General features: G+C 44.7%; 1 protein-coding gene across 1 annotated transcript; it reads right to left on the bottom strand.

The window, feature by feature from the left end:
• Window positions 1–39,881: 39,881 nt before the first annotated feature.
• On the bottom strand, window positions 39,882–141,901 carry ATP6V0B (ATPase H+ transporting V0 subunit b). The gene is made up of 8 exons (XM_078671714.1): window positions 141,519–141,901; window positions 122,779–122,827; window positions 97,700–97,783; window positions 87,898–87,975; window positions 85,403–85,472; window positions 70,713–70,764; window positions 66,007–66,197; window positions 39,882–45,040 (listed from the first exon to the last, which is right to left on the bottom strand). Exons 1-8 carry the CDS (start codon window positions 141,583–141,585, stop codon window positions 45,014–45,016), a joined length of 618 nt encoding a protein of 205 aa, XP_078527840.1. The 5' UTR covers window positions 141,586–141,901; the 3' UTR covers window positions 39,882–45,013.
• Between the last annotated feature and the right edge of the window lie 2,278 nt (window positions 141,902–144,179).

Here is a 144,179-nt window from a genome sequence, read left to right as displayed (position 1 = left end):
CTGGGCCATTGCTGAACAGCGTACTTTTGTACCCGGAAGAGGCGACGGATGTTGTGGGAGGTATGCAGTGTCGGAACAAAGCCATTTTGATCTGGGTGAACCAGATGGGGTATGTGCGGAGCCAGTCTACGGGCTAGTGTGGAGGCCAAAATTTTGTAGTCCGTATTCAGGAGGGCTAGGGGGCGGTACGAGCCCATCTGTGTGCTGTCTTTATTCGGTTTAAGGATGGAGATTAGAGTGGCCTCATTTAACGTTGGGGGTAAGGCCGCGTCCTCCACGGCAGCAGCGTACATTATCAACAGTTCCGGGACAAGGATGTCAGAATTAGCCTTGTAGAATTCGGCCGGAAGTCCGTCCGGACCCGGGGATTTACCGTTGGACAAGTGAAATATTGCTTCACGGAGTTCATCTGAGGCAAGTGTGGCCCCCAAGTCGGTCTGTTGGGCAGGTGTGAGCTGTGGCAAGGGGAGGGGGGAGAGGTAGCCAGTGATGTCAGGGCAAGGGGTTGCTAGCCGGGAGCGGTATAGCGCTGTGTAGTGGGGGTGAACGCATCGTGAATGTGACGCTGAGTATATAGGAGGCCTTGCCCCTCCGCATGTATAGCTGTTACAGGGGTCACGCGATTTTCCTGCGATATCAGCCAAGCTAAGAGCTTGCCTGGTCTGTCGCCCAGGTGATGTGTTCTTGCCGAGTGTGCTGTATAATTAATGTTGCGCAGACGTTCCAGCAGTCGCGTGTGTTCCGTTCGTGCTTCCCGTAGCGAATCAGCATCCCCCTCAACGGCTTCCTCCTCCCTGTCAAGCAAGTCAGTTTCCAGTGTGGTTAGATCGCCCTCCAGTTGGCGCCCTATGCATCCCTGTGTTCTCAAGCAGTGGCCCCTAATCACCACTTTGAATGCGTCCCATTCTACCTGGGGGGAGGACGCCGTGTCTGTGTTTTCCTCGAAGTATTGGGCAGTGCGTGTAAGGAGAGAATCGCGGAAGGCCGCATCAAGCAGTAGTGCAGGTTGTAGCCGCCAGGTGGGTACAGGGGGGCGCGGGCGTTCCCAGGATAGAGACAGGAAGTGTGGGTTGTGGTCCGAGTGTGTGCGGCCCATGTATCGTGCATCTGTCACTAGAGGCAAGAGTGCGGCGGACGCCATGAACCTGTCAAGGCGGACATGTAGGTCGTGGGCGCCAGAGTGGTAGGAGTAGACTCGCGCGCCAGGGTTGCGCGATCTCCATACATCCTGAAGGTCCCATTGTGTAGCCCATCCGAGTAATGCTTTTGTGGCGACTCGTGTGGGCGCATGAAGTGCGGGTGGGGAGGAGCGGTCCAGTGTCGTGTCCAGAGTGCAATTGTAGTCTCCACCCAGTATCCATGGGATCGCATGCCAGGTCGCCAATGCGGTGGAAAGGCGCGTCAGAAAGATACCCTGATCGACATTAGGGGAGTATAGAGAGACTAGAACCACCTACTGCCCATCTAATCTGCCCTGTACAGCAACAAATCTACCTTCCCGGTCTATTATGGTATCGGTGGCTGTCCAAGGGGTGCCAGGGCGAACCCACACAAGCGCGCCACGAGCGTACGAGGAGTAGTCTGTGGCATAGAGCTGGCCGCGCCATCTGCGGTGTAGTGCGTGTACCTCTGTCTTTTTCAGGTGCGATTCTTGGAGCAGTGCAATGTCGATCTTGTGACGTTTCAGATAGGAGTAGATTTGGTAGCGCCTAGCCGGTATATACATCCCCCTGACGTTCCAGTTGCATAATCGTATATCAGCCATATCTATCAAGTATGTGGTGTCCCCTATCCCCTCCGCGCCTCAGCGTCTCGCGTGTAGCCCCCCCGCCAAAGCCAGCGCCCCGCTCGGAATACAAAGAAGTAACTAGTCTTAAATACATTGCGAATCAGTCTCCAGCAGTTTAAAAGGGGGAGGTAGGGAGGGAAAACATATGGCCTCAACATGGCAATAAAGTCTAAAATACCAAAAGGTCGGCTGCACAACATGTCGCCGTCCAAACACTCTAATGAGCTTGTAAACTATACAGTCTTGGGGGGTTTCGTGTGGCTTATTCGTGCAGGAGCAATAGTCACAGCTTGGTTCGCGGGGAGTGCAGCGTCCCTCCCCGGACGTGTGAAAAAGGCCGTCGTTGTCTGGCGGGTGCCCAGGCCTCGCCAGTCGGTGCAATGTCAATGGCATGCTTCAAGTGTCATTGGTGGGGGGGTTAGGGCCCCCGGGGGAGAACCATTTTCTCCGGCAACCAGGGCAGTGATGCCTGGTATGAGCAGCACTGTAAATCTAACTCCAGTGCCCGCCAGTGAGCGGTCGGGCCAGGTGGAAAAAGAGAAAAAAGTACTCACAGTGAGTGGTGCAGCCCTGGTCTTTCAGGCCGGGGAGGCTGGGTCCATGGGTGAACGCACTGGTCATCTGCGTGGGGGTGGGCATCCATACAGGCGTTTGGGTGCGCCAGTGCTGCAGTTCGAAGGCGCATCATTTGTCTGGCCCTCTGGTTTAGCCAAAGAGGTCTGCTGTCTGTGGTGTGATTTCCGGAAGTCCCTCGGAGCCCTGTGTGCCCGGTATTCCGTACACTGCCTCATCGTCTGTCAGGGATGCAGTCGGGCTGGCGTTCGGGTGTGGCGATTGGGATGGTGAGTTGCTGATTTCCACCACCTTGCGTAGAGCGTCTCGCTGGTCCTGTAGGATTTGGTCCATGGGTGGAGAGTGTGTGGGTGATTCACGGTTCCGTGGTGACGAGGGAGTCCTGCGACGGCGCCGTCTTCTAGATCCTCGAGTCCGTTCCGTGGTGGCAGTTCCTTGTGCTTTCCTAGGTGCGTCCGGTTGTCCCGCATCGAGCCAGGCCTCCGCTTCCTCCGGGCTTGTGAAGAAGCGTGTTTTATCTTGTGCGACAACTCTGAGTTTGGCCGGGAAGAGCAACGAATATTTGAGATCCGCTTAGCATAAGCGTCTCTTCACCGCCAGGAATGAGTGTCTCTGTCTTTGCACTTGTACAGTGTAGTCAGGGAAGAACATCACTGTGGTATTGTCTATTTGAACTTCTCCCAGCTTCCTGGACTCGCGTAGTATTGCATCGCGATCCCTGTAATTGAGGACCCGAAGAAGGAATGGCCTGGGGTTCGAGCCAGGTGGCAGTGGTCTCGTGGGCACGCGGTGGGCCCGTTCCACCACGAAGTAGGGCGATAGTGTGTCCTCCGGCAACAGATCACGCAGCCAGTCCTCCACGCGGTGAGCAGGATCTGCCCCTTCCCATTTCTCCGGAATGCCCACCAGACGAATGTTGTTCCTTCGTGCCCGTCCTTCCGCATCCTCGGCGCGGTCTTCCAGGAACTCCACTCTGTTTAGGAGATCCCGTATGTGTTTGTCCGCCTGGGTAATCTTCGGTTCGAAGGTCGTTACCGTGCTCTCCAGCGTCGTGGTCCGGTCTTGGAGTTTTTTTTGGTCGGCTCGAAGGTGCGTCAGGTCGACGGCCACACTATCTATCCTGGTCTCCAGGGAAGTGCGCGTCTATTGGAGGGATTCTTCCATCCTTTCCATGGCCGCCAGCACGCTGTCCAGTTTCGACGCCACCTGTTCCGCGTCCATCTTGGGTGTTGCTTTCGACTGCTTCCCCTTCGTTGGCGCAGTCCCTAATCCAGAGCGCGATCTCACCCCCGCAGACATGGGCAAAGCAGGGCGTGCAAGTGGTCTCCGCTATCAGGAGGAGGATAAGCGGCAACACGGAATATGTAGGCGGTGAGAAAGGATAATTTCCGTAGGCTTCAGGCTGTCTCTGCGGGTAGCCACGCAGTGGCCTCAGTCTCGGGCTTCCGAGCGATGTATAGTGGGCACCTTCTGCCGCAGTAGCAGTCACTTCAGGCCTCAGGGGGCAAGTATCTTACAGGCGGGCACGAGGCCTGCCCGTAGCTCAGTCCGTGCTTCTCAGGCAGCAGGACCTGGGGTGGGCGGGTGCGTAGGGTCAATCCCCCACCAGGCAGTAGGAGCAGGTCGGTGATTTATCCGAAGCAGGCAGGAGGGCTCTCCAATTCATACCTCACATCGTGCGAAGTTGCATGAATTGTAGCGTGGTCCGGTCGTTTCTGCAGGGGGAGAGAACGTATGGGTGTCCCCAGCAATCATCGCGCCTTCCCAGCGTTTTCTTTCGCGCCCAGGCACCGTCTAAGGCAGTCTGTGGTGTCCCAGCATGTGCAGCATGCAGGAGGGGGGGGAACGCCCAGGTTCGGGGGGGGGGGGGGGGAGGCCGCTCGTACGGCCTCAGGCACCTCCCAGTCGCAGCGTCCTCCCGCGTGGGCCCTCGTTCCTGGGCGTGTGCAGTGTGGATAGCGCGTGGTTTAGGCAGCCTAGGGTGGCGTCGATCCCTCGTCGCTGTGCCCCCGGTATGGGGTCCCCGCTTACCTCCGCCGTCAGGATGGGTTGCAGGGCCGCCGCAGGACAAGGCCGCCACTCTCAACTGCCTCCTGCCGCCGTAATGGTGGTCCCAGGTGTCGCTGCTGTGGCTAAGGTGGGGTGCAGGGTTGGGGATGAGCCTCGGCAGAGGCCGCTCAGTCCGTCCCGTAGGATCGCGGCGGTTCCGGCGCAGGCCGCACGCCCAGGCCTAGTCGGCCGTCAGGATCCTCGGTCTCGTCCAGCAGCGCCTACCGGCTAGGACGTGAGCAGGTCGGCGTCAATCCGGTCAGCCTCGTGGGAGCGGAGTCCCCGCACCGATCCCCCCCAAAGTCAGGCCACCGGCGGGGAACAAGTGCGGGCGGGTCCGCCAGCAGTTTCAGGCCGGTAGGAGAAGTGTGGACGGAGAAAGGACCCGGGGTAGGGGAGCTTATGCTGGACTCTACCCGGGTGCGACCATCTTCGTTGCGTGTTAAGCCACGCCCCCCATCATCTTTGACTCTTGATGCTACAGAGTCAGAACAAGAACTCGAATTAGTATTATCAAAGGAATTGTCACTTTGATCAGAATAACTTCGATACTGGAGTCGTGCATCATTTTGTGTAGGACATTTTGCAACCTTGCTCAAATTCCAGACTTTGCCATCTTGGGTGATGATAGATTTACTGAAAACTCTTTTAACTTGAATTGGTCTACCATACTTACTCATACCTTTGCTAACCATGAAAGGTTTCAAAATCCTGACCCAATCACCCACACATAAACTATGTTCCCTTGTCTTCCACTTCTTGTTGTACCACACAGCTGATTTACTTTGTTTACAACTAACTCTATTCGCAACACTTTGGATATCAACCTCATCCTCTCTCAAACTTTTACATCTTTCCTTAAACCACCAAGGACAAATATTTGACGCAGGATCCCTGCCTTTGAGTAATTTGAAAGGACTAACCTCCGTGGTGGTATGAGGAGTTATACGATAGGTCCAAAGCTTCTCCCTAAGCACATTCAACCAATTACCTTTCTCCTTAATGGCATCAGCCACAAAACTCTTCAATACACGGTTAAAGCGCTCAACCTGTCCGTTCTCGTGTGGTTCATAAAGAGAAGTCTTAATATGTTTAATATTGCCAGTTTGCAAGAAAGACTTCATTTCAGATTAAACTAACTGTACGCCATTGTCCGACACCAACACAGAAGGACAACCTTCCCTTGCAAAAACTTCCTTAAAGAAAGCAATAACAACCTCGGAAGTCACCTTAGCTACAAATTTTACCTCTGGCCATTTGGAATGATAATCAATCATAACTAAAGCGAAACGTGAAGCTTCTGGTAAATTGTGGAAAGGGCCTGATATATCAAAAGCTATTTTATTCCAAGGAAACTCAGGCCACTTCACAGTTTTAAGTGGTGGAACATACAACTTTAACATTTTATCCTTGGTACTACATTCACTACATTCTCTAACTGTGCGGTCAATATACCTGTCCATCCCCGGCCACCAAAAATTCAGCCTGATTAAACGTTTCATGGCTGTAATCCCAGGATGAGTACTGTGGGCTAACTCAAGAATCAACTCCTGTACACCAACTGGTGGGATGCACTTTCCAGATTTAAAAATTAAATCACCCTCACAAAACAACTCATCAGCCACATTAAAGAAAGGAAGTAAATCATCCCTGATACTGGTTTTGTTGGGCCAACCTTTAAAAAGATAACTTTTTAACATTACCAATTTCTCATCCTCACTTTGACAATTCATCCAAAACTGTTCAGAGATATCTTGATACTGAGGAGAAACCACATCAGATAAGTTTAATACAAAATCAAATTCACTAATACTGTTGCCTTTGTCTTCTTGACTACTACAAGGAAGACGTGATGAGCAGTCAGCAGTAAAAAAAAAAATTCCAGGGATGTATTCCACGGTAAAATTATATTCCTGTAACTTTGATGCCAAACGTGCAATCCTCGCTGTGGAGTTCCAACCTCCACCAACTGATAAAATATGTACAAGTGGCTTGTGATCGGTTCTTAGAACAAACTTGCTTCCCCATATGTAAATTCTGTAATGTTCAATGGCCCAGACACATGAAAGTAATTCTCGTTCAATAACAGCATACCTGCGCTCTGTCTCACTCAAGGTTCTAGATGAGAAAGCTACATTCCATTCCATGATGCCATCTGTCTGAGATAGCACACAACCCAAACCATATAGACTTGCATCAGTGGTGAGGATACATTTCTTTCCCACTCTAAAAGGTTTAAGGTTGGGGAATTGACAATATCATGTTTAATCTCAGTAAAAGCCTTATCCTGCTCAGCTTCCCAAACAAATTCATTACTTTGTCTTAATAACTTCCTTAATGGTTCCATTTTTGTAGCAAAGTTGACTACAAACTTGCTGTAGTATTCACACATGCCCGAAAAAGACAGCAGCTGTTCTTTATTGTTTGGAGCCGGAGCACTGAGAATCGCTTCCACATTCGATCTCTTGGGAATCAAACCTTCCCCAGATAACGTATGTCCCAGGTACTCAACAGATTTTCTAAAAAGTTTGCATTTGTGTGCCTTCAAGGTGAGACCATACTTTTCCAATCTACTACATACTTCATTCAAGTGTGAGGTATGTTCCACCTCATTTTTGGAGAAAATTAAAATGTCATCTTGAAAACACTTAACAAACGAATCTAGGTCTCTGAAAATTTGAAACATGACTCGTTGAAAAACGGAGGCTGCCGATGCCAACCCAAATGGCATCCTCTTGTATTGGAAAAGACCCATAGGAGTCATGAAAGCTGTATACTTTTTTGAGTCTTCAGTAAGCTCAATTTGATGATACGCAGATCTAAGATCCAAAGTGGAGAAAATCTGCGCGCCATCAAACAGAGAAACCAGCTCATTAATGTTTGGAAGTGGATGACAGTCAATAATAATGTTGGAATTGAGAGCCCTCAAATCAATGCAAACTCTCAACTTTTGATCCGGTTTCCGCACTAAAACTATGGGCGAAATCCATTCTGATGATTCAATGGGTTCTATAATGTTGTCTTTCAGTAAATCATTCAACATTTCCTTTAACTCCTCTCTGACATTTAAAGGAACACCTCTTAGTTTTTGTTTAACTGGAAGAGCACCTTCCTTCAGCACAATCTTATGTGAAAAGTTTTCCAATTTTCCTAAACGCTCACAGAAAACTTTGTTAAACTTGTTGCTCCACAATGAAATATCATTTTTACTTTCGTCACTAGAACAAATAGAATTTATCATTTCCTGTTCACTACAAAGAGAGATAGGGTCCTTGGCTCGTGGATTTAGTTTGATACCAAGTTCCCATTGGTCATGCCAACCCAGAACATTGACCCCTTTCACAGCAATGTATAATTTAATAAGAGCTGATCTACCTCTGAAACTTAGCGGTACTTTTAAAAACCCTTCAATGTCAATCTTAATCCCATTGAAACCTTCTGCAAAAATGTCTGAAGGTTGTAGAGTAGCAATATCACACACGGTTTGTAATTTTTCATTAAAATATTCCTTGGTAATTATGGTCCAAGGAGACCCAGAATCCACCATAAGTTCAATATCAATGGTAAAGATATGAAAAATACATTTTGGAGACTTCTTACTTGTTAAAACTATACACCCACTTTGGACAATAGAAACTACATAACCGCGGTCAAGATCTTGTTTAACTTCATCGACAGTACTAATGGAAGATAATTTTGTAGGGGTAAAATTACTAGAGGGTGTATGTGCTTGTATTGCTCGTGACTGGACATTAAAACGTTTTTCTCTACACACATTACTAAAGTGTCCAATTCTTCCACAAATATTACATGTTTTGTTCAAAGCGGGACTACCTTGAAAAGATGCAATGTGTGATTTGTTACCACACCTATAACATGACATAAAACTACTAGAATAATCTGTTCTTCTATTATTGGGACTAAAATAATTCTTCGCTTTCACCTGAGTGGGAATAACATTTTTGGTCTCTACTTTGGACTTAACTAGACATACTTCTTCATCAGTATTAATTTTGTTAGTGTTGGAACTTTGTTTAACAACAATGTCCATCCATTTCTCAGACATTTCAGTGGATTTGGCAATAGCAATTGTTTCCTCCAAATTAGGGTCACTTATACACCACAATTTATCCTGAACCTTCTTGTTCTTGACATGAACAATGATCTGGTCACGGATCATTTCATCAGACATAGCTCCAAAATTACAATGTAAAGTTAGGGCTCTTAAAGCTGTGAGGAAATCATCAAAAGATTCTTCTTGTTTTTGTGCCCTAGTGTAAAATTTGGAACGGTTCAAAGCAATATTAGCCGTGGGCTTGAATCTTTTTTCCAATCAACCAAGGGCTTCAGTATAAACATTCATAGTATCCCCACTACCAGAGGGCACAGATAATTGGGGTAAAGTTCTGAAAATCTCTTGTCCTTCGGAACCTAAACAATGTAGTAAAATACTTTTTTTTCTCTCAGCTCCCATACGTTCCCCATCTATAGCTCTCATATAGTTGAAAAATTCCTCCTTCCACCTTGACCAAGGCATGGGAGGATCACCCTTAACTTGTAAGAATTTAGCAGGAGGATCGAATTACATTGTAATAGAGATAGAGTTGACTTAAATGAGCACAATATAACACAATAAGTAAAGTTAACAGTAATTGCAAAGAGCATATACGCCTTAAAGGAAAAGACAAAATTTCAATTGGCTTTTGTAAAGCAACAGCTATGAAGAAAGGTCAATGTGTCTTGAAATGAAGTAAATGAAACATTAAACTCTTTCAAAATAATAAAAAGTCAATGTACTTGAAGGAATGAGGTAATGAAATACCAAAGTTTTCCAATAAATCTGGTCGGAACTCTTCAGGTCTTGAACATCGTGTAACCATAAGTTCCATCAAAATAAGTATTAATGTAAGAAATAAATAAAAGCACTGTAGACCAAACAGGAGGAAAGCGCTGCTCTGGAATGGTTGAAGAAAGAAAAAGCGCTGTTTCAAGTTCAAGGTGTTCGCCTTAAAAGCGAAACATATCGGTGAAATGGTTGCTAGGAAACCGATATAAACAAAATGGAGGGAAGTCGCGTGACGCGCGTCACGTGATGGTTGCTGCCTACGCGATGACGTTTCTTTAAGGAACGTATTGCCCGCGTTGTGCAGTGCCTCGCGTCTCCTGTAAGCTCCGGTAATGGCGTCTCCTTAGTACGTGGCCGTCCGTCTCCTGTTGGTTTCGGCAATGACGCTTCGTCAAATATAAAGAATGCTTTCCGCTTTCTTCGCTCCCCGCATCAACAGAACGAGGGCATACGCTGGATGACGACACTGCATCAAAGGTTGCCAAGCATCAGGATGACACGCGGTAGTCAAGGAGGTAAGACGCTGTGACGATTAGAATGGTACTGCGGGTGCAGCGGTCAGCGATATTTGAAAGATGCAAATAAGATAATGCAGGTCCAAGGTAATTTAAAACATATCCAAAGCACAAAATGTTCGTAGGTAGTATTTCCAGATGGAGAAATAAAAATGAAGAGTTCCTTTAACAAAATGAGGAGCCAGAAAATTAATAAAAATATTCAAAATGTAGAAATGGGTCCAAACTCCGCTCCTGTGCTGAAGATGGCTGGAGTAGGGTCGTCCTCGTCGCCAAATTTTTGTAATAATCCAAGGAAAGTTGACTTTTATGAAGGTTTATTAAACAGCACAGCATCAAGTCCTAGTACATCAATGTCCAGGCTATAACTGATAAACAGTACAGAATGCTACGTGAGGAAAGCTCTGTTCAGAATACAGAACATGAGAAGAAACATAATATAGCACATGCAGTTAAAGGGAAAGGATAAATATACATGACATCTTAGCAATGTAGAAAATAACAGTTGTCCAACATGATAGGAGGTCATGGCTTTCGGTAAGAAGGCTATTCTAATTTATTTGGAAAACCGGCGCAGGGCAGTTGCATTGAAAGTTCACTAATGTGACAAGCTGACCTAATCACATTGAGGAAGACAGTCTTCAAGATCAGGAGATGCAGCAAGCAGCTATACATTGACTTGAAGTGCATGCATATAAGAAATGGCAAGACAAAGTCTCACTGTGGCATCGCAAATGACTTGGGAAGAAACGTGTCAAACATTTAAAGAACCTCATCACAACAGATGATTGAACATGGAGGATTTGTCCATAAATAGTAGAAAGGCTGAAATGACAGAAGAATCTTTTACAGTGCCCTGATAAGCTTAAGACAAAACAAACAGAAAGGACATCTGACAGTTTTGCCTGTGAGGAGGTCTCTATATCAGATAGTCCGGCAGGTCACAAATTATTCCATAGCCGGACATAAATGAAAATTGTGGGGGAGAAGAGGTCCTCTGGCAGTGAGAATGACATCCATCTTTTCAGGTAGCAAAGAAAATGCAGTCAATTGCCGCCACTCAATCATCACACATGAAGGTGTAAATTAAGTATTTCAGGTGGAGAACCTTGGCCTGTTGATAGGACATGAAGTCTTCCCAAAACGACAGCCTGATCAGAGAATAGATGCTCATGCTCAGTACTTTTGGTTACCACACTCTCCTAGCTCAATGCGCGCCACTAGAATGACCTAGGCTAGGTCATTCCTGCTCTTTTTTAGAACTCGGGGCAGGAGAAGAAAATACAGCAAAATGCATTCAGGAGTCCCTTTACTATTCCAGCCCAAATGTGTCTTCTAACAAATTAATCTGCAGAAACTCCCAATGTGCAAAATTGGTGACAGTGCGTTATGTATGGCGATGAAAAGATCTAGCCAGGAATCTTCCCACTAATGGAAGATGCTCTGCATCACCCTGGGATGTAGCCGCCAATCATGATCTGATTTGCCAAGCGATGTCTGCCTTCGTATTCAGGGACCCTGATTGATGACCAGAAAGAATCCCTAGCAGTTCAACCCTCTCCAGAGACACTAGGCCTCCTGGTACAGGACAATGGACTCACCCTGTCCTGCTTGTTGCAAATCAAGATGGCAGTAGAGTGGTCTGTCTGTGAGAACCTGTGCCAGCTTCACTTTGATAGACAAAGCCAGACTAATGGCCTACAACCAAACACTGATGTGGAGCCGGCCATCCACTGGAGACATTTGTCCTCTGAACTCCACCTCTTCCAGGTGAGCTCCCAACACAGTAGTGATGCACCAAGTCCCCCCTATCAGCTACGGGTGGGGAAGTAGCAGCTCCAGAAAAAACTGTGGCCAACCAGCACTGTAGATCTTGAGCTGCCTCCTCTGAGATCTGGGAGGTGTCAGGAAGGCGGTCTTGGTGCTGGGCCCATTGGCACTTCATGTTCTGCTGTAGGACCTGCATGTGCCACCTCGCGAGGTTGAAAAGCCTTAGAACCACCATCGCTTGGATCCACGAGCAAGCCTGAAACATAGTGATCATAGCCTGAATATCCTGGACCCATTTTTACAGAGGGAAAGACCTGAACTTCACTGTAATCACGATTGCCCAGATAGGAAAGCCTCTGAGAGGGGATCAGGTAGAACTTCTGCTCATTAATGGTGAGCCCAATCAATAGCAGCAGTTGTGCTATTGTGTGGAGGTGGCACATGACTGAGTGCGGCGAGCCCAGCCATCAGCAGCCAGTCATCAAGATACAGGAATAGTGATTCCAGACTTCCGTTGATCGACAGCGACTGCTGCCTTCACTTTTGTTAAGTAGGGTGCAGGCTTGTGCACCACTTTGTGAATTGTTGTGTAACATTTCTTATATTCCACTACAAGTAAATACTAGACCTCTGTCCGGCTGGACAAGCCCAAATCAATATAGCTACGACTGAGTCTATATTTATTCACTGTGTATATTTTTCCCTAAAGGGACCACTGTTCTTTGAATATGCCATCACTTTTGGGAACACAAGAGGGCCATTGGTGAGGTCGACGGTGAGCATGGCAAACTAAAAAGGCTCCTGGACCACCTTGAACTGCATGTAACACAGGTGGGACTGCAAGAAGCGTATATGAAAATACGCACCTTCCAAGTCCAAAGAAACCATCCAGTCACTGAGGTGAAAAGCAGAGAGCATCCGGGAAAACATGAGCATCCTGAATCTGCCCTTTAGTATCTTTCAAAAACAACAGGTGCACCTCCTGTAGGATGATGGACAATCGTTCCACTGAAATCCTTCATCTTCAACATCATGTAATGCACCCAGCTGCTGGCACATTGATCAAAGTTAGAACAAAAAACATAATGGAGCCAATGTAATAGCTGCAGTGCAAATGAGGCACAGGATTAGAGTCATGCTGCATGACGACCAGTTCCGTATTTCTAATTTCATAGTGCAACATCAGCTAGACTTGGGCTGACACTGGTTCAAAAGTGGACATAACCATCAGCACCAGGTCATCTTCTAGAGCTGACAGCATTCAGTGGCAGCTTTACGGCGGAGGAGCGGTGCCCCACTGCTTTTGAGCAGTGTAAACTAAATATAAAGTGAAATTATTTTATATTTCCTTTGCAGGCGGGGCTGCTCTGCTCTCGGAGCAGGGGAGGAGTGGTTTGCCCACTCCTAAGTGCGCAGTGACTGTTTCGTCGGCCCTTTCGGGCCACCCAAACCAGTCATGCGCACTTTCTCCGTTCTCCATGCAGGCTGCATTTCAGCCTGCGTAGAGAACAGGCCCAGGCCCCCATTCCCCGGTTGAGCGTTGAACCAGGACGCTCAAAACCAATTACAACGCTGCATTGCAGTGTTGTGATAAGTCAGGCGAGCCTGGCTGTTTTCCTAGCTTTCTGTCCCACAAGGAGAGCAGGAGCAAGGAGCAGAGATGTGGGACCTGGCAGCAAGGTAAGTGTATAATTTTTTTTTCTCCACTGTGCAACCCACATCTCCCACCCCTCATCCCCCTGTGCCCGCCTCGCCACCCGCGAGCCATGCTGGCCGCTACCGTGGCACAGGCATCAGAGCAGTGGCAACTGGTGTGGGTCGTGGGGCCAGGATAGAATCCTAGAGTGGAGTCAGTATTGGCCACGTAGTGGGCCCCCATGGGGGCAGACGGAACTCATGCAGGACCCGCCACCCTTAACCTAACTGGAGGCCCCTACGGTTCTTTGGGGGCGGAAGGCGTGTCAGAGGGAGCCAGAAGTGCAGTGAATATCTGCTGTATGGTCGCTTTGAAAGCTTCAATCTGGGTCAACAACACTCCGGCAAACTTAGGGTGTCTCTGAATCAGCTCAATGACTGGTGGTCTCAATGAAGTAGGGAATGCATCTTGACACTCTTGTGCCTTCTCCTTGGAGCAGGAGCGGCAGATTGGGGTCAAGTCCTGCTTCACTTATTTATCCTTTTATTTGGACTTGGGAGTATCTAAAGACTTTGAGTGGGAAGATGAATGGTCACGGAAACTGACCAGAATTATTTTTCTCAATAAGGAGTAGTTTCTGTCCTGTAACTCCAGTTCTGTAGTAGGGGTATCTCTGTTATAGTCATAATCTAGTGAATAGTCCCGCCCATGTGCGTGGACCCCGGAGCAATCAAAAATAATCTCTTACAGTGTCAAAAAATGCAGAAAATGCATAGACACTTAAGAGAGAATTTAAAGACAGATAATGCAGCCAAAAGGCTACACTGTCCAGTACTTCAACTAGAAATTTCCACCATAAAATCCACAAAACAGCAAAGCCTGTACAGATTTCCCTTGCTTAACAGCAAAATCCCTCAGGAATGATAGAGAGAAGAACCTGGACAGACAAGCCCCATAGGCTGCCATTATGTGGCTTAATTAGGATACTGTGCCTTTAAGAGAACCTTCCAGAACCTTCTCTCAGTATCCCAGAATGCATAGCAGGTCCAACTTAGCCTCAGTTCTTTTCGAGGGCGTAGGAAACGCCAGACCTGTAGCATTATGATCATGAACAACACTCCACCGGGGAGGCGGGAGGGCGCTTATGACTATAACAGAGATACCCCTACTACAGAACTGGAGTTACAGGACAGAAACTACTCCTTCTGTAGTAGGGGATCTCTGTGTATAGTCATAATCTAGTGAATAGAATGGCAAGCCCATCCCCACACCAAGCGGCGGTGGAGAATAAAATAACGCCACTACTGTGCGAACAGATTCCGCAGCGAAGCCTGCCCAACCTGAGCGTCTGCCCTGGCATCAGTGTCCAGGCAGTAATGCTTAGCAAAGGTATGGACCGACTTCCAAGTGGCCGCCTTGCAGATCTCTGCAATGGGAACATTACGGAGCATAGCTGTCGTAGCAGCCTTGCCCCTGGTGGAATGAGCCTTAGGCTTACCTCCTAAGGTCTTATTAGCTTTGTAGTAACACAACTGTATGCAGGACACAATCCACCTCGAGATGGACTGTTTAGAGGTAGCAAGACCTGTCCTGACTGAGCCATAATTGACGAACAATTGGTCTGACCTACGAATATCTTTAGTCTTATCAAGATAAAACTTCAGCACCCTCCGCACATCCAGGGAATGTAAAGACCTTTCCGCCGGAGATGAAGGATTCTGAAAGAACGTAGGCAAAGTGATAGTCTGATTGATATGAAAATCAGAAACAACCTTGGGAAGAAACTTAGGGTGAGTACGCATAACAACTTTAGCATTATGAAATACAGTATAAGGTTCTTGGCAACACAATGCCTGAATCTCACTCACCCTGCGGGCCGATGTAATGGCCACGAGGAACGCCGCCTTCCAGGACAGGTGCTGCAACGAAGCCTTATGAATGGGTTCAAAAGGCTCCTTCATCAATCTGGACAGCACCACATTCAAGTCCCATGAAGGCGAAGGAAGCCTGACAGGAGGGAACACTTTCTTCAAGCCTTCCAAAAAATCTTTGATCACAGGGATCTGGAAAAAGGAAGTCTGTGAAGGGCCTTTCCTGTAGGCAGTCAAAGCAGCCAGATGAACCTTAATGGAATGGACATTAAGGCCCGACTGCGCCAGATGAAGCAGATATGGAAGGATGACATCTTCCTTGCATGACGTAGGGTCATAGTTCTTAGACTTGCACCAGATGCAAAACCTCTTCCACTTGTAAGCATAGGAAGTCCTAGTGGAAGGTCGCTTAGCCTCCTTCAGTATGCCCATACAATCCTCTGGGAGATTCAGATGGCCATATTGCACTATTTCAGGAGCCATGCCGCCAAACTCAAAGACGAGAGGTTGGGGTGCACCATCCGCCCCCCGAACTTCGTGAGAAGGTCCGGCCTGCACGGCAGCTTCATGTGAGGAAGGAGAGATCGGTGAAGCAGGTCCGTGAACCACCACTGTCTGGGCCATTCCGGGGCAATCAGAATCATTCTCGCCCTGGATTGAGACAGCTTGATGAGAACCGCCGGAATCAGGGGAATTGGTGGAAAAGCGTACAGAAAGCTGTTCGACCAGTTGATCCATAACGCGTTCCCCAGCGTCCCTGGCTGGAAGTACCTGGAGGCGAAGCCTCGGCATTTGCTGTTTTCGGCGGTGGCAAACAGATCTACGTCTGGAGTTCCCCACCTTGCGAAGACTTCCCCTAGTACTTCGTCGTGTATGACCCATTCGTGGTTTTCCTGCACGATTCTGCTCAGTTCGTCTGCCTGAACATTCTGCACACCTGGCAGATGGGTGGCCGTTATCGACAGTCCTCGAGCCAGAAGCCAGTGCCAGATCGCCTGCGCCTCCTGCGACAGAGTGCGCGATCTCGAGCCCCCCTGCTTGTTGAGGTAATACATCGTAGTCGTGTTGTCCGTCTGAACAAGCAGAGAGTTGGTCTGAAAGGACGGATGAAAGGCCTTCAGTGCCAAGTGAACAGCTCTCAGTTCCAGGAAATTGATGTGGTACGTGGACTCCGTCGGGGACCACGTCCCTTGAATTTGTAGATCTCCGGAATGCGCCCCCCAACCTTGGAGAGACGCATCCGTCACGATGGTCTGTGTGGGAATGTCCTTGTGGAAGGGAACGCCTCTGAGGAGATTCTCCTTCGAGCACCACCACTTCAGAGACTGAAGAGCATGTAGAGACAGTCGTATCCTGTCGTCCCAAGAACCTCTCCTCTGGTCCCACTGATCCTCCAAGCACTCCTGCAGAGGACGCATCTGTAGCCGTGCGTGAGGAGTGAGAAAGATGCAAGAGGCCATCGATCCCAGTAGAGAAGACACGGTCCTCACAGTCGTAGACGGAGTTTTCATGAGAGCCTGAGCCTTCCGAACGAGTGATAAACGTCGCTCTTCCGAAGGAGACACGCTTGCTGACAGCGTATTGATGGAGGCCCCCAAGTACTGGATGCACTGCACCGGAATCGGGACCGACTTGGACATGTTGATGTGCAACCCCAGCTTGTTCAAGAGAACGCACGTCTTCTGGAAGTGTGCTCGGGCTTCCGAGAAGGAGGAGGCTTTGATCAACCAATCGTCCAGGTACGGGTAGACAAACACCTTGTTCTTCCTCAGGTGTGCCGCTACCACTGCCATACATTTTGAGAATGTCCTGGGTGCAGACTTCAGTCCGAAGGGTAGCACCGTGTACTGATAGTGATTGGTGCCGACTTGAAAGCGCAGAAATTTTCTGTGTTTGCATGCAATGGGCACGTGGAAGTATGCGTCCTGTAGATCTATGGCACACATCCAGTCTCCCCGTTGCAGCTGAGGGTAGATCTGATGCAACGACAGCATGCAAAACTTTTCTCTGCGAATCCACTTGTTTGCCTGCCGCAAATCCAGAATGGGCCTGAACTCGTTTTTGTCCTTCTTGCGGACAAGAAAGAACCGAGAGTACAGACCTCTTCCTCTTTGAGACAGAGGTACGTCTTCGATCGCCCTTTTCCTTAGCAGAACGTCCGCCTCCGTCTGAAGCTCGCGCAGTTGATACTGCGAGCTGACGGGAGGAATCGATGGAGGAGGGCTGGTGAAACGTAGACTGTATCCATTGCAAACAATATTCAGCACCCACTTGTCCTGAGTAATTTTTCTCCACTCTGCCAGAAAAAATTGAACGCTTCCCCCCACCGGAGCGGGTAACGGACGAGGGGGAAGTAACAGCTCAGGGACGGGACCCGGCCGGGCCCTTGGTCGCGGTAGAGGACTGTTGACGACCTCTACCACCCTGCCGCTTCTGGAAGGGCTGCCTGTACTGCTGCTGCTGCTGCCGCTGTTGATGTTGACCAGCAGACTGCCCCCTTCCACGACCCTGCGCCCCAAACCGACGCTGGTACTGTCGGAAGGGTTTCTTTTCCTTGGGCTTCTCCAGGCCCACTGCCGTCAGGGTCTCCGCTTCTGCCTTCATCCTGGCCATCTCATCATCCGCGTGCTTCCCGAAGAGGGTATCTCCGGAAAACGGGAGATTCGCCACGCGTTGCTGTGCCTCCGGTTTCAACGATGTCAACCTGAGCCAAGCATGGCGTCTCTGGTGAATCCCGTGGCAATATCCGTGCGCGGACAGCAACGATATGTCTGCTGCGGCGCCGATGGCCTGATTAGAGACCAACATCCCCTCCTTGACGATCTCCACAAAGTCCTCCTTGCGGTCTCGAGGGACGAGATCTGCGAACTGCTCCATCGAGTCCCAAAGGGACCGGTCGTAACGTCCCAGCAAAGCCGAGTCACTGGCTGCCTTCATGGACGAGGCGGATGTCCCACACGCCTTGCGACCGGCAGAATCAATCCACCGGCTCTCCTTGTCCGGAGGCACCGTGGACGCAGGGGAGGTGGCATGAAGCTTCCGAGCAGCAGTCACGATGACTGAATCCGGTACCGGGTCCTTCCTCAAGAAGGCTGGGTCTGAGTCCGGAGCCCTGTACTTTTTCAGTATCCTGGAAGGGACAGATTTCACCGTTGCCGGCGTCAGGAATAGCTGTTCGGCGGGCTCAAGGAGCCCCGGCACCAGAGGTAACAGGGGGCGAGACAAGTGCCTCTTGTGTAAAGTCTCAAAGATTACCGAGGTAGAAGCCGTAGGCGCTTCAACCTCAATGCCCAACTTCGCCGCACCACGCAGGAGAACCTCCTGAAATGTGCTAATATCGTCTATCGGAGACACCCTAGTCTCCGGCGAATCGGACAGCGTGGGCGAGTAGGAACGGGTCCCAGAAGGAGAACGTGACCTGGACCGACGTCTCTTGTGATGATGCCTGGATCGTGATGAAGATCCGCGGCCACTCCTTGATTTGTCCCGTCTCCCCGAGCGAGACCTCGACCTCTTGGGCCTCGGACGCTCCTTCGGCCTCCCAGGGTCAGGAGCTCCAGGCTTCTTAGGAGTCTTCTTCGGAGGCGTCGGGAACTTAGGCATCGACACCTCCCTCGGTGGGATCGGGGGTGGAGGAGCAACCGGACGCGGGTCCCGCGGAGCCGGCTTCGGAGGCGGGGTAGGGGCCTTCGGAGGCGGACCCTTCGGCACAGCCGGCCGCGGAGGAGGCGTAGACGGCCTCATCGGAGTATCCACCCCGGAATGCGCCGGTCCCGGCGAGCCATCACCTCTACCAGAGAGTGGGGAGCCCCCCACAGCCCTGGGCCTGTCCTTAGGACCTCCAGACGCTGAAGACCGGTGTCCAGACGACGACCGATGTCCCCTCGACGTCGAGCGGTCCTTCGGCGTCGACCGAATCACACTCCTCGACGTCGAACCGTGTCTCCGTCTCGACGTCGACCCTGACCAGATCGACGAGCCACGAAACCTCGACGACGGGCGATGGTGCCTCGACGGCGACCTCGACCTCTTCGCCGGTCTCGACGTCGACTTCCTGGATCGCTTCGACGGCGACCCTTTGGACCTTCTTGACGTCGACCTCTCCGACCTTCTCGACGTCGATCTCCTCGACCGTCTCGACGTCGGCCTTTTGGAATGCGTCGACGTCGACCTCTTCGGCGCCGGAGATGCCTTACGTCTCGACGGCGACCTTGACGACGAGGATCCCCTCGACGACGATGTCCTCGACGGCGAACGGCGGCGTCGCCTCGACGGCGAGCGCCGACGCCGGGCCCTCCGATGTCGATCACTCGACGCCGACAGCGACGACGAGGATATCGACACCGGCTTCGACGGCGGCCGGAACACGTTCCTCGACGTCGACGGGCGACGTTTTCTCGACCCAGAGCCCTGGGGAGACCTGGAACTGGCCGTTGACCGTCCCCTCGACGTCGTGGTCAGCGCAACTGACCCAGACGGAGACCTTGGGCGCGGGCTGGTCTTCCTGCCCCTGGGGAGCCCCCCAGAGGCCTCAGCATGGGTAGAAGGAGCCCCTCCTGACCCACCTCGTGCCTTCAGCTTTCTCTCCTCAAGGCCCTGAAGCCTGATCTTCTTCCTCTCCTTCAGGGTCCTTCCAGAGAAGCTTCTGCAGATCCTACACTCCTCAGGGATGTGGGAAGAGGGAAGGCAGAGAATACAGACCTCATGGGAGTCTGTCTTGGCCTTCTTTCTTGAGCACTCAGGGCATTTGTCGAATAATGCAGGCATTATTGGACAAAAAAGAGTGCAGAAACACAGAAAGAAAGTCACCAGAGTACTTTAAAAGTACCAAAAATCGAAATCAGTGTAAAACACTAACAAAAACCCTTGAAAGGGAGAGCTCAATGCTCCAGGGTCCTGCTTGCAGGAGCCGGAAAAAAGAACTGAGGCTAAGTTGGACCTGCTATGCATTCTGGGATACTGAGAGAAGGTTCTGGAAGGTTCTCTTAAAGGCACAGTATCCTAATTAAGCCACATAATGGCAGCCTATGGGGCTTGTCTGTCCAGGTTCTTCTCTCTATCATTCCTGAGGGATTTTGCTGTTAAGCAAGGGAAATCTGTACAGGCTTTGCTGTTTTGTGGATTTTATGGTGGAAATTTCTAGTTGAAGTACTGGACAGTGTAGCCTTTTGGCTGCATTATCTGTCTTTAAATTCTCTCTTAAGTGTCTATGCATTTTCTGCATTTTTTGACACTGTAAGAGATTATTTTTGATTGCTCCGGGGTCCACGCACATGGGCGGGACTATTCACTAGATTATGACTATACACAGAGATCCCCTACTACAGAAACACTCGTACACATATGGTCCAAGTGGTGCTAGGTGAGTTATACATATTACATCATCATCTGTCCTGTCACAATCATGATTACACAAAACATTTTTAGCAAATGCACAATCACCATTCATTGATGCTTGTGATCCTGCTCAGCCACCCAAGGTGTACCTGCCTGAGAGGTTTGCTCTGTCTGAGAGCCGACTGATGTTTGTGCTAGTAGGTATGAACAAGAGGGTTGCCATACATCAAGTGGTCTGGATGTTGGGGGTTGTAGCTGCAAATAAAGTTCGCTATTGGTGTTACAATAGGTCATACTCAATATCCAGTCTTGTAGGGTCGGCGGGCGTTTACTCCCCCAGTTCATTGCCACTTCGCATTTCGCCAGCAATAACGTTAACGCACTAAAACGTCCTCTTCTGAACGAGAAAATATGTGCCCTCCAGGAAACAGGGCTCCGAAGGTGTCCAGGCTGAACTTTGTTAAAGTGCGGTGCAGAAGAATAAAGATATTGTGTCCTAGTTTCCCGGATGAGTTGATTCCAGGCCCAACTGGTTGTCGAGATTGTTTACAGATCCTGTGAATCTCGAGCCATGCCTGTCGGAAATAGAGCAGACAGGGGAGTTGGGTAAGGAAGGTCAACTTCAGGTCTCAAGTAAGGGATCCTAGTGTCAGAGTGGAGCCAGTGTCTCGAGAAGCTACACTGCGCTACCAAGTAATAGATGCGAAAATGTGGGATTCCAAATCCGCCTCGTTGATACAGCAGCGTCAGGGTGTCCCAGCAAATCCTGGATTGAACCCCCCCACCCTGTCGTTCAGCCTCTTCATTGCTGGGCCATAATTAAGTTGGAGAATCTGCGACGGGTCTTTATGGATGTGTATATCTAAATACTTAACTGAGTCCTCGCACCATTTTAACGGAAATTCCATGCTACGCTCACAATGGATCGGGTCAGGTGGAAGACTTCCGATTTAGACCAGTTAATGTGTAGACCTGATAGGACGCTGTACGTTGTGATCTCACGAAGTATGGGCTCTAGGTTCTCGCCTGGCTGCCTCACATAGAGAATGTCGTCAGCATAGTGTTATTAAAAGGGGGCCTGTTTTAAACTGTATGCCCCTATGGGAGTGATTATCTTGGAGATGGCGTACAAGTGGATCTATTGCTATTACATATAGCAGTGGGGAAAGTGGGCAGCCTTAACGGGTCCCTCTTGATAGTTTGAAGGATTTTGTTAGTGAACCGTTCAGTCTCACACGTGCAACCAGTCTTGTATATAGAAGAGACACTATTGATATGAACAGCAGCGGCAGTCCTAGTCTGATCAGTGTGGCACGGAGGAATGTCCATTCCAATGAATCATAGGCCTTTTCGGCATCCAATAGAACTGCCGCCGCTGGAAGTGTAGGCGCTATCCTGTGTAACATAGCGAAAAGTCTGCACAGGTTCAGCACTGTTGATTTATGCGGGATGAAGCCCGCTTGCGCTGGAGATATCTTTTGATCGACTATCAGGGCTAATGTGGTAGCCAACATTTTGGCCAGAATTTTATAACCAAAATTTAGGAACGATAAGGGCCTATACAAACCGCATTGTATTGGATCTTTGCCTGCCTTTGGGAGAAGTGTAATAACTGCTTCTCGCATTATCGGCGGTAGTTTGCCTTTATCTATAGCTTCCTGATAAACGTTGATTACGTTTGGAGCTAGGGTTTTCTGAAATGCCTTGTAAAAGCTGCCTGTGAAGCCATCTAGACCCAGCGCCTTCGAGTCTTCCATGGCTTCAATTGCTTGGACAACATCGTCCACTGTGAAGGGTTCAGCTAAAAATTCACAATGAATATCCTTCAGCCAAACCAGTGCAACCTCATCCAGTTAGCGATTGCTAGCTGATGTGTCTGAAGAGACCTTGGTGGTGTACAGGTCCTTATAATAAGCTAATACCCTGTTTTCAATGCCTGCGCAGTCTGAGATAAGTTTGACACCCTCATCTGCTAGGCCTGTGATGTAAGTTTGCTCTCTACTGGGCTGTATGAGTCGTGCTAGTGTTCACCCTGGGTGTTTACCCTCCCCATATCTCCTTGCTATTGTGTATTTCCCAAGGAAATGGACCTCTCGGTCCGCCGACTCCTGAATTTCTGTTAGTAGTGCCGCAGGGGCTCTCAGTCCCACCGTAGTTCGAGACTTTGCCTGCCTGGCATCAAGTGCCACTAGTTGCGATTCAATCCGTTCTAGAGTTCGTCTCAGATCCTTGAGGATCCCTTCTCCCTTGGAGATACAAACCCCCTATACATATGCTTTTAATGCCTCCCATAGAGTAGCTTTGTTTTGACAGAGTCTGTGTTAAGTTCAAAATACTCTTCGATCGCCAACGTTAACTCCACCTCAAACATCTGGTCTAGAAGGGCCATCTCTGGGAATCTCCATTACCTTGCCCTCACTCCGGCTTCAGGGACCTCGAGGCCAATCACCACTGGTGCGTGATCTGATAAAGTGCGTGGTAAGTGTGAATTATTGTATGTAGCCACTTAACTACTCTGGGGGTTAAAAAAACAATAGTCAAGACGAGTCCATGTATTGTGAGGAGTTGAATAATGTGTATATGCTACTTTCTCTCTGTGCAACTGGTGCCATGCGTCTGTTAACTGATAAGTCGCCCTCAGATATGTCAGCGTGGGCCTAGCCTTGTGTTTCGAGTCTGGAGTTGTGGCTGTGCTGTTGAAGCATGTATCTAGTAAAATGTTAAAATAACCTCGTCAATGTTGAGCATAAACATTGCCCAATAGTATAGTATTCCCTTCCAGCCATACCTTCAGTAACAGGTATCTACCTGCCTTATCGATATAGGTCTCCCACCTCTCTGAATGGCAATCATGTATGTATTAAAATTGGCACTCCTCTCGCATAAGTACTGTAACTTGTGAAATATCGATTCGCCCCCCAACTGGCTGCGAAGCGAGGGAACACCTGGGTTGATAAATGCGTTTCCTGAAGAAATGTGTTTTCTATCTGATGGCGCTGTAGATAATGCATTACCGGTTTACATTTACATTCATCATTAAGCCCTCGAACATTGCAGGACTTTAGAATAATATTCCCTATAAAGTTGTTGTTACCCACCATTGTTGTCTTTAAGTCTAGTTTACACTGTGGACTTATAATACAATAACATTCTAAAATAAGTCTACAATCGTAACGTGAAAATAAAAGCCTCAATGTCCTCACATTACCCCACCTCCCTCCCATCCCCTTATTACCTTCATTGGGGAAATCCCATCCCAAAAACATACTTCCAATAAGGTAAAGGTGCCTAAGCACGAGGGGGAGGCAACACTACGCCTACGCTCCGGTGAACGTAATTATTTCAACAAAGAACAGTTGCGTCGGCCACATCCGTGGCGGCAAACAAGCTAATTTACACTATAACAGTTGCCACAAACAATACTTATCAGCATCCATTAATGCATTGAAAGTTTGACACTGGTGCCAGAGTCTGGCATACGTGGTGATCTGTCAGGAGTGGAGGATGTTCCCAAATGCCTCGCCGCACCGCGTGACTTGAGGAAGTCCTGTACAGCAGCGGGGGTATCAAATATCCAGGGTTTACCATCTGCATCCACTTTCAATCTGGCGGGGTATAGCATCCCAGACTGACCAGAAATTTGGGCCAAGCCTGGGCCCGTGACTTAGCATGGAAGCAAGACTTGCGTGAAGACCGCAACTTCTTGTGCTTGGCGACATACAGCTTCGCCTCCCGGTATCAAATTGCCTTCGGGTGCAAGAGGATACACTTATCACACAACTTAGATTCATGTCCCAAGCCTAGGCACCAAAGACACCTTGTGTGAATCCATGATCAACACCTGCTTCCAGGAGTTGTGTCATGGCTTGAATCCTTTCGTTTTTGGTGGGGACATTGTTCACTAGCCCACTGTATAAAGGTTGGATGTCATTTAAAAAAAATCATCAAATTTGGGAGCAGTGCACCGGATCCACATTGAAAGGCATGGAAAGAAAAGAACTGACCCCAGAAAATAGAGCGGTGATCATGTGGGGTTCTGCTCTGTCACTTCCAGGGTGTATTGGAGCCAAAGAGGAGCCACACGACACCGCCTAGTGGTACATCAGAGCACTGCTATGAAAACGCCCTGGATCCAGTCTGGCACTTGAGGAATATTCTGAGATGAGGATAGTGTGTCGGGGGGGGGGGGTAGAAGAGGTATATTTAGGAGATATCTTGAATTAAGTTGGAGGGTTGATCAGGTTTAAGAAGGGAGACAAGAAGGAGAAGAGGTACGCTTGTGGAATCTCTTGGGGTTAGGGACTTTGTGGATTCTAGGTTATATGTATTTATGTGTGTCACCATTAAAGGAAGCATGAAACGTCATCTTGTTAGCATTACTTGTCTCTTTACACTTCTTCTGAAGGCCACGGAGTTCTTCATATGTTTATAATCAATGTCAGGGTGAAAGCTTCCTCCTCTTTTATATGCACGTTGCATATAAAGGCATTGTTGTGTAGGATAAAACACAGGACCACAATGCAGCAAATGTTCTTAGCAAGACGAATAAATGCACCACCACTTAGATGAAAACAAGAGAAACTTCATCTCAGTAAGTGAAAGGCAAGCACAATGGTGGTTTTTTTGTATTTGCACATTCCTGTGCCTTTCCGCTGTTGTATGGGTGTATTTTAGAAGTGGATCACAGACCTGTAGCAACCTTCTCTCCCCCCCCCCCCGCGCTCCCCTTCCACCTGCCCCACCCCCTCACTGTGCATACTGCTATCTGTTCTAGTTAGTAGTTTTTGAACAGTGTCTGGATTTTGGCTACAAGCTATGGGCAAATCTTCTATTTTGTAACTGTGGTGTCTGCAATGAAAGACCTATTAAACAAGCCTTTTCAAAGCCAACAGGACTCACCTGAGTGACATATTGGCTTTGTCAATGGTTTAACCATATTGTACAGCAGCATGGACAAAGAAAGGAGGGAGGCAACACAGACAACGGAGAGAGGGAAGGCACGTGGGGGTAACCCAGAGAAAGGAGGGAGGGCAGGCGGGGGGCAACAGAGAGAGTGGCGGTAGCGACATTGGTGGTCAACATGGAAATGGAGGGAGGTGGGGAGGACCAAGACGACAGACAGGGGGGGACAGTTGGAAGGCAGGGGAAAAACAGGGGATAAGTACATAATAGCTGAAAAAGATGCACGCTGGTAGAGTGCTTAAACACAAAGAAAAACATAGCTCTTAGAAAATGAGCAGTTGAAAGACAAGTAAGGCATCCATACTCCAGGGGCGGTACAAATACCTGAAGAGGAAGGAAGTCTACGGCAGATGACCAATAAGAAGCCAGCAAATAAGTGTGACAATGAAGCCAACCAATTAAAGCATTAGCTTCCAAGCCCACTGTTAGAAAACAATATGTCACACAAGAGACAGCGTATGTGCTGTTTTAGGCAAGACCTATAAACAGTAGAAAATAGAGCAGTTAGAAAAAGTTCAGTATTTTATTAATGAAATAGGGCCCTTTTAACGTCTTTGGACAATTGTATTTTTTTCTTAAGGAGAAGCAAAAAACTTATGAACACTGAACAACTATCAGTACAAAAGAGAAAAGAAAGTAAACCAAAACATAGAATTAGGGCATCTATTTGTTGCAAATGCTAGATGTGCTGATCAACCACATAAACATGTTTTGCAAAGAGCTCCCTATAAATAACTGTCTCCATCTGCTACCCACATAGAAGGGGTTACAAGGTCATGGCAGATGTTACCAGCACAGCACTTCTGAGAGAGTGCAACTCCTCCTCTTGGCGTCAAAAAGCATCTCATATGTATGTCTTGTGGCTGTGACTCAGTAGGTTCCACTGTAGCAATAGGCGTTTGACAAGTTCAAATCGTAGAAGGTCCATCCATTCAGCCTTTCTTCCTTCTACCGTCAACAAAATGAGCACCATTGAACTAGGTGACAAACATTTGTTATTCACCACCAAGATGCCCTTTGGGGTGGGCTCTACAAATACGGTAATTAAGTTATACTTGGAGTTGAGGTCCTGGTTATTGTAGAAGTGCCAAATCTGTAACAACCATTTGTTCCTCAACTGTGTGTTTGGTCAAAAAGTACAAATGCATCATGTCTATTACATCCTGGCACCTCCCAGAAATGAAAAAAAGCTCAATAATAGAATAAAGAAAGTTTTCGGTGCCATCATTTCCTTCTTCCACTAGCTCTACATGAGGCTCATTGTCCTTGTCAAAAAGCACAGGGATGCTGCAGTTGTCCCCTGGGAAAGCACTGACGTTTTTGCTGGAAATCCAGTGGTGATGTGAAAAAAACAAATTGGACAAATCAATGTATGACCCTACCACAGTGGAACAGCTGAGGAGTAACTAAGCCCACCATGGTTTATAATCAAGCGAATGGTGCTCATTTGTTAGCACAATAAATACTATACATTATTCAATAAAATGCACTGTTGTAAGGGGGGTCTTTTGGTTTTAAATGGGCTCTGACCCTAAGCACACAGATATATGCCAAGAAAAAGGGAAACAAATTCAATATATCAAAACTTCTGTCCAAGTGAGTCAAAGATGTCTTGGTTAAAGTATATGTTTATAATGTTCTAATATAATAAACTCCAGTAAAAAAAAAATAGCGGCAGGGCTAAACTGCACCTGCAGGGCATACCTTTTTCCTACACAGGAAAAACTACCTACTGGCCTCTCCTGCCAGTCTGCCAGTCCCCAACAAGTGCGTCCTTCACTCAATCCATGTGGACAATGGGTGCTGCATTTACGATTACACTATGCAGGTGTAATAGGACAGGCGTGATGTGCAGTGCTTAACTTGCAGTCCAGAAATCAATTTTTGATTTCTTGTGAGTGATGGTACATAACACAGAGGGTAGAGGGATCCTGCAAACAGTGGTGGGAATTGCAGCGCTTCGCCAAAGCGTTCCTCGTGTCCTGGCTTCATAGTGGACCAGACTCTTGGGGTTGAAGTGTGGGCACCGCTGTGTCCATTTCCAGCACAGGGACAGTCCCCTTATTCCTGCTAAATGACTTCACAGAGATGTAACCCTCAACAGGCTGCAAGGTAGCTGCTCGTATTTTGTGCATTTGCATTGGATATTTCTGGCGGGAAGCTCCCTGCACCACCTATCCTTGCTGTTGAAACTAGAGGACAAAGACTGAGAACTGGTCAGTCTGGGATAAATACACAAAAGTCAGGGACTGCCTAAAACCAGACCCTGTGCTGAAGCTAGGCGGTCCCACTGTGCCAGACTGCAATCTACGTGTAGGTATGGGAAGCTGTGCAGGAATAAATGGGCGTTGGGCCATTATGGTCTCAGGATGGTTTACCACAGTCAGGCACTGAGCAAGGTTTTTTTTTTACCCTGGTCCCTCTGCAGGGTGCCCCGGAGAAACTTGATGCTCATGCATGAGGGCACTTCAACGGGATCGTGGAGAGCTGTCAGAGGTGCCCCGAGAGGGTGAGAGATACTAAAAGAGACAAATTCCAAGACAAAGCGGCCTTGATGGCTTGGCGCTAAGGAAAATCTGAAATGCAGTTGCGGTTGTACCCCAAGAAACAAGCACCTATGAGAGGTTGCTGCCGAAGGAAACTGTAACCGCATTTGCAACTCTACTTTAAACAGACAAGGTCACAGTTGCAGTGTGTTGAGACGTTTTGATTTGAACTTTTAGGCCTGATGAAGATACCAAGAGGAAGACTTCCCTTTAAATAGTAGGCATGAGTGAGAGAGACCTCTATCTGAGGATTGGCAACCACACCTATTCCAGACTGGGCACGTGTTTCTGCACAGTTGCATTGTCCAAGGACTTTGCTGGGGTCGGTGCAGATCAGTCAGAATGCCCTTCCTCAGGGATAGTGTGAGAGCACACACATACATGGTAGCTGCTCCTCTGGTAGTGATGCAGGAGATGCCCATCCTACAAAACTTGAAAAAGTGTAGTGTGCACTTACGAGCGCAGAGACCTTCACAGACAGATGACTAACTACCTCCATGGCATAAAGAAACAAATCATGACCTATTACTCTTGTTGTAGCTACTGCCTCTAGGAATAAGAGGAGATTGTAACCTAAACCATGGCAACTACCCTTTATATAAATTACACTGAGTTTTCTACACTACCTATAAAAAAAAGAATCCGAAGCCTAAAGATGGCACTGGATGACTTCCTACATTTCGTCACAAAATGATGAGTAAGAAAGTGATTACTTCAGGAGGATGATAGTTTACCTCAAGTAATAAAGTCACTAGCCTGTCAGGTCCAGGCAAAAGTTTCAATAATTTAAACCTGAGCTCAACACAATAAATTCCACTCCAATTTGTTTTTTTGCAGCACAACATGCTACAAGAGGCATCACCTTGAAATCTTTGACCTCTGAGGTCGAACCTTGGTCAGACTGACTTGGGTGGTTGGTCCCAGTTCTCCAAGTCAAAACTATTTCTAGATCTCAATTTTTCCGAGATTGTCCATGTGGAATGGTCAGGGGTGTACTTACTGAATGAGCACCGCAGCCCCCACAACATGAACAGCTTCCACTCAGCTGGTGTTTAACACCATCTTGGGCCTAGAGAACAAAGACTTCCTTAAATCTGCCCTTACACTAGGCTATGAATAGGCAGGCTTCACCTCCACCCCTTTTAAATCAATGACATTCCTGGAACCTCCGCAGCTGCCATTCATCAATATTTATTCAAAATCTAACTACAGTATGGAAGTGTGTTTTATAGCCAAATAAAATGATGGCTGAGCCCTTTCTCTTGCTTGCCACAAACTAACGAAAGCAAAATTGTATGCAGCAGTGATGGGGTATTTCCCAGAGGGCAGCAATGTGCCCTGCAGAAGATTACATGGTGAGAGACATCTTCTCTGTATAAATCACCTTTACCGTGCTGAGAGACTATGAACACTTGTTTTAGGTGACCGCAATTTATTTACCTAATGTTTTCAGGTGTTATTTTTTTATTTAAAAAAAGTACAATTCAGTACTAATGTCTGTGTAAAATAGCTCTTAGCTTGATGTTAACCGACTTGCTGTCATTTACACTTTTAGGTCTGGTGTTAACCAAGATATTTTGGTTTTAATAAAATCACATGTATAAATAAGGTTTCTGCATAGGGTTTTCAGTATACAGGAAAATTGGCGCACTTAACAGGTAGCGGTGGAATTGGGAATAGGTACAAAATGAGGACGGTGCTACTGGGTCAGGGGGAACCCAAAACCCCTGAAATAGAGTGAGCGAAGGCCCACCCTGTAGAACTCAAACAAAAGGTCCTGTGCACACGTCAAGTGAAATAATTCAAAACCAACACATATCAACAATTATTTCGTGTTTGAAGCAAAAATATGAAGACAGGGTCAACAAACAGGAGTTGATTGTTCTGTTTTATGTATTTTGGGTCCTCCTTCAAGAAAAGACACCAAGAAGAAACCAGCCAACAAGTGTTTCGTCAATCGGGTAGTCACCCGTGACTTCAGGCCTGGGGATAACAAAACAAAACATAGTACAATACTTTGTACAAATAGTGTATTCTTACAAAATGACGAGAAAATGTGGCGAGAAAGAAACACCTTCAAGTGAGTGGAAACCCTATAAGTAATGTGGAAAGAGTAAAAACATGTGACTTCACACAAATGGAAGGATAAGGCCTGTAGTCACGTGGGGAATAATTATTATACATTTTTTAGCCCTCAAAAACGAGTTCCTCTAGAGGAATCTTGGTGCTGTTAGATTTGAATTGTGGGTGTGCCATGGGATTCTCTTTCTCTAGTTTGGGAGGGTAGGTAGTGGGGGTGTGTGGGGTTGATTGTCAATTGCTCTGCCGGAATGTAGGGTTTACTACTGATGCATCACAATATCTGTCCCTTTTGTGACGCAATGTTGCGAGTGTGCGAGAGGATGCTAACCTTTAGCTGCACGTTTCTAAGGTGATTGTTGGTATGGAGCATGGCAGTACTGGATATTAGGTAGCTCTTTGCCAACTATATGGCTTTGGTGACATATGTCAATCATTTTGAGATCGTTCTGATGAGTACTGGAAGAATATGGCCATTTGTTGATGAACATCGAACCACTGTGTGGTTTTATTTTTGGATATAAAGTGTAGGTAAATGCCCCATGAATCCCAAATACAGGATGCCAGAGGTGTGTTGAATGCTGGTTGTGCCTACTGTTTGGCTGCGAGGATGCATGGCAAGTCTTTAGTTAAGAGGTTATGTACATCCCAAAAAAAGGTACTATCCACAAACCGAGAGGACCCATGTGGACGTGTAATCGGAGGCATGAGCTCCTCAATGATGGGGAGTCAGTTCTAAAGAGAAGGAGCAAGGCAAGTATAACAGACACACACTGCACAGTTCCGTTTTTAGAATCATAGCAACCTCGATCAAAGAGGTGGAGCAACTGTTATGAACAAGAGCATGACTGAGATGGATGAGTAAAGTGATAAGGATGCTCCAGGCTCTACCGCTGAGAGCAGGCCAATCCGAAGAGAGGATTCATAAGGAGAAGCAGAGCCAAGCCTACATAAAGCTAGACTACAAGGCAGTTTCATAGTCCTACCCCATGACCACATCAGCTTCCGTCACAGGCCACTCCCAGCAAGTGTAATTTCTTTGGCTTACTTACCCACCAGAGAAGGGGGAATCAGAGAAGGGGGAATCCAGGGGAGAGGAATAGCATAGCAGATCGAGGTGCAATTGGCCCAGAGCCCAATTTACTAAATTGTCCTGCTTATCATTACTTGTGTAGGATTTTTTGGATATTTAATAAAGTGTTTTTCTTTTTAAAAGTTATCACTAAGTTGGACAATCTGTAATTGCACTGCTGTGTCATTGATAAGTTCCGAGCCTGAGCACCCTCACATTATATCCCAAAACCTATGACTACTCGCCATCACTACCACTGAGAGTCAAGTGCTGAAGTGGTTTTACTTGGACCAGTTTGCAGACCCAAAGCAGGAAGGATCCCGGTACATAAGAACACCCCCTGCCCTCTTTCACCCGCCCAGGATTAAAGCTCAGAGGCGGACGGACAGACAGAGAGACAGACAGACACACACTCTTTTAAACAAGGATTCCCGTTGCCGCCGATTCTTGCCCTCTTGAGGTGGTAAAACTAGAGTGGTCGACCTCAAAGCTGGGGAACCGGGTTTGAGTCTTGGGACAGACGCTCAACATCCTGTGATTCTGGGCAAATAACGTAATCTCCCCGTGCCTAACAAAGTGAATGTACCCATCTGTAAGGCAACTGGTGCTCATGGAAAGCGTTCTGATACTTTCGGGTTGAGTTTGCGCTATATAAAACTAAAAAGAAAGTTACTCAACAAGGCGCGCTGATTACTCTGCAGAAAAAAAAAACCTAATAGACCTGATGCCTGTGACAAAGGTGATTTAATGTGTCCGCTAGTGCAATAAACAACATAGGAGTTGAACGTCTTTTTTCCCACTAGATTTCTTCATTTACAGTGACGAAATTCTGAAATACTTAGTCTAGCCTTTATTAAAATTCATTGTTCTTCAAATAAATGCAATGCCAAAAAATATGTACACGGTTTGTAAGCATATCGTACATGTGCAGATTCCCTTTATCCACCAACAAGGGTAGTTCCAAGGTTGCTGTATATTGTCCTAACCATGGATTTACCACAGGAGACAGTCACTTGTATGCGTCCTCCAATGTGGAAAAAGGCAGGGCTCAACTGCTTCCAATACAGCAGTTGCGTGTGCCAGTGCTCTTCTAACATGGGCGTATCCCTTGCAGTTCCTGCTTATTCAATACTTCGACTCACGTGGAGCAAATGAGAAAAGTTTTGCCGTTCACGTTCATTCTAAGTGCACAGGTTGGTGTTTAGTTGCGACACTATCTCTGTTTCTATGGGTCAGATGTACAGCCATTTCATTTTGGGAGTCTCCAATAGCAATTTTTTGAAATTCGAAAAATGAAATGTACCAACGCGTCTCAGACACATTAGCGATTTCCAATGGGGGTCGCAATGGACCTGCCTCATCAGTGGCAACCCAATGGAAATGGGCAATAGCACTGGGATGGTGGCCTGCTGGGGACAGCAGACCACCATGTCTGTTTTCTTTTCAATAAATCAACTATCTTTTTTTTTAATGCTGCCTGTTTTCCATAAAGGAAAATGGGATGCATTTCAGAAAAGAAAAATTAAACATTTCTGTTTCACTTGTTAAGGGCCGGCAGTGGTCCATGGGATCATTGCCTGCTGTTAAAAAACATTTTCGCTACCATTCACTAAAGGGAAGTGGTCCCCTGGGGACCCACTTCATGTTTGCGACTGACTTAACACCTACTTCAAGTAGGTGGTAAAAGGATTGTTTTGCGACTTCATTCCGGTCACAAAACAATCGTACATCCTCCTGCAACTCGCCATTGGGCAGGGACGCCCTTGGTACACCCCTTCCTAATAGTAAATCACAAACCCTATTTTGCGAGTCGATAATGGTTTACTGACTCACAAAATAAGGTTTTTACATAGAAAAGGAATATGCTACTTAGCAGTATGCATCTGTTCTTGGCATGTAGGGCTGCTGACATTCATATCTGTGCATAGATCGCCGCCTAGTGTTGGATCCGGATGATTGCACATTGTTGTCCTGGAAGAGTTTTCGAAGTATCACGAGATAGGTGGCTCCCTCAGACTACAGTGCGCATGGGCATCCTCTCCATCCTCAGATTGTTTTTCGCCATTGTGACAGAGATGGAGTATAGTACAGAAAGAGATGTCCATGCAAAGAGTGAATGCTGCAGCTGCGACAGGCACCGGGGAGGCGGGTGGGCGATATGAATGTCAGCAGCCCTACATGCCAAGAACAGATGCATAGTGGTAAGTAGCATATTCCGTTCGAGGCATGTGGGCTGCTGAATTCATATCTGTGCATAGAATGTATAGCAGTATCTTCCCTAGCGGTGGCTACCTCTGTCAGCTGCAGCAGTGTGGAAAAGAGTTTTGAGAACAGCCTGTCCTACAGCAGCTTGCTGTTTTGAATGTACATCTACACAATAGTGTTTTGTAAATGGATGTGTCATTGACCATGTGGCTGCTCTGCAAATGTCATGTAAAGGAATATTTCCCAGGAAAGCCATGGACGCCCCTAGCTTACGTGTGGAATGCGCTCTAGGGGAGACTGTTAAGGTGCGTTTTGCATTCAAATAACATATTTGTATGCACTTAACTATCCATCTGGCTATTCCTGATTTTGAAATAGGGTTACCCTTGAGTTGTGGCGAGAAGGCAACAAACATTGTTTTGTCTTGCAAAATGTTTTAGTCCTGTCTATGTAATATAGCAGAGCTCTTTTGACATCATGGGTATGCAAGGCCCTTTCAGCAACTGTTTGTGGGTTCTGAAAGAACACCGGCAGGTCTATAGTCTGATTGATATGGAAATGGGATACCACCTTTGGCATGAACTTAGGGTTTGTTCTAAGAACTACTCTATTTGCATGTACTTGAATGAATGGCTCTTGAATAGTTAGGGCTTGCAGCTCACTAACTCTTCGAAGCGAAATAATGGCAATAAGAAAAGCCACTTTCCAAGTAAGAAATTGTAGTTCACATGAGTGCAGTGGCTCAAAAGGTGGTCCCATTAGTCTGGTTAAAACAATGTTTAGATTCCAGACTGGTGAAGGTGGGTGTCTTGGAGGAATTAGGCGTTTGAGTCCTTCCATAAATGCTTTGATTGCTGGCACCCTGAATAGTGAAAGGTGTTGCCTGTTTTGCAGATATGCTGCTAGCGCAGCTAGGTGTATTCTGGTGGAAGAAAAAGCTAAATTGCAGCGTTGGAGGTGCAATAGGTAGCAAATGATGTTTTGAGTGGAAGCATCAAAAGGGTTAATGTCATTGTTATTACAGTAAATGACAAAACGTTTCCATTTTGCTGCATAGCATGCTCTGGTGGTGGGTTTTCTTGCCTCTTTGATAATATTCATGCAGTCTGGAGGCAAGTTGAGGTATCCATATTCTAAGATTTCAGGAGCCAGATCGCCAGGTTCAGCTGTTGGGGATCTGGGTGTTGGATTTCACCATGGTTCTGCGTTAGAAGACTGGGTGTTAGTCGCAGTCTTTGATGAGGCACCACTGACAGTTCTAGGAACGTTGTGTACCAGGGTTGCCTCGCCCACGTAGGAGCAACTAGGATTAGCGTCAGCGAATGTTGGCGCATTTTGCATGCCACCAGCGGTATTAGTGGAGGTGGGGGGAAAGCGTACGCAAAATTTGCCTGACCAGTTTATCCATATCGCATTGCCTTGCGACTGCGGATGTGGGAACCTGGCGGCAAAGTACAGGCATTTTGCGTTTTCGCTTGTGGCAAACAGATCTATTTCCGGGTGTCCCCACTTCCGGAAGAATGGTAGGAGCACTTTGGGGTGAATTTCCCATTCGTGTATCTGTTGGCTGTGCCTGCTTAGGAGGTCGGCCACTTGGTTGTCCTTTCCTAGGAGGTGTTCTGCCATGAGGAAAATGTTTCTTTGAATGGCCCATTTCCACATTGCTTGAGCTAGGTGCGACAGCTGTGGAGAGTGTGTGCCTCCCTGTTTTTGAATGTAATACATAGCTGTCATGTTGTCCGTCCGGATCAACACAGTTTTGTTGCGTAAGTGTGTCGTGAAAGCTTTCAGGGCTAGAAAGATGGCCATCACCTCCAGGAGGTTGATATGCATTTTCTTTTGCTGTACAGTCCAGAGTCCCTGCACTGTGTAGTGTAGGACATGGGCTCCCCATCCTAGTAGGGATGCGTCCGCTGTTAACACTATTTGTGGGACAGGCTCTTGGAACAGTCGACCTTTGGAAAGGTTTTGTGGATTCCACCAATGCAGAGAGTTGTATGCCTGACTGGTCACCAACACTAGGTCTTTTAATTGCCTGTGAGCCTGGTTCCACTGCCTTGCTAGGCACTCTTGTAGCGGGCGCATATGTAGTCTGGCGTGAGGGACTATGAATATGCAGGAGGCCATCATGCCTATTAGCTGCATAAACACTCGAGCTGGTAGTGAGTGTTGGGGTCGGAACTTTTGTATCAGCGACTGCATTCCCTGGACTCGTGCTGTGTTGGGATATGCTTTTGCTGACAGTGTATCTATTGTCGCTCCCAGGTACTGTTGGACGTGGGAGAGTTGTAGGTGTGACTTTGGGTAGTTTAGTGAGAATCCTAAACTGTGCAGTAGGTATATGGTGTTTGACATGTTGTTGGCACATTGCTGGGCTGTTGGCGCGTGTATGAGCCAGTCGTCCAGATAAGGGTACACATGTATGTGTTGCCTTCTGAGATGTGCTGCTACTGTAGGTAGACATTTGGTGAACACTCTTGGAGCTGTTGTCACCCCAAATGGCAGTACTTTGAACTGGTAGTGTTGCCCCTTAATGGTGAACCTCAAGTACTTTCTGTGAGCAGGGTGTATTGGAATGTGAAAGTATGCGTCTTTGAGGTCTAGAGTTGCTAGGAAGTCTCCCTGGCAAAGCAATGACTTGCTGGAGAGTGAACATATGAAAATTCTCTGACAATGTAAAGGTTGAGGGGCCTGAGGTCCAATGTTGGTCTGAGAGACCCGTCCTTCTTTGGAATCAGGAAGTATAGGGAGTATACTCCTGTTCCCTGATGTTGCAGTGGGACTGGTTCTATGGCTCCCTTTAGCAGCATACTGATGACCTCTTGCTGAAGTAGCGTTATATGTTCCTGTGACATAGGACGGTGCACGGGTGGTATGTTGGGTGGAGTTGAGGTGAGCTCTAGGCAATAGCCATGTTGGATAATTTGCCTGACCCACTTGTCTGTGGTGATATTTAACCAGACTTGTTGAAATTGTTGTATTCTTCCCCCGACTGGTGTTATGTGGTCTGGGGGGAGTGTCAAGAAGTCACTGCTTTGTGTTAGTGGAGGATCTATTTGCATTGCCTCCACGACCTCTGCCCTTGGTATTGTTTCCTCTACAACCACCCCTGCTGGTGTTTTTGTTATATGTGGTTTGTGTGTTACTCTTTTAGTTGGAAGATTGCTGTGATGTTCCTCGCGCTCCTCCCCTATAATTGGAGCGACGAAAGGAGCCCCGGTGTTGTTGGGACTGAAGAGCTCCCATTGATTTTGCAGTGTCTGCATCCTTTTTCATTTTGTCCAGAATTGAATCAACTGCTGGACCAAATAAAAAGTCTGGGTTGATTGGCTGATTAAGAATTGTAGATTGGACCTCATTCTTAAAGCCGGACATACAGCCATGCGTGTCGCCTTATTAGCACGCTGGTATTGATGGATCTGGCAGCTGTGTCTGCGGCGTCTAGTGCACACTTAATGGATGCATTGGTGATGAGCTTTCCCTGTTGTATAAGTTCATCTGCTTGTTGTTTGTAGGGATCAGGTACGTGTTGGATAATTTCTTCCAAACTGTCGTAGTGCGCCCTATCATATCTGGCTAGCAAGGCCTGTGTATTGGCTATTCGCCAGGAGTTTGCTGCCTGAGCCGCCACTCTTTTGCCTGATGCCTCAAATATTTTGGATTCCTTGTCTGGAGGTGCAGCCTCACCAGTAGTCCATGAGTTTGCACGCTTACGTGCATTTGAAACTACTAAGGAATCTAGGGGTAGCTGTCCTTTGATGTATGTAGGATTTATAGGTGCAGCTCTGTTTTTATTTTTTTTAATTCTAGGGTTTATGACCCGGGCTCTAGCAGTGTCCTTAAAAATGTCACCTGCGTGTTTTAACACCCCTTTCAGCATTGGGAGTGTTCTAATGTGTCTTTCAGATGTTGTGAGTGCATCAAAGAGGAAGTCTTCCTCAATAGCATCAGAGTGCATCTCTACATTGTGGTAGGTTGCTGCTCTATCTAACGGAGAATTAAATGCAACTGTATCCTCTGTGGGTGATGGCTTAGTAGGGTATACTGCAGTGTCTGTAATAGGCAGAATCCCTTCATTGTCTGGTTCCCCTCCTCCACCCCATGGCTGTGCATCTGGCTCTGTATGTGGGTTTTGTGGATAACCAAACCCTACATCTGCATCCTGATCCTCATCAGGGTTGTAGTCAGAGCGTGTTGGTGAGGTTGGGGTATAAGGAGTGGTAGGCATAGCAGGAGTGATAGGTTCAAAGAGTATAGGAGAGGTAGCACCTGGGAAGGTCTTCAGTTGGTAGAGGCCTTTTCTTTTTAGTGTAGACAGTCACTTTACCAGTGTTTGGTTCAATGTAGATCTTTGACTGGTTGTCAACGCCGTCGCCTCCACTAGTTTCAACTGCCTACGCATCCTTCGGAAGACTTTCAAGTGGATCGCCCCCCCCCACCCCACCCCCGACTGCAGAAGGACTGTCACTCACGCACTCCTCACCAGCTGATTGGACTACAGCAACGCCCTCTACGCCGGTATCAACAAGACCCTCCTACGCAGACTACAAATGATCCAGAACGCCACAGCCAGACTGGTCCTTGGGACTCCGCACCATGAACACATGACCCAACACCCACAAGGCCTTCACTGGCTCCCAGTCGAGAAGAGGGTCATGTTCAAACTCCTCACCCACTCGTACAAATCCCTCCACAACATCAGACCCGAACATCTCAACGAGAGAGTATCATTTCACGTACCCAAGAGAAACCTCTGCTCCACGACCTCGCCTTGGCAGAGGTCCCCCGCATCCGCAGAAACAGAACCGGCGGGAGAGCGTTCTCCTACATCGCAGCCGAAACCTGGAAAGAGCTCCCTATTAACATCAGACGCTCCCCGACCCTACACACATTCAGGAAAGACATCAAGACCTGGCTTTTTGACTGATCCGAAGCAGCCCTCATCTTCCTCCCCCCCCAGCGCTTTGAGACCCTCACAGGTGAGTAGCGCGCTTTACAAACCCCTTACTGATTGATATAAAAAAATATATATATTAGTAAACAGGCAGTGTTCCACAGGACCACTATCCACTAGCAAAAAAAAAAAAAACTTTTCTTTTTAAAAGCATCCCTTTCACAATTCATTAAAAAAGTGTCCTTTACTGAAAGGCAATCCGAGGCATTATTGTCACCTTCCACTTGATGGTTCCAATCTGAGTAGTTGCAATTTGCGACCTACCTTATGAATACTAATGACATAGGTAGGGTTGTGGCCCACTCAGAATCTACATTTTCCAAACTGACCTATTTGTACATAGGCTGGTTTGGAAAATGATGTACTGGTTGTAAGTTTCAACCAGTATTTTGCGAGCAATAAATAGTACATCTAGCCCTGAAATAGTAACAGACAACTATAAGCCAGTTTCAACAATTAAGGACAGACACTAACCCCATAGATCGTACCTCCCATTTAATCCTTTTTATATTTAAATTTCACTCACCTGAAACTTAATATATTCCACATTACTGGAAAGAAATTCCACCAAATTGACCTCTGCCCCAACTGTTCAGCTTTATCTGGGGCTACATACAGGCAATTTATCTTCTTGGGCACCTCATCAAAAGTCTTGCAAGTCTATTCAAATGTCAAACATTTTCTAATTACTAAACACTCAATAAAAATATTTGAATTAAGAGAAAAGGCCAGGTGTTTTTATTGTGAAAGTGTTTGTTCACTCTATTCTCTCTCTCCATGTTCAGGATGTTGCAGACTGTACTAGGACTGGTGTAGGTTATCACCTTCTTCAGACTGATAACCATATGGTCTCGGTCCTCAGAGAGTATAATTACCCATGCAGTTACAGATACTCCAGAGTTACATGAAGCAAACACTGATATATCCATTACCCACCATCATTATGTAAAGACCACATCTGCATGTCAGCATCCACCTTGACCCAAGGTTTGTAGAACACATGCTGGCAGCCAACGCAATGTAACTGCACCGTATGTAAATGTAGATCTCAACAACTATGTGTACTGCATTCACCTACCAATGGCTGTGAGGGGACTACCGAAGAGAATGAAACTGGGAAGAGTGGCAACTGCTAGAAGAGTGTAGGATTCTATACGAGTGGGAATGTAGCCTGTGCGCTTCTCTCCAGTACAAAGTATTAAATACCTCAGCAGGCATATCTCTTCCCTTAAGGTACACATCTTCCACACTTATTCACTCCAACAGCATTGTGGGGTATACAAACCAGCCACTGATTTGCAATTCCCGCTAGAGAATATCTGGTTGCCCAATTCAGAGGCGGTAGGCAGATTAAGAAGATCTCCACATTAACTGACACTCCTCTGCTGAGATATTCCCTCCTAGCAAACCAGTGGACCATCAAAAGGAAATGGGCAGGAGTAGCCCAATGGAATACTCTACCACTGCTAGGAAGCATACGGCAAAGAGGCTTTATACCGGTTACTTCCTATCCACGGATGACTGATGAACTGTTCGGTCTTCCCTGTGCTTCTTAAATTACATAAGGTTAATGATGAAAGAATGACAGGAACACCTCTCAAAAACAAACGCTCCCAGAAACAGTCCTGCAATAACAGCTGCTCTGGCACAGTTACATAGTAAACACGACCGATGACGGGCAGTTCAGTGGCATTTTTATTTCAACAACTAAAGAAAACTCTCTCAGGAAAGTGATGCAAAATTTCACAGACAAAAGAACCACACATTTTCATAACAAATTGTACCAGTAGTGCATACCTCCCCTGTGTGATCCGGTCTCCTCCCTCCCATGTGCCCCACTAACCCCATCCCAATTGCAAACACACAGCAGAAATGTACCAAAGAGTGATGCACAATTTTAAAAGCATGTCCAAGTCTGAAACGACTGGTCATTATTAATCGGAGGCCTTTGGGACTGAAAATCCACCTGGACAAACAATACATTTGGATTTCTAGGCATGGTGGTGCATTCATCATGTTTCTAGCCAACCTTTAAAGGAATGCTAATTGTAATGGAAAACATAAAAATAAGACCACAAGCTGCTTAATATCACATAAAGCAGAAAAAGCACAATTCCCCATGACACGTGTTCAATGTACATTAGGGTTCAACAGTGGGTTTACAGCATCTGAACCCAGCGAAGCACCATGAAAAATCGAGTTTATTAAATGTCAGATAGATCTGCTCTTAACAAAACATTTGCTTGCTTTTCAACCATCTTTGAAGGTGCACTGGTGCTCCACAAAGTACGGCACAGTCTGCAGATGTGCATTTCTTAGGGAGCTCCAACTACTTCCTAAACTGATTATATATATTGCTTAAAAAGACAAACTTTCATTTATTATTGCTTACATATTCTACCAAAAGCAGACCTAAAATACCTTAATACGGTGTAATACTTCATATTTTTATTTAGAAGATCAGAAATATATTAATGTGTTTTGTAGGTTTTTTAAATTGAAGATTTATGTAGTACATGCATTAATCACAGTTTAATCCTCATATATAGTGTTCCAATTCAGAAAAACAGAAATCAAGTTTGCAACAATAGGTTAATGCCATTTTTTAACAAATTTCCTTTCACAATCTTAATTCAAACCATAATGACACGTCAGGATTTCGGCAGAGAACCCCTACATAGTTAGACATTACCAGAATAACTTTTTAAAGAAGGTGAACAAACCTCCCTTTGCATCTCCAATTTGAGTTCAACTTCCATTTCTTTTGCAGCAGAATTTAAGATGGTCAATCCAAAATGGTGAGTGAAATTGAGGACGTCAGAACTGCGTTGAAAACCTTTATGAGGTATGTTCGGTCAATGGCACCATATAACCCCCAAAAGGCATCAGGATTACACGTGGAGAGCTTATGATACGAAACTGCACAGCAGAACCTTTTCCAGTAGAGAACTGGATTAGTGTACATGGGCGAGCTGAACAGACTGAGAAACTGACAAGTTCATCAATCCTACGGGGGTAAAATATAGAATGGGAGCAAAATGTATAAGTGGCCCATATTTTGGATAGATGGTAAATAAACAAAGAGCCAGATGGATGGGTAAATTCAATTGTAATATTGCCAAGGCTTTTTTTTCTGTACTCTTCCAACACCTGATCTTTAAAGCATCATTACAAAAACAGACATGCAACTTAGGAACAGTGATAAACAAGTGTGAAGTTCCTTTTTCGACCCTAGATGGGAATGCAAGTCAGCTTCGTATCATTCGGCCTAGAGGATATGATCCATCAAATGGGTGACTGCATGGAAGTCTGACGATCTCTTTATAGGATCTGCCATAACGCTCTTTGGCCTTACATGACGTTTTGTAGGAACATGCAAAATCTTGCCTTAAGATATCAAATAACTTTAAAAACAGACAATCTTTTTTGTTTGATGCTTTTGCGTGATGGTTTTTCTCTACACAGTTCGTAAGAAACATAGTACAGAAGAGATTAGTGGAAGGCATGATACTAGGACTGCCGACCTGAGACACTGGGATGGGTGGCAGACTTTAGCTTGGTCATCGTCTGGAGGAGGAAGCTTCCCTGCACAGGACAAGGAATGACTCCATATGGAAAGAAACCCACTTGCAGGGCATCTTGCTTGAGTAACACTCATTGCTTCCATTTATCTAAAGCCAAAAGCAAAATTGACATATGGGCAGTCATGCACTTTAAAAATCCCATAGAAACATACATCTGCACGGTGGATGGCTGTCTGGGGCACCATCAAATGCATAAATAACACACTCAAGCAGCAAAAGTGGTTTGCAATATTTGAACATTAATAGCGCTTCCTAGTTTCCACTACAGAGAAGCAGGGAAACTACATATACTTTACTTAAGATAGGAGAGGCAGCCGACCACAAGAAAAAAAAACTAGAATAACCTTAATAGGAAAATGAGTGGAAGTGTATTCTTGGCAAGGACAATTAACTTTCAGATTTAAAAATGTAAGGTCACTCTACAAAATATTTCAAAACTCGCTGATAGATGTTGGTATAATAGCCTGTTTCTAGGACATCTTTTCAAAGAACAATGTCTGGTTAAGCATGCTCTGTATTTCCTAGTGCTGAATGACACAAATGGAATATTTTTGAATGTCAATGAAAAAGAAACATTGCCTCCACGTCATGCTATCAGGATGGGCCAATTGAAGCCGGGTGCAGCTATCTTTCCGCTTTGTCTTGCTCAGTGTGCGTTTGCAAATGTCGAGGAAGACAAGGTTATCGTGTTGGAACAGCCTACAGTAAACACTCCAAAAGTGATAAACCATGAGCCAAAACAAGTTCCCCACTGCCATGGCCAGTGCAGATAAGGTAATGCCAAGGGGCTAACAGCAGGAAAGACCACCATCTACATTTCACAGATGCACAAGCCACAGATCTAAGGATCCAAAAAGCAAATTTAGTTGTGACAAACATAATACCCCTTCATCTCACTCGCAAATTATCCGACGAGAAATTAGGAGGGAGGGGAACGGAATTGTGTTCTGCTTATTCCCCCAAATGATGCAAGAACGAATATGCCTTTGAGAATGGCTAATAGCTTTCCTAGCACAAGATACTATATACAGCCAATGGCAGACAAACTTAAACAATAATAATCTGTGCACCCATCGATCAGAAAGTGCTTTGGAAGCGCTCCCAAAAGACACTGTTAAACTTTCGATCATGACCGCGCCAAAAAAGCTGGCATGCTCTCATGTATTGTAGAGAAATCCAATTTTAAATCAGCGATGTCTAGCTAGTCAAGTGTCATGTTCTCACTGATTCAGGCTCAGCGGCAAATGAAAGGCCACCAAAGTGAAACAATATGTTTTTCCGTAAGTAGCCCCTTATCCAAGCAAATAAAAAAAATTAAAAAAGGGGGCCATTGCTGTTAAAAAATAAGGGTCTCGGAGCCCTTTCATCAGCAGTGTCTCCTGCCAACAGTGGAGGCTTTTAAGTCTTTCTTGCAATAGGGGAAGAGAAAACCCTTTTTTCTCTATGTATGTACAGAGGACCATTTCACAGTACAAAATAAAGGAAACTGCCGAAAGTAGCTCAAAGGCAGCGCGCTGCCTCCATGCAGTGCCAAAGGCCAGGCTTTCATCCTTTCAACACAAAAGGCAAGCCGCGGCTTCCGGTTAGTGTATTCTCCAATGCGGATAAACTCGCGGAACAAAGGTATGGAAATGGCTCCTGAATGTCACACCATGGCTGGGTAGACAGGCAACGTCTGTCTGTCATTCTACTGACGGAAGAATGTCCTGCAGATGCGCACAAACCGAGACCCATCTAAGAAGTATTAGGTGTTCCAACAACTGGACAGGAGGGCTTCAAAAATAGCCAAAAAGTCAAAGGGGTAAAATACGACAATGACTAAAAACCACTGCCAGCACCTGTGAAGGGAGACTGAAGATCATCATGCGAGGTTCCTTCCACCCAGAGAAAGACAACTACACTCCCTAACTTACAGCTCGAGCAGGCAAACAGCCAACCTGCTACAGTACGACAGCAGAGCCCCAAAGAACCATCAAAAGCTGGTCAGAGACGCGTTAATAATATTGAAAAATGGGAGTCACCTTCATAGCGGTATACATGTATTAGGATGAGAAGGGTATGCACAGTTTATACCCTTCACACAGAGATAACATCTACGGAGCTCTACATCGTGAAGTCAAATTTCGGTCTTTAAAAACATTTATATGTGCTTGGGAAGTTTCTTCAAAACATATTTAGTCCACCAACGCTCTGGAAAAAACGAAAAAGCTGTCCCAGGCCTGCATGCATAATCCTAGCGACTTTCAAGATCACCTTTGGCTCCCAACAACTGCATTTTTGAGATGTATGTGTAGGTAGTAGCGTTGCTATCAGGAAGCAGTGGGAGGAAAGACGAAGGGTGAGATGGCATGCGCAGATAGAAAGATAAATCCATTTATTTTATACACATACGAGGTTTTGTGGTATGTCAAACTGCAAAACAAAGGGGTGCAAAGGATCTCAGCGAGAAGAAAGTACACTAGACATTTCACAAGTTAGAAACAAACATATCCCCTGATAGCAGAACAGCAAGTCTATTCATGAGGGAGGAGGCTGAGGAGGGATGCTGCTGTCATATGGAAATTAAACTTGGCCCAACCGTGGCATCTGTCTTTGAAGAAAGTTCAGACACACTGCCCACTTCGTAGTACTGGCAGCTTGCTTAATGCCCTCCAACCCGCCCTTCGAAGAGTGGTGGCCAATGGTCAACATGACTTGAAAGCTTTGCGTGTGTTCTGTGCGGGCGCGTGAAACAGTCCACAACCGACAATGATCCAGGTCCACTGAACACGCAAGCCCAGAATGGCCACCTCATTTTAATTCACTTTACAGGTCCGATCACATTTCAGACAAACATTATTTTAACACGCAAACTGTGTTCGTTTATCACACTATCCATTTAAAACTTATCAAGGAAATGCCATACACTTTTTACAGCTGAAAAGGAAGCTAAAATTCACAAAAAAGATATATATACATATATATTATTTCTTCTCTCACAAAGGCCACCAAAAAGGTGCCTGTGGAATCACACAGGATGAATAAAATTATATACACCATTTTTACATCACTCTTCAGCAATGGAGGGAGTTAAAAAAGAAACAGACTGGGACGAAAGGAATAGAGAACATTCAATAAATACAAGTCATCTTTCTCCTTCTGGTCTCCAGGACGTGAGAGGGAGGAGGGAGAGCCGGAGCCTGAGTGGATCTCGCACATTGCACATGGCTTTTGCAAGGTGCCTTTTTAATCTCCCATTTTTACTTTGGAAGTCTGGAAAAGAAGGAAACATTTAGAATTAGCAGATCCTTTTTCATCAGTTTAGGTTAGTTTATTTTAAAATGCTTACTCTGCAAAGGGCATGGCTAAACTAACCTTGTACAACCACGAGCAGGACAATCAAGAGTCAAGTAACACAGTAATGTTCATTGGTCCTCGTACATTAAATCAGGATGCGATTTTGGACATACTCTCACCCTCAGAGCATGAAATGAATATGCTACTTACCAGTATGCATCTGTTCTTGGCATGTAGGGCTGCTAACATTCATATCTTTAGCATAGATCGCCGCCTAGTGTTGGGTCCGGATGATTGCACATTGTTGTCCTGGAAGAGGCTTCGAAGTATCACGAGATAGGTGGCTCCTCCCCTGGACTACAGTGCGCATGGGCATCGACTCCATCCCCAGATTGTTTTGAGCCATTGTGGCAAAGATGGAGTTTAACAGTGTAAGCAATGGCCATGCTAGAGAGTAAATGCAAGAAAAGTCTGCAGCCGATACGGGCGCCGGGGAGGAGGGCGGGCGATATGAATGTTAGCAGCCCTACATGCCAAGAACAGATGCATACTGGTAAGTAGCATATTCAGTTCGAGGCATGTGGGCTGCTAAATTCATATCTTTAGCATAGAATACATAGCAGTCCCTCCATTAACGGCGGCCGCCCGTGCCAGCTGCAGAAGTCTGAAAAAGTGTTTTAAGAACAGCCTGTCCTACAGCTGCCTGCTGTTTGGAATGCACATCTACACAGTAATGTTTGGTAAACGTATGTGGTGTAGACCATGTGGCTGCCCTACAAATGTCTTCCAAAGGAATGTTACCTAGGAATGCCATGGAGGCCCCCAACTTGCGTGTGGAGTGTGCCCTGGGGGGGACCGTTCAAGTGCGCTTAGCCTTCTGATAGCAAATCTGAATACACTTAACGATCCACCTGGCTATTCCGGCTTTGGAAATGGGGTTGCCTTTATGCTGGGCTGCGAAGGCAACGAAGAGTTGCTGTGTCTTTCTAAAAGGTCGTGTTCTGTCAATATAGTACATAAGCGCTCTTTTGACATCAAGCGTATGGAGCATTCTTTCTGCTACCGTTTTTGGGTGTGGAAAGAATGCGGGCAGTTCGATGGTTTGATTGACATGAAACTGCGACACCACCTTCGGAAGAAACGTGGGGTTAGTGCGCAGCACCACCCTGTTTGAATGAATTTGTATAAAAGGCTCTTGAATTGTGAGCGCCTGTAGCTCACTAACACGTCTTAGAGACGTGATGGCAATGAGAAAGGCCACTTTCCATGTTAGGAACTGAATCTCACATGAATGCAGAGGTTCAAACGGGGGACCCATCAATCTGGTGAGCACCACATTGAGGTTCCACACAGGAGCTGGCGGGGTCCTGGGAGGGATGACCCGCTTCAGCCCTTCCAGGAATGCTTTAATGGCAGGCACCCTGAAGACAGAGAGATGTTGCCTGTTTTGGAGGTAAGCCGCTATGGCGGATAAGTGTATCCGAATGGAAGCGTATGCTAGATTGCATTTGTAAAGATGCAACAAATAGCAGATGATATTAGGAATGGATGCATCGAGCGGGTTGACAGCGTGCTCTGTACAGTAGATGACAAACCGCTTCCATTTCGCTGGATAGCAAGCTCTGGTAGTGGGCTTCCTTGCCTCCCGGATGATGTCCATGCATTCAGGGGGCAATTCAAGGTAGCCAAACTCTAAGACCTCAGGAGCCAGATTGAGCTGCTGCGGATCTGGATGCTGAATGTCGCCACGGTTCTGCGTTAAGAGCCGTTGTGTGAGGTGCAGTCTTTGATGCGGTACCACGGAGAGTTCGAGGAACGTGGTGTACCATGGTTGGCGCGCCCACGTCGGAGCAACCAGGATGAGCGTCAGCGAGTGTTGCCTTAGATTTTTTGCCACCAGCGGAATGAGAGGCGCTGGGGGAAAAGCGTACGCAAATCTGCCTGACCAGTTCATCCATATCGCATTGCCCTGCGATCGTGGGTGAGGGAGCCTGGCGGCAAAGCTTTGGCATTTTGCGTTTTCCTCCGTGGCAAACAGGTCTATCTCTGGATACCCGCACTGCTGGAAGTACGGGCGGAGTACTGATGGATGCAACTCCCACTCGTGCATCTGGTGGCTGTACCTGCTGAGCAGATCCGCCATCTGATTGTCCGTGCCCGGGAGGTGTTCCGCCATGAGGAAGATGTTCCTCTGAATGGCCCACTTCCACATGCTCTGAGCCAGATGAGACAACTGTGGAGAGTGCGTACCTCCCTGCTTTTGAACGTAGTACATGGCTGTCATGTTGTACGTCCGGATCAACACGACTTTGTTGCACAGATGTACTTTGAAGGACTTGAGAGCCATGAAGATTGCCATCAGTTCCAAGTAGTTGATGTGCATCTTCTTTTGTTGCGTCGCCCATAGTCCCTGCACTGTGTAGTGGAGCACATGAGCCCCCCATCCCTGGAGAGATGCGTCCGTCAGTGTAATCTGTGGCACAGGCTCTTGGAACGGTCGGCCCTTGCAAAGGTTGTGTGGATTCCACCAATGCAGAGAGTTGTATGCCCGACCCGTCACCAACACTAGGTCGTTCAACTGTCCCTGAGCCTGAGTCCACTGATGCGCTAAGCATTCTTGGAGCGGACGCATATGCAACCTGGCGTGCGGGACTATGAAGATGCAGGAGGCCATCATGCCTATCAACTGCATGAACACTCTCGCTGGGAGCGAGTGTTGCGGTCTGAACCTGTGGATCAGCGACTGGATGTTGTTGATCCTTGCTGGGTTCGGCTGAGCCGTGGCAGCCAGAGTATCTATCGTCGCGCCCAAATACTGCCGCACATGGGCCGGCTGAAGGTGCGACTTCGGGTAGTTCAGTGAAAATCCTAGACTGTGAAGGAGGTGAATGGTGTGGGACATATCTGCGGCGCACTGCTGGGCTGACTTTGCCTGAACGAGCCAGTCGTCCAGATAAGGGTAGACATGTATACCCTGTCTCCGGAGGTGCGCCGCCACGGTCGCCAGACATTTGGTGAACACTCTGGGAGCAGTGGTCACTCCGAAGGGGAGTACCTTGAACTGGTAATGCCTGTTTTGGATGGCGAACCGGAGGTACTTTTTGTGGGATGGGTGGAGTGGTATGTGAAAGTAAGCATCCTTGAGGTCTAAGGTTGCGAGGAAGTCTCCCCGTTGTAACAAGGGAAGAACCTGCTGCAGTGTCAACATGTGGAAGTGTTCTGAAAGAATGTACTGGTTCAAGGGGCGTAGGTCTAGAATCGTCTGAGTGAGCCGTCCTTTTTCGGGATCAAGAAGTACAGGGAATAAACCCCTGTGCCTTCTTCCTCCACTGGCACGAGCTCTATTGCGCCTTTTTGCAGCATCACGAGAACCTCCTGCTGCAATAAGTGCAAGTGCTCTGCTGACATAGGACGGTGTTTTGGGGGTATGTTTGGTGGAGTGGATGTCAGATCCAAACAATAGCCGAACTGGACAAGTTTCCTGACCCACCTGTCTGTGGTGATGGACTTCCAGACTGGCAGGAACTGTTGGAGTGTCCCCCCGACAGGTGTTGGATGGTCGGGGGGCAGTGACAGGGAGTCACTGTTTGTTGGTGGCAGAGGAACGGGAGATGTTGTTGCCTCTGCCTCTACCCTTGGCACTGTTTCCTCTGTATCCACCTCTGCCCTGCTTGTTGTAGGAGGATTGCGCACCACTTTTATTGAATGGCGTCTGCTGCGACATGTGCCCTCTGTTAACACCTCGATTGCCTGAGCGACGAAAAGTGTTCCCTCTAAATTGTTGTGACTGGAGAGCCCCCATGGACTTGGCAGTCTCGGTATCTTTCTTGATCTTATCCAGGGTGGTGTCCACCTCTGGACCAAATAACCTGTCTGGATTAACGGGCTGGTTGAGGATAGTAGTCTGTACCTCTGGCTTGAATCCCGAGATGCGGTGCCATGCCTGATGCCTCAACATCACACTAGTGTTGATCGCTCTCGCTGCTGTGTCCGCAACATCTAGCGCACACTTTATAGCAGCGTTGGAGATGAGCTTCCCCTCCTGGATAAGCATTTCAGCTCCCTCTTTAAACTGGTCTGGAAGGTGTTGTAACAGCTGCTCTAGGGTGTCATAGTGTGCCCTATCGTATCTGGCCAACAGAGCCTGCGTGTTTGAGATGCGCCAGATGTTGGCCGCCTGAGCTGCTACCTGCTTCCCAGATGCCTCCAGCACTTTTGACTCTTTGTCTGGGGGAGGAGCTTCACCCGTGGTTTGGGAGTTTGCCCTCTTGCGGGCATTAGAGACCACCAAAGAGTCCAAAGGCAACTGGCCCCTTATGTAGGTTGGGTCGCCAGGTGCCGGTCTGTATTTCTTCTCAATTCTTGGGTTGACAACCCTTGACCTCGTGGGTTCCTTGAAAATGTCTTCCGCATGCTTAAGGACCCCTTTCAACATTGGGAGAGTCTTGACAGTCTTTTCAGCAGTAGAGAAAGTGTCAAAAAGGAAGTCCACCTCCACGGGGTCAGCATGCATTTCCACTTTATGGTTTGTAGCTGCCCGTTCAATCAAGGCATTAAATGCCGCAGAATCTTCAGTGGGAGACGGCTTGACGTTATAAACCGGAGGATCCTGGACCGGTTGCTGGTCCCCTTGATCACCTGTGTCCATCCAGGAGTCCTGCTGCTCATCAGGCTCTGTATGTGCAGGAAAATTGTACTCCTCATCCTGCTCCCCTTCATCCCCATCAGATTATGTGGGTGAAGGTGTTGCACTCCTCCTAGGCTGTGGAAGAATCTGCTCAACCAGAACCGGTGTTTCTGGTGCAGGCTTCTTTCGTTTCAGAGGAATTGTAAACGACTCCAAAGGCTGTGAAGTTATTTTCCTCTTGTATAGCGTGAGTTTCCCGGTGTCGGCATCGATGAAATGCTCCGACCGTTCTTCAACTAAAGGATGTCGATGACCCAAAGTCCCAGCCGGGTGAGTTGACTTCGACACAGTGTCTTTGGGCACCGACCGCGGTGCAAAGGCCTTAGGCGGTAACGTGTAGAGGATCGGCGCCTTGGTGGTGTTCGGTGGGTCCGCCGGCTTCGGTGCGGAAGGAGTCTTCGGTTCCGATGCCAAAGCCTTGTCCTTAAGGCGCTTGAGGGAGTCCGAGACCTGCTTCGTAAAGGAAGCGGACGGTTTCGTCGACCCGACCGATGTCCTCGGTCCGCCCCCAGGGGAAGACCCGAGCGTGGATGACTTGTGTTTGTCTGGTCGAGGCGCAGGAGCACCCTGGACCGGTGCGCTTCGATCACTGTCCACGGGCGCAGACGTCGATGCCGACGTCTTCGGATTGACAGGCTTTCCTTTAGGTGTCACGACCCCAGACCTTTGCTCTGCGCCCTTCACCGACTTCGTCTCGACGGGCCCCTTGGTCTTTGGCGAGACAGACTTTCCCGACGTAGGCTCGACAGCCTTCTTGGATGTCGGCTTGTCCACCTGGGTTGACACCGGCTCGACGGCCTTCTTCGAGCTTGGCTCCTTGACCACCTTCGGCACCTTTGCCCGGTCGACAGCTTTCATTGGCTTGGAGGCCCCCGAAGACGACGGAGTCGATGGTGGAGCAGACGTCTTCGGTTTCGATGGCGTTTCGGCCATCTTTGTTTTCATCGATACCGAGGGTTTCAGTTTCGGTTTCGATTTCAATAATGGCGGCTCCGCGGAGGTCTCCGTAGCCGGGCCGGAAGGCGGGGCCGTGGATTGAGGTGTAAGGTCTTGGGTAAGGCCGTGTGGCAATCCCGTGACCTGAGCCTTTGTAAGAGTACGAACGGGGCATAGCTCTTCCTCTGAGCCATCTTCCATGGCCCCATATGCTTCTTCGTCGTCCCCTACCTTCTCGACGAGTTCCTCAATGTCTTGACCGTGGTCGTCCGCTCCGTAGTCGGACTCTACCTCCACCGGTGTAGGTGAAATCTGCAGGTGACGCACTTGCTCGTCTGCTTCGGGGTCGTCAAAGATGTCCACCGGTGCCGGAGCCGATCGCTGGGCCTCTAGGCGCGCCACGCGCCGAAGCTTGATCGTCTTCTTCGATCGAAATCTCGAACAGGCCATACAGTTGGCCTCGTCGTGGTCCGGCAACAGGCACTTGTTGCACACAGGATGGACGTCAATGTGTGGGTACTTGGATCCACACACGGGACATTTCTTGAACGGACTCCGTTCCATGCCGTCGAAGTCTTGCTGCGTCGACCAGGCCCCGATCACCGAAGAGTCACACGACCCCCCGGATATCCGACTCCACGAGCTGGAAGATAGACGGGACCGAACACGAACAATACCGACGGTGCAAAGAAGGCCTTTTGGCCTCTAAAAAGTTCTAACACGATTCCGAACAGGAGACGTCGAAATCACATCCGAACCCAATGGCGGAAAAAAACAATCTGGGGATGGAGTCGATGCCCATGCGCACTGTAGTCCAGGGGAGGAGCCACCTATCTCGTGATACTTCCAAGACTCTTCCAGGACAACAATGTGCAATCATCCGGACCCAACACTAGGCGGCGATCTATGCTAAAGATATGAACTTAGCAGCCCACATGCCTCGAACACACTTATCCGCCCAGCATTTGAGCTTACTTCCTGCAGTGATTCAATCCCTAAGGCGCTTAGACACAGCAGGAGACCTCATTCCCCACCCATTGTCTGCTAACGGGTTACAAACTTCATGGAGACACAAGCAAGAGGGTTAGTCCTTGCATTGGATTGACATGCTGATATTACCACCAGTCTCACACCTTTCCTCTTTATCCCCTCCTCGGTCCTCCAGCTCTCTCCACACCCTCAGTCTCTACCCCCTGATCCCAAATACTCATTGAATCTCAGGCCAGGAATCTCCCTTACCTCGCTCCCCTAACTCCATCCTCTAGTCTTCCTAAGTTTGCTAAATGATCCCAACAAAGGCTATGATCAGAGGGAGGCATGGGTGCTGGGCAGTAATAGTGTTCTTTTCCCAAGCTCTCTCACCAACCCTCAGATGATCACAGTATTTGAAGCAGCAGCATAAGTAGGAATAGGATTACATATCTCTCACACACACCCACACATTCCCCCCCTCCCTACCCCCTATGCCCCCACCCGTCCCCCGCTCGAGACCCCCTAAAGCATATCACAGCGCAAGAGGAAATTACCTACCTTCAGTAACGTTCTTTCTATGAATACCCTAACCACAGATTACTCACCTTGCGTATATCCCCAAGAACTAGACCTGATCCGGAGTGTAAAACATGGTGAGCCCGCATGCCAGTAGGTGCCACTATGTCCATTCATGCAGACTTTGTTCTGCTCTGAAAGTGAGAAACCGAAGCATGTAAGCGTCACCCCTGCGTGCTGTCAGTTTCTGTCATAAGTTTGGTCTCGTCCTCATATGCAGAATCCAGCAGCAGTGTGCGGTTTCCTAAACTGATTAGATGGAAAAGGCCATTCCATAGAATGAGGAGATGGGACGGTGATAAGGAATCTGCAGTTCGAGTACCCACCAGAAAGAGCGTTGCAGAAGATAAGTAACTTGTTCTTTTCACAGATACTTTTAACCGCAGATACCTCACCTTGTGAATATATACCAAAGCAGTAGCACCCAAGGTGTATGGTCTGTGAAGTACTTCAGATCAAAAAGCAGTACTGCTTGATGAACATGTGCACTGATGCCCACCACACAGTCTGACATTGTTCAGGCACTCCACATGCAAACTCAGTGTTAGCAGCTTTAGCTCTGGTGGAATAAACGTTCAGGCCTTCTGAAGGGTGAATTATAGCCAATGCATAACAGATCTTAATAAAGAGAACTATCCATAGAGAGGTGGTCAGTTTCTGCAACACCTTGTCCTTCTTTGCACCAGAGAACACTACAATGAGCTGATCGGTTACTTGGTGTTCCTTGGTACAATCAATGTAAAAGCATATACCTATCCCAAGCAGCGGTCTCTCTTCCTCTTTCGAAGCATAAAGCGACACAAAGAAAGTCAGAAGAGTAATGGATTGTCGGATATGAAAAAGCATCACCACGTTCAGTAAGAATTCTGCTAGAGTCCATAACACATATAAGGAGGCTGGATAGAGCAGGACTGCAGCTCGCTCAAACACTACGCCTATGTCATCACAAATATAAAAAGTTTTTAATGTGAGGAGGCACAATGGACAACTGTGCATTTGTTTGAAAGAGATACACGAGGACAGTAAGGACCATGTCATCACATAGGGCTTTGATGGAAACAAATGATGTAAACCTTTTATAAAAAGTATCACAAAGGGTGATTTGAACAAGGGCGGCTTGCCCTTCACACGTAAAAAGGCCATAACGCTGGCAAATAACCTTTCATCGTGCCCACAGCAAGTCCTTGTTGGGCCAAAGACAAAACAAAAAGCAACACATCTGACACTTTGGCATGCAACGAGTAGATCTAGCGGGAGTTACACCAAGCCACAAACGTATTCTACTGTCCACTATACACTGATTTAGTAGAGGGGACACTCGGCTGCCAGGATCCCACCAACAACTTTAGAAGTAAGGTGGAAGGAGGTCAGATACCACCTCTCAATCTCCGCGCATGGAAGTGCATATTGCACCAGCCTGAGTGCAAGACTCTGCCCTGCTCCTGCGACAGAAGATCCTCGTGTAGCAGCAGTCCGATTGGAGGACAAATGCTGAGACTCAGACGTTCCAGGTAAAACATTCTCTGGTCTAATCTAGAGCCACGATGATGAATTGGACCCAGTCATTCCTCATCTTCTTCACCACTCGGGCTGAAGAGGCAGGAGCAGTAAGGAGTACAGGAGTCCTGTACTTCACTGCATGTAGAATGCGCCTCCAAGAACAGCTTTCCTTGGATCTTCAACATGTAAAACTGGTGACATTCTGCAATCTCGATGGTCGTAAAGAGATCGAGCCAGGATTTGCCCTATTACTGAAAGATGCCCCATGTCACCTGCAGAAATAACTACCATTTGTGATCCTCTACTAGTCAGTGGCTAAGCTCATCCGCCTTTGCATTTAAAGATCCTACCAAGTGCTGTGTCACCAGAGAAATAAACCGATGGCTCAGCCAGCTCCAGGGGTGCAGAACCTCATGAGACAGGTCCCACACCCCCATCTGCCCTGCTTTTTGCAGTACCACATGACAATTGTGTTGTGCGTGAAAACCTGAACCAGCAGGAAGGTCTTCAACGTCAAGCAAATCACCCACAGCTCCAACAGATTTATGTTGAGTTGGGACTCTGCCGGAAACACCAGAGTCCCCTGATGTCCACCACTCACAGATGGCCTCCCTAACCCAACAGTGATGTGTTCGTGACCACCATAAAATCTTGTTGGGCTAGAGAGAGAGGCCTGCTGCTGTTCCAACTGCAGTGGAGCAACCACCTCTTCAGGTCTTTTGCAGTCTCATCCAACACTGGGATAGAATTCAACAGGTTTCCTAAGTGCTGGGCCCACTGAGACTTCAAATTCCACTGCAGATCGGGCATATGCCACTGGGCATGGTCAGCAAGCAGGATCCAGGAAGGAAGCAGACCAAGAAGCCTCAGAACCATTTTCTCTGAGACCAGGCTGAACTTGGTGTTTATCAGGACAAAACACCGAATCAGCTCCTCAGTGTAACAGGAACGATGGCTGGAGACACAGTACACCTTGGTGCCTTCTCTGGAGTGGCAGGATGGTGCTAAGCTCCTCTTGTGCTTAGGTTTTAATCTTTAACTTATCAAAACTTTGATGGCAAAGAAAGAAGATCTGCCTTGGGAACGACTTCAGTAGTAGATTTGCACTCCTGACTTCGACCTGAAATAAGCCTTGTGTGGAGTCTTGCAGTGCTTTGCCACATACAGCTTTCCCTTATATTCACGAATGGCATGAGGATTAGTCTGGGTGCAGTTGTCACAGGTCTTCAGAGTTGTGCGCCGAACCCAACCACCTGAAACAATTTGTGGGGCTTTGTCACAGACATCTGTTAACAACTGTCCCTACAAGGCTTAAACACTGCAGTGTTCAGGGGGCAACACGTTTTATTTATTTATTTATTGAGTTTATAAAGCGCGACAGCTACCCAGAAGGGTTTCCCGGCGCTAAAAGGCAAAGAGCAACAAAGCACTAGCAAAACAGAGATTATTGAATAAAGAGCCAGATTTTGACGGCTCTGCGGAAGCGAGCATGACAGTCCTCAACGCAAATGTCAAGGGGGAGAGAGTTCCAGAGTTTAGGCCCTAAGCACGAAAAAAAGCTGCCACCAATTCTAGATAGTCTGTACTTAGGTACACAAAATACATTTTGTGAGGAAGAACGGAGAGAGCGAGAAGGAGTGTAGATTTTGACAAGGGACTGCAAATAGGGGGGAGCATTCCCGGTCTTGATCCTATGCATGTAGCTCAAAGCCTTAAACTTTACGCGACTCTCAACTCTGAGCCAATGAAGCTCACGGAGGCGTTCTGTGATGTGGTCAGTTTTCCGGCAGCCACAGAGAAGACGTGCAGCGGCATTTTGAGCCAGTTGGCGACGACGCGTGACTGCCTTGGTTGCCCTCAGGTAGAGTATGTTGCCATAGTCCAACCGGGAGGTCACCAAGGCGTTCACTACCGACCTCTGGGTGTCAGACGGCAGCATCCAAAAGATTTTTCTCAGCCAGCGCAGGATGGTGAAACAGATGGCTGCTACTTTGTTGGCCTGACATTTCATTGTTAGACCATTATCTATGACCACATCCAGGTTGCGCACATGCTCTGAAGGAGCTGGAAGTGAGCCCATTCCAGCTGGCCAATGCCTAGAGCTTCTGAAATCAGGATTTTTCCCAAGGACCAGAACCTCAGTCTTCCCACCGTTTAGTTTGAGCAAGTTGAGATTCATCCAATCGGATATCTCACTAAGACCAACTTGCAGGGGAGAGGTCGAGGCTTGGTCAGATTGGGATAGAGAAATAACAATTTGAGAGTCGTCGGCGTAAGTGTTCCCTTGCTTACTGGAAAATTTTTGGAAACAGAAAATGACTACACAAAGTGAAGGGAAAAAAATAGAAAAAGAAGAGCAGAGCTCCGATTCAGTGTTTTAAAGGCACAGAAATGTAGGAACTGAAGTCAGCATCCATCGGGGGAGCTTATATGCAGCTCCATGTGTCACTTCCGTAGCAGGGCAGCGTTGACGAGAACTCACATGGTACCACCTACCGGACTGCAGGAACACTGCTTTTTGAGTTTCCAGACAGACTGGCACCTGGAGATATTCGCCTGGTGAGGAGTCTGCAGTTAGAAGTGTTATATTTACACAACGCAATGCGTTTATTCTTTGCATGTTGGAAGGATGAAAAAGCAAAAATAGCTCGGTCAGTATTGGAACCTTTTATTTCATGCATAGGTTGCACCAGGAACGTTGCAATCAATATGTGTTGACTATCATACTGCCTCCAAGTAAATCCTGGGAAAGGCGCTGTGCCTCTAAATAAATAGGAGAATTTATTGAGGGCCCTGTTCTACAACCCCTACTTTCACGGGTGGTATATGATCCAATTCTTGATCACCCAACCCATCTGAAAGGGTTACCACAAGTCAAAAGATTCCGTCAGAACATATGTGCTAGACTCGAATGGTCGAATTGCCAGCAGAGAATGCATAGCAAAGCTCTTTTTGTCTGGCCATGAAAATATCCATCTACAATATGAAATTGTATGGAGTAACTTAAACCAGGAGCAAGGGTATTAGTAAACACCTCTCGCTGTGTGAATCTGTGCACCAGTCAGTGGATAAAGGAATCTGTGCACCAGTCACTGAATAAAGACTAGATGGATAAAAGACTTCAGAAGGACTAAAAAGACAGTACCTTGAACGAGGAAGGAGCTTCAGATTGTAATAAGTAAACAACATTTAAAACTAATGTCTATGCTCCGAACTAATGATTAGTAGAGTTGGGTTGACTAGCATGGAGAAGATAGTAGTAAATTCTGTGTGTACTAACCTTGAACTGCCTAAGATAAAAAAGCAGACTTTGAAGCATACATTCAGCAGTGCTGCTACTCGGCTAGGATAACAAAACGTCCATCAAAGTAACTCACACTGTGCACACACACTTAAAATAAATGTTTGCCGTCAGTCAAAATCCCTCTACAACATCCAACTGCTAAATAAGAACAGCAGCATCATTTTGTGCATACCTTTACCATGATACAGGACTGGCTAAGATGAGAAGCGGTGTGCTTTTCTATGGCACGCTGCCACCAGGCTGTCTCTAGGTGCTTTGTCAACCTGCAAACTACAAACCACGAGTAGCAACTTCTATATAGTTGGTTTTGAACGTTCTCACCACCTCAAAACAGGACGTCTCTTGTGAATGCACAGATTCTTAAGAGTTTTAAGGCAGCATACTATACTCCGAGGAAGAGATTTGCCTGCTCAAAGCGAGTCAATGTTTAAGGTAAGCTTGTCAACAGCAAACACCACTTGCAAGTAGTCCCGGATGAGCCGGTCAACCAAATATAGGCCTACTGGCATGTGAACTTGTCCCAATCTCCTTAAACCAGCCTTCTGGGCGACCTCCTGCTTTTCTTTTTATCAATCAATTAGTCTTTATTTCGGCAGTTTGCCATAAAAGAAAGCATAAAATTGATACAGCAAAATCAGACAGTGTTACATCAGCAACGGAATAGAACATAAGTACAGAGAGAGAATGCGTCACCTATTCTGTATAACAATCCAGTAAGCCACTACTGGTTGTTTAAACGGTCTAAAAATAATACAGATTAGCAAATAAAAACAATTTTAACAATAAAACTAAAATCTTACATATAGTAACCTAACACAGAAATTTTAGCACAAAATAGCACAAAAAGAGGCTCAGATATGAGGTGCCCTTGGAATTAGGAGCAATCTCTTGTGCCATGCTGCTTCTAAAAACTTGGCCATTGCGAAAACAGTCACTTTTGATAGGTCAGTTTTAAGAATTCTGAAGGCCTCGGAGGATTTGCGGAACCCTAAATTTTTACATAAAGGAATTACCCAAAACCTTCTGGCCGCAATGTAGGCAGGGCAAAAGAAGCCTAGATGCAGTTAATCTTCAAGCCTACAATTGCAACCAGGACAGTTTTCCAGGGACTGCTGCTTCCATTTACTGGTAAATGCTCTTAGCGGAAGAGTGGTGTACCGCCATTGGAGATATAACTTCCTGGCCAAATTTGGAAAGATGTCGTCGAAAACTGACTCGAACTTATAGAAGTCTTTCACCCCGAGAAAGATGTTAGCCAAAGAGTCTGGACGTGTACCCTGTGTATGGGATGCCAGGTTACGTGCATAAAAGGTTGCCACCAGATGTTTACGGGACAAACCCTGGCGTGCCACCTCAGGATCACTCCACAGGGACGGAAGGCCCAGCCGGGCAGATTCAGTTTTTATGTATTTAAACCACGGAATGTTCTCTATGGCAGGGAGAGCAAGAATTTCCTGCAGTTTCTGCCTATAATTGGCTAACTCGGGAGTGGACCATAATCTTCTCCAAAAAGTTAAAGGCTTCACACCCACCACTTCGTCCAAAGGTTTCAGACCCAGGTCCAGCCTAAGAGGCAGAAGTGGTGTACTTGCCGGTAACTTTAGGAGTTGTCTAAGAAACTTGTTTTCTACAGTGACTAAATCTTTTTTACAGGCATATCCCCAGAGTTCACTACCATAGAGGACCGCTCCTCTGGCCTGTAGTCTATAAATCTCCAGCGAGGGGGCTAGCGGCCTAACAGATGATCTATTAGAATTTACTAGCCTAATTATTCCCCCTGTTAATTGAGCCAATCTGAGCTGGGACTTAGCCTGGTGATCACCCCATTCCAGTTTATCATTCATGGTCACGCCCAGGTACTCAAACGTAAAGACTCTTTCTAATCTATTCAGGCCAATAGATGGGTTGGGTCGTGTTTTTTTGGGGGGATTAAAGATCATGTACTTAGTCTTCAGGGCATTTATTTCGAGACCATGCTCTCCACAAAATGCCTCAAACCCCTGCAGGATACGCTGAATCCCCATAGGGGATTTCGACAGCAGCAGGGTGTCGTCCGCAAACATAATTGCGGGCACCCTGCTGCCGCCGAGCCTAGGTGCATCTGTGTTGGTGACATTGTTTAAAAAGTCGATTACCCCGTTGACAAAGAGGCAAAACAGGGTCGGTGCAAGAACACAGCCCTGCCTTACCCCTCTGCCAAAGGGAAATCTTCTAGAGAGGCAACCCATCCTCCCGCACCTAACCTGTGCATAATTGTGTGTATGTAGGCGAACAATGATGTCTAAAAGAGCGGGGGGGATGCAGAGTTTGGCAAGTACCGTCCAAAGTTTGCTCCGCGGAACCAAGTCGAACGCTGCACGGAGGTCGACAAAGACGGTATACAATGTACCCCCCTCCACCTGCACCGTCTTCCAGAAGAGAAGGGCCAGCCGAAAGATTTGATCTGTGGTTGACACCTTACTCCTGAACCCCGCCTGGAACGTGCCTAAAATTGAGTGGTCCGTCATCCATTCCTGCAGGCGGTCGAGAATCAGCCTCGTGAAAACTTTTTGTGAAACATCAATGAGGCTGATTGGCCTATAGTTGGCTGGGAGCAGAGGAGAACCCTTTTTAAAAATAGGTACAATCTCTGCTCCCAACCAAGTGCTGGGGACCGCCATTCCACGAAGGATTGCATTAAAAACTACTAGCAGGTAGGGAGCCCAGACCCTAGGTTGGTGCTTAAATAGATCACCCGGGATTTTATCTAATCCGGGGGCTTTTCCTGATGGCAGTTTAGATATTGTGTTAGAGACCTCCCCTAATGAAAATTGCAATGGCTCAGCCCCTTCCATAGTTAAAATTTGCACAGTTGACCCACCGGGGGGCGAAAGATGTTCAAATAATAACCCAGCTTGGGGCTTGTTCAGGCCCGGGCCAACCTCTTCATAAAGACTGCGGAAGTGATCTTCCCACACCGAAGCCGCTATGTTGGCCTCCACAGCTTGAGTCGGCTCGGCAGATCCTGTTCTCACTATCTGCCAAAATTTACGAGCATCTCTAGCCTGAAGGGAGGCCAGCATATTTTCCTAGTTGGAATAGTCCCAATCCACCTTTGCATGGTGGATGGCTTGCTTCAGCTCCGCCCTCCTCAACTTAGTTAACTCTATGTCCCTGGGGTGCTTCAGTGCAGCGAGCAGGTTGGCCTTTGCCTTCCTACAAGCTGAATTGAACCACGAGGGTCTTTGCCCCCTACGGGGCCCTTTCCTCACAACTGGGTTTAGGAGTTCCACAAGGATATCCACCAAATCCGTATGGAGGGTACCCAGCTTGGGGAAAAGTTCTTCCGGAGAGGATTGGTTAATGAGGGCCCCAACGCGTTCAAATGTGGGGAGGATCCTTGCATAAAGCTCGGTGATATGGGCCGGATTGTCCAAGAGCTTAGTCCATCGAACTCTACACCTATCGTTAGTTAAAATTAAATTAAGATCTGGGGATGCCTCTGCCGGCTGGTCATCCATAAAACCACTGGGCGAAACCAGCAAGAGAATCAGCGCATGGTGGTCGCTATCACTTCTTTGGACTACCTCGAAGTCAGAAACCTTGTTCCAGTCCGAAGTCTGAACAAGGATGTAATCCAAATGAGACTCCTGCCCGGGTTTATTAAAAGTAGGTTTTGAGGGGATGTCACTCCTAGATCGGCCATTACAAGCCCTCAGAGAGTTACTGAGAGTAAGTGCCAGAATTTGTGTTGCTAGGGGAGTCCATGGCTTAGCTGGGGGACCAACTAATTGCGGAATTCCCCACTGGTCATCCTCCTCCAGAAGTGCTCCCTCCATAGTCTGGGTTAGCGGCTCATACTGGCAATTAAAATCTCCCCCCAGCAGGATCGTAGCACCCTTTGGTAATGTGGGCAAAAATAAGGAGAGCTCATCAAAGGTGGGTGATGGCCTTGTTACACCCACCGGTCTGGAATATACGTTAATCAGCGCAAGTTGTGTACGGTTCGACCATTCCAACAACACGCACTGAACATCCAGTGAGTTGGTTTTAAGGGCCCTAGCCATGCATCCCAGGTGGGATGCCACCCAAATGCAAAGACCCCCCGAGGGCCGTCCTCTCCCCTCCCATTTAGCTGGGATTAAGAAGGTTGCATATCCTGACCGCCATTTGTCCTCCCGTACCCATGTCTCCTGAAACATGCATACATCCTTAGTGTCAATAAAAGACCCCCATTCTGGGGAGTCTAATTTACCCTGGATTCCGGCTAAATTCCAGGAAAGAATAGACAAACAGGATATACGCTTGCCTGAAGACGTCGCAGGGGAATCAGGTAACGCAACCACAGTGGTGACTGACAACTCGGGAAGGGGTTCAATAAATTGGACTTCTCCACCGATCACACCCTCGCCCGTTTCATTTATGTGGCCACCCATGCCCTGGTCAGACTAATCTTCAATCGCAGTCGTCCAGACCAGAGAAGACATCGAACCTGTTTACTGACTCCAAGGGTGTGAAAGGTCTCAGGTGTTCCATTCTCCTATTAGGGTTTCTGTTAGACCTAGGAGGTACAGTATTCCACCCGAAGGGGTCAGCAACATGATGAGGGTGTGGGGCTTGTGACGGATACCCAATATTGTAAGACATTAGGGGGACGATCTGGTTGGGTACCTGGCCACCAGTATAGGTGGGGGAAAACACTAGGGATCTGGGGTAAAAATAAGTCAGGGGACGCGGGACAATGGAGTTACTGCCTCCACCCTGGGGCCAATTTAATATATAATTGACTGCTCGAGGGTCTCTAAAATTTACGACAACTAGATCTCCATTGTTGTCCTTGACCCTACTGCCCAGCCAAGAGAGTCGTCGAACGTGGACAATATCACCATTGATGTTATGTGTGAGTGGGCTAAATTGGGCGAGCCAGTGCATAATTTTGTTTTTAAGCTGAAAGAACCCCTCCCTCTTATTAACTGGCAAACTAGGGACCCCCGTCAGAACAACCACATACGGGGCAGCTTCAGGAAGCAATTCCACTTGGGGGCTTTTACGAGAGGGTGACCTGGTATGTCTGGTGGAACCCCTTGTGGTCTGCTGTGGATACCCAGCAGATGGTTTTCCAGGTCCCATCATGGCTGCACTAACTGGTTTGGAAGCTTAGTTGTTATTCTGCTTGGGGGGAGGAACCTTCTGTTGCTTGGGGTTCGTTAATTTAATGGATTGGGAAGTGCCTTTAGGAGCGCCGAGAATGCACAAAGTCACCACGGCTGATGGTACAGGAACCCCACTCACCAGTACCTTAGATGAACCCTGGTGATTACTAACTACAGCCTCAATGTCCTCAAGCTTTTTCTCCACCCTCCTCAACCTCTCTATAATGGGTAAGATGAAAGACCTTATTAGGTGTTCCATGTTATCCAATGAGGCGGCAGTAGAAACATCCATTAGGGAGGGGTCATCAGGAATAACAATTGGAGCATTAGTGTTCACAGATTGTACAACTGGTACCAAAGGTGGCAGAGGTGCCGGGTTTGTCGTATTAACTTGAGCGGCCACTGGGACCATAGCAGTTCTGTTGATAGGCTTGGAAGGTTTGCCAAAATCGGTATGACTAATCTTTGGCTTTTGCGGGTCCCCCCCCTTCCGTCTTCTTTTTGCAGGTGGTGGGCCATGAATCTTTGCCTGCACTGGTTTTTTCGATTTATTTTAAACAGGTTTAGCCTGGACCGAGGTCCGGGTAATCGAGTCAGCATCGAACATTATCGAACTAGAAGGAGGAATGTCGCTTGTGGGCTGGTCTATATGGACTAAAGGTGTTGGAGTGCAGCTTCGTAACAAAAGTGGAAAGCTTTCCAAAGATAGAAGATCTTCATTGCTGGAGGTACATCCGACAGTAAGGGAAAGGGCGTTGAGCGGGGAATCTGAGGAAACCTTATTCTTCATACTTTCGACAAAGCGACGGCGCTCAGCCCTACGCTCTGCCAGAGTCTTCTCCCTGTCTGGATCGATATGAGCCTTTGTGAAATAATTGTCAAGGGGGCCGTTAAAACTACACCCAGCCTTCTCAGGAAACGGTTGGACCGGACTTTGGGTCAATGTGGATAAGTGGACCAAATAACAGTAAAAATCAAATGGATGGAAGGGAGTAGGCCCTGCCCGGCTCACTCGGTCTCTGAGGGCCTCAGAGGGCCCGCCCTTTGCCCGCGCTTTGCCCCGCACGCGTCCCGCATACGCGTCAGACGTTGTCAATATATAGCGGGAGGGGGGCGGGAAGAGGACCAGCTGCGGCGAGTCTTCAGGCGCAGCGCCCGCTGGTCCTCGCAGTCCCGCAGGGGTGGGAAGTCTCTGGTGGGCTCCTCCAGGTGTCAGGGAGTCCTCACTGATGGTTGCCTCGAGCGGCGCCCGCGAAGCGGGGGCCGCGAGCAGTGGGCGAAAAGCAGCAACAGAATCACGCCGTCCCTCGTTCAAAAAAGCAATACAATTTTATACAATTATTTTTATTATATTTTTAAATGTTCATCTAACATTGATGGACACAACATACTGCAGGTATAGGTCAACTTATTCATGCAACTCCAACGTTTCTTTCAATACAATACACTGTGATCTCAAGGGCTTACAAAGTCCATCGTATAGCAGGAGGATTAACCCAGCAGACTCTTACTATATCACAATCTCATCATAACAACTAAATACCTATGTTATCTAATGTTGACTACCTGCAGTTTAAACTTGCACTTTGATGTGGTTCTCCATTCAATTGGCATCACAGTAGTCAAGCCTGCAACCCTAATCGCTCAAACTATTGCTTTAAGGCTTGAATGAGAGAATTGCCAGGTGCATTTCAAAAGTGCCCATTGACACTTTTTGAATACTTCAGGTATTTGGGCCGAAGAGACATGTTTAAGTGATGGGTCATGCCTTGATTACTTGTCCATTTGCTGAATTAATTGAGGCGGTAATGAGCCAAGGGCACAATTTGATGCTACTATAAGGATCAGGTAGAAAAGAACTTGCAGTACAAACTCAGAGGTCAGATGGCACTTACACCACTTACAGAACAAAGAGGTCTGAGGGTGAACACAGAACTGTAGAACACAATGACCGGCCCAACTGCTCCTACACACGGGAAGGGATGAGGAGAATTGGAGGGACTAGTTACACACACCTGGGAGAGGTAATGGGAGGGTAAGGAGAGACCACACACACTCCAATTTGGGAGACTCTACACTAAACCAAGGGATGAGGGCAAAAGCCACAGACATGAGGTGTAGAGCAGGTGACAAGCTTTTATGACCGTTTTTCTGTAGGGTAAGTGGAGAAGTGTGGCTCACTGGTTAGAGGAGGCAGACCCTGAAGCAGAGGTCAGCCCGGGACCAGGGTTCAATTCCCGACTTGGCAGGGTCTTTAGTCCATACGTCCATGGATCGATAATTCTCGCTTCGGTGCCTACTTGAATCACGAGTTCACACTCTGCAACTCTGGGCAATAGCTTGCTTAATCTCCACGATGGCCCCTCGCGGCGGGATGCCTGGCTTTCACCTTGCGGATGCCCTGTTGGGGTTATCTCACAGGGGAATACCAGGACAGGTTCCCTAAGCAAGCGCCGAGATGCCTACGGGTAGTCGTGCGCTATACAAGAGCGTAATCATTCATTCATTCAGTATTGCGCAAAAGCAGGGGTAAAGGCAAGGTACAAAACAGTAAAGTAGGTACAAAACAGTAAAGTGGGTACAAAACAGGTAGGGCATAAGAGACACCAGGTACCTGGTAGGGTCAGAGTGACCCGTGAAAGATAATTTCAAAAGACACCTCATACCACATCAAACAGGAAAATCTCAGTACTAGTAATCTGGAAAAAGAGAGCGCAGAGAAGAACATGGACGTCACGGTGAAAGAAAGGGAAACGGGGATCCAAAACTGTGCGACGTGACTGGTATTCCACAGCAGTTGAGGAACAGTAAAACCATACATCTGTTACACAGTAGACGGCAGGAGACACATGCTTCACGAAAACTGGATCAAAAAAATAAATAAAAAAAAGACCAGGTGCAAAATAAATGGGAAGGAAACTAATAATCCACAGAAAGAGAAGAGGTATCAGTAAGCCAAGTGTTACACAACATGGAAAAGAGGCCAGACGAGACCACACAGCTTACAAACAGGGGAGAACAGGCACTCTTGAAACTCTTAAAAGAATGTAGTTTGCAAATGTTTGACCCAAAAGGCAAGTATTGGAGTGGGAGAAGGGGGAGAGAACAAGGGCAACATGAAGAGGGGGCTCTGTGTGCAGCATTTAAAAGTATGTAGAAAGCATATCACACGCCTCCGAGTTGAAGCTAACAGAGGTGCCATAATGTATAGAACGTGTGGGATAAATGTCTACCATTGATTCTGATAGCAGTGTCACACACTGGTAGAACACCCGGACAGACGAACGGTTATAGTAATAAGATCGCTTCTAGCTATTTAAGTGTTTGTTGAAACCAAAAGTGGATCGTGCTGCTAAAGTTTGAAACCCAATAGGTTTTTATAGTAAGGTCATTCGGTAGGTTTACAATATGCTGACTGCAACATTAGACTTGAGTTAGGCAGTGTTTAAAATGCCAAAGGCAATATAATGTAGATCAAAGACACTCACAGCATCATACAGTAAATACATCCTGTGTCTGAAAGGATCTGAAAGAAGGCAGATATGTTGAACAGCACTAGATGCTCCAGTACTTCCTGGGGCGGTTTACGTTTAGTAAACACTTGCCTAAGTGTAATCGGATTCAGAAGTCACCCAAGTTCATGTCAGCCTAGGGGCTGTTTGCACCAGCATCCTCTTAAACAGCCTCTCTTGGGACTATGGACCAGTGACATGATTGCTTCATACAAGCTCTTTTAGTTTAAGCCTATAGTCGGACTACGAAAACGAAAAGACTGGCAAGTTAGTAAAAGAAGTGAAAGGGCAGGACTAATGGATACCCATGTTGACAGACTTACCTGTAGAATGGCCACAATGACCCCAAACAAACCGATGGCACTGCCAAAGATTTCTACAATTAGAATCTTCACAAAGAGGCTGGCGTTCTGGGCATCGGCCAAGGCAGCACCACTCCCGACAATTCCCACACACACTCCGCAGAAGAGGTTGGATAACCCTACAGTGAGACCTGCTCCAAACATCGAGAAGCCTAAAAAAATAAAAGAAGGGGATTATATACACAGTTGAGTCTAAAGTAAGTTGTGTTTCATGAAGCTACAGTTTTACAATAGACTATTTACCTAATTTAACGCGAGTATAACACATAATGGTATATACAATATTTTACAAGAATAGTAAGCTGCTGATGCAGCTGAATAAGGCTCAACAGATTTCAGCTGTCTCCCTTCTCATCAGGTTACATGTAGAAGTAACTAAATGATCTAGCGCAGATTGCTTTCGAAGATTATCAACGCTTTCAGAACTACAAACAGGGCTGCAGGGCCTAAACATTTTTCAGAACAGTTTTAATTTACAATAACCGAGCACAGCCACTAACTCAAAGTTTAGAATGTACCATAGCACATACTTCTTGCAAACGCACCAGCATTCCTAAGGCATGGACACAAACTAGCTGGTATTGCTCAAGCTTTGAAGCAAACTAGCCCAGGTAAACATAGGACAGGTGCTGGTAACAGGAGAAAACACAGAATATGGAAACTTAAGTTACACAACAGGGAAGGAAGTTAGTCACTAGTAATCTAAAAACCCCATCCATGTATCTTTAGGAAATTAATAAACCCTTGGTTATATGTAATAATGGTTATCAATTATACTTGTGATGAAAGACATAAAATAGTCTCCACCCCAGGTCCTGCAGCACTTCACGAAGATCTCTTGAATTGTAATTAGATATACTACAAAGGCAGAATCAGAGTCTGGACTAGTATGGGCAAGTAGAGTAGCGGGCAGCCTGGAACTGTCGGAGATTCCATGCTTTTACACCTCAAGAAAATTTCCCCCACACCGGTAGCAGCAGGGACCAAGGAAAAACGAAAAGGAAATACGAGGCCCACCCCCAGAGACTCATGATGGGTCTACGTGGCCAGAACAGCCTTCCCGAAGAGGCATGGAGAGTGGCGGCCTCAGAAAAAGGAGGTACCATTTGCCACAGATGACGGCAACGAAGGTGAGAAGCCCTGGTAGACAAAGTACCACCTAGAAGAGACCAGTAGGAGAGGAGGATAAAAACAGAGCTCTGGCCATACAGAAAAATAAAGCACAGGCATCAAGATAGTCTAAGGAGGAGAAGCCGGCGTAGAAGATTTTTGGGGGTTTATATTTTATTTGTGCACCAGTAATATAGTACTGATGCTTTTCAAAATAATTCCGTAAACTCCGTAGAAGTGTTTTTTCTGATGTATATCAACTAGGCCTAAGTTTAATTATAAACATTACCTATCTCAAAATAGAAGTCACCCATCACTTACACTTCTCAGCCCCTGCCACTTCTCTCAGCAGCACAGAATAAAGCGGAAAGGATTGGTTTATTTTCACTGTTATTGTTGTCCTGCTCTTGACGACCTTTCAGTCACTCTCTGAAACATCCCAGGGTTCTTCCGATGATTCACTGTAGCCCATTCATTCAAAACACATTATTGTTCATATACCTGGTTATGTTCTAGAATCTCCGAATGACAGAAGCATAAAAGGTGCTACATAATTAACCATGTATTGGGGATAGTTCTTAGGTGTCAATGTGATGTGCTCTGATTTGCTGGTGAAATACTACATTTGGTCACACCACAGTGATTCTGCAGATTATAAAATTTCATAAGCGAAAATAATGTACAAAAGTCCTGATTTTAGAGGTTGAGCCAGAAGACTTTTCTGTTCTATTATGGTGTCTTTACCAATTTTGCTGCCCACTGGGATATAGAATAATTTGTGATTTTTGCTTTCTCTTTATAATTCTGCATGAAGAGCATTAATGGCATCGAGTCTGTACCGCTTTAGTCAATTCAAACAGGTCTTGCAACGGGGCTTGAGGAAGGAGTCGTTTTTACTGGGGTCCTTCTTCTAGGTCAGTGTTATAGGGTCCCTGCTTCCCTTGGAGTATGACATAGAGAATGTTCTGTCTCTCGGTTGTGAGTGCATCAGTTATTAAATCAGGCTTTCCTAGAGGTAGATGTGAAGTACGCTACAATTGCTTGTGGTATCTACAAGGTAGTCAAATGTTCTACATAAACATTTAATTGCGGAATAAAAGGATGTAAAAACATGCCTCCAGTAATCATTCAGCATGCGGCTACAGAAGGTATCAGTATGTCAAATGCTTTAGTGACAACAATTTCTAAAAGAAGGACCGTGACAAACGTAACTTACACAAATTCAAGACAAATGAAAAAAAGCTATGATATTGAATATCAGCAGAGCACAGGCACGTAACCGCCTGCTATAAAAGCAGGAAGAAAGAGCTATAAAACACCACCATAACATATGTATATCTGGTCAATGTCACACAATTATTTAATTTGTAAAATAAATACAATTGTGAAACAGTTTATCTGAACATTAAATTACTACATTACACTAGAATATTAAACATTTGGTAAATCATGCTTATTTACAGGCTAATGCACTTGGTGGCCCAAAATCTGATTGTGTGTATGCTTACCAGTGAGAGCACTTGAAACCAGATTCCTAAAGGACTTTTCACAAGTCAGTGAATCCAACTGTTGTATATGTACCAGGATGTAAAGTTCTGAGATGAACACTATGTGTTACATCACTCTCCAGAGCGAGATAGTGAAACATTTACAATAAATGTATTATAAAGGCAGTTCAGTGTCTGTTTTTCAAGCAGATGGTGGAAACAACACCATCTCTGGAGAACGTCTCTAACACACTAAATGTAACGGGATCCTATGCTTTTCCCTCTGCAATGGAAATCCATCGACTTTGAACGGTTTCAAGTATCAGAGTTCTTACTTTGCTCTTATGATCGGACAAAATGGATTGGACAGGGCACCTGTATAGTCTGAATGGTATGTTTTTAAAACATTCATGACTGGATGAATGTTAACTTTGATGCAAAGAGGAAAGCAACAATGTGCATGATTTCTCATAAGATATACTGGTCAAACTAGGGGCTCCAACTCATAATTTTGTTTTATTCAGATTCACCTCTTGGTTCCAAAATCTCTGCTCTTTAAACATTTGTGGCATCAGTGACCCCTCCAAACTCCAATATGCAATGTGAATGGTTTTGCAATGAGACAATTGGGAGAACTTCAACCTCTAATTCTTTCAAAAGGCCTCACACGCATAGATAGGGAGTCAACCTCCTGGCAGAGGCTGATGTGCAGAGACTAAGTTAGGGGTTATGGAGATCCCGATACAGATTCTGAAGGTTGTTATAAGATGGCAATCTACGAGGTCACAGCGCTCAATACCATGTGAGCCAGACACCAACTCTGTAGGCATAAACGTAACGGATGTATATGTAGTGTCAACCTTTCTAAGGGTTGTGGAAAATTATATCTTATAACCAAATAGCATCCCAGTCTGTGCATCTAAGACCTTATGAGATGAGAGAAGACCGGTTCAGAGCAGAAAGTGCTCTGACAAGCGGATGGCCTAGATATCAATACAAAATGTACAAGAGATCAAGTAGCTGTTCTTTTCAGCCATCCATCCTAGGCAAATTCAGTCTTTACCTAAATTGGTCAGGGTCAATTACTTTAGTATGCAAGAACTGCATAACTAGGAACCTAGATTACTTAGAAGCCGCATTCAGAGATGTGCATAATGGTTATATAAAACCAGTGTTTGTGACGTCCCTTGACTGTACATATGTGCTTTCCCAGCCATTTACAGATGTGAGCCCTGTGATAGCATAATGGAAGCCACGAGTGCCTGAAACCCAGGGAGTGGGCTATTCTTTTGAAGGAAATTGCTTGGTGGTAGTGCGCCTCTGCAGAACACTGAGCAAATATTACAATTACTCTGCCACTCCAACTGCATTTATTGGCACTTGCAAACGGATTTGGCCACTACACAAGACAATTATCATTTTACTGATTCTGTAGCAAGTAGAAGAAATCTGGCCACATGACCCAAATGAATTCACAAGACAGGGTGAATGTAGTATTGCTGATCAGTGAGACAATCACTACAGTTCTTGCACCTAATCATCCAAAATATGGACCAGTGCCATAAGGATTTGTGCATAAAGAGTGTAATACAATAACTATAGTTATTGACTGGCTGCAAGAGCAGCAAAGCGATCAGTCCATAAATGTGTTGAACCCAGTTTTCCATCCTCTGAAAAAAGCACTTTCATATTGTGAATGTACTAGCTATTTTATTAACAATTGTTTTATGAGGAATGCATATGGTTATGACACTAATATTTCAATGAACGTTCAAATAATTACACAATAAATAGCTTTGAAAAAGTAGTGGTGCAGAGCATCGACATACTACATTGCTCTAAAATTATGGAGCAGCTATCGCCGTAGCTAAACACCTAACCTGTTAGAAAATATCACTTCCTCATTACACAAACAATAAAAACAGAGCCACATGCCAACAGAGCAGACAGTTCTAGGCTAGACTGCCTCAAGCCACCTTTTGATAATACTATTACCACTTTCTAAGCACACAACCACTGAAGACTTACTGAAATAATGCTCATGGGGCCATCTATAAATACTGTACCTACCTGCATGGTAGTTTTTAGCTCCAATTGTCTCCGGAGTAGTTCCCGAGAAGTTCTGAAAGAAAAAAAAATACACATATCCGGCATAAGCACGTGGGCCCACTTTGCCAAGCATAATTAAACTCTAAATTCACTTTAATCAAAACAGACATTGATGATTAACCACCCCCCAAATACCTTAAACCACATTGAGAATGAGTGCAATACGTTTAGAGGTCAAAGTTAACCCATGGAGCGTAACTTTTCACGTTGGATGCCATCAAACCAAAATGCATAACTCCCTTCTTGTAATTCCTCTGCAGCATTTGCAAACAGAGAAATGCTTGAGACATCGTGCGATGAAGAAGACCCTTTTCCACAACGGAAGCGGAAATACTACCAGGATAAAGAAAAATACTAATAGAAAGTGGGAATAGAAGAATAAACGCTAATATCAAACAAAAAATGGAAACCATTAAATGAAGTAAGACCCATAATTCTGTTTCACAGCTATCATTTTGGCATTGGCGGTCTGCACACAGAAGCCTTGAGAGTTTCTGTCATGGCAATACTTTAGCAGTGTTAAATGGCACAGCAAATTATAGCAGAATAATCCTAAAATGAAAGGCATCTAAGCACTTTTAAATACAGTAAAGTTACTGGTCCTGTTTCAATGTTGTACAGTAGTGATAAAACAAATCTTAAAGTGAGTTGTAAAATTTGGGCTGGGTCACAGGAACAATAATCCTATGATATTTCAAGACCTAAAATATGCACTGGCTGTTCCTTAGGGCTTGCCAAACCAGGCCAGTTGGTCACAATGTAGACGTTTGCATGTCTGGCCAAAGTGCTGGTGATACTGCATAATTGCTGCAGGAAGCAGCTGTAGTAGTCGTAGTCACGGCTTGCATCCACTGCAGGAGGAAGTCAAAATAGAGACCCACCAATCTGATACCATCAATGACCACATCGTACCCCAGTCATCTACAGGTCCACCAGGCCCTGTATGCTAAGCAATCCAGCAGCAGTCCCCTGCCACTTATCACTCTCATCATCCAAGAAAACTATCTTGAACTACAGACTCCTTCTACTCACTCCAACAAGGGTTTCAAACTCCTTTGGGACTTGAGCATCAAGAAATAGATTCCCCTGATGCGCTTTTCCAAAATCCTGAACACTGTGTAGCATTATCAGCAAACCAACATATTCCAAAGGGAACACCCTCTACCTGACCAAAAGATCCTCTCGATCATTAGAATCTAAGTTACAACAACCCTGAAAAGAACTATCTTGTTCGATAATTCTCCCACACATATGCCACTAACACTAGGGCCAAACTATATTTCTTAAAAGCAGCCATTAGTCCTATGTATGTCCTTCGAGTCAAAATCTAAATCCTTAATCCAGAACAGATTTTTTTTTTTTGTTTCTTAAAGAGGCAAAAGGCAAGAGACCTCAGTTGCGCCAGTGTTTCACTGCATTTATTGCTACACGTCTTTCGGTTCTGGGTTAATGATATCGATTTCGACTCTAAGGACATGGGACGAATGGCTACTTTTAAGAAATAAATAGTTCTTTCGGCTTTGGACTAAAGCAATTATTTTAATTTTTAGATCAATTTGGTTGGTAATCTTGATACACTGCTGGCTTGGACTAACACTTACATGGGGATCCATCCAGGCAAGGAGTGCTTTTCATTTTTTTGTTTGAATCTCTTTATTACATTTTTGTGGTTCTCTTACAGTGACAGCTCACATGACAGTACAATTAGAAAGTAATCATCTATTTCAGAATACAAAAGGAATACATTTCCTATGTGGCATTCGACAAATTACAATTACAGTATGGAGCCGGGATTTCTGAAGGCGATTGCCCGCGTGTCGCCTGAGTTACTACTGCATCTTAAATTTTTATTGTATAGGAGTCAATAACAGTTTGGTCCAATGTACATTGCAAGATTCTTGATTTTTACAAAGGAAAGAAAAAAATCTACATAAACTAGTGCGCCCAACTTGAGTCTACGAACTTAATGATTCTAAACTTTGTCATTCCTTCCAACCACAGCTTGGAACGCTGGTGCTTGCTTTTAATCATAGGTGTCCGAGTGGCACCGCACATCCACACATTCGCCGTCCATGTTGAATTAATACTAGTTCCCAACACCCTTGCAATTGATGGGCAGTGTATGTGTCCCCTTACCGGCTGCCCTTGCTTCAGTCATGTGTGTCCTCCACAGGGGCCTGTGTCGACAGCTGGAAATCCGCAAGTATTGCATCCCAGCTTTGTGCCACTGGGTACTGGGGCAGCCCTAAGGTATCCTCTCTGTGTAGTGCTATTCTCTCTGACTGCGACCACACAAGGAATGATCGTATCAAGGCCTTAACTGGAGGAGGGTCTGGGCTCTTTCAACGAAGGGTAATGACCGTTAAGCAGTTATAAAACCTACGTTGAGGAATCAGGAGGTAACTGTGCTTCGTGGGTCTGGAAAACAGCCCCAACCAATACGCATGCCTCCCATGTGTGTAATCATCGTCATGGCTAAGGTAGCTAGACATGGAGAAAATACTGCCTAGAATTTAATGCTATATTTGAGCATTAAAAGTTCTAGCAACTTGCGTATTGACATACCAATTGGTAATTGTTGGAAATGAGTACATGATTTGTTTATGTAAGTATAATCACAAGCAATAATAGCAAGGTGCTGTGGTGTAATACGAACCATGTTGCAATTCATATCTCAACAATAGAATTAATTGTATGCCAAATAGCCCCATCACGGACAAAAATTCATAGGCATGTCTAAAATTGCAGATTTTCCACAGAATAATTAAAAACGGTGATACAACCCAAGTGGGTAACGTTTGTAAATCCTGTGGAAAAAAAGAACCCCAGTACTATTAACGAATTAGCTGGAAAATAAGTGAATGATACAGTATAAACTGTAAAAAACAGTTCTAGATCTAAATATTGCAACAATATAAATTCATGTCAGGCAAATTAGGAAAAATTTCCCTAAGAAAGCTACCCACTTAATATAGCTAATCCATGTAACAGGTATAAAAAAGTTTGAAAGAAAAAGGAGAAAGTGCGACAAGAACCTGTGCAGAAAATCAACATACATCTTTTTATCTTTTTTACTTGTTTTCTTATTCTGTGTATGTGCAAAAATATTAAAAAGCATAAAGTGCATAAAAATTGTTTTAACATGCTATGCATGGTATGTAATTTCTCACTGAATTGAGTAAAGAAGGGAGACCTCAAGCCAGCAGAACCTCACAAATTGGAATCCCCTGGCAGTTGTTAATACATTATTGTGCCTTGGAGAAGAGAAACTGTAAAGTGGCTAAAGAACAGACACATGGGGGGGATTTTTAAGAGGGAAGCGTACAATACGCTATACAAGGCAAGTATAGAAATCAACGCTGGTGTTGAAGCCTGCTGGATAATTGCCGTCCAAGTCCAGAATATACCTGGTCTCGAGTACTCTTAAAATTGCCTCACGATTCCCTCCCCTGCGAAGGGGCGGCACCGCATTGATCACAAAATACTTGAGCGAATGGCTTTGGTTATCGTGCTGCTCCTTGAAGTGACGTGCAACAGGATATGTTGCGTCACTCATGTTGATGGCCCTTATGTGCTGGAGTATCCGTTTGTGGACCGGCAGCTTAGTGCTGCCCACATATCGCAGGCCACGACGACACTCCAGCACATAAACTGCAAACTCCGTCTTACAGGTTAATTGTTTATGAATCAACCGGGGGATGTTGGAAAAAGGAGTTAGATATTCTGTTCTACTCTCCCCATGTTTGCATGCCTTACAGCTAGCACATTTCCTGAAACCCTTACTAGCTGAAAGCCAAGAGGTGTTAGAAAGAACTTCCGGGCTGGGCTTAACCAATGCATCGCTCAAGGAGCGAGCCTTTCTACAGGAGATATCAGGTCTAAGAGGAAGTAAGTTGCCAAGGACCGGGTAATTACAAACCAGGTTCCAGTTCTTCGTGATGATTTTACGAAGTGTATGGTACTGCCGGTTATAAGTAAGAACCAGTCTAACCGGTTGTTGAGCCACCACCGCTTCCGATGGTAGCGTTCTTTTATGCAAGAGGGCCTCACTTCTAGGGATGGCATTCGCCTTCCGAATTGCCATATCTATGGCCGTCCCTGTGTAACCTCTTGCTAAAAATCGGGCCTTACTTTCTACCTGTGCTGCCTTGCAAAGTGGCTCTGTGCTGCAGATACGACTGATCCGCAGCATCTCCCCATAGGGAATACTGCGGATCAGATGTGCAGGGTGATGGCTTTGCGCATGCAGCACAGTGTTGCCAGCTGTAGGCTTTCTGTAGAGCCTGGTCTCCAGCCTGTTACCCTCAATCAGAACCTCAACGTCCAAAAAACAGATACGATCTTGACTCATATTATATGTGAAATCTAGATTGAACGAGTTCACATTAAAAGTCTCAATGAAATCAACAGCTTCCAGTTTGGTACCCCGCCATATCAGAAAATATCATCGATATACCGGTACCAGTGTACCACATGATCAACAACCTTGCCATGGTGTGTGCCAAAGAGGACCTGCCTCTCCCAGTAGCCCATATGCAAACAGGCATAACTGGGAGAAAAGCAGGCCCCCATGGCCACCCCCTGACCTGATGGAAGTATTGGTTGTTAAACATGAAGTAGTTGTTATGTAGACAAAATGATATCATTGTGACTAACATTTTGTTATGTTCACTGAACTGGATTGGTCTGGTGCCCAGGTAAAACTGAATTGCTCGTAACCCGTCCATGTGTTGAATACTGGTATACAGAGCTGAAACATCTAATGTAATCAACCAGTATTCAGCTTGCCACTGTATATCCGACAACTTTCTCAGGAAATCTCCCGAGTCCTGTATGTACGAGGGTAGCATTTTTACAAAATTTTGCAAAAAGAAATCAATGTACAGGGTAACATTTTCCAACAGGCCACCCCTCGCAGATATAATAGGCCTGCCAGGAGGTTTAACAGTGTTTTTGTGGACTTTAGGGATCAGATAGAACACCGGCATCACTGGGTAATCTTGTTTGAGGAATTTTAGTTCATCCAGACTGAGTAGGCCAGCACTTTTCCAACTCAGCAACAAAGAGTTCAGTTCACTTTGAACTTTCCGGAAGGTGGTTAAATCACAATGATTATAGCACTGCGTATCGTTGAGTTGAAGGTACGCTTCCTCTAAATAGAGTGTCCGTGGCCACAGCACGACATTTCCTCCTTTGTCGGCTTGACGCACTATGATGGTATATTGAGCGTGCAATTTTTTAACCAAATTGTGATATTGCATGTTGCAAATTCCGGACTTTTGTTTGATTTTCAATGTCGAGGACTGGAGTTCTTTGATCCCTGTAACTGTCACCTCGTGGAAAATGTCAATGTTGTCATACAACATAAGCGGAGTAAAAGTAGATCTGGGTTTGAAATTTGTTAAACTTGGGGCATCCAGTACCATGCTGTCCTCCAATGAACTTGGAAGTGAGGTTTCATTGCGTAGAGAGGTTAAGTTGTGATAAAGGCTTGCATCCCTCGCCAGCAACCCCTCTGAAGTGGTGTCTGGAGGTGTTTCCTGCACCTTAGGCTGGTATTTGTTGCTCAAGAAGTACTTTTTTAATTTCAATTTATATATATATATATATATATAGATATATAGATATATATATATATCTATATCTATATCTATATACACACATATATACATAGATATCTATATATATATACATATATAGATATCTATATATACATCTATATATATATACACATATATATATATATATATATATACATATATATAGATATATTTATATATATACACACACACACACACACACACACACACAATGGGACTTGATGGTCAAACGAAGAGGAAGACAACTATTGGAGAGTCACGCGCCAGAAGGATTAAGAATCAAATTGAAATGAAAGACATGGAGCAAAACTAAGTAAACCATTATTCAGGCACCTTTCTTAAGAAGAAGAGTGGTAGTGGCTCAACTTCAATCTAAACTCAACATTATGTTGTTGAGATGAATAATCATCAGACTGTTCAGGAGAATCCCAAATAGTAAAGCCCCAATGCAGAGGTAATGAACAAAATGCGGGATGGGGAAGCATTTTAGAAAATCGTATATTTATACGTTAAATTTAGATGTTGTGTTGTGTTAGTATGTGGAGTTCTTTATTGTACAAATAGTAATCTTTGTCAACAAGATTCTAATCCAAGATCTTGATAAATCTCTCCTCTTACAAATGATAGGTGCCATTCAGGGATTATGCAACCAGGCAAAATGGACTGACTATGCAGCGTGGCAATTTGTTATGTTAGGTTATGTTATTTGAAACTTGTATAGCGCACGGCTACTCATAGAGTGTCCCGGCGCTTTATTGTACCTGAAATCACAACATAACAAGAGAAACAAACAGAAAAAATAAACAGAAAACCTAACTAAAAAGAAAAACTGCTACCTAAAGCAAGAGCCAAGTTTTAAGGCCCTTCCTAAACGCCAACAAATTGGAGGTACTACGCAGTGCCACTGGCAAGGTGTTCCACAACTGCGGAGCCAGCAGACTGAAAGACCGACCTCCAATGCGTGCCCTTTTTATACGAGGAACCACAGCAAGACACAAAGATCCGGACCTCAAAGACCTTGCCGGATGATAAAAGGATAGCCTTCTCTGAAGATATTTGGCTCCAGAAGCATGTAAAGCCTTGTGAGCCAAGGTCAAAGCCTTGAACATTATCCGCTTCCGGATCGGGAGCCAGTGGAGTGACTGCAGTAGGCCAGAAACCCTAGCACGGCCAGATAAACCATAAATGGCCCGTGCAGCCGAGTTCTGGACCACCTGCAGCCTTTGAAGCAGATACTCTGGCAGGCCAAGATAGAGAATGTTTGAATAATCCATTCTCGAGCCAATTATGGCCTGGACCGTTATTTTCCTATGCTCCTCCGATAGTATTGGCAGGAACTTACGGAGCATCCGAAGAAGCCCGAAACAAGTGCCAACAAGCCCTAGAATCTGGGGACGCAGAGTTAGACCGTCATCTATCTTAATTCCCAGGTTCTTGGCTATCCGGGAGGAGGCTGCCGGAGGGAACATATTCGCAGGCCACCATTTTTGCCAGTCTGGCTCTGTTTTACAGCCAAAAAAGAGTACCTCCGATTTATCCGAGTTGCACTTGAGGCTGTTTAGATGGAACCAATTGAAAACAGCCCCAAGGCAACCCTGGATACGATCTCCATCGAAATCCGCTCCCTTCTGGCAGGTGAAAAGGAGCTGGGTATCATCGGTGTAGGAAACGATCTGGGCCCCGAAAGACTCCGCCAAAGCCGCCAGAGGGGTCATAAAGATGTTAAAAAGAGTCGGGCTCAATACTGAGCCCTGCGGGACTCCGACCCCTAAAGACTGCATCACGGCGGAGCTGGTGGAGGCCCAGACCGCTTGTCGCCGGCCGGCCAAGAAAGATTGAAACCAGCCGAACACCGTTCCCCTCAGACCGATCTCAAAAAGTCTGGCGAGGAGACACTCATGGGGGACGGTGTCGAAAGCCGCCGATAGATCTAACATCACAAGCATCGCTTTACCACCTGAATCCAGCACCTCCTTAACGGCCTCATTGTAGAAGCCACACCTCAGGTTATCTCCCTTCTGAGCCAGTTAATCTACCTGTCTAATGTAGCAAGGAACCAAATATGGGACAAGTTAGTAATAAGATTATTGCTATAGGTAGCTACAGTTAATCAAAAACCAAGCATATACCTGGAGGGGTGAAGGTACCAATGATGGATTGGTACCTTCACCCCTCCATGCTCAAACAGATCTTTTCCAATACTTCTGATAGATGCTGGAGGGGTTGCGGGCTCTTAGGTGATTTCCAACATATCTGGTGGGACTACCCTACTATACGCCCCTTTTGGGAAGAAATACTAGCACACATTAAAGATGTGTTGGGCTACCTCATCCCGTCCTCCATGGCAGGAATCCTTTTGGGGCTCTGCGACCCGGCCCTGGAGCACTAGACCCGAGCGGACTAAGCAATCATGTGGTTATGTATAGGTGCGGCTAAGGTAACCATAGCAGCCACCTGGAAACGGAAAGAAGTTCCGGCGATTTCCCTCTGGCATTCCAGTCTATGGCAGCTACTTAGCCTCAAAAGAATGTCCAATATTTTCCGGGACAATTATAAGAATTTTTAATTCTATTGGGGGCCGTTGGTTACCTTCCTCTCACGGGGCTGCCCCTGGCAGTCTGTCCTCCTTCTGTGAGAGCACTACATGTCTTTCAATTCTGATTTAACTATGACTACCTTACCTTGAGCACACCAGTACGATTGAGCTGCCACCACTGTTTGGTAGGGTGGGTGGGGGGTTCGGGGATTTTGTTAACAATTTCTCTGGGTATTGTTTCACCAGGGAATTTATTTATCTCATATTGCTCCTTCCAGTTGGAAGGGTTTGATAGAATCCCATCACAAAAGAAAGATGGGTCGCTCAGTTAAGTGAGTTTTGTTTTATATAATGAACACTGGGGACTGACCCGAACCCCTACAACGTCAGAAACTGTACCCTCTATTTTTGCATTCCCTATGAGACAGGGGCTGGGACACTGGCCAGGTAATGTGATACTGTGCAAACCCTCCTTTTGAGTGGTATGTCCGACGCTCATTGCGATGAGCGATGTGATGGTTATATCTCAGTGAGTAAAAGGGCTATGCCCATTGTTTATTTATGCAATCCAAGCTGCCTTGCTATTAGTACCTGGCGAGGTTGGTCCAGCACCCCTAAAGTAAAAAGGGGTTCCCTAGGAGACCCTACCAATTAGGGTATGTGGTTATGTTATAGTATTTATAGAGCGCATGGCTGCCCCAAAAAAGAGGCGTCCCAGGGCGGACTGTCAAAATAGAGTGAAGAGTCAAAGAGAAATTAGTGGTTGGAGAAAAGCCAGGTCTTCACCATCCTTCTAAAGGTCCAATGATCAGGGATGCTGCGGATAGGAAGGGGTAAGGAGTTCCAAATAGTGGGTGCCAGTGCTTTGAACGAGTGGCCACCCGCTCAGGCCCTCCGTATCTGCGGGACTCCGGCCATGTGCAGATTTGCAGTGAGCAAAGCGCGTGTGGGTACATATTGCGAGCACATATCGCATCAAAATTCCCGGGCCGATGCCCGAGAGAATCTTGTGAATGATACATAAGGCTTTGAAGTGTATTCTCTGTTCCATGGGTAACCAATGTAGCCGGCAGAGGAGATTAGTTTAGGAAGGGCAAACTGAGCGCAGGCAACAGTGTTCTGGTCATGTTGAAGCCGTTTGATCACAGATTTGTTGGATCCCAGAAGTAGCATGTTGCAATAATGCAATCTAGCCATAATGGAAGACTGGATGATCAGCTGCTGGGTTTGAGAATCAAAAAGACCTAGTATTGGCTTTAGGATACGTAGCAATCCGGAACATTTGCCTGCCACTGATTTGGCAAGAGCCTCAAAGGTGAGATCTTTGTCCACCAGTATTTCTAAATTCTTAACCAAACGTTTGGGCATTAGGGGGTACTCCAAGAGCAGGGGGCCAGACGCGGCCCTGCCTACCAGGAGGAATTCTGATTTGGCAGAGTTCAGCTGCAAACAGTTAACAGCATCCACTCAGAGATGTAAGTTAGATCATCTTGCATCTTTGCAGAATCCTGGCTGGTGTTATTAGAGAAGGTGATCACCAGCTGGGTGTCATCTGCGTATGACACAAGAGAGATGCCCCGGGCTTTCGCCATCGGAGCCAATAGTCTGATGTAGATGTTACATAAAGTAGGGTTCAAAGCGCACCCCTGGGGGACACCGCAGCGTAATGGGTGTACGGGAAGAAAAAGGAGGGGCAATAATTTGGAAGGTCCGATCGGCCAAAAAGGACAAGAACCAGGAGAGGGCCTTGTCAGCGACACCGATCACCACCAGACGATGCATCAAGATCTCGTGGGGAAACTGCGAAGGCCGCGCTCAGATCGAGCAGAATTAATTCCGTAGTTCTGCCCTCATCTAAGAGGATCCATAGCTGTTCTATAACTGCCAGCAAAGCGGACTCGGTACTGTGCCATGGACGGAAACCGTTTTGTGATTCGTCCAGGATGGAGTTAAATTCCAGGTATTGAGTTAGAATCGTGTTAACATATGATTCCATTATTTTAGATAGGAACGGGAGCAAAAAAATCATGGAAAATTTCAGGCATGGACACATCTAATGATTTTTTTTACAGAGGGAACACTTTGGCATATTTCCAGGACTTGGGGATCGACGCCAAGGATAAAGACAGTTTATTCATCTCCAAGCACTCGGGCGAGAGACACTGTTGGAATTTTCTGAATGAATCAGGTTTTAGGGGGTCATCTGGAGACCCTGACTTTACCTTAACAAACAGAGCTTCCATAACTTTAAGGGGGATAGGAGGGAACAATGAAAGAGAATGGGTCACAAAGCCCAAAGGCACGTTCTTCCCCATGCCACAAAAGGTATCTCCCAGGCATAAACTGCTGTAGATACACTCTACCTTAGCAATAAAGAATTTAGCCAGTATTTTGCATTGTAGACTAGAGGATATGATGCTGTCAGGAGCAGAGGGAGCCTTTACCAGGTACTAGAGCAGTGAAAATATGGTTTTAGTTGGGTTACTACTCGTAGAGTTCAAGTTGGCATAGTATGCAGCCCTAGTCTTGCGGACCAGTTTATGGTATGCTTTGATAGCACTTCTGTACTGTGCATTAGCCAGAGGATCACAGGACTGTCTCCATGCTCGTTCTAGTACCTTGCAGATCTTCCTGGCTAGAGTCAGGGACTCATTGAACCAGATGTTAGCCTGTGCACTTTTAGGGTGTATTAATTTGATTGTGATGCAAATGTCCAATGCTTGGGTGACCCACCCCCGAAAAAAATTCATTTGCCGCTTCAAAATTGGCGGACCTTTCTGGGAGCTGTGTGCTTAAAGCCACTAAGAAGGCGGCAGGGTCCAGTTTATGACAGGGCCGTTTGGGCGTGGGGCTGCAGTGCAACTGCAGTTTGGGGCCAGCTAGCGATAACTGCATAGAAATGAGGGAATGATCTGTCCAGGACATGGGGAGACATAGGGAGGGGGGCCTGCACCTCCAAGGAATGGAGATTCGAGAAAATCTGGTCAAGGGCATGGCCCGTGAGGTGGGTTGGCCCTGGGAACAATTGGACCAGTTGGCATGCTTCCATGTCCCCAGTGAAGTTAAGAATGTCAGGTGCCTCCTGAGACTCCAGATGAAGGTTCAGGACCCCTACAACATTAAAATTGGCTGTCTGAAGAGCTAGTATAGTAATAGCATTGGTCAGGGCTTCTCTGAATTTTTTATATTATTATGCAATCATTCTTTTTAATGGAGCAGGATATTTACAAATAAATTATCCCACTGGTGCCACGGATAATCTCATGAACATAGCACAGCTACACAATGCTCAGTCCATGTCATAATGAGATACTTAATGTTTGCTTGATCATCTTTCGAGCAGTTTTCTGTGGCATGGACAGAGGCTTATTGAGGCACAAATTAGCAGACTAGATAGTTTTTGCAATTTCACTATGGACAACCTAAACACTCAATACCAATACTTGGGTGCAGGTTAGAGTTGGCACCAAAGCCTCAATTTCCCCTAGAATTGCTATAAATGAGGGGTTGAGGCACGAATGTGTGCATGTCGTCTGCTGTTAAACCTCAACCTTGTGGATGGTAGAGAGTTAAGGAAATAAGGAAAGCTTTCCACCTCACTTTAGGGCATCTGTTTATATGGTATCATATGGTAGTGATGTAAGGGGTGTCTATAGCGTAAACCCAGCCAAAAGAGTTGCTCTATAGCAGCAAAGGCAAACAGAAGGCTACCAATAACTTGTGGACTAAGTTCTGAGAGTGGAAACAGACCGTTACTTTGCTGTGTGGTAGTGTTATTTAAAAAGGTGTGTGACAGAGCAAAGGGAATCAGCCAAGCAGGATGGGTTCAGCAGGAGAAGAAAGATCAAACCGAATATCAAGTGGGGTAAAGTCGTATGAGCTGGAAGTAGGGATGGCAAATCAGAGGGTATCCAGAAGATAGCAGGAGAGCTGGAGAAAAGGCCAGTAGGCAGAGAACCCAAGCATACCTCTCATTACATAAAACAGCTGTGTGAGGGCTAGACGAGCTGAATTCCTCAATGCCATGGTCTACGGAATGGACCGTGGCCACAGGCAGGTACTACACACTTTCATTTGCAACGGGCATAATTAATTGCACTAGAACAGTAAGATTGGATGCAGGGGCACAGAACTTATTGGGTAGCAGAGGCGGGTAAGACCAGATACCCAGGTAGGAACTAACACTCGGAGGTGATGGTAATAAAGTTTTAGCTCATAGCAGGGACAGCTGTAAAGCGGAGAACTTTGTTTTCTTTTTGAGGGGAAGTGGACCCGACATTTGGGAGTTGGTGTTCTGCAAGAGAACAAAGAAAAACCATGCACCTACCAAACAATCCAGAAAGAGTTCAGGAGATTAGGATTTTCATTTAACCAGACTGTGCGGAAGAGCCAATTAGTCCTTGACAAAGGGAGCTGCAGCATGTAGGATGCTCTTACAGTAGACCAGTGTGCAGTCGAGGAAGCCATTGATTAACATGTCACCATCCAGATGTAAGTGTATGAAGGTGTGCAATGTATGGATAATTATCTGCGTAGTCCATCTGCATTATTTAAAAGTGCTTTAAACCAATGGTCCGCTTACAAAAGTCAACAAATTATCTAGGGACCCAACTGCAATGATAATAAGTGGGAGAATGACATTGATGAAGGATCTAAAATTGTTGTTTGTAGTTAAGAACTTAAGCCGGTTAAATTGTACACAAGTGCTTCTATAATCCATTGCGTAGCCGCCTACAAATATTAAGGGCTCTAATTCAAGGGAAAGGGTGTGCATCAGTATTATATGGCATACCATAAAACCAAAACTAATGCACTGAATTATTCCTTGTACAGAGTATTTATTGACTTTTCTGGCCCATCGTTTTTTCCAGTGTTAAAAGCCCAAAGTGAAATTACTGCAAGAGAACATACAAGAGAAAAGCCAGTAAGTTGGTAGGACATGGCTCCATTCTGTTTATTTAGAAAACTATTTGGCTTACCAAATCCTGCCATACAGGCCCAGATCGGGCTCAAATATATTCTTACAAACAAATTCAGGCGAGGGAAACCAGCTTACTCCCGACTCAGTTTAGGATTCACAGTGATGGATACTTTAAAACCAATGCACTGGTCAGAACGTCAAAAGCAGAATTGCATTATGTCTCATTCAAGGTCATCTATTTTGACGAGGGCACTGAAAAGTCTACTAAGATTACGACTAGAAATCATTGTGTTTTTAAAACTATACAAAAATATCACAGTTCACATGAGAAAGATTCTAAAATATTCACAATGAAAATAAAATCTAATATTGTATTAGACTTTTAGTTCAACTCCAAGTCAGAACTACATGCATGAACTTCTCTCAATTTCATTAGTTAATGCTAAAAGAAATACTTGTGTGCTTTTAGCATTAAATAATGACCGCGTAAGGTTGAAATACATTTTTTTTTTAAATAATGATATTCTACACACAGCCTTAGGACACTTCTTGCTGTACGAACAGTGGTGCCCCAAAGCTGGAAAGCAGATATCTTACATAATGGGTACAATTTTAAGATTGTACAAAAGATGTTTAAATTACAGTAGTTAAGTTAGTTTACATAAATATAGTTCAGGGACTGCCTAACAGAATAGCCATCCCTTGTGATTATCAACGTAAAGGTTCTACATTGAGGCCAAATGAATTTGTCAGTACTCTGAAATGGTTTTAAATAACTACACAAACGCAATCTTTGAACCAGCTGTCCCTGAAAAGTATATCCAACATCCAAAGTAACCAAGTTCAGCATCTGTTTCGGACAACAGCCTATAAACCAAGTATGTCAAAGTTTCAGTGATAGTACTTCTTTAACAACTATTCAAATTTTAAAATTAATGTTTATTCTTTCTTTGCTAGTAACCCAAAATGCAAGTATGTTGGAGCAACAGGCCTTTTTATCTTTCCGGCTATTTACCATAACTAACTCTGGTAAATGCAGAAAGGTGACAAGATTTACAGCAAAGCTTCATTCTGTTGGTCAAAAACTCTAGCATAAGTTACCACTGAATTGGAAAGCAACTGGGGCTATTCTCGTTGATTTCTTGAATTTAGTGAGATTTTCTCCAATATGCATGGGGTACATGTTCATGTATTGAATTTCAATGAAAGTTTTATTTTTGGACATTCTGAATGCTGGACCAGGTTTTACTATTTGGCGAATGGACAATACAACCCTATTAGTAATTAACTATGGAAAACTAAGCATTACAAACACCTAGTTAACTATGAACAATTTAAATAAGTCAAAGTTTCTGTGGTAGCTAATCCACTGTGCAGAAACTTTATATGCTCTGTGTCCATAAAGCACTGGGCACACAAACACATTAGTTGTCGCATCATTCTAGGTTATAGGGAGCGCACACAGACATTTGGTGAGGCCCATCAGGGAGAACAGTCCTGCTAAAGCACATTTCCAAAATGAATTGGGACCATCCAAACCTCAAAGAAAATATTTTAAAAGACGAAATCAAAGATGGTAGAAATTCGAACCTACCTCTGCCATGTTGCTGATAACTATGGCCATAATAATTCCGTAGATTGCCACAGCCTCACAGAAAATGATACTGCAAAGAGAGAAAAAATGTTGATGGGCAGCACAAAGAAAGACTGTGCAACATTGTGTAATTTCTGAAGTGGTTAGTCGTCCATGGAAGCTACATAGCTTGCAATATACCAGAATTCAAAGGTTGCTCCTTACTATGAGAAAGTGTAGTCTATGAAATAAAATACAATTTAAAATGGACTGATCATAAACAGCAGACAAATATAACTAACCAAAAATCAAGCCTTAGTAAGTGATGTACAGTTTAATTCTCGAGGACAACTTAAGAACAAACACCTGTGCACAGTTAAAGGAGTACCCCTTTTCTCTCTTTTTTACCCCATCTAACAGAGGAATGAAGAGTGGACTTTGCTTTTACAGATTCCAGCCAGGAAAGTACCTGAACAATAAGTTACTTAACATTCCTTCTGATGGATGTGAGCGGTCCTCAAAGGAGCCAGGTGTACTATATTCGCAGGCATTAGACTGGATCTGAAAACTTTTCATACTATATTTCAGTTCACTGCTGCATGATGTTGGGCACTTCCAGCAATAGATTTGTGAGGCACCGTCAAGAAAAGTCTATAACTGTTTTTCTGAGCTGCACAGACCAAAACATGAAGTCACAGCCAAAGAAATAAAAACACCAATCAATATATGCGAATATTAACACTTCGCATAGAGGTGGTGGGCGAGTGATGAGTAACATACACGTTTTGCATCCATTGGAAAGCAAATTGATAAAACTATTCTCCAAAGGAATTCTACAAACGGCATGCTAAAGGGCCTTCATCTGTGCATATGGAAAAGTGTCAACATAGCCATCCAATTAGCCAAATCAGACCAAGGGAAAGGTCACTTGACGTTGTTGCATCTCAAATAAGACAAGTGGAGGTGCTCCCTATGAATTGTCCCATATATTCCTACACTCCTGATGGGAAAAGTAAGATTTTTTATAAACCTTTTTTCCGGGGACCACAGTCTCATGGGCATCCAAATTTAGATTAAGACTTGGAGCTCTTGTTCTTTAGGGCTGCCAAGAAAAACCTGGCCTCCTTCTCCCAGGTGACATTGGGTGTATCCTTGGTCAGAGCTCAGAAGTGTCTGTGAATGCTCTCACACCATAGGCATCTTCAATACCAGACCCATCCGTCAACAGTTCCCACAAGGCTGGTGCCCTGAAAATATCAAATGACTTGGCACCCAAGGTATTACGCAAAATCTGATTATATTGTTTTTGATCGGTTTAAGAAACTTGGCAGCTCCGTATCCTACATATGTGGTGCAAGAAAAAAGGAATCCGTTCTAAGTTCTTGCTTCATCATCTAAAGATCCATCACATCACTTTTTCCGTCACTTTGTAGAGCAGCCATTAAAGTCTCATAGTACCACCCTCCATTAGTGGATGGTTATTGCTAGAACTGGGGGTTCAAATGAGGAACATGCAGTTAGTAGTACCAAGTTCTTTCATCACAGAAGTTGTTATTCAGTGGGCCACAGATCGATCCTGGGCATGTGCCAAATGACCAGTGAGCATCTTAAAACAGTTTAGCCACCAGCTTTCATTTTACATGGGACTAGGTCTACACAGACATTTAGAAACAAACCAAATCCTAGCTCAGTGGATAGTGTTCATCTTGTATCTACCCCATCCAAAGGAAACAAGGCACTGGTAGACTCCCACAAAAATCTTACTCTGAGTCTCCAGGTGGACACATCAGTTCTAAACTACACTGAGCATTCCTGTAAGGTCAGAACAATGCCAGACAAGAGTCGGAACTATATCTTAGGAAGGGTTGGGAAAGATGATAACCCACACTGCGATAGAGGGGTCACCCACACCTTTGAGCAGGCCAATGGTTCTTATGTAAGCATTGACTGGTAGCAGTTTGTGTGTGAATTAGAGGATCAAATGCAGTCACCAAGACCAATGACCACCCAATAGCTAGAGCGGATAATTTGAGCAGCAGGATGGGAAAAGCCAACTACTGAGAACCTACTACCACCACCATGTTTGACTTACAGAATTGAAGAAAATTTCAACATTCTACAGCTAAAAGGACATATTTAAGTTCATGACGATACCCTTTGTTATTGTCACCAGTTGAGGAAAAAAACTTCAACCTCGTCATGGTTGCCTTCAGTGCTCGAAGTGAATGCAACATGACTTGGGAATCGGAAACATACATTGGACACCAGGTTTGTGGGACTGGCATACATGCTGCATCTACCTTTCTGATCCAATATTTTCCAGCAGCAGATTAGTGTGTACACGCTGAGAAATTGAATCGCAAAAATGTATTAACAAGGAAGAACCACATTAGAGTTTTACCTGTTTGAATTCAAATGCTGGTTATTAGATGGCTGTATTGTGTGATTAGGCTACATGGAAATTCTAGAAAACATACAGGTTGAAATAAAAATAAACTATACATGGATAAGCTTACCTGACCAGATTCTTAGTTTTAATCCTCGGAGCTTTCACACCACCGCCAAGGATACTTGAGCCAGTCACATATATTCCCCTAAAGAATACAAAAATTATTGCATTTTATAACATGGTTCTATTTCACATAAATGAATAACCATTTACATGCCTTCCTGGAAGCGCTAACAGTACGTCTTTAAACAACTATTCACATTTTTAAATTAATGTTTATTCTTTCTTTACAAGCAACCCAAAATGCAAGTCTGCTGGAGAAACAGGCCTTTTTATCTTTCTGGCTATTTACCATAACTAGCTCTCGTATATGCAGAAAGGTGGCAGGATTTTCAGCAAAACTTCATGCTGTTGATCTAAAACTCTAGCATAAGTTACCACTGAATTGGATAGCCCCTGGGCTATGCTTGTTGATTTCTTGAATTTAGTGAGATATTCTCTATAATGCTTGGGATACATGTTCATGTATTGAATTTCAATGAAAGTTTTATTTTTTGACATTTTGACTGCTGGACCAGGTTTTACTATTTGGCGAGTGGACTAATACCGCCCTATCAGTAATTAACTATGGAAAATCAAGCATTACAAACACCTAGTTAACTATGAACAATTTAAATAAGTAAATGTATTAACGTCCAGATACATTTAATAAACAATGACAATGCATTTATATATTAATGCCCCCCTCCAAGTAATTCAATAGCTTGTAAATAGAGGTGCACCTAACGAGCAGCAAAATGGCTCGGGGCTATCTTGCCAACAGCAAACCGTACAGTCTATGTACGGGCACCACTCCACACAGAAAAACTGCACTGAAACTGCTGCATGCATAGAGGTCAGTGGTCCTATAGTAAACATCAGTTTACAAACCTTGAAGTATTCTGCTTATATGACCACATATATTTATGAGCTCTTTTAAAGGGGAAAGTCAGTAGAAAAAAACCCATCTGCAAGCCACACCATTACTGAATTCCACCTATTCAAACTATGAAAGTCCCGACACGCAGCCCCTTAGCAGTACTGGTCTTTTCTTTCAACTCACTGTGGTTTTTAAAAAAATCTAGAGACCTCCGATTAGATTGGCTACTGCAGACTATGGTCTGGAGAGCTGCTAGGCTCTCGCCAAAATAAAAAATAAAATATTGGCTAAAAGCAAAAACATTTTTGACCTCACAAAGTACCATACAGCCACTAATTCTGATGAGAACTACTTTGATCAAAACACGTTGATGACAACAAACCAATGGACAAAGAATGCGGACTGGAAGGGCCTACAAGTAAGTAAAATACTTACATACAAATATTCATATATTTTTGTATATTCAATTGGTATTGGATAATGAAAGACATAAAAAGATGGACAAAAACTTTGCAATGCAAACTACAATCTCAGAAGGAAGTTTCACTCTAGGTGCCTGGAAGCACCCAATGAAAGTCATTGAGTGCAGAGAAATATTTATCCAAAAAAAAGGTTTTTCTTTGGGTAACTATCGAAAGTTAAGAAAAGGACAGAAAAATGAGACAGAATAGGTCAACATGATTAATTTTTTCAAATTAATATTGTTTTTAATGTTTTTACAAGCATTTCCATTCTGCGGTCTTTATGCAGGGCAGAAAAAAAGAAGTGCCAAACTTTATAAATGCAATAAACACAACAATCATATTACAATCAAGATGAAAGACGAGTAGAATCCAAGCACAAACATGTAATGAGGCAAAGTTGTGACAAACTAACCACATTAATGTACTGCTGAGGCGAGATCAGATATATACAGTGCACATAGAAGCTCAGAGTGCAATAAGCAATTTATTACCCTTGTGAATGGTGGGAGAGGCCATTACTCAAAAGAGGTGGAGTCTAAAGTTGTGTCTTTAATTTAAAGCAGCGTGCAAGGAGGCACTTTATCCCCAGTGCAAAATCACTGTATCATGCAAGCCAGTTAATAGTTTTTCTCGTGTAGGTTTTGCTATACTGTGAGGTATTCATTCAAAATTGGACCTCTTTCGTACTGTAGAAGTAAATGTGTGAATGTGCATTGTTTATTAGTACAGTTCTAAACAGTATATGCTACATTTCTCCTCACTTCCATAGCATAAATACATATACAAAACCCTCCTATTTCACGGGGGGAAGGGAGAACTGTGGAATATGGACAATATTTCATGGTCCCTATGAAATATGGATTTCATCATGACATCCTCTGACGAAACTGCAGAACTTTACCATTGGCAGCCCTACTAGAATAATGTCGCTTTTAGGACTAAATTATGCAGTGAGGTTGGGTAAATTATGTGGCAAAAACACACAAATTATGAAGTACGTTCTTTGGAAGTACACTTTTCATCCATTTTAGCCTGAAACAGCAGTTTGTGAAATCAACAAATTACATAGAAACTGAAGTGGAATATACAGAATTATGCGGTCACAGCGGTCCATATATCCATTGCACCGCTGTCCATTGTTTTATCAACAATTTATTCATGAAAAGTAATTCTGATTCAGTAGCCACTGTTTGCATCCCTTTGAAGATAACAGCTTTTTCAAGCATTCTCCCCTCCCTCCTTCAAGTCTCAACCTTGAGTCTTACCAAGTTTTTGCACCAGAGACTACTTAAGTCAATAAAGGGGAAAAAGGCAGCTCCTTTGGTTCCTTTATCCAATGGCGCTCTCAGTCGATCCCATAAATACAACTCTTTCAGGCTTTCCGGTCAGTTAGGCTTTCACTGCAAGCAACTGACCTGCAGACAAGGGCTCATCCACTCCCCCGCCACAACTGGTCATCTCTATGCCCAGCATCCATCACCAACAGTGGATCCTAAAGCTCCCCCAGTTGCTCTGTTTGCTCAGAGTAGGGTAATAGCAGGCCTTCATTTTAGTGGGGCATAATAATCACATACAAACAGGCCAGCAACAATCACTCTTACTTAGGCTGCATAAGAGGGTCAACAAAATCCGTTTGTCACATATGCTGTGCTGAAATAGCCATGGAGGAATGCCACTTGTGATTAAATAATGCGTGCCACTTGATTTTATTTATTTTTAGGGGGAACATCACAAACCCAATTAGCTCCAAGCACAAGTGATTAAGTCCTGAATAGGCAACATCAGAAAAGTGTACAATGCTGTTGGCCAAGAGTGACAGAACGAGAAAGGCTAGGCAATCTAGCCCCTTTCTGAAACAAGGTGGTTTCTACTTCTTTCCTACAGTAGAGTGATGTTTGTTTCTCTCCGTTATCCAAGGGTAAATAGCTCTAGAGACACAGATCTAATATAGAGAACCTCTTATCTCCCATCCATCATGTGGAGTAGCCAGCAGAGGTGTTTGGACTGCACTGCTAATGTAGGTATGTAGCAGGCTACTTTTTCACTGAGATATGATCGGGCTGCTCCTGAGAAACACTTGAGATGAGGTATATGCTTTAAAGACAATCTGTTTAGCAGGCCATGAACAATTTGTCAGACTACCCAGGATTTAAAATTAAGAACCTTCTGCAATAGTTACAGGCAACCAATCTAACTTTGGGTAATACAATCATCAATCCATTTCTATAATCTAATTTTGTAATCTGGTCGATGTGTGGGAGGAGCTGCTTTAGTTGCCTCAGGTAAAATGAAACCTGACCACACTACTGGCAACTGTGGGCCCCAAAAGAGGACTTGCCCTGACCAACCACACACGTAACCATGGCATCATCCTAGACAGTAAGCTCACCATGAGGGGACAGCTCAACAGTGGCATCCACCTGCTTCCTCACCCTCGGCGTCTTCCGCAAGAACTTCAAATAGCTCCCCATCGACACCAGACAAACCATCACACAAGCCCTTGTCACCAGCCGACTGGACTACAGGAACACTCTACGCAGGAATCACCTTTCACCTCCTCAAGAGACTGCAAACAATACATTACTCAGAGGCCAGGCTCATTCTGGACCTACCCAAACGGACCCACATCAACCACCAACTCCAGGAGCTCCACTGGCTCTCCATTCAGAAGAGATGCCAGTTCAAGTTGCTGAGCCATAACTTCAAGGCACTTCTCAACCTGGGACCAACCTACATCAACCACCAACTGAACTTTCACCTCCCCTCCAGACAGCCCATGCTCCGCCTCACACACACCCCTCGCATCAACCGCAGCAACAGTGGAGGATGCTCCTTCTTCCTCACCGCAAGATCCTTGAAAGTCCTCTCTCATCACCACCACCAGATTGCTTCCTCACTGCTGGAATTCAGAAAAGGACTTCAGACATGGCTATTCAACGGAGTCCTCTACAGCAGCACTCCTAGCACCTGGTTATTCTACAGGAGACCAGCCATGCTGTACAAATCCAGATTGATTGATCCTTGTAGGCAAAATCTTTAGTGCCCCACACAGGGGTAGCAAAAACTATATAAACGTTGCAGTACAATAACACCTTTGAGTGCTCCTTCATCAGCAAACAGGGTGAAAATGTAGAACAAACGGATAGGGTGCAGAGGGTGCTAACAAGGGGTAATAGCAGCAGATCAAACTATGAAGCTGGAACCCAATATGCTTTGGACTTAATACGTTTGGGGCTGCTGACGTTTGTCAATGCAGCCAATTCACCCATGCCTTGTGATGGAGTGAAAAACAAATAATCAGCATAAGAATGAAATTACAGCCTTCTATGTCTTAAGATATGAAAAAGTATTTAAGAAAATATATAAACAGGGAAAATAAGTGAAAGCTGATGAACTCCACATTTTAGAGGAGCTCAGAAGATTGAAAAGGTGCACGCTTGACACATTCTCCAATTCAAACAACTAGGGAGAAGTGAATGCAGGGATCGGAAACAGAAATAGTGGCTTCTGCTATTGGAAGAGAATTTTGGAAATTGTTTGGCTCACAAAAAGGTTATTTTAATTGTACAGCTCACATTGCCAAGCTCCCTTTCCACATTTATGTTAGCAGGAAACAGCAAGAAATCGAAAAACCGCATTAACGGCTGGTCCAGTATATAGTGAAATGGGTCTCATGACATTTCTTCTATAGACAGTAGACAATATTAAAAATTACAATTTAATTTAGGAGACCGATTAAAGTGAAAAAATCCTCTTTGCTTCAGGCGGTGGAATCACAGTCTGCTAAGCACAATCCTTGCTCAGATGGAAAAAGAAACACTGATTTTTTTAAGCAATGCATACCAAGCTTCAATCATTAACTGGAAAGCAGAATGAAGAGGCACAAAAACTTAAATACCAAACAGAAGATTCATTAGCTCACCACTTGGCAACGAAGCAAAATAACATATCACATATTAAGGAATTTCTCTCACTGAATGTGAACCTTTAGGGAAGGAGAACAGAGACAAAGTCTTAAGCATGCTACCATTCAACTTCTAAAGGAAGGTACATTAAAGACCGCAGCCATATTAAAAGAGTACAGCCATCACTGTCAAATGGAACTATTGCCAGATGACATGAGGAGGGTCCGATTTTTATTGAGACTTAACATGTAGGGCCCCATTAGTATGGCGGGCACACTTTGTCCGCCCGCCATACTCTCCGGAAACTGGACCGCCCGCTGAGCGTGCGGCAGTCCTGCACTCCAGATTAGGATGCGCCCGCCACACTGGCGGGCGCATTTCCAACATTGCGGCGGGTGGTGCAGAGAGCACCGCCCACCATAATGCATAAAGGCAGGTCGAGCGTTTCAATGCACAACGTGACAGGCACCGCGCAGTGCCTGCCATGTTGTGGCATGGGGGGTACCGTAGGTACCCCCCATGTGCACCCCCGCCCCACGCCGCCGGAGTCCCTGGGGGCCCGCAACAGTCCCTTGCCGCCACGGAAAGGCATGTTCATGGCCACATTGTAATATGGCTGGCGGTGTCTTTCAGACACCGCCTCCATATTGAACCATTTTCCGCCTGGTCAACTTGTCGACCGGGCGGAAAAGCGGCAGACGATCTTTCCATCAGCATTGTAATATGGCGGGGGGTCTTTGCTGCAAGGATGGCGGGTGGATCGTCCCCGCCGGGCCGGCGGGGACTACCGTCAGCCCAGCGGAGGCGATCCACCGGCCATCCTAATAGTGCCCTTAGTGTCGGCACTGTGCACTTAAGCTGAGGAAGGCGCTTAGGGGTTCATTTGTGGGAGCTGCAGACTAGTTTCAGCCATATGGTAGACCTACTGATCACTTGTACCCTTCTAATCCCATACACCACACTTTTATCCTCAGATGGCTCAACAGGCCAAAGGCAGACAGCCAGAACTCCCGCCTGTTTTACTATTGCTCGTTCAGCAACTTGGTGGTAGCAAGTTTATGTAAATTAGTAATGACTGGTACTTACACAGTATGGATGGTGGCTCTAAACTGAGGTTGGGTAAGCACAGGCTTCCTTTACGTAGACAGCAGAAAAAACCCTGGGGCGACTATCTATACCTCTCCTTTGGTGATTTCAATGAGAAACTTTGTGGAAAAACATTTTTTCAATAAAAAGCCAAACGAATACGTATGATAATCTAGGCAATAAGGAGTCTTTGGGGGCATTCTATTGTAAGAGTGAACCTAACTCCCCTGGTAAAAAGTCAAAATATCAGACCTACATTTACCTTATCTTCTTTTGTATAGAGGCAAAATACATTTTCAATACAAAAGAAAATTTCCTGACACTTTTTTGCTTTAACCGGAGTAAGCTTCAACAAACAAATTAATGATTTCCTGTGCAACCTCCCCATTCCCCTAGGATTATGGGACAAATTGTCTTTCAGTTACTGATAATATAAATCAATTTATCAACCATTCCCCTGTGTTAAATTATCGACCATTGACACAAATCAACCCTCCAAGGGTTCTCTGACTGCTTGTTACAATTAATGCCAGCCATCAGTCCATATTATGATGAATGGAGGAAGTTGTGTGAGGCAAGCTACTTCCAAGATTGTTACTGTATGCGATCTGCTACCAGCACTCCATGAATCTAATAAGATCAACCCAAGGTCCGAGGTTGGCAGTGCAATTGACAAAGTGCTCATCTTTTAGGCCTTGAAGGATCGCAAAAGATGCTGTATGGTACTGGCATAAATTGTTTACATCTATCATCTCTAAGAGTAAGAAACATAGAAGTTGGAATTATATCAAAAATACATTGGTAACTACTGCCAAAGTGGAATAACATCCCCAGCGCAGTTAAAGTCCAACAGGCAAGAAAAAAGTTTGGACTACGGTCTCTTCCACTTCCAAACCCACTAGTTGTAAACTGAATAGGAATGATGGAAAAGAGGATTAGAATTTAGGGAAAAGCAATTTATGATGACATTGTACTTTCGATAAACTTTTTTGAGGACTTAATAAAAAAAAAATTTGACAGAGACTGTATCATCGGTCTTCATTGTTTGCAAATATACTTGTGCATTAATGACTGAATAAACAACTTGATTCGTAAATATGGAGTGCTGAGACAACCATATTTGACTAAGGAAGGAAAATTCAAGACAAGTTAAATGTTGCCAGGCTTTTAGCAAATGTACTGAAAGTGCAATCTGTGTATTGTTTCTATACCTTTTTGCATAGTCTTCCTTCTCCTATATACTTTAGAAAGTCAATGATGATAAGTATTTATAGACAATTTGTAACTTACATTAAGCGATTTGCTCTTCAACAAAAGAAATTCAATATGAAAAACGAAAATACGGTCATATTAGAGAAGAGATCTTAATTTGGATTGTAACCTTAAAGGTTTGATTACACATTCTTTGAGAAATGATGGCGGGCGTTTGTTGTTTGATGTTCAGGTGCCACACCGTCGCTTCCTTGTGATTTATGGTGAATTTCTTAAGTAGCCAAAGTTCAAGTATTAATACAGGTTTCCTTTGCCTATGATGATATTTACGATTCATACCTAAATTAGCTAGATTTCTATTAAAAAAATAGGACTCACTTCCCACCTTAGACAGTGTATCATCAATGGAGATAATTGATGGTGGTTGAGCATCTAAATGATTTTGAGTACATCCCAGTTATATACTTATGCTTGCCAAATCACAAATTTGAAAACTCTTCTGACTCTGTACAAAAACTTTTCTTTACATGAAGTTTGATATCTGCACAAGATAACTGATGGCTAGGTTCATCCTTGCTCTAGGAGATGTTAATTGATGAAAGAAGACTTGGAACATTTTACCTATGTCTGCAAGATCAGATTAAATATATAAATCAGTAACAAAAAATCGTTTTTATATAACCGCAAATAGTGGTTGAAGAGATGGGAAATTGTGCAACAGGTAATATTGCAACAGTTTACAACTCATCACCTGTACAATAATGTGCCTTTTTTTTTTTTTTTTAATATATATTTTTAAGAGTTTTATATAGCGCGAACTAGACCCGAGACATCAGGTATCAGAGCGCTTTACATGAGCACCAGTTTCGTTTCAGACGGACACATTCATTTTTGTTAGGCAGAGGAAGATTAAGTGATTTGCCCAGAATCACAGGATGTTGAGGGTCATTGCTGAGACTCAAACCCGGTTCCCCAGCTTCGAGGTCGACAACTCTAACTGCAAGCCTACATCCTCTCCCCTTGCTTTGTCCAGGTTGCCTTTTTACCTCAATTCAGCCTGGAAAAAGTGGTATGTGTGCTGCAAAACACATTGGCTGGGGCTTGACTGACCTAATTTTATATTAACGTTTTAAATTAGTTCTAATTAACATAACTTGTCTGAAAATGCACATCTATAAAATTAAGAAAAATGTAAAATGCCACAATAAATTAGAGTGATAAATCCATTCTCAATTGGCAACACTAACTGTAAATTGTTTCTAGTGTTTCATTTGCTGTTCTTTATATTTATGTGACACAGGAGAGGTAACTGGTGGTTTGGGGTATGTCATGCTGGACACTTTGTCCCTGGTTTGCAATTACAATTGTATATATATATATTTTTAATATGGTTATATAGCTCATATACAGGACCCTGGATTAATTTGTGATATGCACTTTCATTGTATTATGCCCTCTGCAATGTTATTTGGCAGTAAAGTAAAATAGTTTATGATTTGAAAAGGTTGATGTTGCATATGAAGAATTTTTTGATATGATCACAAGTTACATTTTCCTTTTAATTTGTATGCTGTTGATTTGTTTCTAAGAGCGTTGCTCAATGAAATCGATAACTATACACGAATCACCAACATAGAATTATTCTCTTTCAAGATTAATGCCCCAATGAGTCCCAAGGAGGGAAATGATGGATTTGCCTAAGAGTCAATAACCACAACATAGCTGTTTGGCCGAGCAAAGATGGGAGTTAAACGGGAACAAGGGGTTTTGATCATGATTATGTACTGTGTTGTCCTGACAAGACATGAAACCAGCAACCTAGGAATGTTAAGCCAATTCGGCAATTAAGAACTTCAAACTTGTTTGCATTTTTATGATTTTTGTGCAGTATTGACAAAAGAGCTGAAAACCCAACATATTAAAAAACATTATGAGAAACATCAGGAGGTTTAACATAATGAATAAATAAATGATTTTTGTTGTTCAACTGATTAGACTACATGGTTTCATTTTCATCCCTTGCCTTATCCACCAGCTAAAAGGTGAGATCACAACTAAAAGACGACTCAAAAATAATTCAAGAAAGCAAATGTAAAGGGTGGCTTTCAAAGTAACGGACAACAGAAGGTTTCAGCGCAGGCTAGCATACAAAATGTGCATCAATGAACAAGACGACAGTGCCTTACATGATGAAATGGTTCAGGGAGGACAGCAAGTACCGACAAAGAAAGCACAGTCTAGCAAAGCCACACACAAAACAGGGAGAGCTGTGGATGCACTTACCATGCGGCTCCAACCACAGAGAGAGAGATGGATAAGCCAATTCCAAGGTTTGCCCACATAAATGGGGAGGTTTCCGTCAAGAACCTACAAAGAGATAATTCACAAATGAAAATCACCACATTGTGCAACAGCGTTCCAATTATATCCTAGAAAATAACTAACAAAAGAATTGTCACCACCACCATGCAAGAGCAACAATTCCTACCTGGGCAAGGAAGGAGTTCTCAACGAGAAATATTTAGATGTTGCTATTATAAATCCAAAGCTAGCAACACATTCCTCAATCTTTGGAATGTTTGCATTCTAGTTCAAATTAGCAAGGGGGTTTACAGGACCACTTTCGTGCACTCCATTGGGAGTAGAAAAATCAGTTTACTCTGTTTCAGTTATAGCTTGAAAGCAGTAAAACGCTTCCAACATCATCTGTTTGTTAAGCTGTCGTTATATGTCCTCTTACTCCAGTCAATGGAAAAAGGGACAGTAAGTGAAAAATCTGCCCACCTGTTAATGGGGAGTTCCACATTCACAGGGTGGACAGACATTGAAAGAGGTAATGAAGGGACCTATACCTAACAGACCAACAAACGGCTCAGAGACATAAATCACAATGAGAAATCTCCCAGCGTTATGAAGTACTCACAGGACACTACGAAAGAATGCCTTTACCAGTATGCAACGTGTTAATCTGTACAGTCCGCCGAGACCATTACTGAAGAAAACTGAAATGATGATTTAATGGAGGCAGCGGGGTGCAAAATACGGTGACCATGCAAAATGCAGTGAACACATACAAACTCAGAAGGTAGGATAGTATCCTTGCCAAATGTTTGTGGATAGCAACAGGAGTTCAAACAATTTGCAAGTATTTTCTCATTGGGAAATGTTAAGTACTCTGACCTGATGGTAAGAAGGCACAAAAAGCTTTACAAAACTTCCAAATAAACCAATATGCAAAAGTGCTCCTGTTCGATGCACATTTCCCACAAGGGAAATGGAAAGGATCATATTCACATTACATAGAGGTTTAAATTTCCCACAGTGAGAAATTATCGCCGTAGGGGGAAAATAATGTGTTAAAATGTGCAAATGCTAATTCTCTCATGAACATTTTTTACCTACTGCTAAAAAAATATGCGGTGAGCACATTGTAGGCATCAGGCTTAACATTGGAACAGTGGCAGCTGTTAGGGAACGGTGGCGGGGGCAGGTAAAAGAAAAAATAAAGAAAACTTACCTGCTAGTTGCGTCGCCAGACGCCGCCTCTCCTCTGTCGCAGGAAGCACCCAGACTCCCTAAGCCAATGACAACACTAATGCAGCATTTTGATTGGTTCCCCTGAGCCAATGACAATGTTGCAATGCAGCGTTGTGATTGGTGTGAGCGCCGTGGTTCAGCGCTCAGATGGGGTCAGGGAGCCTGTGCATGTTCCCCACCAGGTCTTGTAATGCAGCCTGGTGGGGAGCATGCAAAGCGTGCATGACTGTTTGGCCAGCCAACAGTCATGCACACCGAGTGTGCTCACTACTCCTCCTCCCCCTGGCCCCTGCACTCGCCAGCCCTGCCACTCTCCGCACCTAGGAACGGAAAAATAAAATTATAACTTACCGTAATCATCATTTTATTTGTCCTCTGCACTGCTCTTAAAGCAGTTAGTCGTTGCACCTCCGCCTTAGTGGAGGAGCCGCCGCTGGTTGGAAATCACCAATGGTCATATATTTCCAAGAGTACAGAAATCCTGAGATGCTTTATCAATTGACGAAAAGCAGGAAATGCACTGCATACGAAGAAGGAAGCTAATAGGAATTCGTTTTTTCAATGAAAGGCTTTGTGAATTAGTCTGATAAGAATTGCAGGATCAGGACGAAGAGTAATGAGGCCTCTGAAAGCTTTAACAAATCTAATTTGGTAAGAAGCATTGATAAATCCAATCAGTTTCGCTATGACAATGCTTTGAGGATGTCACTATAGACTGTGCCAATGCAGAATGCTTTCAAATGCAATAGCAAAGACACCAGTGGAGACCAGCCATTTTTAAAACACATTTCTTATACTTTGAAGATGCCTGCCACATTGCGTGATGCAATATGGTATAATGCAAAGCACTGGCCGGGTTAGAAAATGTTTTGATATTTCAAGATGGCCTCTGCGTTGCATCACATCTTACAGTATCATGCAACTTGGTATTAAGATGGCCTGTCACTGCTGTTGATTTTTCAAATGCTAGTGCTTTTTTAAAAAAATGTTATTAAATTATCCTGTATTATTAAAGCCAATAGGAACGGCACGCTTGGAGCAGGACATGGGGGCAGGATAGAGAGATGTGGCAGGATAGGGAAGGGGAGAAAGGGCAAGAAACGAGGTGCTCCAGGGCACCATCAGGGTATCACTAAGCTCATCGGGCACGTGGTGGGAAGAGCAGAGCGAGAGCGCTCTACTAGGAGGAAGAGTGTGAAGAAAAAGATCAGTGGAGGAAAGGTCGAGAGCACACTCTGAAAAAGAGCCAAAGGAAGTAGCGGGACATGCACTCGCATGGATTGCTAAATGGCATGAAACTCAAAAATAGGTCTGTCTCATCATTGGTGGAAGGGTACAATTCAGTCCAACAAAAGAGAAGGTTAAAAAAAGAAAATCACAAGAGGCAGGACACACCTGAAAAGCTATCCAATAAAGAGCTGAGACAGACAAGACAGTCATCCAATCATGAGCAACGGGCTGCAACAAAGCCCAATCTAGGTTGTATTGTATGCAAAGATTCCGTAAACCGCATAAAGAACTGCACCAGCTCAACAGAAGTTATCACCGTTATTTCTTTCTTTAAAGAACTGTTATTTTTGGCTGTGAAGAGCTTTGAATTCATTATATTTAAGCTAAGAAAAAATATTTTAACTTAAACTTGCTCAAACTAGTAAAAGATGCGAAAATAATACTTCTGAGAGTCTAAAAACTGAACTCCGTTGGATTGAAATAAAATGCAAGCCCTTGTTCAGCCACAAGATGGCACTCTGCTGCAAGCCATGATATGATTTAAAAAAATCTCGCTACATTATAGGTCCTACGAAAGCGGAACTGTTTTTTTTTTTTTAAATAAGCAGGAGAGTCCACCTCACCCTTCTGTTTCACTGTTTCCAGTACAAACATCGACCACAAACACATGAACCAACTATCCGGTTCAGACAGCGAAGATGAGGAAGGAAAACTGGTCAGAAAGCAGAAATGACAGAAAAGTTCCCCAGCCAAAAATCCATTCAGGAGGCAGTTTCACGTGACGGTTGATCATGCAGGGCAACGCCTATGAAGCCGACACACATACTATGTATGGTTTGTCACATTTACCGGACTGGTTGCTGGATTTTCGAGCGGTGTAAACAATTCCAGTAATCTGTCATGGCGAGGCTCACAGCTTGAGCCTAATTATTCAGTGGTCGAGAATACAAGATTCGACACGGCAAGAAACGAAGCCCCTTCACACCTCTTACACTGGTTACTTGTGCACAAGAGCGTGTACTCAAAGCTCTGCACTTCCAGGCCTAGACTCTACTGCTTTGAGTCGTGCATAAACCTAGCTGCCATGTCAGGTTACCTTACCGGCGCTCTGCTCCAGGTCGATCCCACTCCTCTCGAGCCACCAGTGTCCGGCTCCTAGCCCTACAACCCCAAGAGACAGCGCCTGCCCCATTGCTGCTGCCTGCTCTGGGCCTTTCCTAAAGCAAGTGAAGGTCAGAACACAACTCAAAGGAACTTGGAAGAAGTCTCCCACCTTCACGAGGGCTTAGGTTTCCAGGTTACACCAGACTGGGGATGACATTAAAAAATGAATTTAATGCCAACATACACACATCTATTAAGATGTAATATTTGTTTGTTAATCAACACTTAAAAGGAAAACAAGGGAAAGTGGTCAAGATGAACCAAATACGCCGATTAAGGCAAAGGGACATGAAATGAGAGGCAAGGTTACATCTAGGCCTGGGCAAGGTTACATTTAGGCCTGGGCAAAGCACTACGCTAGCGTAGTTTGCACAACTTTGCACTACGCAAACTGCGCGTAGCACAGTGCGCACACGCGTAGCATAGTGCAGCGGTCATTTTTTTGCTTGCTCGCGGTCCTCAGCGTCAAGTTGGCGTCCGCGAGCGAGCAAAATGACATCCTGACGAGACTTTCCTCGTTCGCGATCAGCAACATCAAGTTGCCGATCGCGAGCGTGGAAAATAAACCTCCCTGCGAAATTCTCAACGCGGGGAGATCTGGTTTCTCATTGCGAGTGGTCGCGTATGCTCGCGACCACTCGCAATGAGAAACTACCAGTCCGCATTGAGAAAGCTGCCGCTCGAGGAAAAATCTCCTCAAGCAGCAGAAAACTACAGCTCGCACTGTGCAAGATGCCATTTTCAATCATTGCACAGTGCGGACAAGCATCCGGCACTGTGCAATCATTGAAAACGGCATCTTGTACAGCGCAAACATGCTACTACGCAGTTCGCGTAGTGCGAAGTGCACTTTGCGTAGCTTCGCGAAGCACTACTTCGCAAACTACGCCCAGCCCTAGTTACAGCTTCATATAACGTGTGCTATACTGGGGGAGTCTCTTAAAAGCAGTGAACAGGGGACAGAGTCGGGAACATAGATGTAAGGTGTTTTGATTCTGGGAGCACAAACACAGAATAACTGAAGTAGGATCGGCCTTTTTAAAAAAAAAAATTTTAAAGGTCGTCTCTGATCGTTGTCGCTCTGTGGAGGGATCGCCGAGCTTAGTACAGGGGGGATATGAGAGAGGAACTGGGATAACCAGGCAGTCAGTTCAGACTAGGAACCTGGCTTGAACAGTAAACCAACTCCTGATGAAAACTCCACTTCTATATCTGGTTTTAGGCCACTACAATTGCCCCACACCATGGCACCCCAGTGTTATCAATAGTCAATGCTCACTCAAGGCGTAACTTAAACCAGATAACCTACTCGAATTATTAATAAGGATCTGAAATACAATCTGGTGCCCCGGAAGTGATGTGGTGGCGCATGCATGAATGGAATAAATTGCGTTAAGGGGTGGCCATGCGGAAATGCAAGCGAGCAGAGAATATAAGAGGAATTTTCGAAAAACTTCAACAAGAGCCCCAAGACTCAACTGAAGCATTTAATGATTTCGAACTCAGTTCCAGCACATTTCTCCAACACTACTCTAAAACAAGAGAAATTCTTAACTAGACCCTGAAGGGTGGAAAAAAGTACATTCACAACTTGAATACCGCAATGAAGTGCAAGGAGGGATTTCAACACAATCACTATTCGATCTAAAACACATTTTGTTTCTTCCCTAAGAGCAGCAGCACTGCCCTTCAAGAAGTCCAGCTGAACCTGCCAATACTGGCAAGAGCCTGTGAGATGCAACACTAGGGCACGACAAACCAGGCGCTGGCAGCTTGGAATGGGCAAGCAGCATTAGGCTGCTTGTTGACAATGTACACATCAAGACTGAAGTAATTGGTTTTGTTTGGTTATTTGTTTTTTTTTTGTTAACAAATCTCTACCTTTTGAGTAGCTCACTCATCTAGACAGGGGATTTAAGACATTTCTTTGGCAAAGGTCAAATCAACTCAGAGCCTGACTGCTTCTAGAGTAATGCTAAACAAAAATATTTGTGGAACGCACACAAATGCATGTCTGTCTTGCAGGTAATTTCCACCCAGTATTTTGTTTACTTTGCATCACAAACAGCACCAAGAAAGGAGCTGCCCCTCTAGCTGCCTTTATGTATACTCAGTCATGTCAGTGTGTCACCTTACACGACTCCACTCATCACACAGGAAACTACAGGTACCAAATATTGAGTGGTCGAATGAATACTCCACTACACCTAGAAGAGGGGCTATCCAGGGCACAGGTCTTACAGAACTTGTAATGCCTGCACAAGACCACATTACAACAGTTCATTTTAGTGGCCAAGACAAAGAAATGGTCTACTTATGAGCTGGGGCAACAAGGAAACTTAACATTCAATACCAACGTATCATCCGAAAAGTGTGATCGCCTTACCAAAGGTAAGAAGATACAGAGCTAAGGGGTGATCCACACTTAATATCAGCAGAGGGAGAGAACATAATGGTAATTTGACAATAATGACATTTCCCGGAAAGTACAGCACGTGCAGCACCAATTACTTAGTTGTCCTCCCGGTCAACCCACACACTACACAAGGGGCCTCCAACCTTTCGTGTAATAAGAGCGGATTATGTTAAATAAAAATCATTGCGAGCTACTTCTATTATCAACTTTGTAGTGTTGTGACCACATCAGACAAGATTACCAGCAGTGATGACCTCAGTGCATCAGGCAGGGTTGCCAGGATTAATGTAATAAATCTGTCAATTTGGAATGCCTTCACGTAGGCAATACGTGCCAGTCACAGATGCAGTACCCCCGGCACATAAGTAATATCAGTAATAAGTCTCACCACATGATTTATCACTCAAAACACAGCTTTGAATGTATTTAGAAAATCAACAAATTTTCTCCAAATATCAAGCCTATGAGTTCTGAATATACACACATTTTCATCTTCAATACACAATTTTGGTATAAATATATTTAATTCTACAAGCTAGAGGTTGCAATATAGCAGCTGGGAAGCACACAGGAGAGCTACCAAGAAATACCTGGAGAGCTAGCAGTAGCTCGCATGCTACTCATTGGGGAAGCCTGTGTTAGGACAAAGGGGCTTATTACAAGTCTGGCTGTCCACGGACCACCAGACTCGCTGGGGCAGTATTCCGACTGCCCCATTAGGACCAGAGTGGTCAGGCTGTCCTGGGACAACCGCAACTGCCCGAGATCAGAGATCTCTGGCCGTGGCGGTCTTGAGGCCGCAATATGCTTTGCGGGGCTGCTGCGGCCCCCCCCCCCCCCCCAAGCATATTATGAGTTTCCTCACTGCCACACTTTACATGGCAGCGTGACTGCCAAGAAAAGTTTAATATAAACAACAAATGGTCCAAGACTTTTTTGGAAACCACCTAGGAAAAGTTTTTTTTAAATAAAACATGCTTTGTTGCTTGAATAATCAGCACACGGTAATTAATACATAACAAAAAACACTTAAGTATGCACCAGGGAAAAAGACGAGACACCCACTGTTTTTCAGTAGAAAACGTAGTTTTATATATTCTCAAATAGACAAGCGAGGTAAAAACATTACAGAGTATATGAAAAATAAGGAGGTTGCTCGGTGAAAGGGGTGCAAAGAAAATGTGCTCGTGTGTGAAGTAAATGAGAAAGAGAGACTTCAGAGTAAAAGCAATTTAACTAAAGTAGTTTCAACAATTTACAATCAACACTGGCTATTGGTGAAACGTACACCAGTGGTATTTTTTGGTATGTATTAATTACCATGTGCTAATTCATTAAGCAACAAAGCATATATATATATTTTTTAATCTTTTCTGTGCTGTTTTCAAAAAAATGTCTAGGAACATTTGTTGTTTATATTATACTATACCCAGGTCCTTGGACATTGATTGGGTATCCCCATTAGTCTGTAATGGCAATGAAAAGTTTGGCGGTGAGGAAACAAAGTGAGTCCCTACTGGGTTCTCGTGCCTATGGGCCAAGGGATGCAAGCAGGGATCACGATGTGCCTCCCTGTGTGCATGCACCCCAATACCTGCACGGCATAGACTGCAGAAGCGTATGCCGTGCAGGTACTGATGTTGCAGTTCCCATTGCAGTGCTTACGTATAAGCACCACCGTGGGAATGGCAAAGAACCTTCCGCAGTACAGGAGAAAACTCCAAATTTGGCGGGCATTTCAAACATTGATTTGGCAGTGCAGGACCGGGGCGGTTACGCATCGGCAAACTCATAATAAGGCCCTAAGGCTCACAGTTTTACGTTTTTACTGATTTTTCAAGATGAATACAAAGAGAAAGTAATATGTTTTCTGTCTGCATTTAGATTTTTAAAGCAGAAAAAGTCAGTAAATTGGGCTTCTTTTAAGTGACTTTCCATGCGTTTTCATGATTTTGAGGTAAACAGCTAAGAAACACAGCATGCGGAGTTACCTTAAATAATATACCCACACTGGTAACTTTTAGCATTATTTTGATCATATGCCAAGTTATATTTGGCTGCTTAACTTGCTAATATATGACAAACATCAAAGTATTAGTGCATGTTTATCAGTTAAATAAACGTAGTAATATACAATTTTACAACTTCATTTATTCACAAAACAAAAAGGGATAAATACCAATAAGTTAGCCAAAAAATAAATATGGATTAATATATACAGACGTTAAAAAAAAAGAAAAAAATAGTTATTATTAAGGCGCCTGATTTTAGAGTATTTCTTTTACATTTGTGTGTATTTATTCATTTTTGTTTGCTAATTTTATCTGTATTTATCCATATTTATTTAGTGCTCAGTGATTTTTAGGTCTCGCCTGTCGATGCGCATCGAGCAAGCGAGACTATAGGGGCTCATCGACTCTTTATCTAACTTGCAAGGAATCGTGGCGATTCCTTGCAGTGCCCGTGACTTTTAAGCTCAATGCGCATGTGCATTGAGCTTAAAAGCGCGTGCACAGCCGCCCGCATTCCTCCGACACCTTTGAAGTGAAGCTTAGCTTCACTTCAAAGGCCCGGCTTCTTCACACCCACATGCCGCTCTGCCCCGCTCCGCCCCCTCCCCTGAGTCATCCTGCCTGCCCAGACTTCTCCTCCCCCCTACTTACATCCCGCTTTCACTTGTTTTTTGTTCCGACTCGACGTTCCCCCCGCCCCCTCCCGCCACGCAATGCCGAGAGCTTGTTTTTTAATGCCATCTTTTCTCCCCACGCTCTTTGGAGAGAATGCATTTGTGTTTTCTAATTGCTTCCCCTGACTGACGCCTTCCCGGATCATTGCAACCACAGTCACTTGCAGGTTTGCAAAACAGGCTGGGTAAACAAACAGATGACGTGGGCAGTTCAGTGCGATTGTCCAGCGAGTTGATATCGTCCGCAAGTTATTGTCCGCCCTCTGGTGCTTTGGACCACATCCTGACCCTATAGCCCTGAAAAATGATGGTACCACACAAGCCTATTGACCGCATACTGTCTGTGGTGTCTGCCCGCCCGCTCTCCACTCTATCAGGCAGCCAGCCGCACTCCTCCCACACCCCCGCTCCGCCCCCTCACTCTCTCTGCCCGCCCGCTCTCCACTCCATCAGGCAGCCAGCTTCAGGAGAGCAATCTGGAGAGCAATCTGCGGGGTGTCGCCATTTTAGCAGCACGGGCTTTCCCGATCACTGGACACTTACAAATTGGGCAGCAGCATTGAAGGCTTTGCTGCCTTACAAAACCGGCTCAGCGTGGCTGTCGCAACGCAAGTTTCCGTGTCTCCTGGAAGGCATCAAGTGCAATACTCTATTCCTCGTGGAACAGATCCAGCAGGACAGACGAGTACAAGAATAGTAGTTTGTATCAAAAGCATGACCTTCATTACCGCATGATAGCTGGGTGTTAATCAGCATGGCTAAGTCTAATTCCTTACGCACGGTGACATTTCTAATGTAGCTTCAGCGCCATCGGAAGTATAAGGCACTATATCCGTATCATACCATTATCGGCACTACAGGTCTTGTGTTGCGGATTGAGTTTCCTTTTAGAGGAAAGTTTGGTTCTGATTTGCATGTGTGCCAACTGGGGCCTCTGGTCAAGAATTGTAACTTCTGTCATTGCACAGAGCCCTAGAACTTAGGGTGGCTGATTATCTCACAAGAACATAAGAAACTTTACACGAAAAAAACACGCCCTTTTGGCAGGGCCACTGGAGCTTACTTGACTAACTATTTACAGCTGTTGGCTGGAGACTGTCATGTCTGGGTTCATTATGATATTCCGAGCGTTAAAACATACACTGCCAAACGCGCCTTCACATCCTCACCCCCTCATCCTCACACACCCTCACTCACCCTCACCCACCCTCAACCCCTCACCCTCACTCACCCTCACCCTCACTCACCCTCACTCACCCTCACTCACCCTCACTCACCCTCAACCCCTCACCCTCACTCACCCTCACTCACCCTCAACCCCTCACCCTCACTCACACTCACCCTCACTCACCCTCAACGCCTCACCCTCACTCACCCTCAACCCCTCACCCTCACTCACCCTCACCCTCACTTACCCTCAACCCTTCACCCTCAAACCCTCACTCACCCTCACCCTCACTCTCACTCACCCTCACTCACCCTCAACCCCTCAGCATCACACTCACTCACCCTCACCCTCACTCACCCTCAACCCCTCACCTACCCTCACCCTCAACCACTCACCCTCACCCTCACTCACCCTCAACACCTCACTCGCCCTCACCCTCACTCACCCTCAACACCTCAACCTCACTCACCCTCACCCACCCTCACTCACCCTCAACCCCTCACCCTCACTCACCCTCACTCACCCTCAACCCCTCACCCTCACCCACCCTCAACCCCTCACCCTAACTCACACTCACCCTCACTCACCCTCACCCTCACTCACCCTCACTCACCCTCACTCACCCTCACTCTCACTCACTCTCACTCACCCTCACTCACCCTCACTCACCCTCACTCACCCTCAACCCCTCACTCACCCTCAACCCCTCACTCACCCTCACTCACTCACCCTCACTCACCCTCACCCACCCTCACCCTCACTCACCCTCACTCACCCTCACTCTCACTCACCCTCACTCTCACTCACCCTCACTCTCACTCACACTCACCCTCAACCCCTCACCCTCACACAGTGCAATAGGTCTCGGAGCATTTGAGTTAGAGCTTTTACATTTGTTTATGGCTTTTTTTCTTTGTAATTCTTTAGCATTGCCTACAGGAAACAAAAATGCTAAAGATTTACAAAAAAAACCCATAAACAATTCTAAAAGCACTAACTCTAATGCTGCGAGACCTATTGCATTTCCAATGCTTGTTTTACCTGCAATTGGTATATTTCCACAATAACTTACAGACAAATGTTTATTTTTGTTTGAATGTCGGATGGGTTTAAGCCATTTACAGTACAATATAGTCATTTGGAACTATATGCATTGTAGCACAACTTACATCGCTGTACTGCTGCAGTTATTTAAGCTTCAATAGGACCTTTTTAATCTTCCCGGTCCAGCTGCACAGCTATTGACCTAGCACTTATGATCGACAGTTGCGAAGAATCGGCAAAAGGAAAACTATTTTCTGTATTTATCCACACTTAAAAATAAATACAGACAGGAAATAGATGCAGCGCTGAAGCTGCAAGTAAAAGCTCGAGAAAGTAGTGCTGTGTCAAAGAAAGGATGGCCCTGGTATGTTACTGAGCCTCTCAGCAGGTACTTTCCCATCTGGCAGTTTTGTGTTTCTACATTCACATGTTGCGGCCTTTCCCTCGGCCGCAGCCACAGGTGAAGAGGAGAGAGCCACCATCTGTCTCATCACTTGTCAGGGTGCCTTACACCCTCTGGGCCCCAAGGACACAGCAGGGACTAACACCGACCCACCCAGCTGCGCCCCCTTGTCGTACAGAGGAGGGGGATAACAAGGCGGGGTCTGTACCTTGCCCAGGTACCCAGTGGGGCCAGGCAAACACAAACGTATTATGGCCCTTTCCGCAGAGCTGTGCAAATGCTACACGCAATCAAGTTAAACGCAGTTTCCCTAGTGCTCTGAATACGTGGTGGGCAATATAAAAACAAAAACTGTGTTTCACGGCGCAGTACCACCCGGAACTAGAATATGGAAGGGAACTAGTAGCGTACAGGGTACAGCCATCTGCAGCAAGCACATAAAGCCAGCACATAAAGCCACCGAGTTTTGGGGTGTTGGGGATTGCAAGCTTTCGGTTTGTTGACACTAAATACTATCTAGTTGGTAGATAAGCGGGGGGAGAGGGAGGGGAGGGTGCCAGAGGGTGCTAAACTGGAGATTCATCAGTCCAGTGTAGTTAGGGGGGGGGTTTCCAGGGGGGAGAGGGTGGGTGGTGCACGGGGTGGTAGGGGGGGAAAAAACGTGAAATGTCCTCATGGAGTTGTACCCATTCTTTTCGGTTTGTCTCGCTTTAACCACCAGTCATTATTGCCAATATTCATCTCCAAGGGGGGTCCTAGGAAGGAACAGCAACAGAGAAGCAGGGTGGGTCGTAGAGGCAGTAAGGGGCGAGATAGACTGATTGTATGACTAACTTGCAGTTTTTATCCTGGAATGTCAATGGCCTGCGCACTGGGAGCAGGAGAAAAAAGATCTTTCAATATTTGAGGGACTCCCAGGCGCAGGTCATTGTCATACAGGAGTCACATCTTCTCAAAGCCGAAACGGTCGAGCTTCTTAAAAAAGAGAAATGGATTGACATCTTCTTGTGCACTGATCAATCGGCAAATATTAGGGGTGTGCTTTTTATTTTTAAAAAGCAGGCTAAAGCTCAAATTATAGAGCATTTGGAGGATAAAAAGTGGTCGGTGGCTGATTGTAAGGGCTTTGTTGGATGGCCACCCATACGTTTTGGTTGGATACTACGGCCCAAATTAGGACGACCCTTCGTATTTGAATATTATTCAGGATCATCTAGTAGCTTAAAAGGACCCGGTAATTTGGGTAGGAGATTTTAACATTGTTTTGAACCCAAAATTAGATAAATCCGCAAAGTCTAGGGCCTGTGCTTCTTCCAAATCCAGACAAGACCTCTTAACAATTATGTCTCAGTTAGGTTTAGCGGATATCTGGAGGGAAAGGGCAGGGGCCAAACTGGGGGTCTCCTTCCGAAATCTTAAATATAAACATCTTTCAAGAATTGATTATGCTTTCTTCAGTTATAGCCTTAAGGATTTTCTGATAGATATTTCTTATCTCCCCTCGCACCTCTCGGACCATTCCGCTATATCATTCATACTAAATATAGGCCGCCAAAAACCGCATTTTTCCTGGTCTTTTGACCGTACCTTGTTATTGGAGGAGGAGGAAGAGGAAGTTTTCTTCCTCAAGACAGAAACGCAATTTTTCTTAGAAGCCAACTTAGACACAGCTGTTATCTCCGTTTTGTGGGATACTTTGAAAGCCTATTGGAGGGGGTGCATTACAAGTCGATCTGCGTATAGGAAAAAGCAATATAATGAATGTATTAAAAATCTTGAGTTGGAAATGAAGGCAGTAGAAAACACTTTGGGGGATCACTTGGGCGCGGAAGCTGATCGAGAAAGATTAGGAGCTTTAAAATCGCAGCTGGAAGGCATCTTACAGAACAGAATAGCAAAACGGTGGGAGGCAAGTAAGAATTCTCATTTTGAGTTTGGGGAGGCGGCGGGGAAAATCCTCGCCTGGAAAACCAAGGCTAATCAATCTCGGAACTATATTAGGGAGATTAAGGTGGAGGGGGAAGTTTCCCCGCGGCTGACCCAATTAGAAATCGGCGCTGCCTTTCAGGATTTTTTTCAGGCCATTTACAAAGAGGATACTGCTGTAGACACTCTGGAGTGTGAGGCTTGGCTGAACTCAATCTCTACTCCTAAGCTCACAACTGAGCAGAGTAAGATCCTGGAGAGAGAGAGATCTCGGTGGAGGAGGTTAACAAGGCACTAGGGCAAGTGAGTCGGTGGAAGGCCGCAGGCCCTGATGGGCTACCAGGGGAACTTTATAGAGCCCTTAGTGGAGAGATTGCGCCGGTCTTGACCTCTGTTTTTAATAGCATTTTTCTGGATGGTTCGGACCCACCTAATTCCTGGAAAGATGCCACTGTGGTTTTAATACCCAAACCTGGGAAGGACGTGAGGGACTGTGGGTCGTACCGTCCGATATCACTTCTTAATTGCGACTACAAAATCTTCGCTGCTATTATGGCGGACAGACTGGGGGCGGTGGCTAAAACAATTATACACGATGACCAAAAAGGTTTCATTAAGGGTAGACAGCTATCAGACCTCACTCAAGATCTTGTGAGTGCAATTGATATAGCTACCACTTTTTCTCTCCCGCTTGCCGCCTTTACGTTGGATGCGACAAAGGCCTTTGATAGGGTCAACTGGGTCTATTTGGCTGCAGTTATGAGGAAATTTAACTTACCCGCAAATTTCTGTAATATGATATCTCTTATTTATAAAGCTCCAACGGCCAGGCTTTTTGTGAACAATCTTCTGACAAAGCCTTTTAGTATCTCTAGAGGAACAAGGCAGGGCTGCCCGCTCTCCCCCCTCCTTTTCAACCTTTATATCGAGCCCTTTGCTCAGATTCTAAGAGAAGAAGCAAACATATCATCATTCAGCTTCGGAGGGTGGGAAAAGCGGGTAGCCCTATATGCGGACGATATCCTCATAATGACATCCAACCTAGACCAGGCTCTCCCCACAGTGTTCAAGAGGGCTGAAGAGTTTGGCAAGATTTCCGGGTATGAGATAAACTCAGATAAAACGGAAATTATGGCCTGGAACACCACTACTACTCTGGTTGAGACAGTACCCTCAATGCGATATTTAGGCATCAGAATCTTTCAAGATATTAATAAGCTTGCCGTTAAAAATCTGAAGCGAGTACATAATGAATGCCGGAAGAAGCTTAAGGCTTGGAACCATCTCCCTTTATCCATCTTTGGGAGAACTAACTTAGTTAAAATGTCTATCCTGCCTATATATACGTTTTTGTTTAGCTCGATCCCAATGGCTTTTGACCCTAAACAATTGGCGAAGTGTCAACAGGATGTCAATTCATTTGTCTGGAGATATGGAGCCACACGACTGGCGTGGAAGAAGTTGAGGAGGAGGAGGGAAAAAGGGGGGTTGACGCTGCCTGACCTTCAGTACTACGCCTGGGCATTTGAGCTATCTTACTCTAGAATGCTTCTAAAGACACCAATGGATAATGCTAGGGGAAGAATGTTTCGAGCTATGTTAGAAGGCGCCGGTCTTCCACCAGCTGGCTTTCTTTTTAAGTTTGGAGACCAGAAATTTTTCAAAAAAGTTAAATTAAAGACTCTTCAATCACTGGCGAGGAGCTGGTCTATAATTAGGAAGAGGTTGGGGCTCGGCTATTTCTCCAACGCGGCACCTCTGTGGGACTCACCTGGAGCTCCAGCGTGTCTTAAAGACAGTTTGGCGGGTCCTATCAGAGAGGCCGGTTTTTTGTCCTGGGGAGAGTTGGTGGCAGGAGGCTCCATGATTTCTTGGGAGGATCTGCGGGAGAGAGTCGGACCGCACCTTTCTACCTTTAAGTATATACAACTAACTAGTTGGGCTCAGGCAACGCTTAGGAAGAGGGTCCCCCTTGGGAAAGAAAGTCAACTGGAAAGTTTATTGGTCACGAGACCAGGGGGGGGCAAGGAGGTTGCATGTTGGTACTGGGGGATTCTAGAAGAAATAGATGGAGATTTTAATCTCCCAGAGAAATTATGGGCAAGAGAGATGGGAGATCAGTGGGATTCGAAGTGGCAAATTTCATTTACTTTGCTAAACAAGCTTGTGAAACCAGCTTGGCTGAAAAGAAACCACCTTTTCACGCTACATCGTGCATACCTTTCTCCCCAGAAACTATCTAAATATCAAAATGGGAAAAGTTGTAATAAATGTAATCTGCCGGAGGCTTCGGATGTTCACATGTTCAAGGACTGCCCAGCAATCAGCTATTTTTGGGAGAAGGTGTTGGAGGCTCTGTCTTCTATGCTTAATACAACATTGCATATCTCTCTTCCCCTGATTATCTTTGGATTAGATGATAGCATCATTGGGCAGGCTAGATCCTTTTTGTTTTATTCAATCCTCCTGGCTAGGAGACAGATTTGCAGGTTTTGGGTAGACGTAGCTCCCCCAACTTTTTCAGGATGGTTGACATCGCTCTACGAGGTTTCTAGGGTGGACCTGGCCAGATCCTGCAGCAGGAAAAAGCTTGCTTTTTGGGACTTTTTGGTAAAATGGAGGTAGAATGCCCGGGGTTGTTTTTTTTTTTTTTTTTTTTTTCCCGGGTCCTATGATTATGCCTGTTTCCTACTCCATGGACCGGTTGAAGGGTCTTCCCAGGTTTGGGCTGGTCCAACAGGCGTTAACACGTCTAGATGGAGAGATCTAGGTCTCCCTGTTGTGTGAAGAATCCCTTCTCCCGCCAACAATAGCTTTTGCGCGCCTGGGTCCGTGCCATGTTAACATATCCGAGGGCTGGTTACGGAGGCGTTGTGGTGGTTGGTGGTTGTTTCTTCATACTAGGGTATCGGCAAATGAGGACACAAAAAAAAAATATATATATATATATAAACATAAACAAAAACTGTTTCACGGCGCAGTACCACCCGGAACTAGAATATGGAAGGGAACTAGTAGCGTACAGGGTACAGCCATCTGCAGCAAGCACATAAAGCCAGCACATAAAGCCACCGAGTTATCTTACATAAACTAAAGCTCCTTGTGTACACAAAATTGACCCTCATGAAAAGTACTCTGCTCAAATGTACTTAATGCTGTTAAAAGTGCAGTTTACAGACATGGTGAAGTGCTCATATGCTAACACTACGGAAGACTAAGGGGAGAAATTATAAATCCAGATGAATATCTGGAGAGGAAATGTTGAGAATCAGCAACTTTAATTTAAAAAAAAGGAAGTGTGTTTTGGTCCCGATTTACAGCTCACATCAGTTGGGGGATCAAAGAGGTGGAGTTTTACTATCTATGGGGTTCGGGCCTTTGCAAGGGCAGAATGGAAATTCTCACCTTCCCAATTCAGGTATTTGTGAAGGGAAATTTCCGTATAGAGGCGCAAAGGGTGGGAGTGGGTAATGCCAAGTTGCCCCATGTCATGGGTAACAGTCTGCGATGCTTAGAATAAAAATGTTCATTATGTGACATGTAGAACAATGAAAGGAAGTAGGAAAGAAAATTCGGAAAGGCAGAAGGAAAGAAAAAAACTGTTAAAAGGAAAGAGCGAAAGCAAGAATGGAGCAGGAAAGAAAGGGTCAAAAGGAAATAATAAGCAAAGAAAAAAAGAAAGTTTGAAAGAATTAAAAATATGTGAATATTGTAAGACATGGAAGTCAAGAAAAAAAAAGCTTGCCTCGGTCGTGCCGCTCATGCGGTGATTCGATATTTGACTCACCGGGCTCCTACCTTGATCTTGTGCAGGGCCCACCTTATCCTTCAGGATCTGAATACACACCGTGACACAGGAAAAAAAAACATGCGGCCGGATTTGGTGCTGCAAATAAAGCAAAGGCGGCCGCCACTATCAGTGTGGCGTGCCGTTCTATCAAAACAAACACATTGTGAGAGAGCGTGTCGTGCCTCAACATCAGGCAGGACAAAGCTATTAAACAAAATAGTACTCAAGGCTGTAATTAAAGCCTACAGAGTAACAACACATGTAGAAAGGAGTGTCCTCATGGAGGTTACAAAAATGAGACACGGCTTGACTAAGGAAGGACTACCAAGGTTATTGATCAATGAAAAGCCAGAGTTTCCAAAGGGAAATGACAAGCCAATGAAAAATATGGGCGGTGAGTGGGTGGAGCTTCAAGCCCACAACTGAATACAGCATGCCTCGCAGAGCAGCGCACGCGCTGCCCATGCTCGATCTAAAAATAGATAACTGAAAGCCTTATTTATAACCAGGGCCACTGGAATTATCTGGCAGGGGAGGGTCAAATATGATGGAGGGTTCAGTAAATTATCCGGTAAGAAAAGGCAAATTATGCTGCACATTTTGTGATATTATTACTTAATTATTTTGTCATTTATAACTTGGTAACACTGCCTGGCCATTGGTTGCACCTCATTAGTACCAGTTTAACACCCAAATATGCAATAAGCTACAGAAAGGTGGCCACTTAACCTTTGCAAAGGACCTGCAAAGGACCTTCCACTGTGCTCCAACACGTGTTGCTGTGTTTTTACTAACTTTTGAACCATTTGAGCTAGAATTTTTGTGTGTGTGGTTAAAATATGCAGATTAAGTGCAGACGAATGGTGTGGCAAATCTACAACTATGTAAAAATCACAGCAGCAGTATAATCTCAAAATTCCAGAGCTGTCCTCATTTTCCCATACATACACTGTGGATACATCACTCAACCTCTTCTCAATTACATGAAGTTGTTCAAAGAATACAGTTGTTTTCACTCTATATTACTTACCCGCCTCAACACTAAATGCGAACTGAAGAGGAAAACCCCAATATTGGTCCTCGTATTGTACTGCTTTGCTTATTTCTTTCTTACCTGAGTTATAATTGCCCTGCTTATGTTATTGGGAGCTATAAATTCTATAAAAATATCTGAATATAAAAAACACTGTACAGCAACAAATGCATGCACCCATGCAGAGCCTACCATACCGTGGGAAATGTCAGAAGTTGGCCACTTCCAGGCTAGACCTTTCTCCTGAGAAATCTTCACTTCTTTGAAAGTATTATTCTTTTGACACATGAAGGACACCTGTGTCTTCCCTCAATACAGCAAGTGAGCTGGAACTGCCACTTTCACCGTAGATAATGCAAGCAAAATCTCTGCAGATCTGAGGTAGATTTACCTTTGACCTGATGATGGTCCTACGCCTATGTGGTAGATGGACCAAAATGCGGACATCGCTGGGCTGATGCCGTTTGCATTACTATACTGGAATTCAATCAGTCAAAGATGCGGAACTGTACTCTTGATGCTGTTGGGACAGGTAAACCTCCAGCATGGTGTACAGTTGTGTTCCCCTGCCTCGAGTGCCCAACTGAGACCTCCTGGTATCCGGATTTTTGATTTTAGCTTAACTTCACAGCAATCTAGTGTGAGCAGAGACCTAAAACGGACTCTATGTGCATGATGTCCTAGACTTGTCCGGTGACCTGAAGGATTGCCCCACGCATGCCCTCATTTGGCTGCCAGAGGACCACTGTCCACACCAGGAGTTTGATATGTCGAGTGGTGATGGTAGCATACTACGTTTGTGGATTGGTAGTTGCGACTGGCCTTTTTAGGTCTCTCCTGCCAGACAGCACAAGCTGTCTTTTTGTGAAAGACCTTTGTGAACCTACAGTAGGCCTACAGCCCTTCCACAGCTTACCACCGATTGGTTTTGTCACTTTGTTTGCTTGCTTCTTATTTGCTGGCTTGCATTCCTCTTCTTGCCTTTGTCCCTCCCCAAGAGCATAGCATTTTTACAATCATTTTTATTGGCTGACTTGTATCCTTCTACTGTTCACATTTATGGAACTATTTTTTCTTTTTAGGTCTCGCCTGGTGAACCCAGCGCTAAGCGCTGACGCCAGCGAGAAGTATTGTTGTGGAGTTGACTCTCATGCGAGACAAGAGATGGGCACGCGCAAGAGAAAGACGGACTGGAGACGTGGACGCGCGCGTGAACAGGAGATGTTCACGTGCATACGGCTCAGCTCGCTCCCTCTCTCCCCCTCCCTCCCTGTCTACACGCACACAGGACAGGAGATTTGCATGTGTGCATCGCGCGCTTTCACTCCCTCCCCCCTCACCCACCACCCTGTCGGCTCCACGGAGAAAGCTTGTTATTGGGGTCGGTGTCGAGAGTTATCGAGGCGATCATTCCGCCTTCCTTTCTTCTTCACGCGTTGTCGCTTTTGGACTGCACAGAGACGGCGATTGTTATTTTGCTAATGGGTTCACGTGACACGTCTGCAGAGCAGTGGCACAGTGCGAGGGATGTACATCAATCACTCTGTGATGCAGCCCTCCTACTGCACAAACAATTTGCCTTTGAATTTAAACAACATACTCAAGGTGAGTGGTCTGCCACAAGAAACATTCTGCATTCGTCAACAAAACGCTTCATGTAGTTTGAGACTGGCACATGTGACTTCATGGAAATCACTCCCACGCGCGATATGTCTTCGTGGGCAAAGATTGGGATATTATTAACTAGATGCCCCCAGTCCTTTCTCTTTTTTAGATTCAGGTCGCCTTTTGTTTCGGCGCGGGTGACCCCCGCAGAGAGAGGGACAGACCAGCCCTGCCCCCACTGCAGCCGGGAGTGTTTGTGGCACCGCCGAGCTGCACCTGGGCACGAGGTGTGTGCCCCTCCGAGGCTGGGAGGGCTGCGACTAGGGGGTCGCCCGAGAGGAGACCATCCATCAGCCGCGGGTGGGTACAGGCGCTGCGCAAAGCGCCCTGAAGTCCTCCAGAGAGTGGATGCTGCCTGGCCCCGTGAGTGCCCTATGACTCCGACACAAGAGCCCTCTCCTCACCCCGGTGCTCTCCACAACCACCCCTGGTGCCCTCCTCCACCACTCTTGGTGTGCTGCTCCCCCCCAAAACCCCCACGAGCCCTCTCACCTCTTTTCAGCGGGGAGCCCGGGAGCCTGCCCCCGCCGCTGTGGGGCGAGAGCTGGGGCTGAGCCAACGAACCAGTCTCCCAAGCTTCTCCCAGGACGTGATGTCGAGAGACACAGTAGAGGGGCGTTATGAGAGCTAAAAATACCACTGGCACTCTCAGGCGGCCCGCAGGAGTTCAGGACATGCGACTTCATCACGCTCATAGGACACAAACATAGTGGAGCCGAGGAGGCTATATAGACACAGACACGGACTGCCACACACGCACGCTTACGCACACACATATGCATACACACGTGTGTGTGTATATACACTCACTACACGCATACAGTCACCCACAGATGCTTACATACATGCACATACACACGCCGCGCATACACACATGTAGAGACGCTCAGGTGGCGCTCAGAGGAAAAAAGGAACAAACATCCATAACAAGCCATTTGCAATGCAATAGGTCTCACATTTACACAAGTTTAAGCTATTGGCATAAAAAGAAAAAAAAAGGCATTGTCATTTACAATGCCAATAGCTTAAACTCGCGCAAATGCGAGACCTATTGCATTGCAAATGCTTGTTTAATCAGCACTCCCTCAAGTACTTCCCCCCCCCCGCCACACCCACCACCACCCCATACTGTGTTGATCACCCTCTCCCACAATTGGTCTGTAAAAGCACCACAACAGGGATATTTTTCTGGGGTTATAGCTGAAGAGCCGGTTTTAAAGATTGTCTTTGTTTTCTCTGCTGCAAGCCACAAATGGCATGATCGTACAAGCTTTGGCACACAAAGGCTTTTATGTCACTGAAGGAAGAACCATCTGCTGCACTCACTCAGCTCCTTAAGTTCCAGTTGAATGGGCTTGCAAAGGGATGCTGTTGCATTTTTAGGGGAAGAGGACTCCAGATTTTGGTGGTGTCCAATCTGTACTTTTTGGCTTGGTAATCTAAATAATAACTTCATTCCTGCTAGTGATCTATTTCCGGCCTGGTTTCTATTGGTCTTTCAACCGGGCAAGTTCTTCTTATGCCTGCATGCTTTACTCAGGTGCAGGTTCTGAGACAGTAATATAATACAGCATCTCCATCTACAGTTTAAATTGACATTTTTAGAAAACATTCTGTGGAGCACGAGCAAAGGGTTCATCAGAGTGTGTTCCCTAGACGGTGACTTCTCAGGTATTTTGTGTATTGTGTTTAGGGAACTGGGGTTTAATGTTGAACCACAGCATTTCGAAATTTTGGCTTTTACAGTTATTGCATGGGATGTGTTAATTTATTACATTTGATGTGTTTTTTATGCTTCTTTTGTTACTATCCTGCTTTTGGTGTCCTTAAGTCCTATACCTGGAAACTGAAGGTGCTGGATATTGAGAAATATGACAGAGCAGAGCCAGATGGCTTGTGAGCACAGAGCAATAGAGCACTAGGGACAGAGAGCTCAGGCGGGAACAAGCCACAGATCACTCCTGTAAAAGCAACAAACTGGCAATGCTGTGGTCCAATATTGACCCCCACTTATTTAAACAGAGGCCAAAACATACTTGATATGTCCTTTGGTCGTGGCCCAAAGAGAGTGTGCGAGAAATGTAAATTTTAGCTTGAGGCAGCTGTGCTGTAATATATTACAGGCTCAGAACGTGCTTCTGAATGAAGCACACAGGCCTAAAAAGATACTGTCCCGTCTGAAGAACAAAAGAAACAGAGATGGAAATCGATCACTGTGGAGAAATTAAGTTATTAATTAGCTATCCAGGTCAGAAAATACAAAGAGGACACTGCTAACATCAGGAGTCATCCTCCCTCAATGTTTAGGAATGCAACAGCAGTCTTTTTCAAGCTACTCAGCTTAAACGTAAGGAGCTCAAAAGTCTCTGCATCAGATATGACTAACATATTGTCAGTGCTGTACTTCACAGGTTAGATTTATCTCTACCTTTCTCATCTTATGATAAGAGCCAATGAAAATCTTAGGACCAGTAGAAACATCAATGGGTTAAGTGAATAAGGAGATTATATAATAATGTCTTTTTAGGTCTCGAACCAGGCGACGCAGCTTGAAGCGCTGTCGCCAGCGAGACTTATTGTCAGCGACTTGCCTCTCAAGTGGTACATACCGGTGCACGCGCAGGCATTGGGGTCTGTGGACGCGCACGTACAGGCACGGGCACATCTCCTGTCCCGCTTCCCAGGCGAGTCAGCATTCAGTTTTACTTTCCATTTCCCCTGTGGGCTCCACGGAGACAGCTTTTTCTACAATAAACTTCGTATCTGTCTTTAAGCGGACGTCAGGGGCTTTCACTATCATTACTTTACCCACCCTTAACCTGTGTTAACTATAAATAATTCCGTACGAAACTCCCCCCCCCCCCCCAACTCTTGTGCTCCAACGGAGGGAAGATCCGAACCTTTTGCATCAGTCTTTTCGCTGAGGGGAGGAGTGACCTTCGCTTCTTTCTATCCGAGGAGTCCTGCTATTTTCCCAGGGGTCTGTACTCACTTCGGCCGGGTTCCACTGCCGCTCGGAAAAAAGCTGAGCATGCTGGAAAGCAGGGCCGCGGCCTGCTCAGGGTATATGCTCAGAGGCGAATCCCTGAGACACACGTAAGCCCGTCCCCAACAACACTCTGCTTATGCCCGCCCCGAGTGCAAAGTCCGCCCCGCCAATAACCTGCCCACCATCTTCCCAACTCCGTAATGGGAGCGGTCCCAAAATGTGAAAACTCCTCCCACGGCTCAACCCAGCTGCTTGTTTATGTCCTTGCATCCAGACAAATGACATCATACCTACAAGTCAAGACTATTGCCTTTGTCAATGGTTGTTAGTTGCATAAGAGACATAAGCAGCAACTAATACTAGTTTCCTTAAGGTAACCACATTAGCATGTCCCCACGCTCGCTTCTCAAATCCAAAGTGAATAGGTGCAAGAAGCAGGAAAGGGGACGCTTCTTCTAGTCCTCCGCCAGAATGAAGGGCCCTCACCCTGCGTCACTCGTAGTGCAGTGCTTTTATTTCAATTATTAATAGTGGGAGACGCCCTGGCAGCCCTAAAGTCTTTTAAATGCTTGTATACGTCACTAGAGAGATTTGCAGTACAATTGCAATTGAGATTGCAATTTCTAAATGGGGCATGTTGCGCGCCGGCTTCTCTTGTAGTAGGCACGTATTCTTCAGAAACATAAAACCGATACCACAGTAGATAGAAGTTACGCCACTTGGCGTGCTGATCAACCTCTTCCAGAGTATCATTCCTCGCACCTCCATACATCGCTCCCTCGCTGAACCTTTTGAGAGCACTTTGGCCAGTGTGTTCGGGCAGCTTTGGCCCTGAAGAGGATTCAGAAGGTGAGAGTGGATTCAGGGTAGAGGAGCATTTTAGGCATCCTGCTGTCGCCAGTCTTTTGCCATTGTTGTACGCACTAATGTTTTAGTCTGAATGAAACCCTTATCCCACATGAATTAGTCTGCCCTCTTTCCCTGTTTAGGAATCATTGACCTTACAGGAACACAGTCTGCCCCCTCTTATGAATCTGTGTAATTGCGGGTTACTTCCGCTGCAAAGATTACTGCTGTGTAATTTTGACGAGGACACGTCACATTGACCCCTGACAGCTATTCTGACATAAATTGTGGGGTTCTACACCCTTTCACCAGAGATGTTTAATCTATACACGCATCCTCTCTTTACCTCATATCAAATCCACAAGACGCAGTGGACTCAGAACGCGTGGGTGAAGTGGGCTTCAGGTCTCAGTAAATTCCATCATATTGCATAGACCAATAACCTTATAAACTGGTTTTGCTTTTTGTTGTTTTTTTTTACACTATTTGCACGTCTAGTTCAGTCTCTCAGATAAAGTAGCAGTTGCCCATTTTAAATAGTCTTAAAAACAATGAAGACAATGAACGAATCACACATTTCTTAGTCAACGTACAAATGTGATTTAGCTATGACAACACAGAATGTGCCGCAAGTACTCTGACAATGTGCAGCTTCTTTACAGAACTAAGTTTGTGGTTACAATAGTCCTAATTTGTAATGAGCGATTTTGTTCTCCAAGGGACTAACTCTTCGTCGGAGGGAGGAAATCCTCAAAGGGCAAGAAGGCAGACATATAACTAGATACAGAGCAAATGTCATTCTTTCAGTAATGATGGCATTTAACAAACCATATCGTGCTGAACTCGGTCCTAGCTTGACAGGTGCAAGGGGAAAAAAAGACTGCAAATCTTACGGAAAAAAAGGTAGATCTACAGGATATTCTGGATTCATGTGGTTACATTGAGAAACAATGGCTGTAACACTAGGTTCATTTGTAAGTTTTTGATACAAAGGGTAAGTGTTCCCAGCCATTGCCTCTTAAAAAACTATTTCACTTTATTGCTAGTGCTAATCTGATATCTTCTAGATCACAAACACCAAAGACCTAATATGTAACAATAATTTGGATTTTGCTTACTTTGCCATTAGGTTTTCCTCAAGAAGGGTGTTTTTAGCCCATGTAGATGTTTGCTACCTTGTGAAATCAGATTCCCGTCTGTGCTCTGGTCTGACAAACTAAGAGATGGATGTTGAATTTAATTTGAGTGAAAACATTTGTATTGGTCAGTGACCGTGATATGTCTGATCTGTACTCAATGGAAGTGAAATGTTTCAACAAAACTCCGGGCAGTTTTACAGCAGTTCGTTTTCAAACTTCAATGCCATTTTCAATTCTTGATTTCACTGTACATTTCAGCGATGCAATTTTATGAGCAAATGACTACTGACAGAAAGCAACTTAAAATACACAAAAGATAGGCTTACCATCCGACATCAAAGCGAAATCCAAGGTCAAATATTGTATAGCAGGTACCTAAAAACAAAAAGAACACAATTAACACTTGTTTTTATGTTCATTAAAACCAACTTATTCAAAAAGGAGATTTTCCAATTACTGATATGGCCTCTTTATTACCTTCATCTCAAATACTGAAAGGACAAAAGCTAGAAAGCAGAGTGTAGCACTAGCAGTAATAGAGCGGATCATAAATCCTTTGGCGAAATAGTAAATGTAACAGTAAAGTGGTAGTCTATGTTAGCTTATGGACTAGGCATAGTAAATTGAATTCTAACACAAATTTTCTAGATTTTGTCACAAAGAGGAGATAGGAACACTGAGTGGACCAGTACTGCCCCCCTCCCCAGGGTGGAGGATTAGTTTGACTGTTTGTGGTATTGAATAGCCAGAATATCCCCTGCAATAATCTGAAAGAAGGAGAACTCGTGCTGTCAATATCATGGCATGGGAAAACACTATAGAAGAATTGGGAGTCATCCACTTTATGAAATGCAGAGACCCTTGTGGTCCTACAATTAAGGTCAGTAGTTCCTGAAACAGTGTGTGTGATCAAATTAAGCGTTTCTTATGCTAGTGGCAAGAGGTGCAACATCTGTAGGAACGGGGATCGTGCTCCTTTGAAGAGAGAGAAACGCTCAGTTTGGAAATAGGATGGTGACTCTCCAGAAGCATTATAGCCCATTAGCTTCTCTAAAGAATTGTTACAGTGCAATAATGCAACTAGCTGCAGAAGCAGTTTGATCATTGCTCTAAGACACCAGTCTGGCTGTGGACAATGTTTTGCTCTACAGCTCCTTCCTGCCTCTCAAGTCTCTTACATCTCAGCTCTTTCGACAGTTATCAAACAATGTAAACCAAGAGCATCAAAGAAGATTTCCAGCATGACTTTTGTTTTTACAACTGTAATCAAACCAAGTCACCAAGTCCACTAGTGATGGTACCTGCCATTTTCCAACAGAATTGGTATGCTTGTAGAAATTATTGAAATCTGCAACTCAAATTATTTTACTGCTTTGAATACATAAAGACGCATCTCAAGACAACAAAATATGATAAATGCCTTATGGACAGTTGCAATTAAGACATTAATGGGGATCAATCAATTTCCATGATAATCTTCTGGCGCCAGCATGAATATTTGCAATAGGACACATAAGATAGAACAGAAATATTGCTTCTCAAACTTTGAAGGCTCCGTCAATGGGTTTGTGGTCACTCTATACAGTTCTCAAAACTAAACCCACTGACAGAACAAACATGCTCAAGTCAATTCATGCAATTACCAATGGTACAGGCCTGAGCTCTAGAAAGGTATGTAAAATTGCCAAGTGCAAAAAAAAAAAAAAAAAAAAAAAAAAACCACCATTTCGGGATCTAATAGGAATAATGACCAAGAGGAGATTACAGATAGTAACAGTATGAGTCTTAGGAATGACGTCACCCCAAACACTAAAAATTATCATACATGTTAAACATATGTACATCAATGCGTTCGCTAAATGGGGGTAGTAGGTCGTAAGATCATTAGCAGTTACTGCATTTGAGTGGGTAGAGGTAGGCCTTAGGTTTAATCTTAAACAAATGGAGCGAAAAGTTTGCTTACAGGAAAGTAGAAAAATAGTTTCACCAGAAGAGACCAGTTCATTGTGGAACCTCAATGCAACAAAGGAGGCAGCACAGGAAGGTACTATGCGATTCTTTAATGGTGAAGTACAGGTTACAACAAATAAGGGTTTTGTAAAATAACTGATGAAGGTTATCATTTACAGCTTGCAAAGAAGTCAATATTTTCAACAATGTTCTGTTTTTGGAAGATAATGATGGGGTAAAATACGAAGAGCAACAAGTAAACCATTGCAAGTGTTAACTATTAAACAATTGCAACAGTTTACAATCTGCTCTTCCTTTTCACTCCTTGCCTTCACTGGACCAAGTTTTAAATTAAAATGATAAATAAATGTAGGCATTGAAAGAGTCAATGTTGGCCAGAAAATTAAATTGAGAAGTATTGAAAAAGTTGGAAAAGTCCTAGAGACAACCATATTCTTCCATCTGTTTGTAACAAAAAAACAAAAACAAAAAACAAACAAACAAACAAACAAATCACCCTGCGTGATACATTAATTCTATGTCAGAACCGGAGGCACAGAGTAGGCCACCTTTTCCTTATTTAGCATTCTCAGCAGCCTTGTAAACAGCAGAATAAAATAAGCAACAGAACGGAACATGATGACTACATATCACTGAGGCATAAGCCATGCTTCGATTTTCTTAATCGAATTAAACATTTTCAGACGCGAAAGAAAGCTAGGATGTGTTATAATCTCCTGTTAACATCTTTCTGTAAAGCCTCATACGAAAAAACCCTCGAACCATCATATCACACATTCAAAACATAACACCTCTCTCATCCACACAGCTAACCCAAGACAATACCCATAATTATTTGTAAGAAATATTGTATCTTCCCTTCACCACTGAGAAAGCAATGAAATTTCAGTGACTATAGTGACCACAGTGGGTAACTTCTAGGGGAGACTATTAGGCCACTGTTCTGCCACAGAAAAACATAGCCGTTTGAAAAAGCAAAAGGAGCTAAGGCATCCAGGGACTCTAGACATATGATTTAAAGGGTCAATAGTTCAACCATGTTTCTGAACGCTAAGAGGTTTCAAAGGGTTTATACATTATATACTTTATAAATCGATATATCCCATCGTATTCTATGACTTTTTGGATCTCAAGTTAGTCAATGTTTTTCGTTATGATGTTCTTTCTTTAATGTCTTTATATACTTTTCTGTTATATTAATCTCAATTCAAAAGTTTTAATTAAAAACAAAGCGTTTAGCCATGTCAATCGAACATGTGTCTCTGGCTGTAATTGAGAGTTTTTTGTTTTCTTAAGCATATACTACCAAGAGGTGTTACTGAAGTGCACTGGGAACAAAGTAGGAACATTGTGGGTAGAAGTTAGTTAAAGTAATTCAAGTAAGCCATACCTGGGCTGAATCGAGTAAAATGTTATGACTGATAGATACTGATTGGGATTAGATTGGAAGATTAATTCAAATAAAAAGAGTATAATGATAACTTAAATGGAAAGCCAAAGTAGCAAGTATGTATTTGAAATTTGCAGCCATCCTGGACTGTTAAAAAAAAAAAAAAAAAAAAAGTTGTGAAAGTGTCGTTCAGTTAATCCTAAGGGTTCATTTAAATTAGGTTGTGTAGAAATTCAGTTATTTAGAATTCAGGCTATGGTGAGGACTATAGATTGGAAACTAAATGTGGATCTTTTCTTGACCATACTTCAGATTATATTTTCCGGGGGGTGGCTTCAGAGGTATCAAGAGAACGGTTTGATTTTACTACATCATTTAAGAAGCACAATTTAAGATCCGAATATTGTTCGTGTTGCAGCCAGCCTCTGGGGCAATTAAGTGTATGTCTTTTCCGAGGTCTACTAAAAACAATCCTTCCAGTTTTAAAAGATTAATTTAAAGCTCGGCGTTTAAAAATAATTTACCTTCTGGTGGAGTGAGAATTTCCTACCTTCAAAAGAATTGCTCTTCTTCATTGAAGCTGCTCTAAAGCCATTTAATATTCTGACATAGTACTCCTCCGTTCCATCATTAAAAAGCAGCACCAAGCCCAATATTTTGAGAAAGGCATAAAAGTAAAGGCTACATAGGTTCTCCCAAATAAATTCAGATTGCACTTATAAAATGAAATTCTTATGCATACTATCACTCTTTCAAACATCAAAAAACCGTAGAAGAAAATAAAGTGCAGCAACAAGTTTTCATAAGTATTGAAAATTCTACACATAGATGAAAACAATGATAAGTCTTACACGGCCTGACTCAAGAAGACAAAACTTGCTATTGTCTAGGTCTAATATTATAATATTTCAGTTGTTGCTAACTTATTCAAAGTTAAGAAAGTAATTCGAAATAGTCACAGTGTATTTATTACATTTCTCCAGAATTCTACAAGTGTAAAAATACGCATGTCTGGCAATTACAAACCATGATTACAACTAACAAACCAATACAATTAATTGTCTAGAAATTGGGACTACTTTAGTGCAAGCCCTTCATTGCCCCACATAGCACTATAGTAATATTCCAATAGAATACAGTACATACATATGATGTACCAGCCAGGAAACTGGGAGGGGGGGATTTGCCCAAAAAGGGGTTTCCTGCATTTGGGAGCCCAATTATGCTTTATGGGTCTGACACAAAAAAGACAAAAACATAACAAGTTGTGGTTGGCAGCACAACAGCTATCAGCGAAAACAAAATCAGTGTTACAAAAAAGTAATAATAGTTAGGGAGAAGCCATGGTAAGACAGAAGACTAGGCAGGGACATTAAGTGATGGAAAAGATAGTAAAATTGAAGAGTTGTGGAGGCAGGTGGGTCTCAATCAGTGCTTGTTAAGCGTAGCTATCCATTTGAACTGGACCCAAAGCTTCAGTGAAAGCCAATGCAGAGGGCAGTACATGGGGTTACATTATCAAACCAAGTGATAAGCCTCGGCATCCGAATAGCTCTGATATTCTCTTGCTGGAGTCTCCAAGATCTACAAACATTGTTATTATACATTACATACAGCGTTGGTCCAGCACACATACAGTAAACCATACAATTTTATATACACATATCAATCATTTGAGTGCAGAATCAATATTCTTTTGATAATTCTTTCTTTATTGGATCTTCATTTAAAAGTCTGTAGCCAAAACATTGTTATTATAGTCTGAACACTCTGAGGTACAAACAAGTGTGAATTACTGAGCGGACACGTTCCACTCACCGTCTGCAAAAATGACAAATGGTCAACTTAACCACTACCACGACTGAACAACACATATTGAAAATATCACCTACCAGCAATCCTGGTAGGCATCTTTGAGTCGGGAAGAACACAAACCAGCCTATTATACTATGCTTTCACAGTAACAGCTTCAATCAGCTACCACATAATGACGGCTTTAGTTACCTCAGAAATAGCCATTTTTCCTTCAACATGGTACCATCAGATACGCAAAGCAACAAGCATGATAATTATGCATCACATGAGCCTGAAAAGAGGACACGCTGGAACATCACAAGAATACCAATATCACATTGCATGCAAGATTTCATTTGCTCCTGGTTGCCTTCCAGAAGACATTGAGCAATGGTGATACCCCATCTAATTGCCATCGGAATCCACTGACCGCTGAGAAGCAAGTGTCAATAGGCGCATGATGGAGCCCATGAACTGATTAATAAAACCTAACCGGGTGATGAGTGAGACAGTGCAACAGATGGACTGACCGCTCTCTCTAAAAAAAAAACTTCACCCCAGAAGGTAAAAACGAATACTGGGTAATAGCTTGCCAGAGGGCTAGAGCTATATTAAGGACAGGGAAACAGCAGCCATAGGGCACCACCACAAATGGCAACAAGAAACCGCCAGGTTGAAACAAATGGTCTTGTTAATTAGACAAAGGGCGCATCAACCTGAAATATATAATTTTATCTTTGGCTCTGAAAAGCCTTGTATCAGAGCATGCTGGCCAGAAGGTCACCAGTAAATTTCAGTTTAAAAAGAGTTTTACTCAATGAAAACAATATTTCAATTTCTGTGAGGAGACAACACCAAAGGATCCAGCTTTTATTTGGTCAAATTCAGTCTACTGGACAGTAACAAGGTGTCCAGGATAGAATCTGTAGTACAAAAATCCACAACAATGCTAAACATACCTTTAACAGTCGACAAGACTGTTACCAATTCGGAACAATTATATACACAAAAAGCTCTGCATTCACTGGTTCTCATCAATCAGAACGGGATGGATAATGCTAGAGATGATGAACCACACTGTAGCATGTAGAATAGTCAAGTGACATAGTGGCTATTCTTGTAGTGGCAAAAACATCCACTGCAAAAACAATCAATTTTGATGTACTTCCTACTGTGATTACCCATCAATGTTTAGTTGTGAATTATGCCATTATTTACTCACAGTTCTGGTTCCATGGTTCAAAGCTTCCTAGTATACTAGGGGCACATTCATAAGAGTACAAGCATGGGCAAAGCACTGCAGTAACATTATAAATGGCTAAAATCTCAATTTCTATCCCCATAAATTCCTAATTTTGAGGGCTACTATATCAAGACAGGATAAATGAATGCACTTATTTAGCAAGCTGCTTAAACGTGACCCAACGTGTATTGAGATCAAATTATGGGTCACGATGAGAGACTATAGACGCAAAGGTCCAATTTGCTGATCAGAGAGTCAGTAAGTCTCACTTTCTCAACTCATAACGTGTGCAAAAGAAAATCATTTGCATGACTAAACACTGGTCGATGAACAAACGTGTTCTTTGGTATAGCGCCTACTGGCCCTCCTGAACTGAATAGGCCTCATATCCCCAATAGAGGCATGTACCCTTGATGAATATGCCTGTATAAAAAATGTGCTCTGGTGTATTAATCATATATGGTACAGTACTGTGACATACCATGTTATATTTTCAAATGTTAATAATAAGATATTTTTTTTAATTCTGTTATTTTATCTCATTTTTCAACTGCCAAGGAAGTCTCATGTGTCTCCGGTACTGCAACAACTTCAATGGCTACTTAGAAGGCAGACTTCACCTCAAGTTGTGCTGCTTAATGCTGAAAGTCTGTCACAACCTGGCTTCTCAATTCCTTAATAATAAAATTAGGAAATATGTGGCAGGATGTGTACGGAGGTCCCTGGCCAAAATCTTCTAGTCACTCCAAAATACAGATGGGCAAGAATAGGACGCAGTTTTTCGGTGATGGCCCCCACACTCTGGAATTCCCTTTCACTGCACTTGCCGTCGGAAAACAACATCATTCAATTCAGAAAGCACTTGAAAACCAGGCTCTTTAAGGACACTTGTAGCGATTAAATCTCAGCCCAGACTTTAGTCACTTGGTATGTCTCCCCTCTTCCAGTTAATAGCGCCATGAAACTGAGGGCAAAGGTGTGGTTTACTAAATGAATATTAACATAACTATTGATTCTATGAGGTCTATATGAGCTAGAGGAAGAACATATGAACAATCGCCCATCTGAGAGCAGGAATTCCAAACATAGGGTACAAATCTGTGCACAAATGTACCCCTCCCCAGGGCAGACAATTTATAGACAGAGGGACAAAACGTGCAAAGTTCATATCATTCAGAGTGTCTTAGAAGTGGTCCACCTGGTCTTCAAGTGGTGTATCTCACTGTGCATTCATTTCTCACTTGCCATTCTTTGTCTAAGTTAATGCAGAGTCAAATAATGATGCAAACTATTTACTAGATAATTTATGTTAAATGTTTTTGTTTTTAAGTGTTTTCCACGTTTAGTGCCATTGCCCAATAGCTATCTTAACTCCAAATCATGTGCGGTAACTTTTAGATCCTCTATCAAAAGCGCTCATGGATGCTGTTGGTTTCTTGCACTAAATTTAAAGATTACCCCATTGCCCTTTTTTGCAACACAAATTAAAATATTTTTAGTAAAAATTGTATGTATTTCAGAGCAGGCACATATAGGACATGGTGATGCTAACACCATTATAAAATGTGTCTTTATATGCTTTGTAACACTATCCAGGTCCAGGAGTGCAAGCGTGATTGAGAGGAGATTGTACAGTAGATGAAAACACATCACCTACATTATATTCCAGATAGGAGCCAGTCACAGATTGTGGGAACGGACCCAAGAAAATAACAAATAAACGGGACGAAGGAGCTTAGAGTGTTCTCAAAATGCAAGACAAGGCAGTGAATCAATAGTTTAGTAATGACCCAAGAAGCAGCTCAAAATAACGTCCAGGAACGGGATACTATAGCACCTCATAGATGTCTAACCATGATGATGTATTTGTAGGTCTCCCTTCTAAAGGATCACATACTAAGTGTGCATCTGGAGCAGCAACGCTTACTCGATATATTCTTATTAAACATTGTGGATCAAAGAGCACGGCCAAAAGCAGAAAGTGGCCATAATATTCGAATACGGTCAAGAAAACTGACAAGCACTCCCCAGTTCCATGCTGTTCCTTTCAAAAACACATCAATAACAAAGATATTTAAACCAGCCTTTAGTTATGTTTAAGCTACAAACCAGGACTGCTGGCAGACTATGAAAACAGGAAAGGATGCACCAATGTAGGCGCTACACAATGTAAAATGAAGTAACATATTAGCACATGGATTAAAACCTACTAATCCTTTCTGGCAGTTTCCTTCTTATAATGGATTACTTTTCTTGTTTGACATTGGAGGATATGCACAAATGCAGGTTGACACGGACATAAGCAAGTAAGCAAAACAGCAGTTCAATCCAACATTGGGGGCGAATAACAGGCCGTGAAAGCGGTTAATATACTGGTACTCTTCAATGCAGAAGGTGGAGCAACATAGGTTTAACTTTATTTAGGCTTCAGTGGTGAGGACATCTTATATGCCAGTCAGCCCTGAAGTGGGGGAGTAGCAGAGTCATCTGACAGGGGAGAAAAGCAAAAGTAGGTGTGAAAGTATAACAAACAGAAAACATAATAGAAATAAAACGAAATGCAAGGCCGTCAGCATCGATATTGCTTGCCAGAAAACTGCGCTTTTGTAGTTTTGTGAGAAAGCCCAAACATGGTTTTATCCCGAAGAATGCTTGGCTGCTACTTCCAGTGGTCAGCCTTTGAAACGTTTATAATGTTCAAGTTTAAACCCGATCAAAGAAAGAGTAAGCTTCCAGCAGACCTCATCTGCCGACAAAAGTTACCCTACAAATTGTCCATTGTGTAACTCTTGAGCAATGATCAGGAAAGAGGCGTGGCCGAGGACGAAGGCAACTAGATGAAGTAGAGAACTATTCCCAATTCCGAAAATCACAAAGCTCACTGCTATGTAAAAAACACATTAAGAAAAAAGAAAAATCGCTTTTTATTAATCTCGAACGTGCAAAATGTCGAGTCGGGATGTCCTCTTCTTCTACTGAGATACCTGTGGAATGTGACACCCCAGACTACACGTGCTACACAAACCTCCCAAGCTATTTCCTTTAAAAAGGCATTTATAGTCTCTGCAAGCAGTATGTACAGTAATTCTTTAAAATAATTAAATTTTAGGATGTACAGTTCTGCACAACTTTGTTAGGAGTAAATAAAAGGATTATTGTGCAGTCCTGCCAGTCAAAAATGAATACGAATTCTCTACTGGAGGAGGAATAAGGAACGCGTCAAGGGAAGTGCAATTTTACCCAGTCATAAAAACTTGGCCTCTCGGAGCAACCTGAAAAAAGCTTGCAAAATAGAATTTTAATCAAACTTAATAGAGTTTAACTAATGCCACACATGACCCCTGCGTGTTCAGCTTTTAATCAGATGAAGCTGTTGTGGTAGCTGGTGTAAGACAGCTCTTAAGTGTTTCGTTATTCACTGCCTACCTCCATGTCACCAGAGCACCAGGTTTTATTCCTTTGCTGTTTTGCGACAGGTCAGTATCATGCGTGTCAATCCAATGAGCTCAATGTAAGCAAAACCCATACTACCACTCCTGGAACGCACTAGGCTATCAAATGATAAACATGTACAGGAAACATGGTGTCCTGGAGAAAAGAGGTTACCCAAGGAGTGGGGCGGGGGAGGAGGACTGATAAAGGTCGCCCAGAGAATTCCTGGTACATGGGAGATGGATCAAGATCTTGGCTGCTTGAAAAAAGACAGCAAATCCAAAAGGATACACCCTCGACAAGGACGGAAGTCAAGTCAAGTGGGCGTTAAGTGAGGTTGGCACCTAGGGTGGTAGTGAAGAATGTTTTAATCAGAGATTCCAAGAGGTTAAGCACCAAGCCTCATAGTTACCAGTGAGAGGCTATGTATGAGAGGCAGAACTTCTGCATGTCTATTATCTTCCTACACAGTGAATGTTCACCGTTTCAGTGATGTACAATCTAGAACCTATCTGCAAAAACAGAACAGATTCTATTAACAAAGTCTATTTATGACCAAGTATTAAAAACCGTAGGCGATTTATAAGCGGCCAGCCAGGTTGTTTAGCGCCAAGACAAGGTATTCGCGCGCTCAATAAATCTCACTAACATAACATTAAGCTATACACACTCATTGGTGTAACAGGCTGACCTTTACTTTCCGAGCAGTGAATATTCATTTGAAAATAAAGAAAGCGATCAGATCACTTTTAGCCTGCAAATATTCTCAACTTAAAAAAAATAATGATAATCAGCCTCGAGTTTAGAGGTTACAAGTCTATAGCCGAATGTGTTGCACCAAGCATTGGTGTGACATGCATTTCATATGAGGTGAGCAGGGCTGTATGATATCTCTGGATGTGCGACGTGCCTTCAAGCCCAGAGTTGTGGCCCAGTCTTGTGGTATGTTTCTAGAAGAGATGTGTTGGACACAGAGCGCAGGGGTGACATGTCTCCATCCTTGTCTGACAGAACAGGTTCTGAAAGGCTCTGCTCCGGCACGTCAGGTCTGTCCGCACAAGAAACAAAGCCGTGTTTACTGTTTTGGTTTCAGGCGGGACGGAGGCAGCGAAAACGAAGACCAAACTGGTGCCCACTAGTCACAGCAAGTGTGTCACGGGCAGCAGCCGCACAGAGAACAAGGACATGAAGGAGGTTTTCTAACTCGCCTTTACAAAAAAGATGCAGCTCTTTTTAGTGCTCACTTTTATGGTCGGCAACGATAATCATTGGTGGCGATAAAGACAATACATGGATTGGGTCACTAGTTACAAGCAAGAACAGCAAGGTCTGACAGACAAAAAAAAACACACACACACTACAAAATCACAACGCCCAAAACCTGTGTACTATGACTATTTAAATAGTCCCACACCAAGAGTTAGTCTCGTGGATACTAAACCGCGTGTTTTCAGTCAACTCTGCATCCTTTCGTCTGCAGCTCAAGGGCGGGCTGAGACCTGCCAGTATTTAACTGGAAGGTTACACCGGTCTCTGCAGCGAGTGTTCAACCTGCCGAGCTGTTTTATTACCCACATATACCAAAGTGCTCAGGGCATTTCAAAGAACTGGAAAACACGCTCCACCATTTTTTTATTTTATTTTTTTAATGGAGGTTACGGACAACGCAGATACAAAAAAAGCAATTAATGGACAGAATGCTGATCAATGTCAAGCATTCACCCCAGTACAGAGATCAGGGCCTAAATCCATCTTTTTTTAGCTCCCCATGCCATTCCCGTTTAAACCCAGCCATATGCAAATCAGTCTTGCTGTTGTTCCCTATGGGAACAGTCCAGCCCGAACTGCAAGGCTAGGTCCTCCCTGCATCCTGGGACTGGTTTCGGGGCATCACCCCTCAACAGCCAGGCTAGCTGGACTCCAGTGGCACGGAGAGCACGGGACCCACGTCTGGGCACCATCATACGTAACAATATTATTACACAGACTGGAATTTGCAACCAGCCTGAAAGCAGAGAATGTCAACATTAGATCCTCAAAACTTTCCAAGAAGGCAACGGGTGTTATACATTCAACAAATGGTTTGATAACCGATTTTTGTTTATTTCCACAATTGGAGAGGTTGATGCGACAGCCAGCAGACAGTATTGTCCGCACCCATAACTGAAATCTGCATGTCCAAGTAACAGCTCTGTCAGTGACTAGCCCAGTGACAGGTGTTAGATTCCAACATGGCAGTCAGAAAGGGTCTCATACACCAACACAGCGCAACGTTTGAAACCTTGTTTACCCACAAACAGACAAGGCCATAGGTCTCATGTCTGCCGACAGAATTAGAGATACTTACGACACCAAGGCAGGATTGGGGGTGGAACGAAGGGGAACAGGCCTTCTATTGACCCTTCTTTGGAATGTCAAGGACTCTAAAACCTTCATATGATGACCCTTTCTGTACAGAAGATTGCCCAAAGTAGAGCAGGAAGAACCAGTACGTCTAAAGCCCTTGTTCCCAAACGAACAACTACATAAATTAGAAGTGAAAGAAAACAACAAAAAAGAAAAGTCACAAGACCAGTGACTGAGAAGGCAAGGAGGTGCTTACAACTCGATTCAGGTGGAGTAATAACTTGATTTTTATGATATACTTATTAGCACATTGCAATTCAGACGTTAGTATGCATTATTTAAGGGCATAGTTTATCAACTACAAAAAGATAAAGTGTTTTAGTTAACCGTACCGCGAATTAAGATGGACATCCTGAGCTGACGTAAGAAGCAAGTGTTAAGGCTCTGAGCCATCTTGCCAATTTTTTTGAATTTGTCCTTCTAGGCAGGGCTATATACCAAGGACAAATTCCAATAGCAACAGCCACTTTGTGTACCTTCAATATTTTCAGATTGAAAATTACCCAAAACTAAGTGGGCAGTCTCATGTGAGAAACCCGGAAGTCTCTTCTACAAATACAAATAAGTTCAATAACTGACACTGTGTCAACCCAATGTCATCTGTGACAAATAGCCCTTGAACTGAGCCATAAGGTAAGCAGCGCCAAGCATTACTCTGGCAGCTCAGACGAAGTCCCCAGCTTCATCTGCATGCCTACATTCTTACCCATATAACCAGTTGCAAAACTGCATGCCTGCAGTCCGGCCCCAGGAAGCCAGTCACGGGCCTGCAAGTCCTCAGTTCTACACAGGTAACAAGATGCAAGACGGATGTACGCAGTCCGGCCCAGGTAACCAGTCAGGAGGCTGCATGCCTACAACATTATCCAGATAACCAGTCGCAAAACTGTATACCTGCAGCCCAACACAGGTAACCAGTCATGAGACCACAAGTCCTCAGTCCAACCCAAGTAACCAGTCAAGAGACCACATGCCTGCAGTCCTACCCAGGTAACCAGTTGCAAGACTGCGTGTCCTCAGTCCGAGCCAGGTAACCAGTCACAAGACTGCATGTCCACAGTCCTAACCAGGTAACCAGTTGTGAGACTGTCGCCAGGTAAAAGGGAAAGGGTAGGACCTTCTAGTACTTAATCTCGCCGTGCCCAATAAAAATGAATGCGTGACCTCATGTAACGTAACTGGTGCTATGTAAAGCGCTGATACCCGATTCGGTTTGGGTCAAGTTCACGCTATATAAAACTCTGCAAAAAAAAAAAAAAGTTCGAAGAGCTTTCTCAATGAACAAGATTCTCACACGAGACCGAGAAAGAGCAATTCAGACAGGATGCAACTATCACCTCTGTACCTGTAAAACAACAGTGTGCACAACAGAGGAAGGAGCGGGCAAGTCACGCCTAGAATGTGTCTTTTAGTAATATATTTATGTATGTTATGACAAAGTAAACAGCATTTGAAGATCTAAAGTTTATTAACATGGCTATAAAATACCTTTTTTTTATTGAGCTGCGGTGTCTTAAAACTACACTGCAAATGAAATCCAGCTTGCAAGCAACTTGTTTCAGATGAAGCAGTATATCTCTGCACAAACACACACCAATAGTTTTCAGCCCCATACCTCCCTAAAACCACGTATACACTGTAAAACTTTACAACGTACAAAAGATCACAATGTAGCAGAGGTCCAAGCTTGTAGAACAGGAATGATAGATATAGTTAGTATCATTCACTGTAAGTTGATAAATACACGCTCAGTGGCCCAGACGTATGACTAATAATCAATCTTTGCTATTTGGTTAAATAAAACTATTAGGAGAATGCCACAACTAATGCAAGGATGCAAATATAACGAGAGCCACAGGACCTGAATGAGGGCAACCTCCTCCGTATGATTAGCTCATTACGCTTTCAGATTGTGTTCTGGATTACACTACCTCTTTCAGTAGCTGGGCGCTTGGCACTGGCAAAGATTGTCATGCTACCACTCCAGCATTGTTAACCTTCCAACGGTGGTGCCGGCGTGGATGTTCAGATAGTTAAACTCCTTGTTATTGGATCTCACTTGGGGAAAGGGATGCCGTAGAGTGCGCCCAGCGAAGCTGCAGTTGCCGACTGATGGAGGCGGGCAGCTAAATATGGCTTTCCTACTAGTTGGCTGGCCGGAATACGATAGATATGAGCTATACAGCGGAAGAAGAGGCCAAGCTCATCTCCACCACCTCATTTGCCCGGATGCAGAGGAGACGACAACGGGCTCCCTCCTATTATTGGAAGACAGCAAGAAAATAGACGGGCTCAATGGTTCCGGGCTCAATGGTTCCGTATGCGCCAAACATACCCTTGTGTGGCCTCCCCACGTCCTCGAGTACACTGACAACAGGCAGGCTAGGTCATTGGGATCAGGAAGGGGTAGTGGCTGTGGGTTCATTGTTCTAAGATGGGGTACTGCTGCCACACTGATTTTGTGCACGCACCTAGGCTGACTGAAGACCTATTTCTTACACTGACCAATAAGGTCAGTTTTGTGAGACCATGTTGGGCATCGTATTGGAGGGAACTAGAGACGCATGCACCACTTGAGGCATTACACACTATGGGGCACAGCAGACACGTAGTATGCTGCCTCTACTGTGAGTTACATACCGATCTCCTGATATTGCTCTCACCTTAAGAGCCAAATGGGATGAGGATCTATCCTGTGAGCTTTCAGACAAGGACAGGGCTACTATATTTACATATCCCACAAGGTCTCACACAACTCAAGGTTCAAATTCATCCAATTCGCCATTCAACATATAGATTACCTAACTCCAGTTAGAGTCAGCCGCATATTACCATTGGCCTCTTACACATGTTTGCGCTACCTTACAGCAGATGCAGATCTCATGCACATGCTATGGTCATGTCCATCACCAACTGCTTACTGTGATGATATTTCCACAGCCTTAACAGCTCTGACTAGCATTACTTCATGGGGCACTCAGCACACCATCTTTTATGCTTGTATCCTAGACCAAAAAACTCCAAAGTATTGTTGCGCTTTATCGATTTGGCCCTTATACTGGCAAAGCGACGAATAACCAGACGCTGGAAATCCAAAATGGATCTACAGGTGGTCCTATGGCGGGAGGAGGTAATCCACTGAGGACAGGCAGAAAGCAGAGCAATATGGTGGGAGGAATACAGAGAGTTGCGCAGAAGACTCATCTCACTCGAATGGGATGACATACTAGAAAGGTTCAAGCTACAAGATGAGACCTTCGATGAGGACTAATAGGCTGGCGGCTCCAGGTAAATATGCAACAGGTATCTTGCCCGCACTAATGTCCTCTCTGAATCAGCTCACACTACTGGTCTAGGTACCTGTGACGACCTTCTACATAACACCGCCTGCCATGCGAATTGACCCCTTCCTACGGAGCACCAGTTACAACCTGGTACTCCGCTAGTATCATACAAACATAGGGGCCGTACACCAGAGCTACCACGCTGGAATCATATTTTCTGATTTCTTGCACTGGGACTCTCGGATGGGCGATTAAACCTGGTTGGGGGAGAAGGGGGGGGGGGGGGGAGAGGAGTTTAAATAGTATAATTCTGTGGCAATGGTTTCAATGGTTTCCTACACAGTAGAATGCTCAATGAACAGGTGATAAAGTACCAGCGTAGTTAAAGAACACGCAGAACCAGTTATTCTTATAACCCTTATATGCACACCATTATAAACAATTAAAATTTAACTATGAAAATTAAGTACCTTTATTTGCACAACACTATTTTTCACTACACTGAGAATAGACAACTTTTAAAACGAGTGCCATTAGATTACCTAACCAACATGTTCCCTATGTGAATATCCTGAAAAATGTGTTGCGTTTCCAAATCGATTTGGAGTACCCTCGTTGAAGATTCTTGCCAAAATTTTAACACTCCATGTTTTCCATACATTAGTTACTTCAAGTTAAAGCCTCGTCTATTTATCAAATCTCGAGCTAATTTATGCCGTATTAGATTACCTAACTCACAGTAGAGGCAGCATACTACGTGTCTGCTGTGCCCCATAGTGTGTAATGCCTCAAGTGGTGCATGCGTCTCTAGTTCCCTCCACAGACTGTGCAACCAACAGTCTGTGTCCTCACGCCTAGCTCAAGATGAAGCGAACACAATCTGGCACTACTTTTCATAGGTGTAAGAAGGTAAAGCAGTAGTTCGTACGTAAGTGAACATAGGACTCACTCATGCTCAAGACACCAGAACATCTGCAATATGACACACATATATATATATATATATATATATATATATTTTTTTTTTTTTTCCCCCGAGAATAAGGCGAATAAGCCAACATTCAAACTATTTGGGTGGAAGAAATGATTTTAAAATCAAACTAAGATGCTTCTCACAAGTAATGTGAATTTGTTCCCCAAAAAGGAGTTGTATCAGTGTATTCTTGCTCTGGTACCACAGAAGAAACGAGGTATAATTGAATTTAGGCTACAAACCCAGGCTTAATTAGCATGTGACACTACTTCACATCTGTGTACTGTGAAAATGATTCACAAGTGGACCAGTCATCTTGCCAGTTTCATAGCATATTTTAAAGGGGGGATACAATTAATAATACAGTTGCTGAGTTTCTACAATAGTGTTAAATACACTGCCCAACACCACCATTACAGTGGCAAGATATTATTACTGTACTGGTGAACGAGTGTCTGGATTATTTCTTCCTAAAAATATCAATAAAACGATTAGACTAAGAACAAAATCTTAACTGCGCACTTTAAGCGTCTGTCACAATGAAAAGTGATGTAACAAGACAAACGCACAAAATGAATTTACATGAAAATCCGAGGATTGGCACGTGAGCCTTATGAATGAAGTACAACAGATATCCGTATGCAGAGATGCGGTATGGTCCAATCACTAGGTTGCCAAGCGTGGATCTGAGCTATAGGAATTCTGAATCTAGCCTAACATCTTGACCTTGAGATGACCTGGGTACCTTACATCACCTTCCTGCATCAGTCAATTTGCGTCTTCGCCAGATAATGGAAAAAGACTAGTTGTATGGACTGCACAAGCACTGATATTTCATATTTTAATGACTACTACTTTTAAGAAGCCCCAGCAAGTTGCATCTTAAAGCAGGCATAAACGGGTCTACACTTACATACACACGGGTAAAATGCTCACTGCAAACAGTCCCTAAACATTTACATCTTCAGCTAAAATTCCCCAACACAGTTCTTTGCTCCCAATGTATATTAGTCTTCTCCACTTTGGGGTGGAAGACTAGACCTTCCCCAAAGCGCCCTGTGCATTGGAATTCAACAAATGCCTTACAAACTTTAGGACTTGTAACATGCCAAGTCCGCCATCGCACTGCTCAATCACTAAAGACCAACTGCAAATCAGACACTATAAGAAAGTAACACTCGTTAAATAAGCTTCGAAACAGCAAGACTCTTTATAAATGTGTTATAATAAACACATGCCAAGTATTTATCAGTAATGGATTATTTTTCTACTTCAATGTTAAATTGTCAATCACATAAACGTGAAGATTGCTATAACGTTCATGCAAGACAAGAATCAATACAAATTTATGGGTGGCAATTTTGGGTGAAACACGTCAATTGAGGAAGTATCAGCAGTGGAATAATAATTAGCAGTTAACATAAGAATATGTACATGTTATCATCAGTAGCAGCAGAACCTACAAAGAATTCTGAAAATATTTAAAACATGCATGCGACGGGTGCATACACCGGCCGCACGATCACAAACTTGTCAGTGATAGGTGCAGGTCAAGGCAGGTATAGCAGGTTAAACTTTAAATCCAAAAGTGAATAATCAACAATGGCAACTAGAGTGGAGTAAGGGCTGGAACATGTGGCTTGCAAGAATCACACACTAACTGCTGTACTTTAATTGGACAAGCAAACGATGTAACACAGCACATAACCCGTCCACAAAATGTAAAAGAGTATTGAAGTATTTTCCCTTGCCTCCCTCTCTACCATTGCTATAACCTGGAAATCAAGAAATTAACAGCCAACTGGCAGGGTTCACTCTGAATCAGAAAAGAAAGCGAGAAGGGATATCCTGAAAGACGAAATGTTGAATGAGATATTTTAAAGTACATTTCAATTTTTATAAACTTAGGAACTATTGTTATGCGAAAAAAGCAGCCAAATTATACATTGAAAGAAGATAGTTGGAAATCCAATCTGAATAGAACACATGCGGTTGGGGTTCTTCCGAAACTTGAGAAAGGAAGTAATAAGACGAGAGAAACGGAAAGATTCGCAAGGATCACTAGGTTCCTGAAAGAAGAAAATGCGATCGGGGAAGGAAATCAATATCTATATTAAAGAGAATAATCTATTCCTGGCTCTAGATGGGGTATAGTTAGGTCCATACAAGCTGTGTGGGGGGTGTCAAGGATGCAGGGTTCTGAAAGGAAGATGGGTGACAGCAAGATCTTACAAACCGGAAATAAAGAGGAGCGCAGGGGTGCTCTTACCGTTCAAAGGAGAGACTCACCCCCGACCTTGAAAACAACTGGGTGGGCCTAATATTGATTCTGACATTGAATGAGGATGCTACACCCAGGGACGCTGGAAGGGTGGGGAGGTGGGTGGGGGCTGTCAAGGTGCTATGGAAGGGTTGTGCTGCTCCCCTTCTGTTTCCCTGGCTGGCTACAACAAGAGCCCCCCAAAGGTCCAGCCCACTGCCTACCAGTAGGGGAACTTCGATGCAACCGGCAGTAATGCACATTCACCGTGGCTCTAACGCCTCCCCTTGCAGCTCAAACTCAATGTTCTTACCCACGATGATGAGGGTGCTCCAAAAGGCCACGGTGATCCCCGAATACAGCATCAGGTGCCCATTCATGGCTGCGGCGGACGGGGAGCGGTGATGGGTGCTGAAGAGGGGGGCCTTCTGGGATCACCCCCGGGGAGGAATGCGACGCTCGCCGGTCGGAGCTGGGTACCAGCCCGTCGTTACAGTGGCAGGGTGATGCCTTCGGCAGGTAGCACACAGAAAAGGGGGCAAGGACTCCAGGCCATCAGCTGATCCCTCCGCCGCCGACTCGTGACGGAAGAACACCACGTGACCCGATCACATTCCGTAGCGCGGCCGTACGTAAAGGAAGTATAGTGTTCTGAAGTACGCTCGTCTGACTAGAGAATCTTTACGTACGTTGTACGTCAATCCTGACCCTAACATGGCCGCCACACAATCACTAGCGCGGCACTTGTGAGTAAAATGGCATCGTTGACTAGCTAAACCTTTCATCTTTAGAAATCGAGAAGGGACTGTAATGGGCGCTTGGTTGCCATCTTGAAGTGGTAGGCGGGCCAACACTGGTATTTATGATAATAAACTCTATTCAAGGGGGAGGTACCCGATTGATGAAGCCAAAAATGCTTTATTTTAGGTGTCTCCTGCCTAAAATTGCCTCTGCTGAAATATAAGCTAATGGGGAAGATAGAGTTACAAAATAATCTCCCACTTCCTGTTTGAAAATGTTAATGTGTATGTTGAATTTATATATGGGATATAGTACCTGCTGCTATATATCCTAAAGATAGTGCAATTCACCAAGGAGTTCCTTGACCATATAGAGGATACACAGTTGCCAAGTTTCCCAGGTCCATGTGTATACCTGCCAAGATTTCCGCTTTTCATTTTTTCAGTGTACTTATGAGTGACATTCAACAACTTTGACACTTTTTCGCGAGCAAAACAAAGCAATGAAGACCAGGGACACATATAAATATCAGAATTTATACCTATTTGTGCAACCAAAAACTCTCACTTTACTGTACCAGTCAGTAGAAAATTAGAAAAAGAAAATCACATAAAGTCCGTATTTTCTTACCTCATTAGTTCATACTACAAACAGCAGGTAAACGTGCTTAAGAACTTCGAGTAATGATACCTGACTGATTCGTAAAATAAAAACTGAAAATTCAAGTTAAAAGTGAATACAAATGGCTTTATGTGTACATAAACACATGTTAATATCCGGTATATTTTTTAAATGCTCGCAATCCTTTCTACCTGGAAAAGTGAGGGCCTGACTGACCTGAGAGGAACCAGCAGCTGCATTCTGGCATTGGGCACCGTAGATGGAAAAGCACTCTATGAGCTAGACGACGGCTGGTGAAGTGCCGTTCTCAAGACTTTCCTTTCTACCTGGGCTGAGAGTCCTGCCCCACACCAAACTGGAGGGGCACCGAAAACTGTGGCAGGGACTAATCAGTGCATCCATTGCAGCAAAGAAAGCCAAACAGTGAGCACAGCTTGAACAGGCTCAGCAGAGTGATGATGATGCGTTATGATAGGTTCAAAATAATTTTAAGCACATACATTGCACATTTTAATATTAGGAAGATTTTGTCTGTTAAGGAAGACAAAATAAGCCTCATTTGAAATGAAATACCAAACTGGACGTTGTAGACTCGGCGAACGGTGCAGCCACGCAATCTTGTATTTCATAAAAACAAACCCCAATTTTGTAACGGTGAATGTAGATCACAACTCTACACCTAACACAGGTGCTGACAGCAGACCACGATTCTGTGCCTAGCCTAGCGCCGAGACACCCAAGGGTAATTGTTCGCGCTCTATAAATGTCAGAAAATAAATAAATAAATAAATGCGCATTCTAGCACGTGTGAAGTTGAACTCGGCAATAGTTTCGAGGCTTCCTTTAGATCAGTTCCCCATAGCAAGCGACAAATAACTTCCAATCTGGCATATGCCTGCGTAGTAAGTTATTAAAGCACAGCTGGTAATGCTCTGGTAACACAGGACGTCATCGCGTAATCGGAAACATCACACAGTTTCTTCCTGCCACATGATCTAGTGACAGGCTGTGTGGAGATGTTTGGAATCGCGCTGTAGCCGAACATCTCTTGCATAGAGCTACGCGAATGGTGATAATGGAGCACTTGCTATCAGGCCATTCTCTGCAGCCTATCACGTCCTCATTCCCAGGCACCGAGTTAAGTGCATGTAAAGATCTGTTACCTACGGAAATGCGTGACTTTTCATTTCAGTGCGGTGATGCGGACCACCACACTGACATGCGATAGAGTCACGCCTGATGCGTGACACTTGGCAGGACTGCATTTGTGATGTGCTCCCTCAATCCAGGGGTTGTTTTTGAGCTCTGGGAATTGTTTACATATTTTATAATGGAATAAACAAGATTACAAGTCACAGTATTAAAGGAAAAAAACTGACATTGAGCAGCACATCAGGCGTGGACCTGTAAAACTTAGCAGGGCTAATGGAACAAGGCCGAAGCCAGAGTTCTTTTATAAAGTCATGGAACAGCGAGGTGACTTGGAATAGCCTCATAGTGTTGGGCAAGGGGTTCTTATTCCTATAAACATATGGTCACCCCATCACCTTTCCTACAAACCACTTAAATTAGATTCTTTTCTGCAAAATTAAACACATTAAAAAAGTTAGGT

Source organism: Lissotriton helveticus, chromosome 1_2, assembly GCF_964261635.1.
Source record: "Lissotriton helveticus chromosome 1_2, aLisHel1.1, whole genome shotgun sequence".
Classification (NCBI taxonomy): domain Eukaryota; kingdom Metazoa; phylum Chordata; class Amphibia; order Caudata; family Salamandridae; genus Lissotriton; species Lissotriton helveticus.
The sequence above is the reverse complement of the archived record's forward strand: the minus strand, read 5'-3'. Positions and strand labels throughout refer to the sequence as shown.

What these genes read in the sequence shown, in the direction of transcription:
- ATP6V0B (XM_078671714.1), bottom strand. Translation starts at nt 141,585, where the DNA reads ATGAATGGGCACCTGATGCTGTATTCGGGGATCACCGTGGCCTTTTGG. An exon ending in TTTCGCTTTGATGTCGGATG is followed by an intron (nt 97,784 to 122,778) that starts GTAAGCCTATCT and finishes ATCTCTTTGTAG; the next exon opens with GTTCTTGACGGAAACCTCCC. An exon ending in TCATTGTGGCCATTCTACAG is followed by an intron (nt 45,041 to 66,006) that starts GTAAGTCTGTCA and finishes CTTCTTTTCCAG; the next exon opens with ACTTCCAAAGTAAAAATGGG.